Source organism: Crassostrea angulata, chromosome 2, assembly GCF_025612915.1.
Source record: "Crassostrea angulata isolate pt1a10 chromosome 2, ASM2561291v2, whole genome shotgun sequence".
Lineage (NCBI taxonomy): Eukaryota > Metazoa > Mollusca > Bivalvia > Ostreida > Ostreidae > Magallana > Magallana angulata.
The window spans coordinates 75,168,232-75,290,127 of record NC_069112.1 but is presented as its reverse complement, the minus strand read 5'-3'; the positions used below and the strand labels follow the sequence as shown (position 1 = coordinate 75,290,127).

Here is a 121,896-nt window from a genome sequence, read left to right as displayed (position 1 = left end):
AAGAATAGGAGTTTGCATATACTGACAGATTGAATCTTTTTACAGCAAAAAAAGCTCGCAATTGCGTGTTAAATATTTTTCCGAAATTCTAAATTTATATCTCTCAATTTTTGTTTTCACCACAAGTAAAATCTGTATAAATTCGTAATATTTTAATCCCATGCAGAAAGTCACGATGAAATGTTTACAGTTGATTCGCTAAGCTGTTGATCAAAAGGCTGAGCTAGCAATATTTACTTTTTGGACCGCCTGAAATGATTAAATCAACGGTAATTTTGAGCAAAATGAGCTGTAGCGTCTCTTATATATAAATATTTCATCCGCTTAGAAATATATTTGATCACTCTCTACAATCGAATCGTACATTCTGCAAAAGAAAAAGAACAACTATGCGAGATTGAGATCATGCATGTATTACCTACATGTAACACTAGGAGTTTTTAAGCATGAACGATTTTTTTCATATGAAAAAAGTTCACTGTTCAACAGTTTTTATTGATTATATATCATAAATTTTAGTATATATTGTGAATCATTAGGTATAGTACTAACTAACAAAATATTTTTTTGTTTGTACATGTAATTTGTTTTTGCATATTCCATAAAAGAGCCTGAATATGTTAGCAAAGTAGTTTTTGTCCTTTAGTATTTAGTATTGCAAACTCCTATTTGATACTTTAAACCTTCTATACCTTAAAATTTGAAGAAGAAAAAACCATTATTATTTTTGGGATTTGATTTTTATCAACTCTCCTATACAGTTACTCTGGCAAACCGGAAGTGAAACTATGTTTGGACCTAACCACAGATCATCGCCGCTAACTGACAAGACCTTGTTCTCGAAAGTAATCGATAAATTCAATGTAATGCATTCTGAAGCATTAAATATTATTATAGTTAAACATTGCTCGGATCCATATAATTTTCCAGAACTATTTACATTACTGATACATAGTTTGATGGAAATAATTATATCTTAAAATATTAGGCAACATGATTCATATGATGTTTTCCTATAATTCTTGAAATTGTTGGAAAAGCCCAAAAATTCATATTATGAAAATATGCGTTATTCAATTACGGATAAAAAACTACTCGGCATGCGAAATTACATATCGTTGATTTTAAGATAAATATCAATCGATGAAATCAACTCCCGTCGGTACTTCAATACTTGGAATTAAATTAATAGTAGATTAATCTCCTCCGCAATGATGCCTCCGTCTCTCAGTACTCTAAGTACTTTGATTATAACAGGAAAACTATATATAATATTGACAACAAAAATATTGAGTCTATATGAGAACTGACTCTTTTATCAACTTATTGCTTGACTTATTCCTTACCAGAATTTGACTAGAACTTTCATTGGTTTATGTTTATAAAGCAATGTTGTTGTTTTTTTTCATTTGTATATCTATCATTAGAGATGGATAGATAACAACTGGATAACAGGGATTGACATTGACGCATTAAATGGGTTATCATAGCTGAAAACATTGTCAGTACTATTATTTGTAAACAGTTCTAGTCTACTCTGGATGGACTTCCGTCCTTATTCTCCTTTCCTTTAACGTGAAGTGACTAAACCCCTTAATATCCAATGGTTTGTTAGAAGGAAGAAGTTTTAATTCATTAAGCGAATTTCATAACGTTTGATCGTATTGGACTGAGGACAAAAATAGTATTAAAGATATTATTAAACAATAGCAATTTTTTAGTAATGCTTGATTCCGCCTCATTAAGCTCACACGGTGCTTAGAGTTTGTGGTTAGGAAATTGATAAGTTTTGTCTGATTATATTTAGAAAAAGTCCTCACACTTTGAAATGCGTTTAATAACGAAAGTAGACGTGATTTTAAATATTTAGTTATGTTGTTTTTGGGTTGTTATTATTAAAATACGATCAATTTTTAACACGAGAAAATTATAGTAAAAATTGGTTATAAACTTCTAAATCAATGTATTTATTTGACAACACTAAAGAATGTATTTACTCACAAGCAGTTATAATACAGAAACAAAAAGTTTAAACGTATGCTTAATATGTTTTTGAGAAAATTTCTCTAGCTTTGTTTTTTATATTACAACAGCTGATATATTCAATACATATAAGTCAGAAAAAAGCGGAAACTACACGGAAACGTAAGTTGAAACGATACAAAATTACGTGGAGACAGTAAGTAGGTGTTTGTTTTAGGTGTTTGAATCAGTCACATCTTTCCCAGTATTTAGTAAATTCAACAAATAGTGTTGAAATAATCTCGACATGTATCGATTTACACTGTCACACATGCTAATGTAATGCTTATGATTATTTACATATGTTTTACCATAGGAAGTATTGGTGTTTGATATGTAATTAAACATTAATAATGTTTTATTTCTTTTTACAGTACGGTTAACACAGGATTACACTATGTAACATGTAGTTAACGTCCTTGGTGTTTCTGTTTTCACCATTTTGTTCATAACCGTCGCGACCTTGGAAGTAGCAAGACGAAGACTGACTCAGAAAAGATATTTATAAAAAAAAAAGTAATTAAAGCCCGAAGCTTCATGAGAACAGTACTTTATTTTTGGGAATTGATTTTAATCAACTCTCGTATGCAGTTACTCAGACAAACCGAAAGTGAAACAGTGTATGGACTTCAGCACAAATCATTGCTGCTGACAAGACGTCTTGAAAATAATTGATAACTCGATGTAATGTATGGTAAAGCATTGTTTTTTAAGGAAACTTATTTATAAATACCTTGAAATTAATCAGATTTTAAATGGTACGAACATTTTAAATATTTTTTGTAGTCCTATTTATTTACGCCAGAGTTTAATATAGTCTCGTTCTACTCGACGCTCGGCTGTCTCCGTAAATCCTTGTCGGAGATTTACGGTGTCAGCCGAGCGTTTGGTTAAACGATACTAGAGTTCAATATTGCTTGGATCCATATAATTTTCGAGAAATATTTATGTACTGATACATGTACATAGTTTGATTGAATTATTTTTATCTTTAAATATTATTTAACATGATTCATATGGGAGTTTCTCGACATTCTTGTCGAAAAAGTTAAAAAAGTCATGCATATTATAAAAATGTGCGTAATTCAAATTATGAACTACATGTACTTGTCATGCAAAATACATATCATTGATTTTAAAATAAATAAACATCGAGAAAATCAACTCTTGTCAGTTCTTCAGTACTTTGATTTTTAGATTACAATCGTGTACCATATGATATCAGCAAAAGGACACTTTATTTATCAATATACACTATTTGTATGTATACATATTGTGTGTAGTAGACTACTTTGCAAAATACTCAATTTAGATAAAAAATATTTGGCTTTTTTTTTAGTTAGACAGCGCTTAATTGGGATGAAACCCTGTATGTAAATATGCTATTCAAATTCTATGAACATTTGGTCAAAAAACATTCCATAAACTAGATTTGAGATTTAAATGATGATGCGCTGTAAATAGCCATAACTTGATGTTCACAAACCATAATATATCTTTTATGTTTTGTAACAGTAGCATGCCTGGTCTAATCAACCAATTTCTGTGCCGACTAGATTGCTACCTACAAATCAGATGGAGGCAATTTACGGTCGTTTAGAATAAGAGCCCTCGACTAAAGAAGGAAGTTTATCTTAACAAACATCTTAAGGTTGTTTTAACAATTCTGGATATACGGCTGTACTTATTATGGAGCCTATAATAATGCAAACAATTTTAACCGATTAAGTGGGATGATGGAATCAGATAGAGGCAACTTATACTTTAACGTTTTTTTCTAACGAGAAAAAAACCTCGCATGCTCAATCTTTTAAAACTAAAGAGACGAATAAACGACATTTTAGAATACGGCATCCGCCTGATGAAAAGTGGAGCAACTCGTTTTTTGACGACTACACGTGATAATAAATATGTAGTAGGTTGCTGTTGAAATAGTTATATTTATTGTAAAGTTTTATTAGCGGAATAATCCGTTTTTCAAAGGTTACACGTTCTCAAAGGTTACAAGTCCATGGTAGGTTGGTTCTGAAACATCAAGTGAATCGAATGTAATGATTTATTTGATGCATAACTTTTTTCTATTCTTCCATTCAGTACCATGTTTCTTTTTTCTTTGTAATATACTGTTCTTTGTTCTTCAATAACTTGACTCAATTCGTTTGAGGCAATATATATATATATATCCCGCCGGTTAGCACACTGTTTATAAATTGAATTGAAAAATGAAACGTTTATTCAATTCATCTACACTTTATGGACAATTGTCATGTTTGTATCCTTAATATATAGACGTTTTAGGCCTTGTGACCTACCCATTTTTAATATAGAACGGTTAGGGTTTACCTTGGGCATGCGCATCGGGGTTTCATACCTGAGTGATTTTTATCTATTTATAGGTAGTCACACTTTAAAGAGCTGTATTTCTATTGTTGAATTGAAGGTCAATGCATTATTATATCTCACGGAAATATTTGAAACATAATTCCTGACCCTTGTATATTCCGAATACACAGTTAGCGTCTGCTTTCAGGTGTTTTCTTCTGACCGGGTTTACTTTCTATGTCCACTTTTGGTGTACTTTGGGTTTACTCTGGGTCCATTGTTGTGAACCCAAAAAGTAAAACCAGAGTTTACTTTCTGTTAGGTTGGGTCTGATCGGTACTGTATATCAGCATCGACCCTGCTTACTTCCTGTTCATATCTTTTCTGGTTATATGCTAAAGTACCATCTATTATTTTCATTTGGGAAATTTTAAAGCAACATAACATTAATGTCTGCTTATGCCAAATTAAACACTATTTTTGCGATAATGGGAAAAATAGCCAAACTTTGTCAATATAAGAGGCTGAAAAGGAAGCATGTCACAAAAGAGTCATTTGTTGTTATTTATCGATAATTAACTTTTTTTAAGTAAAGAAACCATTCAAGATGTTTTTATATATAAGCGTTACACTCTTATATACATGAACGCAAGAAACACATTCTTTTAACACACAGTTGTTTTACGTTTTTGGAAAGTAGACGTTTATCGAAGTACATAGTATAAGGTACATATTCAGTGTTTTCAAAATTTTAGAGTCAATGCGTTAATGTGTATCAATAGTCAATATGGTATTTAACAAACATATAAATTATCATTAAACTTTATTATATGCCACAACGTTATGTTTTGCAGTGGACTAATATCCATCTTCTCCGAGGAAAAAAATGCAAAGGAAATCCAGATGTGGTCTTAAAGAAATACTGATATTTACATGATACAGTGTATATATGTTGCTTTACATTTTTTAACATAAAAACCTTACAAAAAAGTACACTTCATATACGACTTTGCCCGAAGTATTTTTCTTTCATTTCATATCTCTAGATATGAACACCTGGAACTGGTGGCCAACATGTAGCGTTTCTTTCGTTGCCGTAGACATTGTGCATTTATTTCTTGATTTATATACATTTTGTATGAAATAATGCAATATTTAGGTTTTATTGGCCTCTTTGCCATGTTAAAATATTGAAATCACGCTATCATAAATGTACTTGTTGTGTGGCTCTCTTTGTGTTACTGTGTTGATATATGATGTTAATATTGAAAACCGATCATTAATGAATATAAATTTTCTAACAAAAATACCTTTTAGCCAACATTTGGCTCAAAAATTAAACAGAAAGAGGATAAAAGTGCCATAGGAGTGTCAGCAAAGCAGTCGTGTCTATTCAGTCCTTCTTTTTTTAACAATTTTATCAATAAAAAATCAAAACATACAATTGTTCAAAACTTAAGAAAAATCAAACATTGCCAAAATGATCAAAGTATCAATGGATGGCTTCAGAACAGTTCCTTTTTACATCATACTCCTGAAAACCAGATCCTCGGGGATATATGTCTTTATCCTTGCATGGTATCCAATTCATTCGGCTAGCATACAAACCTTTTAAATAGAAATATAGATACAATGGGTTTAAAGAAACCATGGCTATACGCTAGGTCTTCATCTGTCATACGAGACACAAAACCATTCAACGTTAATATACGCTAACTGCACAAACCATTAACACCTAACAGAACACATTGAACAGTTTCTGAAAGAAGACTGGAAAGTGATTAAATATGGTAAAAACAAATGCAGACGCATCTCAGAGTTTCGACTCGTATATTATTTAGCCCATGTAGTAAAAACAAATTTAACTACATAAATATCATGAATGCAACTTACCCCAAGCAATAGAAAATGTAACCAACAATCAAGCCCAGCTTTGTACTCATAGGAAACATTCATGGTCTAGTGTACTATGCTATGCAATGCGACTATTTAGATATCACGATATGACAATTAAAACATCTTACCTATAAATTTGAGTCAAGATGACCTTTACATATTTCAACAATGTTTTGTTATCAAAACTCCTAGAGGCTCCAAGCATCAATTGATTTTACATTTAGATGTAAAAAGAAGCAACTGCAACACGTATATTCTATATAATGTTAAGCGTTTAGTCTGAGTCGTCTTCAAAATAAAGGTATAGTTGCAAACATTTGATTACAATATCACAACTGAATTTATATTCCTCAAAAATAAATCAAACACAGAGTTAACGTTTTGTCAATATTAATCGCAAAAAATGTAAATTAAATTTAAAAAAGATAATAAACTTTCCGATTTATTAAAAAATGATAGTAAATGTTACTCTTTTAATCATAAGTAGATACAATAAAGAATAAAGAATCTAATAAATCCATTTTTTTGGTTCCTTACTTAACTACATGTGTCGTATATGAAAATATGTTTGTACAGTGTAGACGTAAGAAAAAATGAAAAAAACCCAATAGTTTTAACATATCTTTTGTAATCTAGTATTGCATAGTCCAAATACATTATTATGTATAATTTAGTATTACTTAGATCACAGTGTTCAGGGTAGCCATGTTTACAAATGTACGACCCTGACAGTTATACTTCTCTTTGTGACTACACTTGCAGTTGGCAACTTAACAAGCAAGGGCGCAGGATAATTCTTAATGACATGAAACGACACATCGACAAAATACCACCACATTGATTAATTTCAGCAAATGACATAACAAAACTCATGACATTGATATTATTTTGATGCGTGGTTTGTTGTTTGGAAACCAAATTGTGGATATGGCTGTTGAAATGATTGTAAAGAAAAATTTTGATAAGAAAATGTAAATTAAATATATAGGTTAAAAAAATGAACTCAGACACTTCAACAATTTGATTGCAAACTTCAGAGAATAACCATGGTTATCATTAGGAATGTACAATTCAAACGCGATAAAAAAAATGCGTTCGTTGAATATTATGCTTCCAAAATGTTCCAGAGATTTTTTTTATTGTAATCGTAGACCAATTTAATATATTTGGGGGGGGGGGGGGAAGAGTTAAGCAATGTTGACTCTCATCAAACTGAAATTATTTAAGGCATAATTATAATGCAAATTGTTACTGAAATACATATTTTTTCAAAGAACAACAATGATAATTTTCCACGTCTTATGTAGCTTTGTTGAATCAAATGATCATCATCTTGGACCAATATAACACAACAAAACATGAGGTCTTGAGTACATGTATTCGTACTTTGCTCTTCAAAATAATTAGTTAAATCAATAATCAGAAGTTTATTAAATAAATTATATCAGATAGCTTGTATAAGTAATTAACAATTATCATCACCATTTGAGGTTATCAATTAAAAACTACTATTTTGCAAATACAAATGTCGACCAAAACATTCCAGCTCATTATTTTTCTATAAGATAAATCAACATACCAAAACATCCGTGAACAATGTTGATATTTCTTCAGGAATGAATGCTTATAATTCAAAATGAAATGTAAACGTTAATAAATACGTTAAGGAATGAATATATTAATGAGAGAGATAAACAATGAATAGTTTAAACAAATGAAATCGTGGATCTTAATCGTTGAGAGTAATTAGTACATAAACTACCTACATGTTGCTTCAGTATTATTATAATACATTTACCATTTACAATCAAACATTTGATGGTTTATATAATTTATACAGTTACCAAAACAAAGATATGGATACTTACTCAAGATACACTTAATACATTCAATATTGATTAACACATACCATGAATATTCAAATGGAACGCGATAAAATGTAGTATTCTAAGAACATATTCAAATAATGGTTTTCCAAAGCATCCTCGTCTAGCATTACATATTTCACAGGCAAACTGAGAACACTTACCAACGATTCTCTGCCAGCTGTCATAAACGGTCCGGATGTCCCCAAAACAAACGCGATATCATGCAGTTAACCTATCAGCTTTAAACTGATCGTGACTTGGTTAAGGAAAAAGTATTTTTAAAATTATTAAAAGGCTACACCAAATTTTATATCAACTCACTTATTTTCATCTCATACTCCAGTTCCATTCACACTTTTTTTTTAAATAATTGCATCTCGATTTGAATTTACTGTACAAATTTGAAAAGTTGAACAAATCTTTATTTTTGGTGGTTAATGTTTGTTTTTATTAATATGAATATGAATATTTATTTTATTATTTTTGTTTTTTGAACTGTATGGAAAGTAATCAAAATGCTTCTAATTTATTGATGATTTCTTTTAAATAAAAAATTAAACACGAAAATAATTAAATAAAGATCCTTACTTTTTTGACAGAAGTATCCGATCCAGCCAGGACGGCAGCCATAATCACATGTTCCACCGACATCGTTACAACCTTCACACGTGTAACTGTTGATGCATGTCTCCAAACAGTTTTGTCCAAAATATCCAACGGGACAAGCTTGCGAAATGTATAATTAATATATATCTATATGTATGTTTTTTCTGTCCAATAAAACAATCTATCTATCTATCTATCTACGCTGGGGTTTAAAAGAAGCATATGGAATCCGAGTTACATGCATTTCCGTGAAATCTCAGATATTGATTTGGATGTACCTATTCAATTATCTATACAATGAAATATAAAGACAATATTTTTTTGACAAATTTAGTTTTATTACATAAATTGACGTCATGACTGCAAAGATGAATTTCGTAGATGTGTCAGAAAAATTTATGAACATTTTCAAAAATATAAGTAATCTAAGAACTCTAATATATTATTTTTGGGTGAAGTATTAGAAATTGAACATACACATATTTGAAGAGAGGTTAATCATTTAATTAAAAATATGTAATTTTGCTTTATTTCTCGGCCAGACTTTCTCTGTCGTTGTTTACGATATACATATCCAACTATGACAACACTACTCCGTATATTTTGAACTTCAAAGTTAACATGTAATAATAGTGTGATTAAAGCATAACGTAAAAAGTGCTGCTAGAATCCCGTGTTTTGTGTTGCTTTGATGTAACATACCGTTTTCCGTGCAAAATTTACAAAGGTATTTTGAGAACGAGATGAATATCTACTTAATTGAGGTGACTATAAGATTCTAGAAGCGATTTTGATTAAACTGAGATCTTTTGTCTTTCCTTGATATGTTAATGTTTTGTGGAAATCATGGGGTAGGGTTGTTCTATCTCATTTTATATTAAGGAAAATACGTAAGCTATTTATATATATCACATGATAATGCACCGATGTGGCAGTAATATACTACTCGAGTTAATAATCTCGAGAGGATAATACCAAGTGTTTGGACTGGTTCAAAACAGTTCTTCAATCTTAAGATTAAGACCCTAAATTGCCCATATGCTTCCTTCAACTATCCGTGTTTTAATCTAACTATTTATCACGTTATTTATCTAATCTATCAATTCTTCCACTTACGAGTTTTACACAAGTCTCCTTGATAATCAGGATCACATCCCGTTAAACATGCTCCATTGATATTGGAACACTGGTTTACGTCACGACATTGTCCACATGTTTCATTGCATTCAGAACCATACAACCCTCTGTCACATGCTACAAATACAATGTTCACTCTTTTAATGTGTAGATGTTATATATACTATATATCTATTTTCAAACAAAATATTTTACATGCGTATCTACTCACGAGTTCTACACAAGCCCCCTAGATAACCAGCATCACATCCAGTTAAACATGTCCCATTGATATTGGAACACTGGTTTACATCACGACAGTGTCCACATATCTCTTTGCATTCGGATCCAAATAATCCTTCGTCGCAAGCTATAAAATAAGTCAGCTTAAATATTTACACGCATGCGGAAATCAACAGTCAAGCTATTAGTTAATACTCTGATTATTGCAGAAAAGGTATAGACGACCCCCTTCTTAGCAGGTTACGGTACCTTTTCTGCACAGTCGTGTCCTTCATATTTCGGAAAAACCATTTTACAATTTTGGCGAACTAGTTGAAATATTTTATATGGTTTTGTAACTTTAAATGACTTTAGATTTAAGAACTTAGCTGGATATTTGAAAACAACACCATTAATACTTCAGATTTTAACTAATGTAAAATAATAAAAAGATTTCAGAGTGTATTAAAAATTATTTTCAAAAACAAATTAACGTTTTATGAGTTTTTTAAGCGTTCATTCCTTAAAGGGATTTGTCTAAAAAAATTACGTAATCTAATCTCTATTTTTTCTAAGTAGTCAATGTGTTAACTTTCCAATCAATCTATAGCGAGTGCATGTCCCCGGCGCGAAGGACTGGCAAGAAAAGCAAGCTCTAAAAACCAGTGGAAGAATAGAAACAAAACCAAACTATCCACTACCAAAGTGACTAATGGTCAAAACATTAACCATCAGCTCTACCTAAAATGTTCCTGTATGATTTGTTCAGCTGTAAACTTTATTCTTTTTAAGGAAAAAATCCATATATTTCATCATTTAAATGTGGTTTTTTCCCTTAATTTTATTTAATGGTCAAAATATTAACATTCAGCTTTGTTTGTAGATCAGTTGAATGCCAGGACGGATTTATTTAAAGATTAGGGTATGTTTATTTATTTATATTTTACAATATACTGGGGGCTGCCACCCCAAGCCCCTGCTTGCAATACAAAATGGCGGCGCCCATTACTGTGTATACCTTGCTAAGTTATTTTGCCTCTCCGGGTCACGCGCGGAACCTCATACAAAATGGTGGCCGTACCGGTTAAGTTCATTCTATCCTAGACTTTTATCTTTTTTAAAGGAAAAAAAACATATCTCTTACCATTTAAATGTGTGATTTTCCTTAATTTTGTTTATAAGCTTTTCTTCTGAAGGAAATTAAAGTAGTCTAAAATGGCCACGACAATCGACCCCTCTTAAATCTACTCACATTTTATCTAGTGTTCAAAACGCGTTTAGACGTTAATTCTGCTTATAACACATGGTAAGATTTATCGTGTGTTTTTGAGCATTGAATGTCGTATATTTCCACTGCAAACATAGCGAAAAATATAAATTCAATGTAAACAGTTAACATTTTACAGAGTTAAACACAAAATATCCTAGATAATTTTACAATGTGAAATTGCGTATAAACATTGCTGAAAGATTTTTAATTGCATATATAGCACTGTTAATTGCAGAGATTTTAAATGTTAAGACTTTGGCCGTAGAATATGTTAATCATATTTTGTTTTCCTTAGAGTTGCACATTAGCCGTTTTACCTAGTTCACATCGGTAACCTCGATATCCAGGTTTACAGCCCTGACAGGTGCCCGTCTCTATGTGACAGTACTGACAGTTGACGTCTGGACAGGGGAGGATATTGCCTGACCCGTAACATCCGGTAGAAGGACAACCTTTGATATAAATAAGATACTTAAGGGTTTTAAAAATATGCACCATGCGATAAATCAATTTATTTTTAAATGGTTTATATCAGATTTCAATGTACAACCGTGTGGGTTTAAAATGGATAGTTACATAAAACGGTCTTCAGTTCAACAGCTTTTTTTTTTTTTTTTTAGCTTTTTTTAATTGCAATTTGATTCTTATCGTGCGAGGAAAAATAAAAACTCTGAGATCTTCACCAACAAATAAAGGACCATATGCCATCAGTCTGTTAATTTTTATTGATATATCACGTCATGTACCTTGACTAATTCTGATCATAATTTGAAGCGGTATAACATTACACTCACCATACACCTCCAGCTCACAGAGGTCGGTGCTAACATTATCAGAGTAGTCATCTGGATAGGTAACTCTTGGTTGTCTCTCGTTGTAGTAGATGACGTACTGTCCATGTACAGGACAGGTGATGTTGAAGACAGCAGGTATGGTGTCTAGTGTAAAGTTGTCGTCCTTGTAACACAGTGTTCCCTGTAGTCTGTCTGTTGTATTGGAGACGTACACCGAGAATCCAAGGAAATACTCAGTGAGGTCATTAGAAGGACCTGCATAAAATAATGATCAATTAGTGATGGACGTACAAAGTTTAGCAAACAAATGATATTAAAGACAACTTAAGATGTTGTATCGGTAAAAGAGAGTGCTCAGACTTGCGTTTGTTGTACTTTTTAAACATTGTGAAATAATTATGAAGGTTCGGAGTATAATTAGATAACTATAGTTCCTAAATATAAATCGGGTTGGATTAGCTTGTTTAGTTTTAAAAACCCATCAACATCAGATCAACGGTATTCCATACATTCTGTCTTTCTGTTGTATGTGTATATTGTATTGAGTACATAACCAAGTATCCAAAGAATTTAATGTTGTCATTACATGAAGTTGCAGTAAACAGAAAAAAGTAATATTTATTTCTTCTTTTAAATTTTTTGATTACGAAAGCTAGAAAATCATTGGAAGTAGTTCCGATATCGCATTCGTTGTAATAGATGCACACTATGTTGATATAATTTACTTTACATGTAGCTAGCAGCATAGCAGCAACATACAAAATTTAAATAAGATAATTACCTTTATGAAATTAGTGATTGCCTACAAATAGCCAAAAAAGTTTAATAACACATTTTAATCCAAGTTGTAAGCATCCATCAACTCTTACTGCATCAGTATTCACATGTATGGTCACAGTATGGATTTATTTGTTAGGATTCTAACACACTATTATCTCTATGTAAAACACTTTCAAAGATATTTGTGCAGAAATGTTCTAGAAATATCTTATTTCATTTAAAGTTGGGGACTAAAATGATACGCATTTACATTTAATAACAAGACATTCCTGATACATTTCAGAGGATATAACTAGCTGCTTACATAAGGCAGGTGTTTAACTTAGCGACCATAATACAGAGTATTAACACCTTGCTTAAAAAAGAAGCAGTGTACCCAAGGAGAACGTTCTGTTTATATTGTAAACCATTTCTTCACACAGCGGCTTACAAGAGAAGTGAGGGTCCTTTATCGTGCTAACACCTTCCGTGACACTTGGAATATCGATCATTACGGTGCGGTATATATAATCTATTTCGTTATGAGTCTAACATTTTAAAGATTTGTAAAAATGATGTGGCTTTAATAGAATTAAATATGTCTTAAATTGTAAGTAGTTATAACAGCGTTATAACATGTATTTTATGTTATAGTCTGTCCAAAGATATTGCTTCCGTCAATTTTTGATGATTTTTAATAAAAATACACATACCTGTGAAAGAAATAGTTGAAATCAATGAAAGAGAATATATCCAAGATATCTTCATTGCACAATTATCCCCTTTCATTCATAAAATTTTCACAGGAACGAAAACAATATTCTTAGGGAGATTTATAATAGGAAATGTTTACATCTTTTCTCCATTCGGAATACACTCCGGGCTTATTAATGGCTGATGCAATGCAACATCTCCGTTGACTTTCATTTTTTGGTTGTGTATTGAAACATGAAGCGGTAGAGGGGGCGTTTAAAAACAGATAATCTGGACATTTTTCATATTAGTGGATGAACGTAGTTTGAGCACAAATGTATTTACTATTATTGAAATATCAAGCAAAAAGTGGTGGAAGCAAAAACTCTGGACAGATTATAATACATGTTGCATTACTGATCATTTTTATAGTGATATGATATTATGTCGTAATAAAAAGATGTTTATCAGATAGTAATTAGTAATATAGTAATATAGTAATTTAAATTTACATCGTTCTACATTTGATAAAATACCCAGTATGCTTGACATTTTATTTTTATTTTAAAATTGATATTTCCTTCAATAATCATAATCACAAATTCATCATCTTGTTATTCGGACAATAACATATTTGTTGAGGATGAGAAGATGTAATTCTAGAGATGAAACTTCATAAAAGCAATTTAGTGACGTTTAGTTTCACACACTTTTGGTGATTTATATGCCATTGTTTTATATATGAAACGTATCCATGAATTTTATTTTTCAGAACCCAATATAGACTGGTTTACTGTTATAAGAATTTGGTTGATATGCGTGGCTAAACACTAAACATATCGATACAGCTATGGTTGAAGCATAAATATATCTTACTGGACTTCAGAATGATTTAGGTTTAGTAAATGTGACTATACCCCATGGATCATTGTGCGTCATGAAATAGATGGTGATGTGGTGGATGCTGTGGATGGTGGTCAGGTTGACCCACCAGGTGGCAGTTGGTTTCAGATATGATCCAGCACATTGACCTCCACCACTACTCAGGTTTGATTTACGTCCGTCTACAGCGTTACTGGCGTCCCATGTGTCGTCACCTGGTTTGAATGGGTACTGCATGTATGCTGGTTTGTTGAAGGCGACATTAACTGTTTCGAAGTAAAAAAAAAACCTTGTTCATCAATGATAAGCCACAGTTTGTATGAAAAAAAGACATGTAAATTAATATGAAAATGGAAAATTTATTTTTTATAAGTCATTACATTTCTAAATCAAATTTCTACGTATTACAATCATTAAAAGGTACAATAAAAACAGGACGATTTTAATAAAAAGATGTATGCATTGTGATTTTTTTCGTCTCGTCGCTTTTTGCGGACATTAATGTTCCTTTATTCTTTATTGTACACAATGACTGCATCATTGGTTGTTTTATATCATCAGTATATTATTTGATAAAAGTTTTGGAGTTGATCACGTGCTCTGAATAAAAATATTTTGAAAATATACAATGTCTGAGTTATCGGCACGTTAATTAGGCGTCATTTTATTTTTATATGTTAAAATATCACCCACTATGACAAGCTGTTGATCCTCTGTAGATTCATATCATGTTGTTTTACCCACTGTAACGTCATGAACATCATTACTTTACACGTTACATTGAGAACAAATATAAATGAATAATGTGGTTAAAAAAATAACATTACTTTTGATTTTTAAACAAATGCAAGAACCAATTTACGTTGTTAACGAAATATAAGGACGTGAAGCGTCATAGTCAAACGAATGGGCCGTGGAACAATGGCATTTTCTTTTCTTATTGATATGCTCAGCTTTTTGTAAAAAAAAAATATTGGCATAGAACAGTACTATAACAAAACACCCGTTACATCATTCCGATATCATGATCCTTGTACGTGTATTTAGATACAGTAATCAGAGCAAATATCCGTTACTTAAAAAGAAAAAAACAATTTTATTTAATCTGTTGAGTCGAACGAGAAATGTTCTTTCTGAATATCAAAAGTTGACCAACTATAAAAAATTAGGCCGTTTTTATTTATTAACAAATTAAATGTAAACTTAAAAAAAAAACTGTCTCAACGTAACCGTTAGCAAAGACAAAAACTCCGACACACACAAACACTGCATACATCTTTGTGACGAGCCCGGACATCAGAAAATAAAACAGGAAACACACCGATTCTTGAATTCTGTTTATAGTTTCACGTAGACATTGTTAAACAGAGTGCCATAGAAAACGGTATTTACCCCCGAAATTATCAAAGTTTACTTATTTCAAGTTTGCTTCGGGATGTTATATTATTATAAGTCATTTCCTCGTTTAAAAATGAATGTTCATTGTATGTATTTAATTCTTGTCGCTTTTTGAATTGAAATTGAAACAAAGGAAGCGAGTGCTCTTTTAGATTTACAATGAATTCACGGAGATATCTCCTCTAGCATTTTCCTGTTTATCGACATTCCGGTAGCAAAAGGCTAGTCATCACAAATATTACACTTGGAATACCATGTTAAATATAACCATGTCCTATTAAACGTTTTTCTGTTAGTGTAATTAGTAGATAACAGAGGAACTAGGGACAATGTAGAAAATTTTAAGGTCTGGTGTTAAGCATTATAAAAACAATGGATGAAATATTACACTGAACAGCTTGGTAAAACAAAAAACCTTCCAAAAGTTAAATTTATCATGAAAAGGCAAACACGCCTTACTTTTAAACATTTTTTTTATTAGATATTAAATACTTTTATGGTCACATATGCTAATTCATTGATTTCATTGTTTAAAATAATCTTATCCATAATTGATTTCCGCATGAAGGGGTTATAACATATGTAGTTTACTTCACGTATGACCATCACCTCCATCTTTCGATACATAATACCATGTATATAAACAAAACAAGACATGGTATATGTTGCTCTTTGCCACCAGCGTGACTTTAAATGTTACGTAACATTGTAACACATTGCGCAAAATTATATGAAATAATATCACATAATACTACAATTAAAATTTAATTGAATTATGTCACAATTATGCATTTGATCTTAATATTATGTAACTATAATTAATTTCAGAATAGTAACTAATAATAAAATACAAATATGAATTTTATTAATTGTCTGTATTGAGAAACTGAAATCGAAATTGGTTACGTGATATCGTCAAACAATTTCCTTGTGGTCTGAAAACGCCATGAACTTGATAAAACTTATTAATCAAGTTCAGACCCCAAGGAAACATAAAAGGAGGAAAGAAATACCGGTGGGAAAGAGCAAACTCATAGCTTATACGTAAGACGTAAGCGTGTTTCTAAATATTTAGTTATGTTGATTTTGAATTACTGCGGTTGCAATACGATTAAGTTTTAACAAGAGACAATCTACGGATTCGAATTTTTTCTCTAATACTGTCTTGTTGCCTAACGTCTGTCTTCACAATATGTGTCGTTCCGCATTGGGTTGTCCAAATCTATTGCTCAGCATTTTTCCTTTAGTTGATGTTATCATACTCGACCGAACATGTTCGAAGTTGACAGACCAATTATCTACAAATTCATTTTAAACTCGGTTGGACTTCACATTTATCTTAGCATTGGTGCGGGACCCCAAATTCCGACGTCGTCATTTTATTACAACTTCACACAATAACTGATCACAAAAGGGTGTTTTTAAATCTTTTTTAAAACTCGCTATTAAAATTGTTATAGGTTAATGATAGAATAATAATAAAAAACTGCATTTCAAAACAATAACGTAATGCGTTGTGGATTGACAGTTTAATTTTTATCACGTTTGTATTTTACAGATTAGAGCTCTATTAAAAGATTTTAACAGATTTATTTCATTTAAATTTGAATGGTCATTAACTTTTGGTCTTTTTTTAATGAAACACAACGGAACGGACGGAAAAATCCGGTTATTAAAATGGTGAAAATGGCCGGCGGGCGGGCGGCTGCCAAAAGGGTATCCTCCTACAGTTCTCAAGATAGGAAGTTGTTCTTTTGCAGATCAATTGTACATATATCAGAGATGTGCATATTGCTAGGATTTTGATTCCTAATTATTTATAAAAAAATACCAGCTTTTAAACTTATTCATTTTTGGCAAAAAATTGCATACAGTACCGTCAACGCGGATCCCGTATTTTCCGCGCACCCCCGCGGTCCAAATTGCAACGCGGTTTAAAACAGGTGTCTCAGGTAAAACCGCGTACCCCCGCGGTAGAGTTGTCCAGCAAATCAACACCGCCGCGGTCTTGACGATAAATTACAGGTGAACAAAAGTATCGAACTGAAACGCGAGTTATCTCCCTCGACTAAAAAATAATTGACAGCTACACGACCTTACATGTATATATATCATTTTAATTAATGGAACGATCTAGAATAACATACGATATGTATATATTTTTAAAATGTTAAATTTATAGAGTGTGTTTAAAATCATTCATCAATGCTTCTTCATTTAGTTACTTGACAGTGTATTTTTACATTCCATTCAAATTGACATAACATATTCAAAAATTGATAAGTATGCGTGGCAGTCGGATTATAATTTTTGTTTATTCAGTCTTGTTAAACTGTGAACAAGTAATGAAAGTTTCCTATTTAATCTACGTAAACTGCATACCGGGTAAATTAAATTGATGACATGCTTTTGCCGATCTATATATGTCCGTGCGATCGAGTTTCAACAAACTTTCAAACAGTTTGCAATTGTAATATAGAAAACAATAAGTACACATTTAAATGTATTTATCATATTTGTATTTTGTGTGTATTTTATGTTCTTAATCAACTTCATCATTGGCAAGGTTTTCTGTACAAATGATATAATTCACGATCTGGAAAACAGTTACTCATTATATAAGAATATTCGCAAAGCGGTTTATGGCAATTAAAGGTCGCGAGGATATTTTTCAGGTTAACATCAGAGTTCTATTGTTAATATTAAAATAATTGTTGTAACTACTGACTTTAACTAGATTATTTAAGGTGTTATTCTTTACAAGAAACGGAATGAGGTTGTTACATCACAAAACAACATGGGAAGTTGTACATGTTATTAAATGCATACATCTCGAGTTACTTTTAAAACATTCAAATGCCAACTATTTTGTACACATTTCCTTTATTGTGTATATCAATTATAAGTCGCGATCATTTCCTGTGTATAGTGATTAACAAACCCAGGGTAGAAAAAGGCATGCCCTTGGGGTTTTCACACCTATTCAAGACAAAAGAAATCTCCAAATTGCGTACGGCTTCGTCTAACCGTACAACTATCTTACAGAGGAGGCTTCTTGATTTAGTGTCGCCGATCTTGATTTTATCTACGATCTTTATATGTGTGTGTGTGTGTGTGTGTGTGAGAGAGAGAGAGAGAGAGAGAGAGAGAGAGAGAGAGAGAGAGAGGTAATGCTCTTTAGCCCCCCCCCCCCCCCCCCACGACGCCACTGCATTCAATTCAAATATACTAATATGAAATATTCCTAAGTTTAGTATTCATAAAAAAAATAGGGACCGTATACATTGTGATTGAATCTAATATGCAGTTTCTGTCTGAGTGCTTCACCTGTCAATCAAATCAGCCCGCGAGCTGCACCACGTGCTCCTTTCTTGATAAAGGAAAACAGTTTCGTTCTATTAGTTTTAAGGTACAGGAAAAAAAGAAGTTTGTGTAACAATAAAGTATTTAAACACTGTTAATGATGTTTAATTTAATGTTTGGCACTGTGTTTGTGAAGTTTAGTTCGTACACAACGTTATTTAAAAAGAAAACTAATTCTCTCTCTCTCTCTCTCTCTATCTCTCTCTCTTTATTTCGGGGGAAGAGACAAGTTAAACACCTTTTACAGTTTAAGAAGGCAGTAAAATGAAACAATTATTTATTGTTACTGTTAGATAAATTGTTTGATATACGGGTAGAATTCCTGGATGTCACTTGTTGCAAGGAATATCCACCTGTCTCATACCCGTGTATTCTGTGCGTTCAAGCGAAGAGTAATTTCCTGTCTGTGCGATGGTTTCACGCCTTTGTGTAAAACAATTGGGACAAGTACAGTACATTTTGACAGTCATTAAAACGTTGGAAAGGGGAGGGGGGGGTTAGAAAAAACGTTATAATTCGCAACTGATACGACATATGTGTAGTAGCTTCATATTCAACACACATAAAATGATATCAATATCTTTTTATATTTTAAGGGTAAAGTAAAATTTTCATATTTTGCCGTTGATCGTATGGTATACGTACACCGTGTAGCGTGTGCTTGTCACGGACTAGGTTAATTGTCTTGAGTATTGACACACTCTCTCTCTCTCTCTCTCTCTCTCTCTCTCTCTCTCGTTTAGTCTATATTGAAGGTTTCAGGTTTTTGCGGAGGGGGGTGCATCTTAAACACGTTTAAAAGTTAAACAGATAACAGTAAAATGAATAACTATTTATTGTTATTACTGTTAGTAAAATTGTTTGAAAAACATGAAATTCCTGATGGTCACTCGTTACACGGATTATTCACCTGTCTCATATACATGTACATGTACCGGTGTATTCTGTGCGTTCAAGCGTGGAGTGATTTCCCGTCAATGCGATGATTTCACACCTTTGTGTTAAACAATTGGGACTGAAGTCAAGTACAATTTACATGTACTTTGACAGTCATTAAAACGTTGAAGAAGTGGAGGGGGCGGTTACGAAAAACGGTATTCGCAGCAGATACTACATGTACATTTGTGTTGTAGCTTCATATTGAACTCGCATAAAATTATATCAATATAACTTAGTATTTTAAGGGTTGAGTAAAATTGTCATATCATGCCGTTGACCATAGGTAAACATTCTCCGTGTAGCATGTGCCTGTCACGGACTAGATTAATTGTCTTGAGCATCGAGAGAGTGTCGTAAAATGAGCTACAAACTGATATGGATTAAAAGCATTTTTGTAGTCGGAACTGTATAAATCATTAAAAAATCGAAAAATAATATATTATAGTTCTTACCCTCTCCTTCATGTAGATTATATTATAAAAATGATTAAATATTTTTGAAATAATATGTATATCAACAGTTACAAATGTACATGAAAATTATTACGGGTGCAAATGATTCTTTAATTAAAATATCTCTAAAAATATTGATAAGGAGTTTTGAAAACGTGCATTAAAAATACGTAATCATTTTATGTGAAATAAAAACAATACATCAGACATGGCCAGTATAGAATGACTCTCAGTGTTAGGTGGCCGTCTTAATGTCTAATAGCATACAGGTAAAAATCTTCGATCACCTTGTTCAACGGTAGGTCACACCGCCGCGGTTTAAACATGGCTGCAACGAGGACCGCGATGAATTAACCGCGATGGTGTAACGCGGAAAGGATTAAATAACCGCGGGGGGAGCGCGGTCAAATACGGGATCCGCGTTGACGGTACTGTATATGGTACCCTCATTGTACGGATAACTCCTCCTACAGTTTTCAAGATAGAAAGTTGTTCTTTTGCAGATATATTGTACATATATCAGAGGTGTGCATATTGCTAGGATTTTTATTTCTAATTATTTATGAAAAAAATACCAGCTTTTAAACTTAGTCATTTTTTTGGCAAAAAATTGCATATAGGGTACCCTCATTGTACGGACAACTCCTCCTACAGTTTTCAAGATAGGAAGTTGTTCTTTTGCAGATCAATTGTACATATTCAGAGGTGTGCATATTGTTAGGTTTTTTTTTTATTTCTGATTATTTATGAAAAAATACCAGCTTTTGAACTTAGTTATTTTTGGCAAAATATTGCATATAGGGTACCCTTTCACCTTATCCATAAAATTCACTGGATACGGGTTGACATGATACAGTTCACATAAAAGTAAACCCGGTTTGCTGTCACATTGGCAGCTTTTCGCTTGTTTACAAGATTCAATTATTTATTCCTAATTTCAAGTTCTTATATTAAAGGCATCTTGATATTTAAAAATGAGTGTGTACATCTACATAATTTGCTAATGAGGTTATGTCTCTCAATTGGCAAGAACTGGCTTTTAATACAAACAATTCTTCAAAAGAGGGAAAGTACTAAAACCCGACTTGTTGAAACAAGAATATCAAAAAACCTCGACTAAAATCATTTTGACGCAAATATGGTGGATACAGTAACAATTCAGAAAATAAGTTTGATTAAGACACATGCTGAATGATGTTATTCGTACTTGTTAGACAATTAATAATACACTAGACTATCTACAGTTTCATCTCGACAATAAGCACACGGAGGATTAGACTGATCGGCAGGAGATGCTTACTTCTTTTATGCACATGATCCTACCTCTATCTTTTAGAGGTCCGTGTTGCTCTGTTTTGAATTTTTTTGGCCTTTTTTGGGTTTTTTAATTGTCTTTTTCCATGTAAAGGTCTAAGAGAAATTCAGATAACAAGAATCGACAGTGACACTTTCTCAACTGACAAAATCGTAAACAATCTTTATTTTTTTACCTGTTTCCTTATTGCATAAAATTAATTTATATTTTGTTTAAAAAAAAACGACATCGCATCATATTTACAAATACTACACGTACATGAATCTATATATAATCTGTAAATGGAATGTGCTGTGTCGAATTTAAATCTTTCATAACTGTTTTAACATATGAATATGTGCACATATGGTGTTATACATGTATGTTAAAAAGACCAAGTTTTCCAAACTCGTTTCTTGTGTTTTGACTTTAAATACTGAAAAAGTCTCCAAACGTAACATTCTTCCGAACAGTATCTTGTGAAGAGATGCATGTATTCTATTAGCTGGTACAAAAATGACGTCTGATTCCCTCAGTCATATAATGGCGTGATCAAGTACCCCCTACGTAGAATACACTTGCATGTCACGACCCAGAAACAGTAAAAAAATGTCTAAAAAACAAAATAACTAGTGAGTATTCAAGATTATTTTTACGTAACTGATAATCTGGAAAGGCTAGCGATATTATTTCTCCGTTATTCCGTATCAGTTTAATCCATTTCCGGTCCCTGTGCCTTATTTAACTGGCTAAATAAATACATCTTTATTGCATAGAATAATTTTTCTACTTCGCAATACCATATACTTAAAAGTTATTCCGGTTGTCGTTAAATTCAAATTTTACTCCAGTTAACATAATGGTGTATGACATGTGGTAATAACGACATTGTTCAAAATCAAAAGTCAAAATGGAAAACAGGTGCATTGCAAACACAGACCTCAAACAGAAATTTAAAAGCACCACATAATCGAGTTGTGGTTACAAACGCCTGCGCACAAAACAGGGAGAATGTTTTGAAGTGAATAGTTGGTGCTTTGATGAATAAAGTTAAGAAATGATAACTATTTAATTATTGTTATTTGTTAAAATATCAACAACAATGCACTTGGTATATGCTCTGCAGATTCATATCATGTTGCTTTTTTTCAGATTATAAAAGGCGAATATCGAAAAACAAAAAACAATTGGGAAACTCAACAAACATCATTAATGTACTTCAGACCTCGAGAACAAAAATAATTGAGGAAGCTGTTTGGAGAAAAAATAGGATAAACAATGTCCATCATTCATATTACTTTTTAAATCCGCTTCAAAAACTGACTAACACGCCTAAACCAAATCTAATGACTTGAAGCATCAGATTTAATTGCTCATTGGCCTTGCAACAATAGGGTTTTTATTTCTTATTATTCTTATTATTTTGCTTTCTTTTTAAATCCGATAATAAATATGGACATTGTACAATATTATTACCAAAAAAAAAACCAGTTCCATCATTGTAAAACAATTATCCTTCTACATGTACTAAGATACAGTAATCAGAGCAAATCTCCGTTATTTATAGAAATTTCTACCATTTTTTATCAACGGAGATAAATTGCCATTGATTAATCCAAAAAAGTTCACCCAAAATACAAAAATTGCTTTTTATTATTTTATTAGATTTTAATTATGAATTATAATAATGTCAAGTAAAGGTTCTAGCTCACCGTAGCCATTGGCAAAGACGAAAAATCCGACACACAGAAACACTGGATACATCTTTGTGACAAAGCCGGACAACAGGGAATGGAAGAAATCACTCACGATGCACGTATTCTGTTTATAATTTCACGCAGACAAAAGAACACCATAGGATGATACATCAAACCTTAAATTATCATCCTTTAATAATTTATGGGCTGCTGCTAAAAAGTAGGAAACTTTCTTGCGATCTCGTGTAGTTTTATAAAACTCTTTCCTCGTTTAAAAGTTCAGTTATATTGTAAGTACTTAACTTTGTCGCTTCAGTTATTTCAAGAGAAGCAAAGGAAGTGCATTTCGAGACTTGCAATGATATCACAGAGATATCGCCTCAAGCATTTTCCTGTTTACCGACACGTCGGTAATAGCAGGAGATTTGTCAAAGATATAATATTTGAGCTAGTTATGCCCTATTAAATGGTGTCCTGTTAGTACGATAAATGTACACAAGAGAAAAAAGGACAATGTTAACAAATACCAGTTCTTGTGTTAACTCTTTTATATGAAAATTGATGACATATGAAATTGACCGGCCTAGTAAAATATCCTTTCAAAATATTAATGTTATAATGAAAAAGAAAACACGCATAATTTGTAGACAACGTTTTTTGGTTAAATATTAAATATATGTACCTCCGAAAGTCATATGTGGAACATCCATCGGTTTCAACGTTAAAATCATCGCTGTGCCTGACTAATGTTGGAAACCAGGCACATTGTTTTACGTTTGAAATATTACATGAAAGATTATTATTATTATTTATTTAAAAACAATCATATTAATTTCGGATATTAAATGCATTGAGCTATTCTATTTCATATTTAAAAGCACCACACAAACAAGTTGTGGTTTTTACGCATGCGCGCGAAAAAAAATAAAAACTAAGTGCACTGAGAAGAGAGCCCAACGGAAAAATTGTTAAAAGAATAAAAAAAGAACAAAAAAAAAAAAAAAGGCCAAGACAGATGCCTGTTACGTCTTTGTCAAATACATATTTTTAAAGTTAAGCAAACCGACCAATGGCAAAGTTTAACTACATTATACTGTTTCAACTTGTATTAGGCAATTCTATCAGACTAAATTTAAAAAAGATATATCGTTCTAACGAATTTGTTAGACGATTTTTTGTTTTATTCAAGATGACACCACTTTAATATTTTACACGTGGTTACACTGCACTGTTTTTGTGTTTCATGTTTAAAACCTTGCACTGCCGTCATCAAGATTTTTAATTTCCTAAACTAATATCTTAAATGATGTGTGCATAGGTTTGAGCTCCGTAAGTACCTCTTGTCAAAGGTTTTTGACATGAGGAAATTAAGCTTAGTTTTGGATTGAATTTTGTATCTTTTCAACAGTAATATTGAAAAAAATTTCAAGTATAGTAATGTTTATACCGTTTGTTTCAGTAATCAATTAATTTTATGTAAGGAAATACATTAGTAGTTAACTAATGCAAATTACAACTAGTATACAACTACAATATGGCATAGCTTTAATTTATTACGGGCCGCCGGAAGGCGGTCCGTTATTTGATACACATTTAAATATTGTTACTGCGTTTCTGCGGGATAGTTCCTTTTTTAGTAGAATTATTACCATGCTTATTTTTATGAAATAAAAGGAAATTTGCATGTAGAAATATGTTGTATGCCTTTTAGAAATATCACATATTTTTTGTTTTACTCGTAAATGAAAAGAAGGTCATACTTAGTAGATTGTCATATTTCGCGAGTTTTTATCGAGACTATAATATATTCGGAAAATTCCGGAGTTCTTCATTCTTTTCAAAACGGTATGATGGACATACTAAAGACCTGAAATACTAAAGACCTGAATGTCATTAAATTTTATATAAATGATATATTTGAATTTCTAAGTGCCGTGTCAAATAAAATGTCTTTGCGTGTGTATTTATTATATTTCCATGTAAAATGTGGTAGAAAATATCATGAAATGACATTATATCAATTATTTACGCAAGAATATGACAGAAATGAAAATTTGAATTGACTGGAAATTTAAACTAATCCATTTTTATTTTATTATGAGGTCCCTTGAAATCATATAACAAACTAATAACAACCAAAAACCAAAATGGTTTGAAATACATAATCTCTTAGAGAAATTTCAAATGATGAGTTGGACTTTGTATTGGAGAAATGTACAAATCAATGTGTTCTCCATTACTTCATACTTTGGCAATGATCATGCAATTTTGGTTAGAAATGCTTACAGTAACGAAAGCGATTCTTTATGATAATAGTAAAATGTTAAACTTCAAAACAAGTTGCTGAAAGTATATCATACAACAATTTTTTTGTGGCCCATTTGACGCTTGCGTCAATATGATTTCTTGTTAATTATTTTATTTATATTTAAAAAGTGCTAAGTATAGCCCAGCGTGTTTTTTTCGTTAGACTTCTCATTCCGGTGCATAACAAAAACGTCCTCCTATGAGTAGAAATATACATCATTTAAACTGGTTAGGGAATCATTTTCAGAAGTTAATGCACAGAACTGCACAGGCTAATGTGTGGGGCTTGCATACATCAATGCAGGGGCTGCAACACAGTGATGAGGGGATGTAATGTGTATACAGAAGCTACAGAATGTAAAAATATCAAATCAATTCTTTGTACAATGTATATAAGCCCATACCCAGTGATACGTGTTATCTGAGTCATAACCATATGTCTAAATATGTCATAATCAACGTTCATGATGATGAGAGAATATGATGTCCATGAAAATCAAACTTAATAATTGAATATTCTTTGTTCCTTAACGTAAATGGAAACTGGCTAACTAACTTAAAAAAGAATATCTCCCAATACTCAATACACTAATGGGTTCTCTTTCTTGACGAGAAAACTATTTTACTTGCTAGGTAAACATTGTAAAATTTTATTTAATTTGCTTTTATTGATTACGTTATATAAAAAATAAGATGTCCTGTAATAATAATGATTAATATTAAGCCGAATTATTTTTTACATAAATTTTAAAAAAGCATCTTCTGTTCATGTTTTTCAAACCTAAAGTTAGAAGCTTCATAAGAAATCGACATCAATAATTTTCGGCGGTATCACAGCTTAAAATAGGTAGTAGGTAATATCTACTGGAACACAACGCAAATTGATGGAGCTTTCTGGTAATGTTTTACAGTGATACGTCGATCAAAAGACTTTTAATAAAGTTATATTAAGTTCTTACACCATAGCATATCGTTATAATCACGATTTAATATAAAGAAAGACACAAATCATACACAGACAGGCGGCGATTGGTCAGTTCTATCGGATATGCATATTTGGAATATGTTTTTACCATAGCTGAAATAATCTAAAACAAATCGGTATCCTACCTCATTTTCATATTTCTATAGAGGAAAACTATGAAGGAGAGCCTCATCTGTATTTCATACGAAAGTGTTCTTTATTACATGCATGCAAGGCATTAAAATGTGTTCCTTATAAAATTCGATAAGGATATAATTGACGATCATATATCCATGAAAATAAGTTTTTTTAATGCATAGATAAGATATGGATTTCAAAAAGTTCATTTCGAATATTTGTTACCAGAGTTTGAATAGAAGTATTCATTGGTATGTTTATGAAGCGTTTTTAAATGTGTATATATATCATTAAAGATTGCTAGATTACAACCGGATAACACGGATCGCTATCGACGCATTCAATGGATTATCACAGCTACATACATTGTAAGTAATCTTTTTTTAAACATTTCTAGTCTACTCTGGATGAATTTCCGTCCGTGTTCTCCTTTACTTTAAAGTAAAATGGCAAACCCCCATAATAGTTAGTGGTTTGAAAGAAGGAAGAAGTTTTAAGTTCAATAAGTGAATTTTATATTATTTTATCATTAGTCATTTCTAATCGTATTGGATGGAAGAAGTTTTGAAAACATCAACAATGTCAATTTTTTCAAATGCTTAACTTTGCCTTCTTTAGCCAACAAAATGATCAAATTATGTGGTTAGAACATTTATCTATACATAAAATGATCAACATACTTTAAAATGCGTTTAATAACAAAAAAAGACATGCTTCTAAATATTAAGTTATGTTGTTTTTGATTTACTACGATTGAAATACGACCACTTTTCAACACCAGACAATTCTAGGGAAAAATTGGTCACATACCTTTCATACCAATATATTTATCTGAAAACAATACATGATTTAGTGACTCATAAGCTGTAAAAATACAGTAACCAAAAGTTAAATTGTATGCTTAATATTTTTTGGGATAAAATTTTTTTAAGCTTTGTTTTCATATCCCTACGTAAGAACAAACGATCTACCGATGAAATATGTCCTGCATTACTTGTTGCCTAACGTACGTCTTCATAAGATGTGTTGCTTAGCATTTGGTTGTTCAATTCTATTGGTCAGGTTTTCTTTTTTTCTTAATGTCATTAGACTTGACCAAAAACGTTCGATTTTTAGAGACAATTTATTTACAAAACGCAGTGCTTTGCAAATATGATTTCCTTTTTAGCTGACCTGAGCTGAAAGCTCAAGTAAGCTATTCTGATCACATTTTGCCTGTCGTCCGTCTGTCCATCAGTCTGTCTGTAAATGTTTCACATTTTAAACATCTTCTCAAGAACCACTGGGCCAATTTCAACCAAACTTGGCTGAAAGCATCCTTTGCCTATGGGAATTTAAAGTTGTGAAAATTAAGGACCACGCCCATTTGCAAAGGGGGATAATTAGGAATTTATGAACATTTTCGAGAATTTTTCAAAAATCATCTACTCATGAACCATAAGACCAGGAAAGCTGAAATGTGTGTGGAAGCAGTATCAGATAGTGAAGATTCAAAGTTGTGATGATCATGACCCCCGGGGGTAGGGTGGGCCACAATGGGGGTCGAAGTTTTACATAGGAATATATAGAGTAAATCTTATTAATTTTTTTTTTAATTTATGAACTGCACAAAGCCTTAACAAATATCCTTATGAGGTCATTCAGACTGTTTGCGTTATTCTGCTTCAGTGTACTAGGGTGTGCATTTCCATCTTTTCCGTGCGCAGGCGAAACTCACTACTTAACATCTGTATGGATAAATCATTTTTATGTACTGTGGAATCATTAGAATTCGTGATGGCTCAATTTTCGTGGTATTCGTGGGTAGCTTTTCTCTCAAATTTACATCCTCAACAACAAAAAATGTTAAGAGTATTCTTTTTTAATAAACATGAAAACTAACGAATCCGAGAAAATCAGATCACGAATAATTAAAAAAAAAAATAATCCACAAAAATTGGCCCCCAAGAATTTAAATGATTTTACAGTATTGTAAAAAGATAATTTGAATGAAGTAGATAATGCGCAGCCGTAAGTCACCCACATAATTAATTTCTTCACTAACAGTGCCACCAAACTTCAAAACAATTGACCATATAAATCGAATAAAGTAATTAAATACGTGCATTATTCGTTTGGATCACTAAATCATGTTCCCGAAATGATGCATGGATGATCAATAGCTAAAAATAGTTAAGCGTTCCATCTTACGCTAAACCGAAGTCAATTTTTTTTATCCATTTGTTAGGCTCAAAAGTATTAAAGACTAGATTGTATAATAGTTTTCTTATTTATGCAATGGTTTATGCCCTTGTTAATGAGACGATAAAGATAAGACACCGACATCATCCTCTTTTCTTAAACATTCATTTAAAGAAATTTGCCGTCAGGCCTTTCTCAGTTCTCTCCGTTACGGCTATTTTTTTTCGCATGCGTTTATAACCACTGCTCGATTATGTGCTCTATTTTAATATGAACGAGAACATTCCTTTGCATTTATTATCAGAAGTACATGCAATTCATCAATTCCAATAAATAATAGTCATTAAACAATAATTTAAAACACGTTGTCTACAAGTAATGCTAGGTTCCTTTTTTTATGATAACCTTTTTTCCGACAGATTATTGTAAAGTTAGTTCAAGCATATCTTTTATATCAAACACCATTTGATATAATGTACTCAGAAGCATTGTTTTTCAATGATATTATTTATAAATACCTTGATATAATAAGAATTTAAAGTTTGCAAACAAATTGGATATTATTCTTGTAATCGTACAGTCAGTTAAAGAATTTTTTTACAAAATAATCCATAGCATAGCATTGAAATATGATATAATAGCATTATAATCTGATAGCATAGCATTATAATCTGATAGCATAACATTGGAATATGATGGCATAGTATTGAAATATCATAATATAGCATACAATATTATAGTTTTCATTTGGCATAATATACCGTAGCATACTATAGCATGCAACATGATTTTAACTGTAAAACATGTTTTATCAAAATAAAAAAAATGAATGTTAAAATTAGTGTTAAAATTTGTCTTCTAGTCATTCTACGTTGAAATGTTTGGAACTCTTCTGTGTTTAAAGGCCATTTTGTTCAAACATCATAACATACTATAGCACAGCACAGCAAACAATACCATATCATTAAATCCTTCAATCTAATTTTCCCATAGCATAGCATACAAAATGCATAGCATTGCATTAAAAACTGATATCACATCATTTAATCGCATGCCATAGCATAACATCAAATTGTAAAAGATATGCTTAAAAGTGTCTGTATGAGGCCTGAAATAACAAAATGTTTTGATATCATACTTCATCTAATTTTCCTTTTGATAGTTAACAACAGACATTAAAATCGTCCAAAATGAGTTATTTTCTCTGTTAAATACTGGTCATACACATAGAAAAGCCTTTATCAAAGAATTACATCCTAAGAATAATGTATGTGACTTTCTTGCTATTACTGGCATGTCGATAAACAAGTATATGCTAGAGGTGATATTTACATAATATTATTGCAAATTTTAAAGAGCACTCGCTTTCTTTGTTTCCTTTGCAATTGATAAAGCAACAACAGTTAAGTACTTACGATGAAAATTTATTTTTCAACGAGGAAATAAATGATTATATTATAACATTACGAAATCAAATTTGTTAAGCAAACTTGAAATAAGTAACTTTTGATAGTTTGGAGGTTAAGGCTCTCCCCTACGACACTATTTAACTAATATCTACGTGAAACTATCAACAGAATTCAAGAGTCGGGTGTGTTTCCTGTTTTATTTTCTAATGCCCTGGCTCCTTACAAGGATGTATGCAGTGTTTGTGTGTGTCGGCGTTTTTGCCTTTGCTAATGGTTATGGTAAGCCATATCTTTTAAAGTTAACTTTAAATGTGTTTATAAATAAAATCGGTCCTAATCTTAGATAGTTGGTGAAATACTGTGCCAATATATCTTAATAAAAAAGAAGTTAAGAATAACAATTATGGTCCCATTGTTGCAACGTCAATGAATAATGAACTATGACGCTTCACGTCCTTATATTTTTTGAAAATCAAAATGAAAGACGGATGTTTATTCCACCTTGCTCATTTTTATTTTTTCTCAACGTTACATGGAAATTGATGTAATGTTTGCATTTCCATCTGATTGTTTTTCACCTTAAACATTCTAGTTCAAGATAAAACAACATGATTTGAATCTGCAGAGATTAACAACGTGTCAAATTGGGTGATACTTTAACATATGAAAATCAATGACACCAAACTATCTTCTGATAATTCTGACATTGAATATTTTTTTAATATTTAATTAAGAGCACGTGATCAACTCCAAAACCTTTTTTTTTAAAATTATATACGGATATATCAAACGGCCGACGATGTTGCCATTGTACATGTATACTTAAAAAATAAAAGGGAAAATAATGCTGTTTTTAGCGAATATCAATGAAATAGGGACAATTACAATACAAATATCTTTTAATCAATGTTTCCCTTGTGTTTGTTTGTACCTTTAAATGGTGAGGTTATTCGAACGTATATGATAAATGGTAATGAAATTATTTAGAAAAAGGTATATTCCTTTACGAATTTCTTTTTTAATGACATTTTTGAGCAAATTTTATTCCTATCTGCTAAACAGTTAATATCGCCCTATACAAACAAGCATACCAACATAACTCTGAGGCAGGTGACACATTTAACGCCAGTAACGCTGTGGACGGACGTAAATCAAACCTGAGTGTTGATGGAGGTCAATGTGCTGTATCATACTGGGGAAAAAAAACCGCCACCTGGTGGGTGAACCTTTACAGTATCCACAGCATCCACCACATTGCCATCTACTTCATGACAAACAATCAACCATTGGGTAAGTCAGATTAACTAAAGTTATGCCATTTTCAAGTCCAAAAATACATAACATATGCTTCGACTATAGTTGTTTTCATTACGTTCAGTGGTTAGCCTCGCATATCAGCCGAATTCTTTGAAAGGTATAACAGCCTATACGAATATGTGTATTCTGGGATAAATTACGACGATATATAATAGAACGTTACACGTATGGAGCAGTATCATATGAAACGTGACCTAATTGTTTTAAGGACGATTAACCATCTAGAAATGCATTTACTTAAAGATATGTCACTGTCGGGCTAACACGATGATGGGTTTGTGATTATGATTATTATAAGTATTAAATTATCAACATTGTAAATAAAAATAAGCATACTATGTAGTATATAAATGTATAGCGATGTACAACTAATTTACTGTATATATATGCATGATGAAGATCTCGTTAATACGACACTATATCATATCAAGCAGTATGCAACCATGGCACCCTCTTTTACAGATACGACATCATAAATTGTCTTTAATAACATGCAGGTCCTTCTAATTTGCTCACAAAGTACATCCTTGGGTTTTCTGTGTACGTATCCAATACAACAGACAGACTACAGGGAACACTGTGTTACAAGGATGACAACTTTACACTATTCACCATGCCTGCTGTCTTCACCACAACCTGTCCTGTACACGGGCAGTACGTAATCTACTACAACGAGAGACGACAAGGAGTTACCAACCCTGACGACTACTCTAAATATGTTTTCACTGGACTCTGTGAGGTGGAGGTGTACGGTGGGTGTATTGTTATACCGCCTTCAAAATTTGATCAGAATTAGTTAAGGTACATGGCGTGATATCTCAAAGAAATTGTTTGATGGCATATGGTCCTGTATTTGTTGGTTAAAGATCGTTTTATTTTATTGATTATTATGAATTTACACGGCTCAATGTGGAAATTCGATATAAACCATTTTAAAATAACTTGCTTTATCGCATGATGCATATTGAAAAAAAAAACTTAAGTATCAAATAGACTGTTTAACATCATTAAACTGTTTAATTCAACATAAGAGTATATATAGTAGAAACATATCAGAAATATACTATTCAGAATTACTGATCACTTGAATTATCCTATTCAAAGGATGTCCTGCTACCGGATATTTTGGGTCCAACTGTTCCGTTCCCTGTCCAGACGTTAACTGTCAGTACTGTCACATAGAGACGGGCACTTGTCAGGGCTGTAAACCTGGATATCAAGGTCACCGATGTGAACTAGGTAAAGCTGCTTATGTGCAACTCTAAAGAAAACAATATATGATAAACGACTATGGTTATAGTTTTAACTTTTAAAACATTGCAATTAACAGCGCGACATATGTAATTTAATATCTTTCAAAAACATTCATAACCCCCCCCCCCCCTAATTTCTCAGTGAAAAAGGATTAAAAACATTATGTGTTAAATTTGACAAAACAGTAATGTTTCAATTCATCAAATGTTTACATTCAGTTTATATTGTTCGCTATGTTACCATTGGAAATCTAGTCAATGTTAAAAACACACGATAAACCTTACCCGGTGTGCCTCAGTACATGTAAAATACAGAATGAAAAAATGACAAAAACAAACCGTGATCCATCTTAAAACATCCATAAAACGAAATACAAATTCAAAGCAGAACAACACGGACCTCCAAATAGATAGAGATAGGATCAGGTGCTTAGGAGGAGTGAACATCCTCTGATGACCGGTCACACCCGCCGTGTGCCCAATGTAATATCGGTAAAAAAATCATTATCGGGAAAAATGCTGTAAATTGGAGAAAATTTCATAATCGGGGAAAACGAGAAAAAAATCCGTGGACAATTCAGTATGCAATCATAACCTAGAGCAGAGCAACACGGACCTCTGGAAAGTCCAAGAGGAAGGATCAGGTTCCTAGGAGGAGTGGGCATCCTCTGCCGACCGGTCACACCCACTGTGTGTTCTTTGTCGTAATCGAAAAAAAACAACCGGTAAAGTCAGTAGACAATTATGTGAATAATTATAGTCTAACAATTAGTATAAAAAACGTCAGTCAGCCTGCGACCGAGTGGAAGATTGTATCTGCTGACAAGGTCGTTGTATCGACCATAGAACTTTGATAGACCATAGATCATGATAGAAGTTACATATTTTTATTGCATAAATATCATTAATTAGAATGTAATAAAACGTTGCACGCCTGTTATAACTTTATATATAGTCTTGTATAGTATAGTATGAAAATAACAATTGTTAATTGATATTACGTCGTCTATATACTTGAATGTTGAGTTGAAAACCACATCGAGTGATTTATTTTTTACACGTAAAAGTTTTTAAAGAAATTCTTTAAATGTACCCATGGGAATTCCAACAGATTGTTGGAAGACTTGATTTCCAACAAGAGGCCCATGGGGCCACATCGCTAACCTGAGCAACAATGGCTTTATACGGGTGTTAAAAGATAGTGTGCCATTTGACCCCTCGGTAGAAAAACAAAAAAGAATACCATAAAATAAACTGTATTTAAATTTTACATGGCTGCCAAACACAATGAACTTTCGTTTTCGATATGAATACCGAACCCGAAGTTATAAACTGATTGACAGCGATTATCTCTTTACTTTTATTTTCGTAAATTACTCAAATTTGAAACAGAATTCGCCGATAGTTATCGCAATTTATATTGTCCCTTCCATAAGGATTATTTATGCAGAATTACGTTGAATTTGACTCTTTAGTTCTTGAGAAGAAAATTTTTAAAAACGCACCCCATTTTCCTACAGTTTCGAGGTTTTCTCCGTTTTAAATTAAGATTGGTATTTCATTTCGGCAATTTATAATCACCTTTGTAAAGGGATGCTTTGTGCCAAATTTGGTTGAAAATTGTCCAAGTGGTTTAAGAGTAGATGTTTAAAATGTGAAAAGTTTACAGACGGGCGGACGGACAGACGGACGACGGACAAAAGGTGATCATAAAAGCTCAGGTGAGCTAAAAACTACATAGATTTTGTCTAGTAGAAACTCAGGCATCGTTTTAATGTCAACTTCAGAGTGCTTTCGTGTGCAATCAGAATGCTTTACATTACTGCATTACATTGTATCTGGCCATTAACAATACTTGTATTGTTTTTATTTCTATGATTATTAAAATTACAACGTGATCTCAAAAAATCTTTAACTGTGCTATTATTTTCTAAAGGTTATTTAAGGTGGCAAGATCATATATTTTTGTCGTTATCTGACAATTCTTAAATGACTGGATGAATGTCTGCCATTCAGTCTAATGAAAGCTGACTAAAAGGTAACTGAAAAGTGACTGAATAGCATATGTGTGCCATTCAGTCACATTTCCATACCGTTCAGTAATCATTCTGTTGACTGAATGGTAGAGCTGCATCCTGTGTAATTTTGTCAAAACAATTTTATTTCTATTAAATCATTTTTTTTTAAAAATTATCATTTATTGACCACTTAGAAGAAAGGAAGATCCAGTTAAGTGATTTTCACACAAATGCTTTTTAAAGAATAAGCGTTTAATAAAGCTCTTAAAACGTTATTTTGTTCGGAGATTCATATTTAAAACACTCTGTAACCCAAGTATCTTTTAGTTATTTTACATTCATTAAGATCACAATCAGAAGTATTAATGGTATTGTTTTAAAAGATCCAATTAAGTTCTTAAGTCTAAGTAATTTTAAGTTTAATTTTAAAAGCAAATTATATTTCCCTACTAATCCGCAAAAACAATATGTATTTTTTTTATAAACGATAATGATAAGGATGTTGATCAGCACTACTCATTCACGCATGTATGTTCAGATAATACTTTAAGAACTACGAATTAAATTCATTCGGACAAATAGATGGAGAAATGGATGAACTAACGGATGGATGGATAACTTATATCCGATATCAATGACAATGTGTGACTGCTGGGCTGCGTTATAGACATATAGATAGATAGATAGATAGATAGATAGATAGATAGATAGATAGATAGATAGATAGATAGATAGATAGATAGATAGATAGATGATAGATTTTTTCATGGTTTTATATGTTATTTAGCGTGTTAGGCTTATCTTGAGTCCTGCTAGGTAAAACACATTACCATTTATTAGAATGGGAACTATAAGAGAGGCGTATGGAAGTCCCGGAGAGCTTGTTTAACAATTAATATCTGCTAAACATTGTCCAGACACTTTACTGCATTGACATGACATGATATGCCTGCTTTAATTTCAACACATTTAATTGTTTTAATTGTACACTTTGGAATCCAACGTTTCATCTTCATTTGCCCAGGCTGTTTAGATAAAAAAAAGATGCTTTAGCAATGTAAACATAATGTGTTTATAAATTATTTTTCAAGAATAAAATCATAGATAGACTGTTTTATTCTGCCTACGTTAAACTATTTATACTGAACTTTTTTTATAGCTTGTGACGAAGGTTCATATGGACCCGAATGCAAACAGATATGTGGACAATGTCGTGAAGTAAACCAGTGTTCTAATATCAATGGAACATGTTTGACTGGATGTGATGCTGGTTATCAGGGGAACTTTTGTAAAACTCGTGAGTGGTTAAACATAAAATATATAATTTAATGCACAAAAAATTAATAAATGATGAGACATATACCACCTAAACATTATAATAGTTATTATTTTATTCGTAGCATGCGACAGGGGGTTGTATGGATTTAAATGCAATAAAACATGTGGACAATGCCGTGGCCTTAGCCAGTGTTCCAATATCAACGGGACATGTTTTACTGGCTGTGATGCTGGTTATCAAGGGGACTTGTGTAAAACCTGTGAGTAGCCTCATATATAATATACAATGCAAAACAAATAGATTAATGATAATACATATTCCGCCTTTACATTATAATAATTAAAAGATCATTCGTAGCATGCGACAGAGGGTTGTATGGTTCTGAATGCAATGAAACATGTGGGCACTGTCGTGACCTAAACCAGTGTTCAAATGTAAATGGAACATGTTTGACTGGATGTGCTGCTGGTTATCAAGGGAACTTGTGTAAAAGCCGTGAGTAGTTAAATATATAAAATACAATGCACAAAAAATAGATAAATGATAATACATATACCTCCGAAACATTATAATAATTATCATCTTATTCGTAGCATGCTACAAAGGGTTGTATGGTTCTGAATGCAATAAAACATGCGGACATTGTCGTGACGTAAACCAGTGTTCCAACATATATGGGACATGTGTGACCGGATGTGATGCTGGTTATGAAGGGAGTTTGTGTAAAACGTGTAAGTGTTAAGTTTCGTTATATCAATATTAATCAGCATACATTCGTTAATAAATCATGTTATGAATAGCGTAAGAACAAAACCATTTAGTTTATATAAAGTTTAGAGTAGCCTTTTTTTTCAATTAAAAAGACATTTTTCTACCAAATCCGAATTACCACGACCAGTTTCAAAGCGTATATCTTTACGATCAACTGCATGATATCGCGTTTGTTTTGGAGACTTATGGTACGTTTTTGACAGCTGGCAAAAGAATTGCGGGTAAGTGTTCTCTACTTGTCTGTGAAATATACAATGTAAGACCATTATGTTGTGATTTAATATTGTTTGAATATGTTCTCACAATACTACATTATTTTATGGTATGTGTTAATTTATTATTGATAATTGATGCATGTATAAAATGTATAAAACATCATTACTTGTAGTTTGGCATAAGAATGCTTGATTGTAAATGATAAATATGTTTCAATTGTCAACTCATACAGTTCTAATTAAGGCTGAATCAACATGTACATAGTTTTAAATACTAATTATTTCCAACGTTTAAGATTATTTATTCCATTTGTTTAAACTATTCAGGGTTGATCTTTCTCATAAATATTTTCATTATTTAACTTATTTTTTAACGATTAGATTTAATTTTGAATTGTAAAGCAATTTTAACATAGTAAACAGATTTTCAGGTATGTCGATTATTCTTAAGGAAATATCATCAGCTAGAATGTTGTGATCGACATTCCATATTACAAAATCGTAGTTTCTCATTGATTACCTAATTCCCCCTCTTATAATAATTATATAAAATATTCGTGAAACTGAAAATAAATATATAAGAGGTATGGTTTGTAAACTGTTGCTGAAAATAATTGCTCATTAAAGATTACTCATGATTAAGAGCGACTGTTGTGCGATAAGAACACATTGAATATTGCGATAAATCGTTCGTCTATATGCGACTATAGTACAATGAACGCGAGTGTTGTAAGACAATGCGATAGGATCGCACGAAAATCCAGATAATCAAACGATTGAACGATTGAACGTGCGTCAACGCATCAAAATTCAACCGATGTCATGAGTTTTGTTTTTTGATTTTTTTTAATGTTGAAATCAAGCCCGGTTATGGTATGTCTGTGTCGATATATCGATACCTATCATCAAGAATTATTCTGTCTCTTTGCCTGCAAAGCTGCCAACTGCAAGTGGTGTCACACAGAGAAGGATAACAGTCATGGTTGTACATTTGTAAACATGGCTTCCATTAACACTTTTGTGAGCTAAGTAATACTATATTACATATAATGTGATAGGACTATGTTGATAAAAAGATACAATTATCTGAATTCTTTTTTCATATTGTATCTACTTATGATACTAAAACAATCATTTGTTATCTTTTAAATAAACCAGTAAGTTGATTTTTTTTTAAGTTTATCTAACGTTTTAGTAGTTAATACTGAAAATAACCGTTAAATCTATGTTTTGTTTTGGAGAAAAAGTTCAGTTGTGATATCGCAATCAAAATTTTGCAACCGCACCTTTATTTTCAAGACAACCCAGACTAAACGTTTAACATTAAGAAAAATCTACTTGTAACTTTAGCTTTGTTTTACATTAAAATGTAGAGATATTTCAATACATGAAACCTCTATGAGTTTGCTAATGAAGCATTTTTGAAAATACTTTTAGAAAACTTCGATAAAAATTCGTATGTATTGTCAATTGTCTTAATTGTCTTCTCCTAATATCTAGACGGCCGCATTGCACACCTTGGTACACTGGACCATGAATGTTTCCTATGAGTAGACGCAGCTGGGGTTGAATTTGGTGACCTTTTTTATTACTTGGGGTAAATTGCATTAATGTTACTGTATTGTAGTTAGCGCCCAATAACCTTGAGTGATTTTGTGTCTTGTATGACAGATTGTCAAAGTCATAACTGTCAACTGTTTGTTAAGTCCTAGCGTATATCCATGCTTCTTAACACGTATTTTGTATATTATTCTTTTAAAAGGGTTCCCACGCTAACCAAATTAATTCCATACTATGCCATGGTTATGGACAAATATCCTTTGGGGTCCGGTTACCAGGAGACTGATGTAAAACAAAACATTTCCGACGCAATGCTTCATTCACTAATAATGTAGCAATGTTTCATTTTTTTAGTTTTGAACATTTGTATATTTTGATACGGCATTGATAAAATTGTAAACAAAATAAATATTGGTGTTGTTTGACTGACGATACACGACTGTTTTGCTGACACTACTATGGCACTATGTTTACTTTATACTGTGGACTTAATTCTTACGCAACGCACTCAGCTTAAACTCTTCAACATTAACTTTCTAAGAATATTAAAAAAACCCTATAAACTTCATAAATGTATGTTTTTTGCGCACGTGCGCAGATTGTCAAAAGCGTGTATCCTTTATATATGCAGATATGTATTACAATATGTTGATTTTTTTTTTTTACATAAAAGCTTAAATGTTCCAAAGATACCAATAAATAACTCCATTGTGTTAGGGTTCTGTTTTATTTAGCTTCTTTTATCGTCAAAGTTTGGATCTTTTACCATTATCGTAGTTTATAAGGCATAAATTAGACATAAATGTAATGTTGCATTAACATCTCCCCATTGAAATGAGTTAAATGATAATCCTGCATATTAACAAAAACATGAAGAGGAAGTAAAAAGAATCGATGTTATCATGTGTTTTCTGCAAATTACAGTGATCAATTCCATTATTTCTTTCTTTACAAAAATAATGCAAAAGCGAAACAAGGAAAAGATGATTACTTACATTTTACAATCATTAAGCATTAAAAAGTGTTTTTATAATCATAAGTAAAGCATCACATGTTTAATCAAATTGTATTTAATGCTACATGTAGCACATAAAAATATATCAAACCACCTATTTTATATGGTGGGTGACGAGCCTTGTATACGATACACGTTATGTAAAGTGCCTACTTGAAGTTATATAAAAGAAAAATATATCAATTCATCTTTATTTCCTGGTTTTTCAGTTTGCCACAAAGATGTGTCTGGTGTATGTGTTTGTCGGAGTTTTTATTTTTTTCCCCTGGTTATAGAAGCTATATCAGTAATTCATTAATGAAGGTTCATCAAAAAACTGTTTCAAATAAAGTCGGTCCATCTATCTGGTAATAATCTGACATTGATAAATACAATTAAGCCCATCTAGTTCATCTTAAATACCCCTTTGACTCCTCAGATCGAGAAAAAAATAGCGGCTAGGAATAACAATGCCTTTATGAAATTTTCCTCTGCTTTCGACACTCAGGTATAAGTGCTACATGTATAATGGTGTAATGCTACTTCAGATGATATCGCTCTTTGCTCAGAATTCCTTACGTTTGATCAGATTAAAGAAAAACAAAAAAAATCGCTAATTACATCTATAAAAATAATAACTAATGTTATAAATTGTTATTATTGTTAAGGTGTTTCAATAAAATTGGTTTTATCAATAATATATACGATATATATTTTCGAATTGGATTCAAAATAGGAAACTCGAGCATCTAAACTCCAGTAAAAACTATTTCCAGAACACCACAGACAACTATAACAGTTATCAAATTTAAATCTTAAATGTGCTTGAATTTTCTCCGAGCTGTATTTCACTGTTCTAGTTTGAGACCAGAAAATATTGTTTGTAACTATTGAATATCAACAACGTGTCAGTGTTTGCGTTAACATTGCTATGACGCCATGATGATATTTTTGATGATTTTAATACTATACAGTGCTCAAATATTTCCTTCAAAACAATTGATATTTTTGATAATATATAATGCATAACTAGTTCCTTCAAAACACTTGATAGTTTTTATAATATATAATGCTTAACTGTTTCCTTCAAAACACTCGATACTTCTCATTTAGAAAAATTATATAATAATACACTTAATTATTCTAATAATCACATGGAGTAAAACATGCCGTACAATGTAAATTTATTGATAATTTGTTTTCGGTTAAAATGAATCTCAAAGAGACATTAATTCTACATCCAACATTATTCTTGTTATTTCAACAAATTGAATAAACATGAAAGCTAAAAACAAACGAAATAGAAAATATTAAAATATATATGGGCTTTAAAGTTATTCATCTTAATTTCACATGATCGCCGTGTAGTCATTATAACTTTCTTATTTGTATATATTTTACCCGCCGGGTAATACAGAGAATGATCTGACATGCTAAGGCACCATGATGCTTATCAAATCACCATTCACATTGCCTTAAGTTTAATTAATCCGTATCAAACAACCATCGACAACGTTTGCTCTCTCTCTTACGTTTGAAACACTTATTTAAATTATCTTAAAGACATTTTTTTTTCATTAGAAATGAGCATCATGGTAAAACATCACTGTGATATGAACTTGGTTGTTCACGTGATAAAATCATGAGAAGCCAGTAGGATTTTTTAATAGCACTTTATGGCGTACCATCCAAGTTCATGTCCCAATCTTAAGATGGCAAACATGTTTTCTTATACGAATCTAAAGAATAGCCAACAGGTACATTTCTCTGTGAAATCTTTAGCAACGTCACAAAAAGTACCGCACACTTGTTTAATAGTTTTTGTTTTCAAATTAACATGATCTGCAGTAAATATTTACAACATGTTTAAATTGTTTGCTTTTTTTTTTTTTTAAATTCAGGTTTGAAAATTAATTACTGTTCTTGTGCTATTGCAATAATATGTTATCTGAAGAGCGATAAGGCGCGATATTTCCAATCTTCTTGTCTACAAGATACTAATGGAAAACGAAACTATTAAATTGTTCCTGTTTCCTGTTTACGCTGGAATATATCCTAAATATTTTATATTTCCTTCAAACCAAGACGCTTGTGCACTTGCATCAGTAAAAATAAGCAAGATTATGTCATACCAATTGACTTATGCATTATTATTCACAAAGCATGCATTTTTTTTTACACATCAGCCATTCTAAGTTCAAATGATATAGAAGGCTTGATTCAAAAGTAATGCCACACTATGCACCACGTTTCACGCGGGCGCTGTATTGTATAAAATGATACATCAAAACTGTCCTTATCAAAATTTTGATTTAAAGTAAAATTTTGATTAAATATTGTTAAACACTTAACAGGATATTGATGTCTGTAGGATGATATATACGTGACATCGCCGCGTCATGAATTTACGTCTTTTAAAAGGTTTGTATTTATGCATGCTTCCAAAATTCGAAAAAGATCAAAACAACACAATATTTTGAAACAGATATATCATTTACTTTTTCTAACTGTTTAAAAAATTTAAGGACCATAACCGTCCATTCGGACATCTACGCAATGCCTTTTGTCTCCAGATCAAGGAATAAAAATACTGGACATGCTGTCCTTTACAAAACTTTAGATTATTTAGAATCAAAATTTCTCATGTTTGCTTCGATGGATATAAATCATTAGAAAATGCACTGGAATTGACATATCAATCTAAAATTGAGAGCAAATGAAAAGGGTTCCCTTAAAGTGGTTCCAATATTTAATAAAAGCATATGTCAGGTTAAGAAATAAATTAAATAGACAGAAGATATGGGCTCTGAAGGAAAGTTAGAACTAGGTTCTGACGGCATGAGCTGTATCATAAAGCTACGTTCAAGACTTCTTAAAGAGACCTCAACAAACTGATCGCACATTAAATAATATCTATCATATTACCCAATCGATTACAAGAAGAGTAAATATTTACTTTATGAATAAAAATGGATAAAAAAATTAAATAGAGCATCGTGGCCAATTTTATAGAGTACCAAATTATGAAATTCTACAAGAACGCCAAAGATCTAGAAATGACGTCGCGAGCGTGCAACGACTACCGTTGTTTCACGCTCTAAAAAGACATTATCTTCAGAAATATTTATCATAATGCATTAAAATGTTTAGATCTGAACTGAATTAGGTAGATATCTCAACGCACAAGTTTTGTTGTCACTTTATGCGGAATTTTCACGATTTTATTGCATATGTGACATTACTTTTGGATCAACCCCCGTACAAGTATAGCCTTCATTGAGGTTTATACATGGCTATAACAAAGGCTATAATTTTCTTGATTTAATAATCAAAAAATATTTCACTTTATTTTCTTCATGGTTATAGCAGTATTTTTTTTTTAGTTCAAAATGCCAAGGCGATGATTTCACTATTATGAAGTGACAATGGCGCACATGTCAAAAACCACTTATTTGTCCCAAAAATAATTTTCTGTGGTATTTACTGTGGGGTTTATAAATTATCTATCTTTATTATAGCAAGGCCTATAATACAATTTATTGCACGATCAGGTGACAGTAATCGACCAATCATATGATCGGGAAAAATACGATATTATAATAAACAACGCGGACTTGCCTTAAAGTAATAATCTCTGCAGTAAACAATTCTTCTTCCAGTTTGTTATACAATACACGAGGCAGTTCAAAAGAAGTCAAATAGCTTGTACTGTCAAAATGAGGCAGTGAAAAAAAAAGATATTTCATTAATTTCGGTGTTTTCCCTCTGGAGATATGCCTTCTACTATCTCTATAGAATCAGGTTCCATATCCACTATATCAATCGTATCACAATAATTGAGGAATAAGGAATCATTCTTCGAGAATATATGAGGTGATAATTTCGGTTTGGCCATGATCAAATCCAGTAAAGCCCGAAGGGCTTTATGATAGATTTGATCTTATATTAAAACATTATCATGGTTATTTTTTTTTATTGCCTAAGGTATCTATATAAACATGTCTCAGTGATTGTTCACAGCAGTTTTAGTGAAAATATTCAGCCACGTTATAGTTGATGTGTTACGGTTTTTATTTTGAATTGCACAGTCTGATAGGCAATGTTCTTACACGGTACACTCAGGGATTCCCAGTATGTGTCTCCAATACACCAGACACTGAGTTTCAATATTAGCAACTCTATAAGTATATGTTCCCCAGCATTTCGCTGTTCACACATATTGTTGACCTTTCCATAGAAAAAAAAGTTCAAATACGTTTCCAGGTGACGTCAAAAGGTCATGATGCTCAACACATGTAAAGGTTGTAAGTTATAGATTGGCACAATGGAAAGCGAATAAAATTAACAAATTCCGTACATGTATTAGGTAGATGTAACACGAACGAGTAATAACATTTGTTTAATAACTGCACAGTCCCTGAACTAATCCCCTTTTGGGGCCACTGTGACTGTTTGCGCTATTGTGCTGAGGTGTACCATGGTGTACATATGTATTGATAAAAGATTTTTTTTATGTAATTTGAAAAGAGTATTTGAATGAAATAGCCATTGTGCAGCCTTATGTCACCAATATAACTTTTTTTTTCATTAAAAGTCCTTTCAGACTTCACAAAATTCAACCACAAAAATCGAATAAATTAATTATACTAGGGCACCAAATGTTTTGAACACTGAGGATATGTTTCTGAAATGATGCATGGACGATCAGTTACGAAAAATAGTTTAGTATTCCACTCTTACGCTAAACTGACGAACATATGTCATCCATTTCCCATGCCAAAAATTATTAAAGACTGGATTCTTCTGTAGTTTTCCTATATAAGCAATGTTTCATGCTCCTGTTAATGAGTTGATAAAGATTATATTCCGACATCTCCATCGTTTTTTTTTTTTGGTTTTTTTTTTTTTTTTTTTTTTTGTTCTTAAATCTTTTTTGTAAACAAATTTGCCGTCAGGTCTTTTCTTAAGTGCTCTCCGTTTCGATTATTTCTCTTCTCCCGCGCATACGTTTTTAGCACATAAACATTATTTAAAATATAAAAAAGGTCTATTTTCAAACATTGAGCGTGCACAATAATAATTAACGATTACTTTTATCATTGACACTGATTAAAACTGCGCATATAACCTTCAAAAGTATCAAACATTCAATAAAAGTCTACAGGTTAAGCTAGGTTCCTTTTTATGATCAACTTAATTTTCTGACAGATTATTATATGAGGCCTGAAATAACAAAATGTTCTAATGTCATATCTAATCCAATTTTCCTTATTATAGTTAACACAAAAACATAAAAAATATCCATAGTTTCCCTGTTATACACTAATCTTACAAAAAAGCGTTAAATATAGCTTTAAATTTATATATCATAGGAAGAATGTCTGTGATAAATCTCCTGCTATCATCGGCATGTCGATGAACAGGTATATGCTAGAGGTGATATTTACATAGTATCATTGCAAATGTCAAAGAGCACTCGCTTCTTTTGTTTCCATTTCATTTAATAAAGCGAAAATAACTAAGTACTTACAATAAAAACATATTTTTAAGCGAGGAAATGAGGTATAATATTATACCATCACGAAGTCTATTTTTGTTTAAAAAGCAAACTTGAAATAATTGATAATTTGTGGGTAACGGCCCAATCCTACTTCACTCTCCTTAACTAACGTCTACGTGAAACCATCAACAGAATTCAAGAATCGTGTGTTTTCTGGGTTTTTTTCTGATGTCCGGGCTCGTCACAAAGATGTATGCAGTGTTTGTGTGTATCGGAGTTTTTGCCTTTGTCAATGGTTATGGTGAGCCAGATCTATTTTTAAATTAAAATTTGTTTAAAAATGAAATCGGTCCGAATCTTATAAATACTAGCGGAAAAAAAGAAATTGTGCATTATAAAAATTAGTATAATTTTTCTATATCTATTGTTTGTATTTATGAAATTTAAACAATCATTAATGGTAATGTTTTTGACTATATCAGATGGTAACCGTCCGGGTGCACGAACTTTTTCATGGTTAGAGGGCACCTGTTGTTTATTAAAGAATTTGTACGCATGAGTTTTACGGGCCAATACCGTTTGGAATAAGAACTGTAAAGGATTTGTTTAAACTTTTTTTGTTAAGGCAATCACTTTAGTTTCAACAAAATTTACCCCTATGTCATGCCACGACTCAACGAAAACCAACGTAATCGTGCTGTTGGGATGCTTGCACAAAATACTGTAGCAAGACACTTTGGAGTTCATCGGAACACCATCCAGTCATTATGGGGCGTTTTCAACAATCTGGCAACACTCAGGATCGATCGCGCTCTGGGCGACCTCGTGTGACATCACGTCAACAGGACACCCACATTAGACTTGAGCATCTGAGAAATCGTTTCCAGACAGCAAGTTGGACTGCCCCTGGCATTCCAGGGCTTCGACCAATTAGTCCAAGAACTGTGCGGAATCTTCTGCGCAAGCAAAACATCAGACCAAGACGTCCAGCGGTGCGCCCAGTACTGCTTCAACCTCATCGTATTGCCAAACTGGCGTGGTGCACACGTCATCTGCTATTAAGAATACAGGACTGGGCCAATATTCTGTTCACTGATGAATCAAGATTTCATTTGAATAGCAGTGACGGCCGTTGTAGGGTGTATCGTCGCGTTGGGGAGCGTTACCAGGACGCTTGTGTTGTGCAACGTCAATTTGGTGGAGGTAGCGTTATGGTGTATGGTGGAATATCAGCACGTGGAAGGACCCCTCTACAAATTGTCAATGGAAATCTCACCAGCGTACGCTATCGAGATAAAATTATTCAGCGTCATGTGATACCCTTCATACAGAAACATAAAAATCACATTATTCTGCAGCAAGACAACGCAAGGCTACGCGTTGCTCGTGTAGTCAGGGACTTGTTTGTTCAACAAAATATCGATGTCATGCCTTGGCCAGCTATTTACCCCGATTTGACGCCGATCGAGCACGTCTGGGGTGAAATGCAAAGACGTTTACGCCGTTTACCATTGAGGCAGTGACATAAGCTGATTAAGCCAGGCTTTAACCAACATCTGGAACAACATCCCTCAAATATATCTGAACACTTTAGTGGCATCAATGAGGCGTCGCTGTCAAGCATGTGTGAACGCAAATGGTGGTCACACGCGTTATTAATTTTGTGAATTCATTTTCAAATTACAGTGACTTTCGATTGTGCTGAAACTGGCGTTATTCGACGTTGACATTAATGTGGTATGAGATGTTGTTACGAATACATGTGTTAACAGTGCTACAATAAATACAATTTGTTTATTGTAATTCTCAAATGTTTTTTCATATATTAAATAGGGCCTTGTTTCTTTTTTCCGCTAGTTTACGTCATGTTGTTGGTGAAATTTTGATATTCAAAAAGCAGGCACGTAGCATCGTTTTTGAAAGTGGGGGGGGGGGGGGGCCAGGCCCATCCAAAAAATCTTGACAAGCAAAAAAAAAAAAAAAAAAAAAAAAAAAAAAAAAAACAGGAAACTTAAAGTTTCCAAAAATCTTCAAAATCCTAATCCGTGTGTGTGTGTGTGGGGGGGGGGGGGGGGGTCAACTATACTTCCAAAAAAAATTTTCCCCTACCAAAATTTTTTCCCCTCCAAATCATGAAATGCCTAATCCGTCGGGGGGGGGGGGGGGGGTAACTTCAATTTCACTACTCATTTCCTTATTTTCATATCAATTTTTTCCTAACTTCCAAAAAAGTGGGGGGGGCCAACTCCATTATGATTCATTTTTTTATATGTAGATTTTTAAAAATTTGTTGCTGCGAGAAAAAGTGGGGGGGCCAGGCCCCCCCTGGCCCCCCCTGATGCTACGTGCCTGAAAAGAACATTTTTCGTTCGTATGACTCAACAGATTTTATAGAAAAGGTTATTTGCTCTGAATATTGTATATAAATACACGTACAAGGATTATGATATTGGAATGATGAAACGGGTGTTTTGTTATAGTACTGTACTATGTCAATATTTCTTTACAAAAAGCTGAGCATATCAATTAGAAAAGAAAACCTCATTGTTGCACGGCCAATTAGTTTGAACTATGACGCTTCACGTCCTTATATTTTGTTAACGGCATTAATTAGTTCTTGCACTGGATTTAAAAATCCAAATTAATGTCGGATTTTTTTAAAACACATTGCTCATTTATATTTGTTCTCAATGTTGCGTTTAAAGTAATGATGTGCATGACGTTACAGTGGGTTGTATTTTACATTAAACATTCTAGTTCACGGTAAAACAACATAATATGAATCTACAGAGGATCAACAGCTTGTCATAGTGGGTGATATTATAACATATAAAAATAAAATGACGCCTAGTTATTATGCCGATAATTCCGACATTAATGTATATTTTCTAAATGTTTCATTCAGAGCACTTGATCAAATCAAAAACTTTTATAAAAAAAATATATACTGGTAATATAAAACATTCAACGATGCAATCATTGTGTACACTGTTAATTAAAAGAACATTAATGTCCGCTATAAAGCGACAAAACGAGAAAAATCACGATGCATATATCTTTTTATCAAATTTGTCCGGTTTTTATTGTACCTTTGAATGATGTGGTTATACATATGACTGTATTAGGTAGACATTTGATTTAGAAATGTAATGACTTATATCAAAAAAAAATTTCCATTTCCATGTTGATTTACATTTTTTTAACGAGCTGTGGCTTAACATTGCGTAACAAGGTATTTGTTTTTTACTTCTAAACAGTTAATGTCGCCCTCAACAAACCAGCATACCAACAGTACCAATACCAGCCAGGTGACGACAGATATGACGCCAATAACGTTGTGGACGGACGCAAATCAGACCTGAGCAGGGATGGAGGTCAATGTGCTGTATCATATGGTAAACAAACCGCCACCTGGTGGGTGAACATGACCACTATCCACAGCATCCATCACATCACCATCTACTTCAGGACGAACAATAAACCATTGGGTATAGTCACATTTTCTAAAACTAAGTCATTCTTAAGTCCAGTAAGACATATGCTTCAACAATAACTGTATCAATATGTTAAGTGTTAAGCCCCGCATATCACCCAAATTCTTTTAAGAGTATAACAATCTATCAGAATATTGTGTTCTGAAATAAAATATGACGATATATCAATACGTTACACGTATAAAACAAAATCATGTAAAACCCCAAAGTGTGTAAAACTAATCTTCACTAAATTGTTTTTGTGAAATTTAACCTCTAGAATTACATCTTCTCAACCTCAACAAAAATTCAACACTCCGACTAACAAGATAATGAATTTGTGATTAAGATTATTGTAAGTAGTATAAACATTAAAAAAGAAAAAATATCAAGCATATTGGGTATTTTATGAAACGAAAAACATCTTTTTATTACGACACTACATCATATCACTATAAAAATGATTAGTAATGCAACATGTTAAAACCTGAAACCCACTTGTTATAAATACTTAAATAGAAATAGATCAATACCGTAACCATGTAACGTCAGAAATCCCCAGAGTCACGGTAGGAACATTCTACTATTACATGTAAATGAGTATTTCATTTTAATTCCCAACGTTTCATGAAATGAGATGTTTCTATAGAACATTTCTTAGCGAATATCTTTGAAAGCGCAGTTTTACCTAGAGATAATAGTGAATTATATAACATTATTGAATAAGTTTTTTCGTTATGTCACAAATGAAATAATTTTATTATTATGCCCTGAAATTTGCTGAATAACAACGGAAATAGATTTATTGCCCTCCCGGAAAAAGTTATATTTCACAGGAAATGGTTATATTGCCCTCCCGAAACTGTTATATCATCCTAGCATGCAATCATTCTGCATATTTATTACGTCGTGTTCGAAATTTAGCTAAGCAAACGTAAACAGTTCTTCAAAAATAAAAATGTCATGACAGTGTCTCCTATTCAGAGAAACATACTTTTATTGTTTAATTTGAATAGTTATGTTCTGTTTGAAGGCATCGATCGACATTTTACAAAAAAAATGATTTGTAAGATATGAAGATGCATTGATAATTAAAGATACACATGTTGATGAGGTAAATATGTTCTTAAACCGATTTTTATTTTTAAAAATGTTATATAACATATATTACATGTCTTCTCGGGCGACAATATCAGAATATTTGTTCCTCGGTGACAGGAATGCCCTGGAGTGTTATATCGCCCTCTGCCTTCGGCATCGGGCTACATAACACTCCAGGGCTTTTCTGTCACCTCGGGGCAAATATTCTGATATGTCGACCAAGAAGATATGTAATATATGTATAAGAATCCAAACAAATAAATCTATACTGTGACCAAGTAACGATTAATGTGCCCAGTGTTGCAGTAGGTGTTTGCACAATAAAGGACAAGCACTGCTCTTGTGAGACTTGGTGTGAATCAACAGGTGTGATAATGAATGCAAAACGTTTTTTCTTGGATGAAAAGCTTCTTTAGGTTTTCATTGAGTAAAAGGCTTCTTTATCACAAACCCGTGAATACTCAGTAAGAGTTGATGGGTGTTAACAACTGAGAGTGAAATGTGTGATTTAACGTTTGTCTGCTCTTTGTGAGCAGTCACTAATTCCATATTAGTAATTTTCTTGTTTTAATTTAATTTCTGCCTCGTACATGTAGGTTAATTATATAGACATATTGTGCACGTCTCTAATACAACAAATGCAATTTAGGAACTTCCAATAATTGTCTAGCTTTATTAATCAAAAATTCTAAAAGAAAATAATAAATATTATTTTCGATGTGTACTGCAAATTTATTTGTCAACAGTGCTGTGTGCGATTACTTTGTACGTACCCAATACAATAGAGAGACTACAAAAAAATAATGTACGAAATACCGTTGATCTTATGTTGTTTCTGAAGCTAAACAAGCAAATCAAACAGGATTTATATAAAGGTACTATAGTAATCTTATTTTACCGCACATCCTTCAATTTGTTTCACAATGTTTAAAAAGTACAAAAAACACAATACTGGGTACCCTCTTTTACCGATACGACATCATAGGTTGTCTTTAACACTGTTTGTTAAACTTTGTTTGTCCAGCTACATGATTATGTACGTTCATGAATAATTGATTAACATTGTATGCAGGTCCTTCTAATTACCTAACTAAGTATGTCCTTGGATTCTCTGTGTACGTCTCCAATACAACAGACAAACTACAGGGAACACTGTGTTATAAGGACGAACACTTTACACTAGACACCATACCTGCTGTCTTCACCGCCATCTGTCCTGTACATGGACAGTACGTCATCTTCTACAACGAGAGACGACCAGGAACTATCTACCCTGGCGACTACTCTAAATATGTTTTCAGTGACCTCTGTGAGGTGGAGGTGTACGGTGGGTGTAATGTTATACCGCTTTCAAATTATGATCAGAATTAGTTAAGGTACATGGCGTAATAGCTCAATGAAAATTAATTAATTGATGGCATATGGTCCTGTATTTGTTGGTTAAAGTTTCATTGTTGTATTGTTTTTCGCACGATAAGGATCAAGTCGCAATTTTAGAGAAGGAAAAACACCCCTCCCCCCCCCCCCCCCCAAAAAAAAAACAAAACAAAAAACAAAAAACAAAAACAAAAAAAAAAACCCAGAAAACTGCGCATTAAAGTAACTGAAGATTGTTTTATTTTATTGATAATTGTGAATTCACACTGCTCTATAAAAAAATAGATATAAACCATTTTAAAATAACTTGCTTTATCGCATGATTGCACAATTTTAATAATCTTAAGTAGCAAAAAGACTGTTTAACATATTTAAATTATTCAATTCAACATAAAAGTAAACATTGTAAAAATATATCATCAGAAATATACTTTTCAGGTTAACTGATCACTAATGTAATTCTAATTAAAGGATGTCCTACTACCGGATATTTTGGGTTTAACTGTTCCGTTCCCTGTCCAGATGTTAACTGCCAGTACTGTCACATAGAGACGGGCACCTGTCATGTCTGTAAAACTGGGTATCGAAGTTACCGATGTGAACTAGGTAAAACTGCTTATGTGCAACTCTAAAGGAAAAAAAAATATGATCAACATACGGCTATTGTCTTAACATGTAAAACCTTGCAGCTAACAGTGCAATGTATGCAATGTTTCTTTCAGTAATATTTATACCAATGTCAAATTGTAAAATTATTTAGGATATTCTGTGTTTAATTCTGCAAAAAGTTATGTGTAGCAATTAATTAAATGTTAACATTCAGTTTACATTTTCGCTATGTTTGCATAGGAAATATACGACATTCAAAGCTCAAAAACATACGATAAACCTTACCATGTGGTATAGACAGAATTCACGTCATAACGCGTTTTGAATACTAGATAAATCGTGAATAGATTTAAGAGGGATCAATGGTCATGGCCATTTTCAGACTGTTTCATTCTCCCTCAGAGGAAATTCTATAAATAAAATATACAGGAAAATCACACATTTAAATGGTAAAATATATGGATTTCTTCCTTTTAAAAATAAAGGTTTACATCTGAAGAAATCATGTCTGAACATTTTAGGTAGAGCTGATGGTCAATATTTTGACCATTAAGCACTCTAGTAGTAGATAGTTTGTTTGTTTGTTTTTTTTTCTATTCGCGCACTGGTTTCACAACTTGCTTTTCTGGTCAGTGCTTCGCGTCGGGGACATGCACTGGCTATAGATTGATAGGAAAGTTAACACACTGACTACTTAGAAAGAATGAATATCCGGTTTCGTGATTTTTCACATATTAAACTATTAGAAACCTCATATAACGTTAATTTGTTTTGAAAATCATATTCTAAAACACATTGAAATCTAAGTATTTTTTAATTAGTTTACATTAGTTAAAATTTGAAGTATTAATGGTATTGTATTAAAATATTCAACTAAGTTCTTAAATTTTCAGTACTTTAAAGTTAAAAATGCAAAAACTATTTTCACAATGGTCTGCAAAAATGTTTGGTATATTTCTTAAACAGGAAGGGAGCGAGTTTTCAGAAAAAGGTACCGTAACCTGCTAACAAGCAGGTTGTATACACATTTTCTATAGTGATTGCTGCATGTTTATTAGCATATACAAATTACGTTTGTTTTAATGACAATATTACAATGCCAATCCGATGTGCACTGCCCAATAAGACTATGTTTAAATACAATATTTAAAAAAAAACCAATAAATTATAAGGGTTTTGAATAGCATTGTTTATTTACACATGTATGAACAATTGTCACCTTTGCAACTAAGAATTCATTCAATTGGATAAATTAATAAAAAAAAATGGATGGATGAATAAACTGATATATTTGATATATATAACGGATGTTACTAGGTGTGATGCAGTGTATTAGATTGACAGAAAAAATATAGAATTACATGTCATTGAAGTTTTACAAGTATTAAATCATAGCTCCAGTGTTATATAACGCAAATGAGTAACTGTTTATACTGATTTATTCTATAGCTTGCGACAAAGGATCATATGGATCCCAATGCAAAGAGATATGTGGACACTGTCGTGACACAGACCAGTGTTCTAATATCAATGGGACATGTTTGACTGGATGTGATGCTGGTTATCAAGGGGACTTGTGTAAAACATGCAAGTGTTTAGTTTTATTATATATTTGTTAAAGAAGAACTAATATTCGTTATCAAGGATATTTCTGTAAATCATGCGAGCACTTTTTAAAATTTTCTTTATACATAGAAAAATATGGTTATGCTGTAAAAATCAGTGATTAAGAATATTCAAGGGATGGATCTCTGCCGTTTAATCAACGAAGTGTCAACTAGGATGTTATTTAAAGAGAAATTTGACGGCAAGGTTTCGTGATTCAGTCACCTATCATATTGTTTCAGTATCATTTATACAATTTTTGCTTTATTCATAGCTTGTGACAGGGGAACCTATGGCTACGATTGCAATTTGACATGCGGACACTGTCGAGACGCAAACAAGTGTTCCAATATCAATGGAACATGTTTGACTGGATGTGATGCTGGTTATCAAGGAGGCTTGTGTAAAAACCGTGAGTGGTTAAACATAAAATATATAATTTAATGCACAAAAAATTAATAAATGATAAGACATATACCACCTAAACATTATAATAGTCATCATTTTATTCGTAGCATGCGACAGGGGGTTGTATGGATCTGAATGCAATAAAACATGCGGACATTGTCGTGACGTAAACCAGTGTTCCAACATAAATGGAACATGTTTTACTGGATGTGCTGCTGGTTATCAAGGGAACTTGTGTAAAACTCGTGAGAAGCTACATATATTATATACAGATAAATGATATTACATATACCGCCTTAACATTATCCTAATTAATATTTTATTCGTAGCATGCGACATGGGGTTGTATGGATCCGAGTGCAATGAAACATGTGGAAAATGCCGCGGCCTTTACCAGTGTTCCATTATCAATGGGACATGTTTCACTGGCTGTGATGCTGGTTATCAAGGGAACTTGTGTAAAACCCGTGAGTAGTTAAATATATATAAAATACAATGCACAAAAAACAGATCAATGATAATACATATACCTCCGAAACATTATAATAATTATCATCTTATTCGTAGCATGCAACAAAGGGTTGTATGGTTCTGAATGCAATAAAACATGCGGACATTGTCGTGACGTAAACCAGTGTTCCAATATAAATGGGACATGTGTGACTGGATGTAATGATGGTTATCAAGGGAGTTTGTGTAAAACATGTAAGTGTTAAGTTTCCTTATATCAATATTAATCAGCATACATTCGTTAATAAATCGTGTTATGAATAGCGTAAGATCTAAACCATTTAGTTTATATAAAGTTTAGCGCAGCTTTTGTTTTTAATTAAAAAGAAATTTTTCTACCAAATCCGAATTACCACGATCAGTTTCAAAGCGTATATCATTACGATCAACTGCATGATATCGCGTTTGTTTTGGAGACTTATGGTACGTTTTTGACAGCTGGCAAAGAATTGTGGGTAAGTGTTTTCACCTTGTCTGTGAAATATACAATGTAAGACCATTATGTTGTGAATGAATATTGTTTGAATATGTTCTCCCAATACTAAATTATTTTATGGTATGTGTTAATTAATATTGAATGTAATTGAAATATATTGGGTTAGTATCCATGACTTTGCTTGTGATACATGTATAAAATGTATAAAACATAATTTGGTATAATAACGCCTGATTGTAAATGGTAAATACTTTGGAAGCCTTAGGTTTCGAGGTGGTTCAAATTTCGTGGAATTCGTGGCTATTTCTCATTCACAAATTTACTTCACGAAATAACAAGTCGGTGTTATAAAATCATATTTCATTTTGTAGGAATAAGAGAATGCACGAAATTACGTTCCCACGAACCAGTCAAATTTAAGCAAAAATTGGCCCCTACGAATTTTAATGATTCCACAGTATATTTCAATTGTCAACTCGTATAGTTCTAATTGATGCTAAAGCAACATCTACATATTTTTATGAATTAATTATTTCCAACGTTTAAGATTCTTTATTTTGGTTTTTTTAAACTATTCAGTGTTAATATTTTTCATTACTATTTTCATTATTTAACTTATTTTTAACGATTAGATTTCATTTTGAATTGTAAGACTTCACCCCTAAAGAATTTTAACATAGTTAACATATTTTAAGGTATATCGATTAAGCATCATGAAATATTATCAGCGAGCATGTTCTGATCGACATTCATTATTGCAAAAGCGTAATTTCTCATTGATTACCTTAAGCCCCCTTTTACAATTATGCGCACGAGCAGAATCGATAAATATATTCGAACGACCGAAAAAAATAGATAAGGTTCGTTAACTGTTGCTGAATATAATCGCATATTAAAGTGTACTCGTGTAGAACTCATATGATTAAGATGAACACTTTTGTGAGCTAAGTTATACTAAATTACATATAAATTACATATAATGTGTAAGGACTATGTTGATAAAAGGATGAACTTATTTAATAGATTCTTTTTTTATATTGTATCTACTTGTGATAATAAGAGTGTATCATTTGCTATATTTACAATTAAACAGTTAGTTGATTTTTTTTAAAAGTTTATTTTATGTTCTAGCAGTTATTATTGACAAAATGTTAAATCTATGTTTTGTTTTAGGAGTAGAAATTCAGTTATGATATCGCAATCAAATGTCTGCAGCCGCACCTTTATCTCAAGACGATCCAGACTAAACGTTTAACATTAAGTAGAATCTATTTGTAACTTAAGCTCTGTTAAACATTTAAATGTTGAGATATTTGATATATTTACATTGAACCTCTATGTGTTTTGATAATAAAGCGTTTTTGAAAATATTTGTAGAAAACCTCGATAAAAAGTCGTATGTATTGTTAGATGTTTTAACTGTCTTCTCCCAATATCTAGACGGCCGCATTGCATACCTTGGAACAATGGACCATGATTGTTTCTGTGAGTAGACACAGCTGGGATTGATTTTTTGTAACGTTTTCTATTACTAGGGGTAAGTTGCATTAATGTTACTCATGTAGTGAAAATGTATTTTCGATTATATTGAGTTCATAATATACGAGTCGAAACACTAAGATGCGTTTGCATTTTTTCTACCACATTTTATTCACTTTTCTTTCAGAAGCCGGTCAATTTATTGAATTGTAAAACTTTATCCTGTATAGGTTGGCGTAATACTTTTAATATTATGTGCAATTAGCGCTCAATAACGTTGAGTGATTTTATGTCTTGTATGGCAGATTTCCAATGCAATAACTGTCAACTGGTTGTTAAGATCTAGCGTACATCCATGTTTCTTAAAACGTATTTTGTATATTATTCTTTGAAAAGGGTTTCTACGCTAACCAAATGAATTACATACCATGCAATGGCTACGGATAAGTATCCTCTGGGTTCCATTTACCAAGAGTCTGATGTAAAACGAAACATTCCAACGCAATGTTTCATTCACTGAAAATGTGTTCACTGTGGCAATGTTGGATTTTTCTTTAGTTTTGAAGATTTGTATATTTTGATTCGTTATTGATAAAACTGTAAACAAAATAAATATTGGTGTTGTTTGACTGACGAGACACGACTACTATGCGGACACTACTATGTCATTATTAACTGCTTTCTGTTTAATTCCTGAGTCAAACGTTGGCTAAAAAGGTAGTTTTTTAAGTTCAGATTTTTATGACAATTTTATGTTCATTATATTATCGGTTTACAATACTATCATCAAATATAAATATAATACTGTAAAACATAGGAAACAACACATCATGTATACGTAGTATTAAAGCGTGATTCCAATGATTTTTTCATGGAAACGGGACCAACTGAACTTAAATAGTGCATTTACCTGTTATTTAATTATTTACGAACAAAATGTATATGAAGCAAAACATAAATACACAATATAAGGCAACGGAAGTAACGCTACACGTCAGCCACGAGTTTAAGGTGTCCATCTGTAGAGATACCGGTGATGAAAGATACATTTGGCAGAAAAAAAACCCATAAAGGAAGTTTTTTTATTTGTATATTTTTATGTTATAAACAGACAGAGCAAAACAGATATCCCATGTATTTTTCAGTAACTTTTAATGACTATTTACATTGGCTATAGCCACACATAAACACATTGATTCCTAAACATTGAGAACAATTAATGTTTACCTTATACCGTGGACTTCAATATTACGCAACGCAATCAGCTTAACCTCTTAAACTTTAACTTTCTAAGAATATTAAAAAAACTAGGAACTTCATAAATATATGTTTCTTGTGCACGTGTTCAGATCGTCAAAAGCGTGCTTCTTTTATATATGCAGATATGCATAAAAATATCTTGATTTTTGTATTACATAAAAAGCTTAAATGTTCCAAATATACCTATAAATAATTCCATTGTGCCAGGGTTCTGTTTTATTTAGCTTCTTTTAGTGTCAAAATTTGGCTCTGTTACCATTATCTTGTTTAATTAGGCATAAATTAGAAATAAATATAATGTTGCTTTAACATCTTCTAATTGAAATGAATTAAACGATAATCCTGCATATTAACAGAAAACATGAAGAGTAAGTAAATTAAGTTCATGCGTTTTCTGCAAATTACAGTGATCAATACCATGATTTCTTTCTTTAGAAAATAATACAAAAGTGAAAAAAGCAACGATGATTGCTTACATTTTAAAATCATTAAGCATTAAAAATGTTTCTATAATCATAGGTAAAGCATCACATGTTTAAGGCTTAAAGCATCACATTTATTTAATGCTACATAAAGCACATAAGAATCTATCAAACCATCTATTTTAAATGGTGGTTGACGAGCCTTGTATACGATACTCGTCATGTAGAGTGCCTACTTGAAGTCATTTAAAAGAAATATTTATTAATTCATCTTTATTTCCTTGTTTTTCAGTTTGCCACAAACATGTGTATGTGTTTGACAGAGTGTTTTGTTTTTTCCCCTGGTTATAGAAGCTATATCATTAATTTATTTATAAAGGTTTACGAAACGGTTTCATATAAAGTCGATTTATCAATCTGGTAATAATCTGACATTGATAAATACAAGTAGACCCAACTAGTTTTATTTTAAATATCCCGTTGGCTCCTCAGATCGAGACAAAATTAGCGGCTAGGAATAACAATGCTTTTATGAAATTTTCCTCTGCTTTCGACACTCAAGTATCAGTGCAATGATGGTGTAATTCTACATCAGATGTTCTCACTCTTTGCTCAGAGTTCCTTACGTTTGATCAGATTTATGGAAAAAAATCGCTAATTACATCAATAAAAAATATAACTAAGGTTATTTATTGTTATTTTTGTTAAGGTGTTTCACAAATATTAGTTTTATCAATAATATATACGATACACTTCACGTCGTTTTATTTCGTTAAGTATGTTTGCATAGTTTCGAATTGGATTCAAAATAGGTAGATCGAGCATCTACACTCAGTAAAAACTATTTTCAGAACACCATGGATAACTATAACAGTTATCAAACTTAAATCTTAAATATGCGTGAATTTTCTCCGACATGTATTTCACTGTTCTAATTAGAAGCCAAACAACATTTTTTGTAACACGGTACACTCAGGGATTCCCAGTATGTGTCTCCAATACACCAGAAACTGCGTTTCAATATAAGAAACTATATTTATATGGTCCTCAGCATTTTGCAGTTCAAACATATTGTTGACATTTGCATAGAAGAAAGAGTTCAAATAAGTTTCCAGGTGACGTCAAAGGTTATGATGCTCAACAAATGGAAAGGTTGTAAGTAATGGATTGGCACAATGGAATGCGAATATAATTAACAAATTCTGTGCATGTATTAGGAAGATGTAACACGAAAGAGAAATATAAATAATTTAATAACTGTTAGTTCCTAAACAAGTCCCTTTGTGAGACCACTATGACTGTTTGCGCTATTGTTCAGCGGTGTACTATGGTGTACTTTTCAATCATATCCGTGCACAGGCGAAACAAAATATTATACATCGTTTTATTTATGCATTTTGATAAGAATATTTGAGGGAAATAGCTATTGTGCAGCCTTGTGTCACCAACATAACTATTTTTTTCCATAACAAGGGCTCTCAGATTTCACTAAATTTTAACCACAAAAAATCAAATAAATTAATTTTACTAGGGCACCGAACGTTCTGAACACTGGGGATATGTTTGTGAAATGATGCATGGACGACTAGTTACGAAAATAGATTAGTATTCCATCTAACGCTAAACTGACAATCATATTTCATCCATTTGCCATGCAAAAAAATTTTAAGACTGGATTCTTTTTATAGCAATATTTCATGCTCCTGTTAAAGAGTTGATAAAGATTATATTAATCGTTTGTTTTGTTTTAAATTTGTTTATTAACCAATTTTCCGTCAGGTCTTTTCAACAATGCTCTCCCTTTCAATTATTTTTTTTTCCTCCTGCGCATGCGTTTTCACCACATAAGCGTTATTTGAAACATTTAAAGGTCTATTTTCAAACATTGAGCGTGCACAATAATAATTTACGATTACTTTTATCATTGACACTAATTGAAACTGCGCATATAACCTTCAAAAGTATCAAACATTCAATAAAAGTTTACAGGTTAAGCTAGGTTCCTTTTTTATGATAAACTTAATTTTCTGACAGATTATTACATGAGGCCTGAAATAACAAAATGAACTAATGTCATATCTAATCCAATTTTCCTTATTATAGTTAACACAAAAACTTAAAAATGTCCATAGTTTCCCTGTTATACACTGATCTTACAAAAAAAGCGTTAAATATAGCTTTAACATTATATCCTACGAAGAATGTCTGTGATAAATCTCCTGCTATCATCGGCATGTCGATAAACAGGTATATGCTAAAGGTGATATTTTCATACTATCATTGCAAATTTTCAAGAGCACTCGCTTCCTTTGTTTACATTTCAATTATTAAAGCGACAATAAGTAAGTACTTACAATAAAAAATTATTTTTTAGCGAGGAAATGAATTATAATATTATATGGTCACGAGGTCTATTTAGTTTATAAAGCAAACTTTAAATTAGGAAACACTGATAATTTGTTGGCAACGGCCATATCATATGGCGCTCTGTTTAACGAATGTCAACGTGAAACCAAAAACAGAATTCAAGAATCGTGTGTTTTCTGGGGTTTTTTTTTCTGATGTCCAGGCTCGTCACAAAGATGTATGCAGTGTTTCTGTGTGTAGGAGTTTTTATCTTTGCCAATGGTTATGGTGAGCCAGATTTTTTTTTAATTAACATTAAAATTTGTTTAAAAATAAAATCGGCCACAATCTTATATACATGTAGTTGGTGAAATTTTGCTTTTCAAAAAGAACATTTTTCGTTCGTGTGACTTAACAGATTTTATTAAAAAAAAAAAAAAAAAAAAAAAAATCATTGTTGCACGGCCAATTAGATTGTACTATGACGCTTCACGTCCTTATATTTTGTTAACGGCGTGAATTGGTTCTTGCACTGGATTTAAAAATCAAAATTAATGTCGGATTTTTTTTAAACACATTGCTTATTTATATTTGTTCTCAATGTTGCGTGTAAAGTAATGTTGTGCATGACGTTACAATGGGTTGTATTTCACCTTAAACATTCTAGTTCAAGGTAAAACAACATGATATGAATCTACAAAAGGATCAACAGCTTGTCATAATGGGTGATATTTTAACATTAAAAAAAAAAACTGACGCCTAGTAATCGTGCCGATAATTCAGGCATTAATGTATATTTTCTAAATATTTCATTCAGAGCACGTGATCAGCTCTAAAACTTTTATAAAAAATATTCTGATAATACAAAACAATCAACTATGCAGTCATTGTATACGTTGTAAAAAAAGGAACATTAATGTACGCTAAAAAGCGACAAAACGAGAATAATCACGATGCATCTATCTTTTTATCAAAATTGTCCGGTTTTTATTGTACCTTTAAATGATGTTGTTATACATATGATTGAAATAAGTAAAAATTTGATTTAGAAATGTAATGACTAATAAAAATGAAATTGTCCATTTCCATATTAATTTACATTTCTTTTTCTAACGAGCTGTAGCTCAACATTGTTTAACAAGGTTTTTTTTTTACTTGGAAACAGTAAATGTCGCCCTCAACAAACCAGCGTACCAACAGTACCCATACAGTCCAGGTGACGACACATATGACGCCAGTAACGCTGTAGACGGACGTAAATCAGACCTGTATTATGATGGAGGTCAATGTGCTGTATCAAACAAGAGACAAACCGCCACCTGGTGGGTGAACCTGACCACCATCCACAGAATCCACCACATCACCATCTACTTCGGGACGGACCATAAACCATCGGGTACAGTCACATTTACTAAAATTTGGTCATTCCTAAGTCCAGTAAAACAAAAATATGCTACAACAATAGCTGTATCGACACATTTAGTGTTTCGCTCCGCATATCACCAACATTTTTATAACAGTGCAATAGTCTATAAGAATAGTGTGTTCTCAAATAAAACAAAATACATCAATGCGTTACACGTATGAAACAATATCATATTAAACCCAAAAGTGTGAGAAACTAATCTTCACTAAAAAAAATTCATGAAATTTAACCTCTCCAATTACATCTTCTCAACTTCAACAAAAATGTTACTCTCCGACTAACAAGATGATGAATTTTTGATTACGATTATTGTAAGTAATATTAACATTAAAAAAATATATTATATCAAGTTTATTGGGTATTTTATGAAATGTAGAACGGTGTAAATTTAAATTACTATATATACGTCTGAGAAACATCTTTGTATTACGACGTAAAATCATATCACTTTTAAAATATTCAGTAATGCAACATGCTTAAACCTCAAATCCACTTGTTATAATTACTTAAGGTAGCTCGCGGGTTTACCTGCTTGTGAAAAAACCTACCTTGAAAATTTGTCCACGTGATCCATAGGTTTTATAGTTTTATTTCTAAAATTTATTTAAGATTTGTCTGCGCGGTAATACTGTTATCGTGTTTCAAATACAGTGTCATTAATAAAATCAAGCAACGCCATTTCAATGAAATATATAGTAAAATGCACATTTTAACCGAGAAACGCATTACAAAACTATGCTCCAAACTTTTAAACGATTCAGACGAAATTAATCATACTCAACACAAAAACAGAGGAGATAATTATGAATCAATTCATAAAAAAAAATCAGTATGTGTTCTCGGCCAATTATTGGCAAACAATTTTTTAAAGATTTAAAAGATTTCTCAAAACCTTATATTTTCATTACAACGTTAGCCTACGTCATCATTTCCTTACTTCTTAGAACACCAAAATTGAAATGCATTTATTGACAAGACTAGCTGTTTAACACATTTTAGAACATGTAAATGCTTATTAGACATTATTGTGAATGTTATCTAATGCAATTAATGTACGGCTGTAAAGATACAGAAAATTGCTATTTTTGTTTTTATGAAACTCTGAGTCAATCAATGCAAAAATAAAATGCCAGGCAACTACTGACATTATAAGTAAGTAATCGAATAAAACAGTTATCTCAAGCCAAAAGAAATTTAAGAATTTAATCGGTAGTACAAATTACGGAAGTTATAATTGTAAGGAAAAAAAGCGAAGTAAATGCATACATTCTATTTTAAAACATGACTTTAAATGGAAGAGTTCTAACGCACACTCATTATTTGTCTTTATAAAACAAAATGTGACAATGTATGTGACATCTTTAAATTTTCAGCACTTGATATTATAAATCTTTGTATAAACAGTCATAAACCGCAAATAAGCTTTTTAAAATATTTTCTTTTATACTTCTAAATATCTCATTTGTCATTTTAAATAAAATTATGAGTTTACTATGACGGTCAACTCTTTACGTCGATTCCTATTGTGACGTCAGCAAACCCGCGAGCTACGTTAAATAGAAATAGATCAATACCGTAACCATGTAACGTTAGATATGCCCAGTGTCACGGTTGGTGCTAACACGATAAAGGACCCTCACTTCTCTCGTAAGCCGCGGTGTGGAGAAATGGTTTACAATGGAAGCAGCACGGGTACACTGCTTCTTTTTAAGCAAGGTGTTAATATTCAGTATGAGGTGATGGACGTTGAACAACTGAATTCTTAACTGTGCTTAAACATCTGCTGTATGTAAGCAGTTATTAATTTCCTATGAAATGTATCGGCAACTTCCTACTATAACATCTGTATGAAAATACGTTTAGTCCCGATCATTAAATGAAATCAGATGTTTCTAGAACATATCTGCACGAATATCTTTGAAAGAAGGCGCGTAGCATCAGGGCCGCCTGCCCCCTACTGTTTTCTCATAACATTCTTTACTTAAATGGACCAATGAAAAAATTAAATTAAAAATAAGGAAATAAACAGTGAAATTTAAGTAAAGGGATACACCCCCTCCCCCAGATTATGATATTGAGGATTTTGGAAATAACCTTTTTTTATTTATTTTGTTTTTGCTTGTAAAGATTTTTTAGATAAGTCTGCCTACCCCTTTTTAAAAACGATGCTACGTGCATGAAAAGTGCAGTTTTACCTAGAAATAAAAGTGTGTTAGAATTCTAACAAATAAATCTATACTGTGACCATGTAACGGTTAATAGGCCCAGTGTCGCAGTAGGTGTGGGCTCGATAGAGGACCCTCGTTTCTCTTGTAGCCCTGGTGTAAATCAGTAAAGGTACAATAACGAATGTAAAGCTTTTTTTCTTGAATTAAAAGCTTCTTCAGGATGAAAGACTTCTTTATGACCAACTCAGTATGAGTTGATGGATGTTAAGAACCGAGATTAAAATGTGTGAATATAAGTTTATATGCTCTTTGTAAGCAGCCACTCATTTTCGTTCTCATTTTCATTCTGTAATTTTCTTGATTTAGTTTTTTTTTGGCCTATTACATGTAAGGTAAATGTATAGACATATTGTGCACGTCTCTAATACAACAAATGCGATTTAGGAACTTCCAAGAATTATCTAGCTTTATAAATCAAAATTCTAAAAGAAGTAAATATTGTTTTTGATGTTTCCTGAAAATTCATTAATGTCAGTAGTATAGGTGTCTGTATAGGGGGCTAAACAATAGAGCTATTGTTCTCGAGGACAATGGAAGTCGACCTTGACCTAATTAATTGGGATGTTTCTATTGTTTTCTTTATAAAGGGATCGAAGATCAAAGGAATCAATGATCAATTACAAATCAACAGATCAAAGATAAAAGGTAATACTATCCAATGGATCGAAGATCAACGAAGTCAAGGTCAGTCATCGAAGCATTCCAGAGTCAATCAAGCGATGACTATTGTAATCAATAGTTTGAACCCCAATAAAAACAAATAAAAAAACCCAATATTCAATGGGGGTATTACTTGATAAAGGTATTTACAGTTACTTAAGATGAATGCATCGATGATCATAGAAATAAACAGCTAGTGAGCCATGACACGGGGGGGGGGGTGTACGATGTAGATCTATCATTCTTATCATTGGGTTAACTATCCCGCCTGGATGTACCTCTATTCAACAGCCAGTCAAATGATATTTTATGAAATTAATTGATTCTTAATTCATTCTTATTTGTTTTAAAAAGCTGTGTACGCCAATGATCTACATCATAACAATGACACCTGCATTTTCTTACGCAGTATCTAAAAACACACCACACCAGTATACCTCATCGAATTAGTTTGATGTAATTGGTTATCATTTTGTCACGGATATTTAATATCGTCAAATTTCACACAGTCGTAATTTTCATCATTGAAACATGTCTTGGTTAAATGGGAACGAAAACAAAAACAAATTTGGCTTTTTCAAGATGTTGTTATCATGTCGTAGTGAGAAGTTAAATTTTTTAGAATAGTCTCTTGGGCTCTTGAACTTCGTCCAATTCGTTCCTTGAAAAAAATAATAAAATTTTAGCCAGTAAAGTAGTGAAAGTATGAAATAATATAAGAGTCAAATTGATTATTTTATGTAATTTGAAAAAATCAGACACAGAGGAGAAAACATCAATTTGATAATAAATTATATAGGTCAAAAAAGTTAATCAGAAAAGTTAGCGTGAACGCTAACACGTTATCAATGTTTAAAACAAACTACTTCAATGTCTGCGAGTGGGTATGCAACACAGGACTGTCAAATTCCTCTTTCTTCAAAATAGATATCATAACATAAAACGTTTACTGTTAATCACGTTAGGCCTTATAAGGCGTGAGGTTTGATTACGACTTAAAAAACATGCACCTCTAAACCCCCATTTCTTTGTGTCACTCTTGGAATTGCGGGACTGGTCCCGAGGGCGTCGTTGTTCCTGGGAGTGTGGCTGGTCTCAAGGGTACGACCCTATTTTCCTCCATCCCCCCACACCCCGAGAACATCGGGAATCCTCCTTCTTTTGGAAAAAATGTGCCAGAAATCATCCTTAGGCATTTAAGGCAGGCCCTTAGTCTCGTCAGCATGATCAGACACCTATTCTACTAATGTCAAGAGTGCTGTGTGCGATTTCTTTGTACGTACTCAATACAATAGACAAACTACAATAAAACAGAATGTATGAAATACCGTTCATCTTATGTTGTCTATTTAAGCTAAACAAGCAATTCCAACACGATTTATATACAGGTACGATAGTAATCTAATTCTACTGCAAACCCTTCAATATTTTTTACAATTGATAAAAAGTATAAACACATTACTGGACACCCTTGTTTACAGATACGACATCATAAGTTGTCTTTAATAACATATGTTTGTTAATCTTTGTTTGTCTAGCTACATGGTTATGTACGTCCATAAATAATTAATCATCATTTTATGCAGGTTTTATTAATATCCTTCCTGAGTTACCCCTTGGATTCTCTGTGTACGTCTCCAATACAACAGACAGACTACAGGGAACACTGTGTTACAAGGACGACAACTTTACACTAGACACCATACCCGCTGTCTTCACCACCACCTGTCCTGTACATGGACAGTACGTCATCTACTACAACGAGAGACTACCAGGAGTTACCTACCCTTACGACTACTCTAAATATGTTTTCACTGGCCTCTGTGAGCTGGAGGTGTACGGTGGGTGTAATGTTATACCGCCTTCAAATTATGATCAGAATTAGTTAAGGTACATGGCGTGATATCTCAAAGAAATGGATGGCATATGGTCCTGTATTTATTGGTTAAAGTCTCAGTGTTGTATTGTTTTTCGGACAACATGGATCAAGTCACAATTTTGGAGAGACCCCCCCCCCCAAAAAAAAATAAATAAATAAATAAAAAAAATAAAGAAAACAAAAACAAATAAAAAATCTGCGTATTAAAGTAATTGAAGATTGTTATATTTTATTGATAACTGTGATCTCACACTGCTTTACATTAAAATTTGATAGAAACCATTTAAAATTAACCTGCTTTATCGCATGATGAACATTTTTTAAAATCTTAAATAGCAAATAGACTGTTTAAAATATTAAAATTATTTAATTCAACACAACAGTATACATCGTATAAATATATCATCAGAAACATACTATTCATTTATACTGATCACTAATGTAATTCTAATCAAAGGATGTCCTGCTACCGGATGTTACGAGTCAAACAATACCCTCCCCTGTCCAGACGTTAAATGTCAGTACTGTCACATAGAAACGGGCACCTGTCATGGCTGTAGAACTGGGTATCAAGGTCACCGATGTGAACTAGGTAAAGCTGCTTATATGCAAATATAAAGAAAACAAAGTATGATAAACAAGTACGGCTACAGTCTTAACATTTAAAACCTTGTAATTGACAGCGCGACATATGTAATTTAATATATTTCAAGAACATGTATCCACATTTTCTCATTAAAAATGATTTAAAATATCATGTGTTTAATTCAACAAAACGTTACTGTGGAATCATTTAATTTTGAGGAAGCCATTTTTCGTGGATTGTGGGTTTCTGGCTTATTCGTGGGGATATAATTTCGTGGACGCACTGGTTTTCAGTTTTAGCTTCAAAAATAACGCTTTCTAAATTTGTTTTCATTGAGGATGTAAATTTGTGGACGAGGGCTACCCACGAATACCACAAAAATTGAGCTACCACGAATTCAAATAATTCCACATTAATGGTTTACGTTCAGTTTAAATATTTCGCTATGTTTACAATGGAAATCTACGACATTCAATGTATAAAAACACCCGATAAACCTGACCATGGGATATAGGCAGAATTAACGTTTTAACGCATTTTAAATGCTTGAAGCATTCTGGTTAAATTTGAGAATGTTCAATGGCCGTGGCCATTTTTAGGTTACTTTTAATATCCTTAAAACAAAAGCTGTATATAAAAAAATATAAAGAAAAATCACACATTCGAATGGTAAAAAATATGTATTTTTTTCTGAACTAAATAGCAATTTACAGCTAAACAAATCATATCTCAAATTTTAGGTAGAGCTGATAGTCAATGCGTTGATCATCCAGCTACAATAATGAAATAAGTTTATATTCAATCCGCGCACTGGTTTTTAGACCTCGGTTGTCTTGCCAGAACTTCGCGCCAGGGACATGCACTCGTTCTAGATTGATCAGGAAGATCATTCATTGACCACTTAGAAAGAATGGAGGTCCGATTAAGTGATTTTCACACAAATGCCATTAAAAAATAAAGCTCTTAAAATGTAATTTTATTTTGAGATTTATATTTAAAAACCCTCTGAAACCCAAGTATCATTTTTATTATTTTACATTAATTAAGATCACAATTTGAAGTATTAATGGTATAATTTTAAAATTCCAATTAAGTTCTTAAATCAACAGTAATTTTAAGTTACACAGACAAATTAAATTTCCCCACTAGTCCGGCAAAAGCTTTACGAATTTTTGAAGAAAAAAAGCAAAGTAAAAAGAAAAATAATAAAAGTGTTAATCAGCATCGCTCATACAGATAAAACTAAGAATTCAATTCAATCTGACAAACAGATGGATAAATGTATAACTGTATAAATTAACGGACAGTTGGATAAACTGTTATACCAATTCAATCTGACAAATATATGGATAAATGGATAAATTAACGGATAGTTGGATAAACTGTTATATCAATTCAATCCGACAAATCGATGGATAAATGGATGAATTAACGGATGGATGGATAAACTGTTATATCCACTATAAATGAACAGGTGTGACTGCTTTAGATAGATAGATGGGTGAATAGATAGATAGATAGATAGATAGATAGATAGATAGATAGATAGATAGATAGATAGATAGATAGATAGACAGACAGACGGACGGACGGACGGACGGACGGACGGACGGACGGACGGACGGACGGACGGACGGATAGATAGATAGATAGATAGATAGATAGATAGATAGATAGATAGATAGATAGATAGATAGATAGATAGATAGATAGATAGATAGATAGAACACCATATTATTTCACATGGTTTTATATTTCATTTAGAGGTTTTGGCTAATCGTGAATCCTGCTACGTAAATCACACCACACTGTATTGGAATGTGAACTATAAAAAAACAAGGCATACTTAAGTCCACGATAGCTGTTAACAATTAATATACGCCAAACATTGTCCAAGCTAAATATACAGTTTACTGCATTGAAATGATATGTCTGCTATGATTTCGACACATTTAATAGTGTTAAATGTACAGTTAAAAATCAAAATGAAAAGATATCATATTTTATTTTACAAAGAATTAAATCATACATCCACTCACTGTTTTATTCTGCATACATGTAACTATTTATACTGAACTTTTTTTTAGCTTGTGACGAAGGTTCATATGGACCCGGATGCAAACAGATGTGTGGGCAATGTCGTCTTGTAAACCAGTGTTCCAATATCAATGGGATATGTTTGACTGGATGTGATGCTGGTTATAAAGGGGACTTGTGTAAAACCCGTGAGTAGTTACATTTTACATATATAATATACAATGCACAAAAAATAGATAAATGATATATTTACCACCTAGACATTTTGATTATTAACATTTTATTCGTAGCATGCGACAGAGGGTCGTATAGTTTTGAATGCAATGAAACATGCGGGCACTGTCGTGACCAGTGTTCCAATATCAATGGGATATGTGTGACTGGATGTGATGCTGGTTATCAAGGAGACTTGTGTAAAACTCGTGAGTAGTTAAACATAAAATATATAATGCACAAAATGATAATACATATTCCACCCTAACATTAAAATTGTTAACATTTTATTCGTAGCATGCGACAGGGGGTTGTATGGATCCGAGTGCAATGAAACATGTGGAAAATGCCGTGGCCTTAACCAGTGTTCCAATATCAATGGAACATGTTTTACTGGCTGTGATGCTGGTTATCAAGGGAACTTGTGTAAAACCCGTGAGTAGTTACATTTTACATATATAAAATACAATGCAAAACAAATAGATTAATAGTAATACATATACTGCCTACACTTTACACTAAAACCATTCATTTGTAGAATGCGACAGGGGGTTGTATGGACCTGAATGCAATGAAACATGTGGAAAATGCCGTGGCATTAACCAGTGTTCTAATACCAATGGAACATGTTTGACTGGCTGTGAAGCTGGTTATCAAGGGGACTTGTGTCAAACTCGTAAGTAGTTAAATATATAACATACAATGCACAAAAATAGATAAATGATAATACATATACCTCCTTATCATTATAATAATTAACATTTTTTTCGTAGCATGCAACAAAGGATTGTATGGTTCTGAATGCAATAAAACATGCGGACATTGTCGTGAATTAAACCAGTGTTCCAAAATCAATGGAACATGTTTGACTGGATGTGATGCTGGTTATCAAGGGAATTTGTGTAAAATACATAAGTGTTTAGTGTGTTATATCAATGTTAATGAGAATACATTCGTTAATAAGTCGTGTTATGAATAGCGTAAGATGAAAACCAATAAGTTTATATACAGTTTAGAGTAGGTTTTGTTTTTAATTTATAAGACATTTTTTCTACCGAATCCGAATGACCACTGTCATTTTCAAAGCGTGTATGTTTACGATCAACTGCATGATAGTGCGTTTGTTTTGGAGATTTATGGTACGTTTATGACAGCTGACAAAGAATTGCGGGTAAGTGTTCTCACCTTGTCTGTGAAACATACAATGTTAGACCATTATATTGTGAATAAATATTGTTTAAATATGTTCTCACAATACTATATTTATGGTATGTGTTAATCAGTATTGAATGCATTTTTAAAAAATTGAGGTAGTATCCATGACTTTGCTTGCATAAAATGTATAAAACATCATCCATTGTAGTTTGGCATAATAACACCTTGTAAATGGTAAATACTGTGGAATCCTTAGATTTCGAGGTGGCTCATTGTTCGTGCAATTCGTTGCTATCTCTCATCCACGAACTTACATACTTAAAGAAATAATAAGTTGGTGTTTTAAAATCATATTTCATTTCGTAGGAATAAGGGAATGCACGAAATTACGTTCCCACAAACCAGTAAAATTTAATCAATTCACGAAATTTGGCCCCCACGAACTTTAATGATTCCACAGTATATTTCAATTGTCAACTCATAGAGTTCTAATTGATGCTAAAGCAACATCTACATAGTTTTATAAACTAATTATTTCCACGTTTAAGATTCTTTATTTTGTTTTTTAAACTATTCAGTGTTGATCTTTTTCATTACTATGTTCATTATTTAACTTATTTTTAACGATTAGATTTCATTTTGAATTGTAAGCCTTCACTCCTAAAGTAGTTTTAACATAGTTAACATATTTTCAGGTATATCGATTAATCATCATGAAATATTATCAGCGAGCATGTTCTGATCGACATTCATTATTGCAAAAGCGTAATTTCTCATTGATTACCTTAAGCCCCCTTTTACAATTATGCGCAAGAGCAGAATCGATAAATATATGCGAACGACCGAAAAAATAGATATGGTTCGTTAACTGTTGCTAAAGATAATCGCATATTAAAGTGTACTCGTGTAGAACTCATATGATTTAGATGAACACTTTTGTGAGCTAAGTTATACTAAATTACATATAATGTGTAAGGAGTATGTTGATAAAAGGATGAACTTATTTGGATTCTTTTTTTTATATATTGTATCTACTTATGATAATAAGAGTGTATCATTTACTATCTTTACAATTAAACAGTTAGTTGATTTTTTTTAAAAGTTTATTTTATGTTCTAGCAGTTATTATTCACAAAATGTTAAATCTATGTTTTGTTTTAGGAGTAGAAATTCAGTTGTGATATCGCAATCAAATGTTTGCAGCCGCACCTTTATCTCAAGACGATCCAGACTAAATGTTTACCATTAAGTAGAATCTATTTGTAACTTAAGCTTTGTTTTACATTAAAATGTTGAGATATTTTAATACATTGAACCTCTATGTGTTTTGCTAATGAAGCGGTTTTGAAAATACTTGTAAAAAAAACTTCGATAAAAAGTCGTAAGTATTGTCAGATGTCTTAGTTGTCTTCTCCTAATATCTAGACGGCCGCATTGCATACCTTGGAACACTGGACCATGATTGTTCCTATGAGTAGACACAGCTGGGATTGATTTTTGGTGACCTTTTCTATTACTAGGGGTAAGTTGCATTAATGTTACTCATGTAGTGAAAATGTATTTTCGATTATATTGAGTTAATAATATACGAGTCGAAACACTAAGATGCGTTTGCATTTGTTCTACCACATTTTATTCACTTTTCTTTCAGAAGCCGGTCAATGTATTGAATTGTTAAACTTTATTCTGTGTAAGTTGGCGTAATTCTTTTAATATTATGTGCAATTAGCGCTCAATAACGTTGAGTGATTTTATGTCTTGTATGGCAGATTTTCAATGCAATAACTGTCAACTGTTTGTTAAAGCTGACATAAATTCATAAAAGCATTTGGTCGCCATATTAGTATCGATCGCTCTTTTACTGCCACTGGGGTATATGTACCGGTTGAGAAAGTTACGGTCGGTTGCTTTTCGATAGAGGCATTCAGGCTGCACGGACTTCTAAATGCATGAACTACATATTGTAGTAAAATGATTATAGTAAAGAATAAAGAAACCAACAATCAATGAAATACACAATTTATTTATTCTTTGAAAGGATTTCCCAGGTTTACTTTATTATTTTGCACAGACAGTGTTGCTTTACTTCGCATGCACATCGAACACGTGTGTCGTTAATACAGAGTGAATAACGTCTACATCTTTTTGAAAACCCCGGTGGCACTACATCCAACACAGTAGATAAATGATTATCACAGTAAATCCAAGAAAGTAACAACCTAACAACCTTTCCATCCGTTCCTATAAAAACGCTCCGTTTATAATATTTAATCCATGCGATCATTGACATTGCTCGATCTGCCACAGTGTGTGGTTTGCGCATGTGCAATGTTATAATATACACAGGAAAACGGTCCACAATTATCGAGGAATTTTATAAGTATCTGCGCCTGGATTTAAGTCTGTCTTGTTTCGTCGTTTATTGGATATATCTTGCCAGAGCAGTGATTGTCATTTTATTTTTCTTCAAAACACGTTTCTACACATCTTCTCGTCCAAGGTAACGTGTTCGGGTGTACGAAATTCCTGAATGCGGTGAATCATGAAAAGTGCTCTCGGCTTTATATAGGGGTGTGTAGCGATGAGCAGAACAATAGAAATTGACAACTAATATGGCGGTAGTCGGAGATAAAAGTGAAATAATCCGTAGTTATGAATTCATGTCAGCTTTAAGATCTCGCGTACATCCATGTTTCTTAAAACGTATTTTGTATATTATTCTTTTAAAAGGGTTTCTACGCTAACCAAATGAATTCCATACCATGCAATTGCTACGGACAAGTATCCTCTGGGTTCCACTTACCAAGAGGCTGATGTAAAACGAAACATTTCCAACACAATGTTTCATTCACTGATAATGTGTTCACTGTGGCAATGTTTGATTTTTCTTTAGTTTTGAACATTTGTATATTTTGATTCGTTATTGATAAAATTGTAAACAAAAAAAATATATTGGTGTTGTTTGACTGACGAGACACGACTGCTTAGCTGACACTACCATGGCATTATTATCTTCTTATTGTTTCATTCCTGAGTCAAACGTTAGCTAAAAAGGTAGTTTTTTAAGTTCAGATTTTTATGACAATTTTATGTTCATTATATTATCGGTTTACAATATTATCATCAAATACCAATATACATCTGTAATACTGTAAAACGTAGGAAACAACACATCATGTATACGTAGAATTAAAGCGTGATTCCAATGATTTTTTCATGGAAACGGGACCCACTAAACTTAAATAGTGCATTTACCTGTTATTTAATTATTTACAAACAAAATGTATATGAAGCAAAACATAAATACACAATATAAGGTAACGAAAGTAACGCTATACGTCAGCCACGAGTTTTAGGTGTCAATCTGTAGAGATACCGGTGATGAAAGTAACATTTGGCAGAAAAAAACCCATAAAGGAAGTGTTTTTGTATATATTTATGTTATAAACAGACAGAGCAAAACATAGATCCCATGTATTTTTCAACAACTTTTAATGACTATTTACATTGGCTATAGATACACATAAACACATTGATTCCTAAACATTGAGAACAATTAATGTCTACTTTATACCGTTGACTTCAATCTTACGCAACGCAATCAGCTTAACCTCTTAAACTTTAACTTTCTAAGAATATTAAAAAAACAACTAGGAACTTCATAAAAAGATGTTTCTTGTGCACGTGTGCACGTGTCAAAAGCGTGTTTCTTTTATATATGCAGATATGCATCAAAATATCTTGATTTTTGTATTACATAAAAAGTTTAAATGTTCCAAAGATACCAAAAAACAACTCCATTGTGCCAGGGTTCTGTTCTATGTAGCTTCTTTTAGTGTCAAAATTTTGCTCTGTTACCATATCGAGTTTAATTAGGCATAAATTAGAAATAAATATAATGTTGCTTTAACATCTCCTAATTGAAATGAATTAAACGATAATCCTGCATATTAACAGAAAACATGAAGAAGTAAATAGAGTTCATACGTTTTCTGCAAATTACAGTGATCAATACCATGGTTTCTTTCTTTAGAAAATAATACACAAGTGAAAAAAGCAACGATGATTGCTTACATTTTAAAATCATTTAAGCATTAGAAATGTTTCTATAATTATAAGTAAAGCATCACATGTTTAATGCTTAAAGCATCACATTTATTTAATGCTACATAAAGCACATAAGAATCTATCAAACCATCTATTTTATATGGTGGGTGACGAGCCTTTTACATACGATACTCGTCATGTAAAGTGCCTACTTAAAGTAATTTAAAAGAAATAGTTATTAATTCATCTTTATTTCCTAGTTTTTCAGTTTGCCACAAACATGTGTATTTTTATACTGAATTGGTTATTTATCTTATGTAACTCATTGATATATTTTCATTATTAGATCGCGATATGGGGATTGCCCTTTGATTGCTGCATAGAGTGGAAGAATGGATTAAGTCAATGTCACAATTAATCTTAACGTATAGTTGCCAAATCGTTGTGAACAGCATCGTTACACATTGTATTAAATTGCATTTAGAATTCGGTTTTCGCCATGATCATGATACGAACAATGTTATGAACGCTTCTTTTTCTTATATGAAATGAAAATGCATTAAACATGTTTACTCTTATGTATGCACTGAGAGCATATTAGACTCGGACTTCGTTTTGGTCGATATGTAACAGGGACAATCATTGCCTCTGCTGGGGTTTGAATCCGGGTTCTCTGGAATGCAAATAAAGCACTCTACTAATCGAGCTGAAGTGTTAGCCCACTAGCCAAAGCTAGACGTAATGCCATATATATGACTCAACCACAGAAAATTCTCAGCAATTCTATACACATTTCAAAATAATTAAATTTCGATTATTGTAAAATAAAAATCAAGCTGTGTTTTGATATTTAAAAAAAATCTTTTTCGGTATATTATTTCAATCGTACGTTTAAAAACCGAAAAAAAAAAATAAAAAAAAATGTTTTGTGTAAAGTACCTTTGATTGCGCTATGTTTTACACATTAAATTCTGAGATGAATTTAGCATTTGTGTTGCGCATGTCTTGTAATAAGGACAATAACTAAGTATTTCAAAGCTGTGATTCTTCGGCTGATTAGTTAAAGATTTACTTCCTTCATTGCGTAGACAAATACATATTATCTATACATGTTAAATCGTCATATGGTTAGGAATTGGAATGTAAATGCTCTTTGAATAACAGCCACGTCATTCTGTAATGAGTAAAAAGGCAAATAAATAAATAAATAAAATAAACGCTTCAACATCATTTAAATTTGTATCTACTCCGATACTTGGTTGTAAGCAAATCATCCAACAGATCTACATAAAATTTAAATACTTTTATAGCCCAAAACTATGAATTTGGATAGAACAAAATTCCAAACATTTTAATTTGGGTATTTTCCTATATTATAATATACAACTCTCTTTTTAGGGACGTCAGTGAACTATTACACCTGCCACGACCATCAGACAACTTTATTTATGTTATAACACACATTTTAGTGGGTTGGGTCACGTGATCAATACGCATAGTAAGGATACATAAAAGACAGTGGATCATTATATAAGTTAAGGTTGAAAATGAATAAAAGAAAAAAATTATTGATTCAAATTCATATACGCTGAGTCAAACAGTGGGATATACATGTAACTACATTGCTTCAAACAAGTTGAATCATAGCACTTGAAAATAAAACAACAAAACAAGAAACATCATGTTTAAAAATACATCGAATGAAAGAATAAATATAAAAAAGCTATGCATTAACTTAATCTTTATATTCAATACCGTTCAGCACAACATACAATATACTTATTATCACGGATATACCTTTAAAATAGGGTTATTTCACAAATAAAACATTCAATTTAATCGATGTTTCGGCAATAACATATTCTATAACTACTTCCACTTGTATTCTTTAAAATACGATAGATTCCATTTTTCATACGGAGTATGCAGTAATCTTGAATGTCGTGCATTCGTCACTTTAGTTCCAGAAGATTCGGTCTATTTTCTCGTTACTTTCTACGACGCATCTATCCTATTCCATCATCCCACTAGTCAGTCAAAATTGTTTGCATTGTTTATCTGCTCATTAATAAGAACAAGCGTATACCCAGATTTGTTAAAACATCTTTGAAATATTGATTGATTTCGTTTTCCTTCTTCAGTCGTGCGCTCCTCTTCTGAACGTCTGTCAATTGCTTCCGTCTGGTTTATAAGTAGAAATATAGTTGACGCGTGAGTTGGAGGATGTTGTTTGACTGGACCAGACACAAATATGTAACAAAACATAAAAGATATTTTATAGTTTGTTAGAACATTTGATCTGCATCCAATGAGTTCTGCATTTATTGTTATCTAGTAATGGTGATTTACATGGTACTATCATTTAATTATCATTATATCAAGTTCATGAAATGTTCATGAAATTTACAAAGAATATTTACATACAGGTTTCGATCCTAATAAATGAGCTATACCTAATTAAAAAAATAAGTTTAAGCTTTTTCACTAGACTGAGTATTTTCCAAATTAGTTTACTATACACAATATGTACACTAAAGTATAAATAGTATATTCTGAAGAATAATGAGTCATTCTGCTGATAAAATAGGGTACATGTACACAAATGTATTCTTGACAATCATGTTAATACTGTTCGCTTGATGTTTTGTGCTTTATTATTTTTTGATAGAAACTTTTTCTGAGTCCCTCTTGTTAATCTTGACACTTCAAAGGTCGTGACAGTTATTAACAAATGACGAAAACAGAAAACAAAGAACGATAACTAACACAGTGTCACCCTGTGTTAACTGTGCCATCAAATGAAACTATACATTGTAACACCCATCAGTACATACATACATGTATCAAAAGCCAATTCTTCAAATGAAAAAACATGTGTAGACAAGATATCTGTGAGCCAATCCTTTTTATAGAGAAACATGTAAACAAGATATCTGTGAGCCAATGCTCACTAGTAAGGAAGTTGGAAACTAATTGGTGCAAAAATGTATCCCACAAAATGGCATGCCTAAACAAATAGTGTGCTAAAATTTCAAGCATCTGTAAAAATTTGTTTGACAATTTAGGCTAAAAATAAACAAAGTTGACGTCCAATTTGTACAACAATATTTAAAATAATATGGCATCCTTAAACAAATAGTTTGTTAAAATATCAGGTATCTGCGATGAATAATTGCTGAGAAAAATGCGACAGAATGTTTTGTAACGAAGAGAAAGACATAAGGGCGGACAGACAAACGGACGGACGGACGGACACAGACAGACAGACAGAAAAACAGACAGACAGAAAAACAGTATAAACCCCTTCTCCTTTGGAGTTGATGTATATTAAATCAAAATCATAACATTAACATGTGCAGCAGTGTTTAAAGATGCATTTGGAGATTATTGCAAAATATTTGTTGAATTTACTAAACACCTGATAATGATTTAATTGATTCAAACATGTAAAAAAAACAACTACTTGCAGACTTCACGACATTTTAAAATCTTAAGGCCGTCCTCGGGGCCTCTAAGGTTTTTTTTGACAGTGTCACGTTTTGTTTCCTAAGGATCTTTTTTGATAGTTTTTAGTGAGTTTTTTTTTCATTACAATAGTGATAGTATAGGATAGAACTTAACTTTTATATTTCTATCATGTATCGTGCATCCTATCCTAATTGTATCCATGACAACTTTCGTGATGGCAGCACTGTGGCAATATACTTTCAAAACCTGTATAAAGAGTTAATTCGACACGCAGAGGTATGTTCTTCGTATGAACAGTTTCTAGGCGAGACAAAACATTAATAAACCATAGGCGTCAGAACTGGGGGGGGGGGGGGGCTTTTTTGCAAAGTTATACCAAACCATTAGAAACATAGCATGATAGAGGGTTCAGCCCCCCCCCCCCTCCCCCACTCGCAGGAAAGATTATTGTTCCTAAATTTACTTTGAAAGACTGAGAAGTAGGATTCAGAAGCATATTAGCACCCCCCCCTCCCACGGATTAGGAATTTCATGATTTTGGAAGAAAAAAATTGGGTAAGTAAGTATAGGTATATACCCCCCCCCCCCCCCGGATTAGGATTTCCATGATTTTGGGAATTACTTTTTTTCTCAATATATCTGAGGATTAGTCTAGCTCCCCCCCCCCCCCCACACACACTTTCAATTTGCTTCCGACGCCAGTGTAAACGATTTGATGACCTAGGACTAAACAGTCTCGATTGAAGTCATCTTTTTGCAAGTTTTATATTCGATACAACGACCTTGTCAGCAAATAGAATCTTACACTGTGTCGCATGGGGACTGGCGTTTTTATACTTATTGTAAGAACGTAAACAATCATCTAATTGTGTACGGATTATTCAGTTTTATGACAAAGAGCATACAGCGGTTCAGACTGGTCAGCAGAGGATGCTCACTCATCGCAACGGCACCTGATCCTACCTCTATTTTATTTTTAGAAGTCCGTGTTTGCTCTGCTCCTGTTTTGTGGGTTTTTTTTCATTTGGATGTTTGATTTTGAACACTGTTTGTTATCATCACATGTCATCTTATAATTTTTAATCATTAAATAGGTAAATATAATAAAAAGTAAAATATCACGCAGTACCCACTAGAAGTTATACACACAATACATAATATATAAATATATGAATACTAACTTAACAGAAGATATCAACCTATCACATTCGGAGAGTGACGAATCTTGCTCATGATTTCTGCTTAGGAGAGTGCCCACTTGATATTATGTACATAATAAGGATATGATTATGAGTACTAGCACACTAGAAGATTTTAACCTTTCATATTCTATGAATGACGAGTTTTGTTCACTATTACTGCTAAGGAGAGTGCACAATTGAAATAAGTACAAAATAAGGAAATGTTTATGAACACTATAAAACCAGAAGATTTCATCCTATCACATTCGGTTGGTGAAGAGTCTTGTCATTATGTAAAGGTCCCACTTGAAGTAATGTACAAAAAAAATTTTTTTTTCTTTATTTCCTTGTCTTGGTTGTTGTAAAAAAGATAATTTTTTTTAATATTGGTCAGCAGGGGATGAATACTCCTCCTAGCCACCTGATCTCTTCTGTATCCTTTTAAAGGTTGGCGTTGCGCTGCTTTGAAATTGTATTTATGAGATGTCGATATTTTGAGACAGTTAGTGGTTGTCATTTTATGATTATTTAAACGGAAGGGAAAAGTGCTGAGAAGGGAGGACGGGATGGTCAACAAGTTAAAAATAAGATCTTTTTTTTTTTAATTCTAAGATATGATTTGTTAAATTGTATCAATAAATTAATAAAAAAATATAGTTTTTATTTGATAATTTAGGCATTTTTTTTTATAATTTGATATAGAGCTCTTCTTTTAAGAAGATCAATAGAGTAAAATAATGACCATGACAATCGAGCCATCTAGATGAACACACCGAAAAATAATTAGAAGTAGTCCGCATTTGACTTGGAAAATTAATACGAGCAATTAAAGACATACCGTGAAATAAAAAGATACACTTAAGATATACCATATTGAAGTTGTCTACATTTTGTTATTTGCATCAGTTTACTTGTGTTGTATTACCTTGCAAATGATCAACTATTATTAAATATCACTTTTTTACAATATGAATAATGTTAAAAATATTATCAAACATGAACATTTGTTCAATATTATTTTAATAAACTCGATCAAAAAAAAAATAGTTACAAAATTAAAAAAAAATAATTGTTACACAATTCATTCCTAAACTTACTCATTTTCTTCGAGTCAAACTCTTTAGTCAAGAGTTACTGAGCTTAAATCTATGCACGTATCATTTAAAATATACGTGTAGGGAATTCAAAGTGTTAGTAATTGTGGGACCAAGTTTAAATTGGCAGTGTGCATCAAAACTGTGCATTTTACACCACGAGCAAAATGTTAAACTGCTCTATTTTTGTTAACGACAGGTTGTAAATTCGTATAATCAAAGCAATATCTTGTAAATAGGCTATACATTAGCTTTATCAATCTTTTGTAAATTCAATCAAAATTATTAAAATGGTATTATTGAATACATGTTCAAATAAACTGCATATTTAGTTTCGACCTTGCTAATTGTCGATTCGCTTAGTTATGAATTAATGTTTTTGTAAACGTCATAACAATTTTTTTTTTAAAATATGAAATATATTATTTTTCTGCATGTAATATCAGACGTACATGTTTTTTTCATAAATTGTAATAGAAAATACAATTTGTTTAATGTTTAAAACAAAACAAAGTGCCTGGTTTTCAACAATGGGCATGCGCAGTTATTATTTAAGAGTATTTCAAACATTGAAATCGATGGAATTAGCATATGTCACTTTCAAATGTTTTTGATGTCTAATTAAAAGTTGTTTACAAGCTAGGCGTGTTTGCCCTCTCATGATAAATTTAAATTTTCGAAGGGTTTTTTTTTTTTTTTTTTTTTTTTACCAGGCTGGTCAATGTTATATCACATACATTATTACTTATTAGGTTTGTTACTGACTGTTTAAAGAAATTTGTGGGGTCGGTAAAGTCCATAGAAGGCGAGGCGGAGCCGAGCCTTCTATGGACTTTACCGACCCCACAAATTTCTTTAAACAGTCAGTAACAAACCTAATAAGTGTTTTGTTTTGTCGAGGACCTAAAGTTTGATATGTAAACAAACGTTTGTGTCGAAAATCAGTTCAAATAACGTTACGTCCGCCATGTTGCGCTATAAATTTTGACGCTTGCCTTTTAAAGAAATTTGTAAGGCAGCCACGTGACGCGTTTCATCCAATGACGTCGCGACATTCTAGTCCGAGGCAAAACAACGTCTTCTATAATGCTTAAAACCAGACATTGAAACTGTCTATATTGTCCATATTTTCTCTGTTATATACTATTCACACTAACAGAAAAACGTTTAATAGGACGAAGTCGTATTGAACATTGTATTTCAAGTGCAATATCTGTGATGACTGGCATTTTATTACCGGTGTGTCAATAAACAGAAAAATGCTATATGAGATATATCCGTGATGTCATTGTAACTTTTAAAGAGCACTCGCTTCCTTTGTTTCCATTTCTTTTGAAAAAGCAACAAGAAATAAGTACTAACCATGAACATTTATATTTAAACGGAGAAAATGAGTTATGATATTATAACAACCCGAAGTCTACTTTTTTAAAAGGCAAACTTGAAAAAAGTAAACGTTGCTAATTTGGGGGGCTAAGACCCTCTTCTAAGGCACTCTGTTTAACGAATGTCTACGTGAAACTATAAACAGAACTCAAGAGTCGGGTGTGTTTCCTGTTTTTTTTTTCTGATGTCCGTGCTCGTCACAAAGATGTATACAGTGTGTGTGTGTGTCGGAGTTTTTGTCTTCGTTAACGGTTATGGTGAGCCAGTTCTTTTTTAAGCTAACATTTAATATGCTAATAAATAAAATCGGCCTAATATTATATAGTTCGTGAACTTTTCATATAAAAAAAAAACATTTTTCGTTCGTTTGTTCAACAGATTGAAAAAAAAGAGGTTTTTTATGTAACGGATATTTGCTCTGATTGTCTAAATACACGTACAAGGAATATGACATTGGAGTGATGTAACGGGTGTTTTGTTATAATACTGTACTACGTCAATGTTTCCTAATCAAAAACAAACGCTTAGCATGTCAGTAAGAAAAGATAATCCCATTGTTGCGCGGCGTATTAGTTTGAACTATGACGCTTCACGTCCTTATATTTTGTTAACGGCGTGAATTGGTTCTTGCACTGGATTTAAAAATAAAAAAAATAATGTATTTTTTTAACCACACTATTCATTTATTTTTGTTCTCAATGTTACGTGTAACGTAATGATGTGCATGACGTTACAACGGGTTGTATTTCACCTTAAACATTCTAGTTTAAGGTAAAACAACATGGTATGAATCTGCGTAGCATCAACAGCTTGTCATACTGGGTGATATTTTAACATGCAAAAAATAAAATGACGCAACATTATCATGCCGATAACTCAAACATTGTATACTCTTTTTTTAAAATATTTCATTCACAGCACGTGATCAACTCCACAATTTTAATTAAGTTATATATTGACGATATAAAACAATCGACGATGCAGTCATTGTGTACAATGTAAATTAAAGAAAAATGAATGTCCGCAAACTAAAAAGACACGAAATGAGAAAAATCACAATGCATATATCTTTTATCAAAATCGTCTGGTTTATATTGTACCTTTAAATGATGAGGTTATACAAATGATTGTAATAAGTAGAAATTTAATTTAGAAATGTTATGAATTATTGAAGATAGATTTTCCATTTCTATGTTAATTTACATTTCTTTTTTAATGAGCTGTGACTTAACATTGTTTTACAAGGTTTTCTTTTCCTTCGAAACAGTTAATGTCGCCTACAACAAACCAGCATACCAACAGTACCCAAAGAAAAATGACACATATGACGCCAGTAACGCTGTAAACGGACGTAAATCAGACCTGAGTGGATGGGGTGGTAAATGTGCTGCATCATATGGTAAAAATAACGCCACCTGGTGGGTGAACCTGACCACCATCCACAGCATTCATCACATCACCATTTATTTCAGAACGGACAATGTTCCATGGGGTATAGTCACATTTATTAAAATTAGGTCATTCTTAAGTCCAGTAAGACATAAATATGCTTCAACAATAGCTGTATCGATACGTTTAGTGTTTAGCCACGCATATCACCCAAATTCTCATAAGAGTATACCGGTCTATCAGAATATTGTGTTCTGAAATAAAATACAACGATACATCAATACGTTACACGTATGACACAATATCATGTAAAACCCAAAAGTGTGTGAAACTAATCTTCACTATAAAATTGTTTTCATGAAATTTAATCAATTACATCTTCTCAACCTCAACAAAATTTCAACTCTCCGACTAACAAGATGATGAATTTGTGATTATGATTATTGTTAGTAATTTAGCATTAAAGTAAAAATAAAATATCAAACAAATACGGTATTTTATGAAATGTAGAACGATGTAAATTTAAGTTGCTATATATACGTCTTTTAAACATCCCTTAATTGCGACACTATATCGCATCGCTGTTTTGATCAGTAACGCAACATGCTTTAACCTGAAATCCACTTGTTAGAAATAGATCAATACCGTAATCATGTAACGTTAGATAGGCCCAGTGTCAAGGAATGTGTTAGAACGATAACGTTAGATAGGCCCAGTGTCAAGGAAGGTGTTAGAACGATAAAGGACCCTCACTTCTCTTGTAAGCCGCGGTGTGAAGAAATGGTTTCCAATGGAAACAGAACGTTTTCCTTGGGTACTCTGCTTCTTTTTTGGGAAGGTGTTAACACTCAGTATCAGTTGATGGACATTCAAAAACTGAAATTTTCAGGACGTTGGATCCTGCGATCAAAAGTCTTTAAGTTTTTTTTCTAAAGTATTTTTTAAACATCTACACACATAGCTCAACCAAAATTCAAAACAAGAATTTGGGGTCTATATCCTCCTTTCAGTGCTACGGTGTATTTAATATGACTTTTCTGCACTGAAAGTGCAAATTCCGCCTAAATCGCTTTTTCCTCCAACATTTTTCATCTAAATGAAACATGGTATCAAATACAAATTTACATTATTTAGAATTAAAGAAATTAAAATTAACATAAAGAAAAACGTTGTAATTTCTTCACCTTATTGATATTTTGACCTTTTTGCCCCAAAAAACCAACGTTTTTCATTCATAAACGATTCAACATGCAATAAATTTATTTAAAAGTCTTATTTAAATAGACTTGTCAAAAGAAACTTTAAAAATCAGAAAATTAAACCAAAAGTATGGGTCTATAATGTAAATTTTGAGATATAGCGTGAAATAAGCTAATTTTAGTGGAAAATTGGAGTTCATTTTTCTTGACTTTTATGAAATATCGGTGAAATATGCCAATATATGTCGATAGAAATATTAAAATATTCACTGGATGAAATATCTGGTTTCAGCGCTGCGGAAACCCTTTGGAAACCCTGCGGAAACTTAAGGTTACTTTAAGTTTCTGACAGGTTTCAGCACGGAAACTTCAAGTTTCTTTAAGTTTCCGCAGTGCTGTAACTTAGGCTGTCCATGAATCCAAATGGTTTCCGCAATGGAAACTTATTGAAACTTGAAGTTTCTGCATAGTTTCAATCTCCATATACGTTTGGGATACATATTGTTTACAAATGGTTTCCGCGACGGAAACTTACTGAAACTTGAAGTTTCTGCATAGTTTCAACCTCCATATACAATTGGGAAACATACTGTTTACAAAGGGTTTCCGCAACTGAAACTTACTGAAACTTTTTATAATTTTGCTTTCACAAAAGCTGAGCAAGGTTTCTACTTTATGTAAAAACAAAACAATTTCAAACAGTTCCAAATTTATTTTGTTCAAAAATCTGAAATTGTTTCCAATAATAAATAAAATACAGCCAAGATATAATAATGGAGAAACATCCATATGGCAATTCCCTTATTAGGGACTTTTATTTAAAAAATGATAAAATTGCACAAGAAAAAAAACTCCCATAGAAATCTTTACATTTGTATTTTTTTTCATCTCGATTAAATGCTTATCAAATCTCCCTTTACAAATGCAACAAAGATCTTACTTTTTAAAAATATGAATGCAATTTACAAAATAACTGCACGTACAAAAATAAACAAAGAAAACTTCACAGTTACATGAACATGATACACTTGTCTCAATTTGTTTTGAAGTACAATGAATATGTACACCATAAAATATTTTTTAAAGTATCCATCTTTTAAAAAAAAACACACTACAAGATAGTAGTTTATTATAGAGGTATGACCCAGATTTGATTTGAATATGTCAATAAATTCCAAAATGAGGTCAAAGTGACCCACTTACAAGTTGGGATAAACCTTTTCTCTGTTAGTAATATAATCTAATGTTTTACAATAGAACAGAATTTGATATCATTTTTTTGATAATCCATTAAGTCCAAAGTGAAGTTTTTATCTCACCCATGATGTACCAACTGATCAGATTTTAATATCATAAGCCTGTCAGTATTTAATAGATGACCCAGAGGGAGATATGGTAAGCTTGTTGGCCAATAAAAAGCTAACAATGGAGCAGTCTGTCAAATCATGTGCAAAAATATGATGTACACATTTAATTAATTATGCTGATTGCAACTCAATCCTGATGAATATTCTTCTTTACACACAGTTTACCTTCCTACATTTCACTACTTTACCTACATTAATATTTTTAAATCCAAGACATGAAGTAAAATATACATTGTTTATATATGACAAGTATTACTACATGTACATGTACTTGCTGCTTTTTGTAGCATGAATGTATAAAATACAAAGTATCACACGGATCATTCACCTTACAATTCTCATCAATACCAGCATTTTACTTATACAGTAAAACACGCTTATAACGAAGTCTCAGGGACGGCCAATTTAACTTCGTTATAAGCGTAATTCGTTATATCCGTCAAGTTTACAACATGAAATAGAGACTTGGGGAATGAAATTCACTTCGCTGTAAGCGTCAATTCATTATAAGCGTGTTCGCTATAACCGTATTTTACTGTAATATAAAAGCTAATTCCAATTATATATTAGTAACATAACACAGATTAAAATAAAACCCACATGGAAACAACTTTCTATCCAAGTAATTTTGTTATATAAAAATTGTAATACATGGGGTATATGTTGTCTTTATATATTTTCATATTCAAAATAATTGAATATTGTTTGGTGTATTTTATCATTTCTATGACCCATGCATTCATCTCCTAATGCAGTATTTTTACATTTAAGATTGGTTTCTTAATTTTTCATATATTGCTGCAAATAAAAACTAAGTTATCAATAAATGTTTAAACAAAGAAAATGGAAAAAAAAAGTAGTTCACACTTATCAAGTTGGAGGTGTGAGGATATTTGTTACATGGAGTCTAATATTTTATGCAATATTTGCAAATACATGTATAACAAATTTTTTAAGAAAATGAAAGTTAATATATGCAAGGTCTAATCAATCATTTAATAAGTCAAAACCATGTGATTTTCTAAGATTCTAGCTTACAGACAGACATTGTAATATACTGGTATTTGATCATATAAAAAAAGTACTTTTATAGTTTATAGGTTTTTTGAAATGAGAATACTTTACAGTTAAAAAGTCTTGTTCTGTCGGGTCGTAGAGATGTGTCCATTCGAATCAATAAGGAGTGTCCTTGGCTGTTGCGGTGAAGCACTCATATGATCACATCATGGCTACAGCAGACTTAGTAGTTCTGGACAGTGGTAGCATTAAAATTCTTCTTCTGGCGATGAACTTGTTCCTTTCACTGGGCTGTACTTTATGTCTGTTCTATTTATCTTAAACATGAATAATAAAGTTTCATTTAGATTTTTAAACAATAAACATAAGTCATTCAGCCTAACATGTAATAAAAGCATTCTGAATAAAATTCTGAATACAGAAGTTACTATGCAGTTGCCAGTTGCTGTTTAAACTATGTCATACAATGACTACAGTAGTATCTGGTCTAAAATGTTTCATTTTATGTTTGAAGCTATGTTATTTTCATTTTGATTCAATTATTGTTTGTTGAACAATGGAAAAACTTATCAACAATAAGTGTGTTCCCTGCCCCCCCCCCCAATCAATTTTCAAGAACTTAGACCTGGATTTCCCAAACATTACTACAGTAAATTATAAACATCCAACACATGTATAAGTTAATGGTGAAAATAATCAATTTCAAAGCAATACCTTGCGTTCACATCGTCCAGCTGGTCAAAACATTCATCCGAATCACCGAACAGAGGATGCAACTAATCACCGGAAACATTGACTTTGTATGTTGTCAATGCTGAAAAAGAAAACCGTGAAAGATTTCATTTTCCGGATTTAATTAATAATTTTTTTTCGTTACATTTAGAGTTTGTAAATTGTATAATGTGCGAAAGATTCATTGTTCGTCTTGTTTACCAACCAAGCATTCATATATTGGGGACATTTATATAATTATATATGTGTATACCCTGAATAATCTTGATTATCATGCATATAAAGTTTGTTAATGGTTAACTTGGTCAAAACGTATATTTAAAAGAGATACGGTAATAAAAATTAAAACGCCGAACCAAGTTTGCAAAAAAGACGCCATCTTGATTTGATGGCGAGAGATCTCGTTTACAAATGAGAGATAAATTAGAGCCTTGAAAATGTTATTGGGAGTATCTATATTGTGAATTAAGTTACCTTGACATGAGTTCTTCGTTCCTGCATTATCTCCTTGTTGTAGAGGCTATTAATGCTTCTCAATTCTCCATTTTACAACAGCACCTTCTTGTCCATTTTAACCTTCGCTCGGAATCATAAAGTGCGCCAAAACTGACCAATCAAAACCCGCTAAATCTTGGAAAAGTGCATCTTGGGATAATTTAAAATAAATAATGTTTAATCAAAATTATCATTTTTTACCGAATAGTATACTTTTTACATGTATATTTATTTTAAATAAGAACTGTCGGAGTCAGTATTTCCTGGTTAAATACGACAAAGTATTGGCGTGTGTTTGTTACAATTGTATTTGTAACACGTGATTAACCAAAAAAATGGCCGACCGTTTGTTTACAAATGTCTAATGAAATTAAACAAGTTTTAATGAGACATATGTATCAGATTTTGTCTTTAACTATATTTTATTTACATGTACTGATGATTTTGCCAAACTAAATATGATAGAGCCATATATAGTTGACTGACAAGTTAGTCTTGACTTGTCCAATTTTCACCGCGATTCTAAGCACGGTCATATTCTTATTCAAAATAAAGAGGTGTGAAAATATTATGTTCATCATTGAGCAGGTTCTGCATGAACACACAGAAATCACAAATATAATTAGATGCCGATCAATTAACGGGGTCCGGTTAACAGCGTTCACCCGTACGGTGAATTTACAACTACGATGAATTGATGGCAATTATTTTACAGTTACACATGCGCACTGATTGGTCATGCCATGAACATTACGTTAAGAATACTTATGAAATTAAAATACAAACGCGTTAAACAAGCCTGGAAGTAAGACGTACACGTCGGACTGATATATAAACAAAATATAATTTTAATTATTTGGTATATTGTATACGATTGTATAATCAAATTTTAAAAATGGGATTAAAATCACGTGAACCACATGGCTAGTGCTGGATTTTAAACTGATTTTGTAATATAACGTATAACTTCAGTAAAATTATAAATAATGCTTATTATATCTTATAACAGAAACATGTACAGAAAGTAAATACAAAGTATAGAAATGCACGAATCACATAGGCGTCGAACCGGGGGGGGGGGGGGGGGCTTAGTGGAAAGTAAGACTTAACCAATAGGCATACCCCCCCCCCCTTTTTTTTCTCGCCGGAAATGTAATTGTTCCTAAATTTACCTTGAAAGATTGAGAAGTTGGAGTAATAGGCATATACCAGCCCCCCCCCCCCCCCCCCCCCCCCGACACGGATTAGGAATTTCATGATTTTGGGGGAAAAAATTTGGGTAGGGAAATTTATTTTCGGAAGTATATAGTATAGGTATAACCCCCCCCCCCCCCCTCCCCCACGGATTAGGATTTTCATGATTTTGGGAATGGGGGTTTTTCTCAATATTTCTGAGGATTAGCCTAGCCCCCCCCCCCCCCCCACACTTTCAATTTGCTTCCGACGCCAGTGATACATGATACATGATACAGTCATACATGTAGTAAGGTCTGAATTGCATGTAAATAATTAAACAATTATTATATTAGACTCAAACTTCAAGTGGGTTTTACTTGTTATATCAACTGTAGAATTTTTTAAAAAAAATTCCTGTGTACATGTGTTGGCGTGGTATTAAAAAAGAAATGAATTAGCTCTAAACTTCAGGTTGTACGAATATTTAGTACGATTTGTAAACATTTACATCGACTTTACCTTAATTTGTTTGCTTAATTAGTTACTGTACCTCAAGGTTCATTCAAATGATAACTAAATGATTTAAGAAGGAGCTCGAGTCTTACAAAATAGGAATATTGATTTATTTTACTAAATAATTATAATTTACTTATCAGTTTTACTAACTCAGGTACACACAAATTGAAAAAAAATTCCCGCTGGGCTCAAGTTATAAACTCACGCTTCGTACTGTGTATATGTTATGTAACAGTCTTTTGTTCACTCCTGACAGAAAAAACCCTGCAATCCACACAGAATATACAGGAAAATCACAGAGGAGGTCACCTGGACAAAGAATGTATACACATGTATACACGTGCCCGAGTACCTAAGATTAATGATTTCATCATATGCATTAAACAAGATCAGACATCAGTTTTTCTTTTCAAATTCAATTAATTACTTAGTAAGCTTCTTAATCGCCTTATTTGCCACATTTGAAGATAGTTACATGTATACATATAGTTTCAGTCACGCTGAAACCTTACTATACATTTTAGTATGTACGGATTCATTATCATTAGGCCAGAATTAAACTTAAACCTGTTGAAAATAAATGATATCACTATTAAACTCAAATCAATTTTAGTAATAGTTTCAGCAATGCGTAAACCATTTGGAAACCTAACTTAAAGTTTCAGCAAAACTGAAACCTAGCGGAAATGTTCTGAAACTGATTGATATTTCCATAATAATTTACACAACTTTTAACATGATTCAAATTTAGTTTCCGCATTGCGGAAACCATCAGGAATCTTAACTCTAAGTTTCAGCATACTGAAACCTAGCGGAAATGTTCTGAAACTGATAGATATTTCCATAATAATTTACACAACTATTCACACGATTCACATTAAGTTTCCGCATTGCAGAAACCATCAGGAATCTTAGACTAAAGTTTCTGCTGACTGAAACCTAACGGATACTTGCTGAATCGATATAATGGTTTCCGCAGTGCGAAAACTATACGTGAAACTTCAAGTTTCAGCAAGGTTTCCATATAGTTTCAGTTTTGCTGAAATTTGATTTTTCATCCAGTGATTGTTAAAAATGAATGTGTTTTTTGAATCAACACAAAGTTATCCTAATGCAAAAATATCTGAAAATTTGATTTGGACTGAAAATAAGAAAGCTTAAATTACGGTACTCTAAAACAACTGAGTTATAAAAAAATATTCATTCTCTTCTTCAAAACTTTCCGCCACAAAACACAGTCCCTTACTAAACTTTGTAAATATTGAAATTTTCCTTAACTTTTTTATTCAATATTAATAGTTTATTTGGCATTGTAAAAAAATAATTTACAAGTAGAATTCAAATATGATACAGAATTTTTAGACTAGAGGTGACCCAAAATGGCTAACCAAAATCGGAGGAAAGAACCTCTTTAACTGTCTATAACGACTGCTATACGTAAGCAGTAATTAATTTTTCTGAAATGTATGAGAAACTTTCTACTATAACATGTAAATGAGTATCATTTTAGTCCACGATATTTCATGAAATAAGATATTTCTTAAGAATATTTCCTCACAGATGTCTTTGAAAGTGTAGTTTTACCTAAAGATAATAGTATGTTAGAATCCTAACAAATACATCCATACTGTGACCATGTGACAATTAAAAGGCCCAATTTAGCAGTAGGTGTTGGCAGGATAAAGAGCCCTCGCTTTGGTGTAAATCAGTTAAGGTATGATAATAAATGCAAAGCGTTTTTTCTTAAGTTAAAAGCGTCTTAAGGATGAAAGACTTTATCACCAACACATGAATACTAAGTATGAGTTGATTGATGTTAAGAACTGAGATTAAAACTTGTGATTACACGTTTATATGCTCTTTGTAAGCAGTCACTAATTTCCTATCGGTAATTTTCTTATTTTAGTTGTATTTCTGCCTCCTACATGTAAGTTATTTAAACATATTGTGCACGTCTTTAATACAACGAATGCGATTTAAAAACTTCAATAATTATCTAGCTTTATTAATTAAACAAATCTAAAAGATAAAAAAAATATTAATATTGATGTTTACTGCAAATACATTTAATGTCAACAGTGCTGTGTGCGATTACTTTGTACGTACTCAATACAATAGACAGACTACTGAATGTATGAAATACCGTTCATCTTATGTTTTTTTAGGCTAACCAAGCAAATCCAACACGATTTATATATAGGTACTATAGTAATCTAATTTTACTGAAAACCCTTCAACTTTTTTCACAATGTTTAAAAAAAGTACAACAAACACAGTACGGATTACCCTCTTTTACAAACACGACATTATAAGTTGTCTTCTACCATATGTTTGTTAAACTTTGTTTGTCTAGCTACATGATTGTGAACGTCCATCAATAATTGATTAACATTTTATGCAGGTCCTTCTAATTTGCTAACTAAGTACATCCTTGGATTTTCGGTGTACGTCTCCAATACAACAGACAGACTACAGGGAACACTGTGTTACAAGGACGACAACTTTACACTAGACACCATACCTGCTGTCTTCACCACCACCTGTCCTGTACATGGACAGTACGTCATCTACTACAACGAGAGACTACTAGGAATTACCTACCCTTACGAGTACTCGGATTCTGTTGACAGTGACCTCTGTGAAGTGGAGGTGTATGGTGGGTGTACTGTTATACCGCTTTCAAGTTATGATCAGAAAAAATAAGGTACATAACGTGATATATGAATGAACATTTACGTGTTGATGGCATATTGTCCTTTGTGTGTTGGTGAAAGTCTCAGTGTTTGTATTTTTTACCCACAATTATGATCAAGTTGCCCCCAAAAAATAGAAATAAAAATATGTCCATTAAGGTAACAGAAGTCCTTTTTATATTAATGTCAATTGTGAGTTCACATGACCCTACATTGCCATTTGATATAAACCATTTGAAAACTCATAAATAGCCTTTATGTTTAACATTAATTTATCAAAATACTATTTAAAAAAAAATTAACTTAAGAGAAACATTTTATCAGAATTTTCATATTTAGTTCTACTAATCACTAATGATATTCATTATACAGGATGCGCATATTGTTAAAACCCTTAAGTATCTTATTCATATCAAAGGTTGTCCTGTTACCGGATGTTACGGGTCAAACAATACCCTCCCATGTCCAGACGTTAACTGTCAGTACTGTCACATAGAGACGGGCACCTGTCAGGGCTGTAAACCTGGATACAAAGGTCACCGATGTGAACTAGGTAAAACTGCCTATGTGCAACTCTCAGGAAAAACAAAATATGATTAACATTGCACGGCTATAGTCTTAACATTTAAAATCTTTGCAATTAACATTGCGACGTATGCAATTAAAAATTTTCCAGTAATATTTCACATTGTAAAATTATCTAGGATATTTTGTGTTTAATTCTGCAAAAATTTGTGTAGCAATTAATTACATGTTTACAGTAAGTTTATATTTTTTGTTATGTGTGCATTGGAAATATACGACATTCAATGCTCAAAAACACACGATTAACCTTAAAAATAGCCTATTTTAATCTTTTTCATAAGAAAAGCTTTATATAAAAAATTAAGGAAAATCACACATTTAAAAATGGTAAAAGATATGGATTTTCCTTAAAAAAAGGTTTACAGCTGAACAAATCACATCTAAAAGTTTTAGGTAGAGCTGATGGTTAATGTTTTAACCATTAGGCACTTTGGCAGGGGATAGTTTAGTTTTGTTTTCTATTCGGGCACTGGTTTTACAGCTCGCTTTTCTTTCCAGCACTTCGCGCCGGGGACATGCACTTGCTATAGATTCATAGGAAAAATAACACATTGACCACTTAGAAAGAATAGAGATCAGATTACGTGATTTTTCACACAGATCCCTTTAAAGAATGAACGCTTAAAAAACTAATATAATGTTTATTTGTTTTGAAAATTATTTTAATACACTCTGAAATCTAAGTATCTTTTTATTATTTTACATTAGTTAACATCTGAAGTATTAATGGTGTTGTTTTGAAATATCCAACTAAATTCTTAAATCTACAGTCATTTAACGTTACAAAAGCAAGTTATATTGTTCCACTAGTTCACCAAAAATGTTTGGTGTTTTTCCGAAATATGAAGGACGCGACTGTGCAAAAAAGGTGCCATAACGTGCTAAGAAGGGGGTTGTCTATACCTTTTGTGTAATAATCAGAGTATTTACGCATAGCTTGACTGTTGATACTGACTTATTTTATAGCTTGCGACAAAGGATTATTTGGATCCGAATGCAAAGATACATGTGGACACTGTCGAGATGTAAAACAGTGTTCTAATATCAATGGAACATGTTTAACTGGGTGTGATGCTGGCTATCAAGGGGGCTTGTGTAAAACTCGTGAGTAGTTAAGCATGCCAATTTTTTTTTTGAAAATAGATATATAATACATAGAACATCTAAACCTTAAGAGATTGAATTAACATTGTATTCGTAGCATGTGACAAAGGGTTGTATAGTTTGGAATGCAAAGATACATGTGGACACTGTCGCGATGTAAAACAGTGTTCCAATATCAATGGAACATGTTTGACTGAATGTGATGCTGGTTATCTAGGGTGCTTGTGTAAAACTCGTGAGTAGCTACGCATGTAAAGTATTTTGTTTAAAATAGATATGTAGTAGATATAACAGAGTGAACATTTGATTTGTAGCATGTGACAGAGGGTTGTATGGATCTGAATGCAATGAAATAGGTGGACACTGCCGTGATGTAAAACAGTGTTCCAATATTAATGGAACATGTACTTAGGCTGTTTGTGTTTATTACATCATGTATCAATGGTTTGTTTACAAGTACGTGTTAACATTGTTCCTCTGTGTGGGTTGATCTAGGTTGTCTACTGCAAACGTACACGTTAATAATCAGAATATACCGAACGTTTCATTATTTCAAATGTCTCAATGACATCGAATAGTGTTTAATTAAATACATTTGCCCAAAACTGGACGATATTGAGTTTATTGCTTTTGTGTACGGAGGCACCAAGTACGCATAAACCAGCCTGGGACAATACACCCAGTGTATCAAGGGTAAGTAATTTTGTAATTAATTCATATCATCATAAAATATAATACGTTAATATTCAATGTAATAGAATGCTAAGAATTTCTTTTCTAAAAAAAATCTGAAAAACCTCGATTAGTTATCATTTTAATGCATTTGCGCAAAACTGCACGTTATCAAGTTTATTTATAGAGTTTCCAAGTTCATATAAACCAGCCGGAGATAATACACCCAGTGTATCGTGGGCAAGTGTTCAGGAATTGTTTTTGATAATATGTTTTTCTGTTTTTTCCCCCTTGTTTTTGTTTTTCAGCTCACTTGAACTGAAAGCTTAGGTGAGCTATTCTGATCACGTTTTGTCAGTCGTCCGTCTGTTGACTTTTCACATTTTGAATTTTTTCTCAAAAACCACTGGGCCAATTTCAACTTAACTTGGTACAAAACATTCGTAGGCTAAGTGAATTCACAGTTGTGAAAATTAAGGACCATGCCTTTTTACCGGGGAAGATAACTAAGAAATATTAAGAATTTTCGAGAATTTTCAAAAATCTTCTTCTCGATAACCGTATGGCCAGGAAAGCTGAAACATGTGTACTGTCAGTCTCAGGTGATGTAAATTTTTAATTTGTGAAAATCATGTGGGGAGGGTGTTTTTTACAAGCATTTTGCGATCATCAATATGAAAAAGTAATCCCGCTGACATAAAGTAACTTTATTCAATTTGCAACAACCGACGATGTAAGTATGACTTATCCAATCAGCCACTTCTACATTACATGTATGGATTGCTGTTTACAAGTGTAACTATTGTGAAAGACTTGTTTCTACTCTCAATATTCAATAGGAAATCAGCCATTTGCTTATTAGATAAGCGATATTACAAAAAAATAATTGTTGGTTTTTGTTTTTGTTTTTTTTTTTTTTTTTTTTACAAATGTTTATTATTCGTTAGACATGCATCAATAACACAACTAAATAATCAACTAAAAATACCCCAAATTGTTTATCTGATAATTAAAAAGCGTTCAAAGTATTTGTTATGTAATGATGATGTCGATATATGCAGACAGTATTTTTAAAAATTGTCAACATTTCTCGTTTCAGCCAAAAGTAAAGCACAAAAAGTACACCTTTTTGTAGGACATCCTCCATCACATATACCCTCAGCAGTACGGATAGGCAAGCCTCACCAATGACGAGAATACACGTGAACTTTGATACCACTGAAATCTTTGTATGACATTGTAATACAAATCAGCAGCCGGACAGGGAAATAATATTCTGTTATTTAGAAGCATTACTGTAATCTATGAGCTTATACTAGAGGAGAAGTTTGCTTATAAATACAATGATGGAGCAACTATGGCTTTATTTTATATTTATTTCAAGTGGCAGTCTGATAACTTATCATTATAAAAATTCAATAAATGATGGTTAATTTTTATACTGGATTCGTTATTTATCTTATGTGACCCATTGATATATTTTCATCATTAGATCGCAATATGGGGATTGTCCACTGATTGCTGCATAGAGTTGAAGAATGGATTAAGTCAATGTCACAATAAATCTTAACTTGTAGTTGCCAAAGCGTTGTGAACAGCATCGTTACACATCGTATTAATTTGCATTTAGAATTCGGTTTTCACATTATGATCATGATATGAGAAATGTTATGAACGCTTCTTTTTTTTTATGAAAATGCATTAAACATGTTTACTCTTATGTATGCACTGAAAGCACATTAGACTCGGACTTCGTTTTGATCGATATGTTACAGGGACAAACATTGCCTCTGCTGGGGTTTGAATCCGGGTTCTCTGCACTCTACTAATCGAGCTGAAGTGTTAACCCACTAGCCAAAGCTAGACGTAATGTCATATATATGACTCCATCAATATATGATTCTATCACGGAAAGTTCTCAGCAATTCTATACACATTTCAAAATAATTAAATTTCGATTATTGTAAAATAAAAATCATGCAGTGTTTAGATATTTAAAAAAAATATTCTTTTTCGGTATATTATTTCAATCATACGTTTACAAAACCTAAATAAATAAAAAAAATTGTTTCGTGTAAAGTACCTTTGATTACGCTATGTTTTACACATTAAATTCTGAGATGAATTTAGCATTTGTGCTGCGCATGTCCTGTAATAAGGACAATAACTAAGTATTTCAAAGCTGTGAATCTTCAGCTGATTAGTTTAAGATTTACTTCCTTAATTGCGTAGACAAATACATATTATCTATACATGTTGAATCGTCATATGGTTAGGAATTGAAATGCAAATGCTCTTTGAATAACAGCCACGTCATTCTGTAATGTGTAAAAGGCAAATAAATAAAATAAACGCTTCAACATCATTTCAATTTGTATATACTCCGATACTTGGTGGTAAGCAAATCATCCATCAGATCTACATAAAATTGAAATACTTTTATAGCCAAAAACTATGAAGTTGGATAAAACAAAATCCAAACATTTTAATTTGGGTATTTTCCTATACAGTGGAGCCTCAGTTATCCGAACGCTTTCGTTCCCAAGTCCAATCGTCCGGATAGGTGAAGCGTCCGGATATCTGAAATATGTCTATTGTTGACATGAATGATAATGTATTTGTATACAATATAATATTTGGCTCCCATTGTTGATACTAGGTTATTTTGCCTTTCATATCATATAGCAACACATACTAGAGTTGTCTTTTGTTATGAACGTTTTTAGATATAAAGAACTGCTTTATTATTTTGTCATGAAATATTAACCGGACAATAATGATAACCGAACCTAGCTAAATTCTTTGTGTCCAAGTGTGATATGTGTGTGATACACTGTTGTTCGCAATTTTCCAATTTTTGAAAGTGATTTGGGAACTCAGTGTGTTTATACAAGCTACTCATGAGGGTCTAGCACGTAAAAAAGGTGTGAAACTTAATTGACAGGGGTAATCTTTTGTATTGAGTAGGGTATCATCAAATTTTACCGTCCGGTTAAATGAAGCAAGATGAGTAGTAAATCAGTGTTTTGTGGTAAAAACAGACCGTCCGGATGCGGAACGCGGAATTTCGGATAAATGAGACAAAATAACATATAATAAAATCTGTTCCCAAATAAAATCGTCCGTAAACTGAAACGTCCGGTTATCTGGCGTCCGGATATCTGAGGCCCCACTGTATTATAATATACAGCTCTCTTTTTAGGGACGTCAGTGAACTATAACACCTGCCACGACCATCAGAACAACTTTATTTATGATATAACACACATTATAGTGGGTTGGGTCACGTGATCAATACGCATAGTAAGGATACATAAAAGACAGTGGATCATTATATGTGTTTAGGTTGAATATGAATTAAAGAGAAAAATATTGATTCAAATTCATATACGTTGAGTCAAACAGTGGGATATACATGTAACTACATTGCTTCAAACAAGTTGAATCATAGCACTGGAAAAAAAACAACAAAACAAGAAGCATCATGTTTAAAAATACATCGAATGAAAGAATAAATGTAAAGAAGCTATGCATTAACTTAATCTTTATATTCAATACCGTTCAGCACAACATACAATATACTTATTATCACGGATAGACCTTTAAAATAGCAAAATTTCACAAATAAAACTTTACATTCAATGTAATCGATGTTTCTTTAATAACATATTCTATAACTACTTCCACTTGTATTCTTTAAAAAACGATAGATTCCATTTTTCATACGGAGTATGCAGTAATCTTGAATGTCGTGCATTCGTCACTTTAGTTCCAGAAAATTCGGTCTATTTTCTCGTTACCTTCTACGACGCATCTATCCTATTTCATCATCCCACTAGTCGGTCAAAATTGTGTGCATTGTTTATCTGCTCATAAATAAGAACAAGCGTATACCCAGAGTTGTTAAAACATCTTTGAAATATTCAGTCGTGCGCTCCTCTTCTGAACGTCTGTCAATTGTTTCCGTCTGGTCTATAAGTAGAAATCTAGTTGACGTGTGAGTTGGATGATGTTGTTTGACTGGACCAGACACAAATATGTAACAAAACATACAATATATTTTATAGTTTGTTAGAACATTTGATCTGCATCCAATAAGTTCTGCATTTATTGTTATCGAGTAATGGTGATTTACATGGTACTATCATTTAAATATCATTTCAAGTTCATGAAATTTCCAAGGAATATTTATATACAGGTTTCGATCCTAATTAATGAGCTCTACCTAATTTAAAAACAAGTTTAAGCTTTTTCACTAGACTGAGTATTTTCCAAATTAGTTTACTATACACAATATGTACACTAAAGTATAAATAGTATATTCTGAAGAATAAGAAGTCATTCTGGTGATAAAATATGGTATATGTACACAAATGTATTCTAGACAAGCATGTTAATACTGTTCGGTTGATGTTTTGTGCTTTAATTATTTTTTGATAGATACCTTTTCTGAGTCCCTCTTGTTCATCTTGGTACTTCAAAGGTCGTGACAGTTATTAATAAAATGACGAAAACAGAAACACCAAGGACGATAACTAACACAGTGTAACCCTGTGTTAACTGTGCCATCAAAAGAAACTATACATTGTAACACGCATCAGTACATACATACATGTATCAAAAGCCAATTCTTCATATGGAAAAACATGTGTAAATAAGAAATTTGTGAGCCAATGCTTTATATGGAGAAACATATGTAAACAGGGTATCTGTGAGCCAATGCTCACTAGTAATACTTCCGCCCTGGCGTGCATAATCAAAATAAGCAAAGACTTCACTAAAAAGGGAGTTTATATCTAATTAGTGCAAAAATGTATCCCGCAAAATGGCATGCCTAAACAAATAGTGTGCTAAAATTTCAGGCATCTGTAAAAAATTGTTTGACAATTAGGCTAAAAATAAACAAAGTTGACGTCCAATTTGTACAAAAATATTTCAAATAATATGGCATCTTTAAACAAATAGTTTGTTAAAATATCAGGCATCTGCGATTAATAATTGCTGAGAAAAATGCGACAGAATGTTTTGTAACGAAGAGACAGACATAAGGGCGGAAAGACAAACGGACGGACGGATACAGACAGACAGAAGGAAAAACAGACAGACAGACTAGGGTAAAACAGAATAACCCCCTCCTTTTCTTTGGAGCGGGTGTATATTAAATCAAAATCATAACATTAACATGTGCAGCAATGTTAAACGATGCATGTGGAGATTATTGCAAAATATTGATTGAATTTACTAAACACCTGATAATGATTTAATTGATTCAAACATCGAAAACAAAATACCTACTTGCAGACTTCACGACATTTTGAAATCTTAAGGCCGTCCTCGGGGCCTCTAAGGATTTATTTTGACAGTGTCGCGTTTTGTTTCCTAAGGATTTTTTGATAGTTTTTAGTTGTTTTTTTTTTATTACAATAGTGATAGTATAGAATAGAACTTAACTTTTATATTTCTATCATGTATCGTGCATCCTATCCTATTTGTATCCATCTCAACTTTCGTGATGGCAGCACTGTAGCAGTATACTTTCAACACCTGTATATAGAGTTAATTCGACACGCAGGGGTATGCTCTTCGTATGAACATTTTCTAGGCGAGACAAAACATTGGTAAACGATTTGATAACCTAGGACTAAACATTCTCGATTGAAGTCATCTTTTTGCAAGTTTTATATTCGATACAACGACCTTGTCAGCAAATAGAATCTTACACTCTGTCGCATGTGGACTGACGTTTTTTTATACTTATTGTTAGAACGTAAACAATCATCTAATTGTGTACGGATTATTCAGTTTTATGACAAAGAGCACACAGCGGCTCAGGCTGGTCAGGAGAGGATGCTCATTCATCGCAACGGCACCTGATCCTACCTCTATTTTATTTTTAGAAGTCGCTGCTCCTGTTATGTGTTTTTTTTTTCATTTGGATGTTTGATTTTGAACACTGTTTGTTATCATCACATGTCATCTTAAAATGTTTAATCATTAAACAGGTAAATAAAATAATAAGTAAAATATCACGCAATTTTCACGAATTGTTTTTGATACTAGTACACAGATAAAAACCAATGGTTCTTTTTGGTGATGTGTCTTGTGAACGATTTCTGTTAGTTGGAGACTCACTTGAAGTTTTGTAGACAATACAGAATATATTTATGAATACTAGCACACTATAAGATATCAATCTATTCACATTCGGAGAGTGACGATTCGTTTTCATAATTTCTGCTTAGGAGAGTGTCCAATTGAAATTACGAGGGTTGTCCAAAAAGTTCGTGGACACATGTAATTTCATTCTAAATAACGACGCTATATTTAGAAAAGTATTAAAATATTTTAATATAGACTATAATAATGCATGTGTATAAAAATCAGAACAATGTTCATTCTCATAATGTAGTTATCACTACAAAACATTGCCTGTACAGGCCGCACGGCCCAGTCTGACGGTTACACGACGTTTTTATAACGTCGTACGTAGCGCGTTGGTTTCTGTTAAATTTTCAACGTAGTCACCTTTGCACTGCAAACACTTCTCACACCTTCTTAGCCATGAATCGAACACATCCGAATACCATTTACTGTCGATTTTAGATACAATGGTCCGAGTAGCATATTTAAGTTCATCAGAATCCTCAAATTTTACTCATCTTAGCTGTGATTTGATGAAAGGAAAAATTGCAAAATCCATCGGAGCAAGATCCGGACTGTACGGCGGGTGTTCAAGAAGATCGTATCCTAGGAGTTCGATTTCCAGACACGTGGAAGTTGCTGTATGTGCTGGTGCATTATCTTGGTGTAGGATGATATTTCCAAGGTCCACAGCCATGGCAGGGCGTTTTTTCTTAATTGCCTTAACTAAGTCGCGGCGTAACACCTGTAATAAATAAAACCAATGTTTCGTTTGGTACACTGTATGTGGCTTTAGAATATGTGAATTTATTCATATATATATAGTAATTAAATAAATCAAAATTAAGATTAGAATGTCCGGGTATTAAATTTATGAATTACGATATGCTAAATGTAACGAAATGGACGTGTTTAAATCTGTAATTACAATTTGAATGTGATGAAATAGGTAGTTCTCTACCTTGGAGTAGTATGCCGTCTGACCGGAGGGTACAGCGTTGACCAAAATCATTCCGTGCCGATCAGCAAAGAATATGTACATTTGTTTACCCATGGATTTCGCAACCTTTGCCTTTTTCGTTGCTGGTTAACCCCGGTGTTTCCAAATGCTGGATTCTGTTTTTGTTTCTGGATCATAATGATGCAGCCAAGTCTCGTCCGTAGTAATGATTCTGTCAAGCCACTTCTCTCCTCCTCTTTTGAAATTCTGTATGAAAGCCTTACTTGTCTGCATTCGTCTTTTTTGTGCTCATCGGATAAACGAAGATTTGCTAACATCACTTATTGACGCGACTTCTCTTAACGTCAGACGTCTGTCCTTCATGACAATGTCATGAATGTGGGATTTCATTATATCGTCACAAAGCAAAGGCCTTCCACTTCTTTCAGCGTCTTTTAAATCGCAAACTCCATCCGAAAATCGTTTGTGCCACTTGTAGACTAGTGATCTTGATATGTGACGATGCCTTTTTGTGTTCTCCATCATTTGTTTCGTTTCGATAGGTGTTTTCCCCGAGTCTACGCAGAATTTAATGATGGTGCGCTGTTCCATGCGATCCGCCGACGTCGCTTTTTCTGGCGTTTTCAAAGACATGTTCTTGCCGTTAACTCCTTGAAATATCCTCTGCCCAATTAAAAACGGCTTTAAATGACGTATGAAAATGACGTTCACAATTCTGACTACGTCACAGTTGAATATTTTGACGTTTTTACCTGTATTAAAAATACTGTTTATATTCATATCTTAAAATTCAATCTCGAAGTTTGGACAATTTTGACAATGGGCCGTTCGTGCTTTTCGCGTCATTTTAATACAGTATAATTTAAGTTTAATTTTAATGAAACATTCAAAACCACTTTAATCTGATTTGGAATTTTATGACAAATATTTTGGTATACAATATGCATATATAAACCCGTTTAAAATGACAAAAACGCGATTGTCCACGAACTTTTTGGACAGCCCTCGTATGTACATAATAAGGGGATGTTTATGAATACTAGCAAACCAGAAGATTTCAACCTTTAACATTCGATGGGTGACTAGTGTTGTCTATGATTTCTGCAAAAGAAAGTGCCCATTTGAAATTATGTACATAATCAAGAAATGTTTATGAATACTAGCAAACCAGAAGATATCACATTCGGTGGGTAAAGAGTCTTGTCATTAAATATAGGTCCCACTTGAAGTCATATACAAAATAAAAAAAAAAAATGTTCATGAATGTTTCTTTACTAGTCTTGGTTGGGAGAAACAGATTAGAATTTGTTTTTATTGGTCGGCAGTGGATGAATACTCCTCATAGGCACCTGATCTCTTCTCAATACTTATAGAGGCTGGCGTTGCTTTGCTTCGAAAATGTATTTTTGAGATGTCGAAATTTTGAGACAGTTAGTGATTGTCATTTAATCACAATCGAGCAATTTAGAGGTTTTGAGTACTGTTGAGTCGGTAGATATTGTATTCCTTTATATATGGTGTGTTATGTTTACCGAGATTCATTAAAACGGTGAAAAACAAAGAATGGAATTGGAAACCGACAAAAAAGAATTGTTTTGAGAATATTACTATGATAAACCTTCTGTCTATAAACTTTTTCAATTACTTTCAACAAAGAATATCAAAGAGTGGGCAATTAGGGAATATAACTATATTAATGCTCAAAATTACGATAAAATTATATTACTGGTTTTGTTTTGAGAATATACTCTTCCCTATCCTTTTTACTTATGTGATGTACATTTTGCAGACTGCTATGTCCACACACAGTCTAATACAAGATCGTTATGGTCTTTTTTTTTTGTTTTGTTTTTTAAAAATGTTTACATGTTTGTTCACTTTACTTAAGTATATATGTTAAACCCATGAATCGTATGGTTCTTGGTAATAAACAATACAATACACACCGAAAATAATTATAAGTAGTCCGCGTTTGACTTGGAAAATTAATACTACCAATTAAAGACAAACAGTGAAATAAATAGATACATTTTGGATATACCATATTAAACTTGTCTACATTTTGTAATTTGCATCCGTTCACTAGTGTTGTATTACCTTGAAAATGATCAACTATTATTAGTCCCTTACTCGTTTTCACCAGAGGGGACGGGACTATTGCTTTCCTCTGCGTCCGTCAGTTCGTCCGTCTGTCGGTCTGTCTGTCCCACTTCAGTTTTCCACACTTTTTTTTCTTTATGCGTTTAAGGAATAATATGAAAGGACTGCGAACGATATCATTATCTGGAAGTAAAATGTAGGCGGGAAACGGGCGTTAGCGTTCGCAGTTCTTTGCTAAATATCTTCAAAATGTCAAACTACAGATCAAGTTTACACTTTTGTAGCGTCTGGTTGACATATTCTCCAGAAAATTGATTTTTTATTCCTTTTTTTTAATGTTCGGGTTCGATATTCTGCATAACATTGCATTGTTTTCACAATTTCCACAAACCGGTAGGGAACGTGTATTGCTTATGCATATTTGACATATTTGTTTTTAAAAGAGGAAATGCGTTATAATATTATAACATTACAAAGTCGACATTTTTTACTTCAACGATATCTGCAAATTAGTCAACTTCGATAATTTGGGGGGTTAAGACCCTCTTCTACGTCACACTGTTTAACGAATGTCTACGTGAAACTATAAACAGAATTCAAGAGTCGGGTGTGTTTCTTGATTTGATTTCTGTTGTCCGGGCTCGTCACAAAGATGTATGCAGTGTTTGTGAGTGTTGGAGTTTTTGCCTTTGCTAACGGTTATGGTGAGCCAGATCTTTTATATGTTTAATTTACATTTGTGTATGATAAAATCGGCCCGATTATTGTATACATGTAGTTGGTGAAATTTTGATATTCAAAAAGAAAATTTTTGTTCGTTTGACTCGACAGATTTTTTTAAGTAACGGATATTTGCTCTGATTACTGTATCTAAATACACGTACATGGATCATGATATCGGAAAAATGAAACGTGTGTTATATTATAATATTGTACTATGTCAATATTTCCTAATCGAAAACAAAACGCTTAGATTGTCAATAAGAAAAGAAAATCTCATTGTTGCACAGCCAATTAGTTTGAACTATGACGCTTCATTTCCTTATATTTTGTTAACGGCGTGAATTGGTTCTTGCACTGGATCTGAGAATTAAATTGAATGTCGGAATTTTTTTTAAACATATTGTTCATTTATTTGTTTTCAATGTTAGGTGTTAATTAATGACGTGCATGACTTTACAATGGGTTGTATATTATTTAAAACATTCTACATGGTATGAATCTGCGGAGCATCAAAAGTTTGTCATAATGGGTGATATTTTAAATTATAAAAAAAAATGACGCCTAATTATCGTGCCGATAACTCAGACATTGTATATTTTCTAAATATTTCATTCACAGCCATCAATTGATACTCGAAAACTTTAATGAATATATATACGGATGATATAAAACAATACACGATGCACTCATTGCTTATGCAATACTCTCAGAATTCTTGATAGATATCATTTTTATAAGATGAATAATGGAAAAAAATATTATCCAACATGAAAATTTGCTCAATATTATTTTAATAAACTGGACAAAAAAATAGTTACAAAATTAATTTAAAAAAAATTGTTACAAAATTCATTCCCAAACTTTATTCTATTTCTTCAAGTCAAACTCTTTAGCCAAGGGTCACTGAGCTTAAATCTTTGCACGTATCATTCAAAATATACGTGTAGGAAACTCAAGTGTTGGTAACTGTGGGACCAGGTATAAATTGGCAGTGTGCATTTTACACCACGCGCAAAATATTAAACTGCTCTTTTTTTGTTAACAACAGGTTGTTAAGTCGTATAATTAAAGCAATATCTTATAAATAGGCTATACATTAGCTTTATCAATCTTTTGTCAATCAAATTCAATCAAAATTATTAAAATGATGTTGTTGAATAAAACTGCACATTTAGTTTGGACCTTGCCAATGGTCGATTCGCTTAGTTATGAATTAATGCTTTTTGTTATCGTCATAACATTTATTCATTTTTTACCAGGCTGGTCAATGTTATATCTCATACATTGTTTTTTATAATGCTTAACATCATACTTTAAACTGTCTACATTTTCTCTATTTTCTCTGTTATATACTAATCACACCAACAGAAAAACGTCTAATAGGACAAAGTTATATTTAACATTATCTTCCAAGTGATATATCTGTGATGACTATCTTGATAATACCGGCGTGTCGATAACCAGGAACATGCTACAGGCGAGAACCAGGAACATGCTAAAGGCGATATCTCCGTGCTATTTTTGTAAATTTTAAAGAGCAATCCCTTTCCCCGTTTTATTTCATTTAATTAAACGACAATAATTAAGTACTTACCATTAAAATTTGTTTTTAAAAGAGGAAATGCGTTATAATATTATAACATTACAAAGTCGACATTTTTTACTTAAACGATATCTGCAAATTAGTCAACTTCGATAATTTGGGGGGTTAAGACCCTCTTCTACGTCACACTTTTTTAACGAATGACTACGTGAAACTATAAACAGAATTCAAGAGTCGGGTGTGTTTCTTGATTTGATTTCTGTTGTCCGGGCTCGTCACAAAGATGTATGCAATGTTTGTGAGTGTTGGAGTTTTTGCCTTTGCTAACGGTTATGGTGAGCCAGATCTTTTATATGTTTAATTTACATTTGTTTATGATAAAATCGGCCCGATTATTGTATACATGTAGTTGGTGAAATTTTGATATTCAAAAAGAAAATTTTTGTTCGTTTGACTCGACAGATTTTTTTAAGTTACGGATATTTGCTCTGATTACTGTATCTAAATACACGTACATGGATCATGATATCGGAAAAATGAAACGTGTGTTATATTATAATATTGTACTATGTCAATATTTCCTAATCGAAAACAAAACGCTTAGATTGTCAATAAGAAAAGAAAATCTCATTGTTGCACAGCCAATTAGTTTGAACTATGACGCTTCATTTCCTTATATTTTGTTAACGGCGTGAATTGGTTCTTGCACTGGATCTGAGAATTAAATTGAGTGTCGAATATTTTTTTTAAACATATTGTTCATTTATTTGTTTTCAATGTTAGGTGTTAATTAATGACGTGCATGACTAATTATCGTGCCGATAACTCAGACATTGTATATTTTCTAAACATTTCATTCACAGCCATCAACTGATACTCGAAAACTTTAATGAATATATATACGGATGATATAAAACAATACACGATGCACTCATTGTGTACAATGTAAATTAAAGAAAAATTAATGTCCGCTAAAAGCGAAGATGGGAAAACAATGTGGGTGCATATATCTATTTATCAAAATCGTCCGGTTTTTATTATACCTTTAAACGATGTTGTTATACATATGATTGTAATAAGTAGAAGATTGATTTAGAAATGAAATGACTTATAAAAAAAAATCAATTTCCATATTAATATACATTTCTTTTTTTAACGAATTGTAGCTTAACACTGTTTAGCGAGGTTTTTTGTTTTTACTTCGAAACAGTTAATGTCGCCCTCAACAAACCAGCATACCAACAGTACTCTATAGGTATCGACATATATGACGCCAGAAACGCTGTAGACGGACGTAAATCAGACCTGAGTATTGTTGGAGGGCAATGTGCTCGAGCATTTAGGAGACAAACCGCCACCTGGTGGGTGAACCTGACCACCATCCACAGCATCCACCATATTACCATCTACTTCATGACGGATAATGAACCATGGGGTATAGTCACATTTACTAAGAGTCCAGTAAGATATGAATATGCTTCGACAATAGCTGTATCGATACATTTAGTGTTTATCCCCACATGTCACCCAAATTCTTATACGAGTATAACAGTCTATCAGAATATTGTGTTCTGAAATAAAATACGACGGTACATCAATACGTTCGTTACACGTATGAAACAATATCATGTAAAACCAAAAAGTGTGTGAAACTTATCTTCATTAAATTGTTTCCATGAAATTTAACTTCTAGAATTACATCTTCACAACCTCATCAAAAATTCAACTCTCCTACTAACAAGATGATGAGTTTGTTATTTTGATTATTATAAGTAATGTCAGCATTTAAATAAAATAAAAATTCAAGAACATTGGGTATTTAACGAAATGTTGAACGATGCACTATTACTAGTACTAAATTACTATATATACGTCTGATAAACATCTGATTATAACGACACTATATCACATCAGTATTATAATTATCACTAATGCAACATGCGTAAACCTGAAATCCACTTGTTATAACTATTTATATGAAAATAGATCAATACCGTAACAATTTAACGTTAGATATGCCCAGTGTTACAGTAGGTGCTAGCACGATAAAGGACCCTCACTTCTCTTGTAAGCCGCGGTCTGAAGAAATGGTTTACAATGTAAACAGAACGTTCTCCTTTGGTACACTGCTTTTTTTTTTTTAAAAGGTGTTCATACTCAGTATCATTTGATGGATGTTGAACAACTGAAATCTAAACTGTGTTTAAACATCTGCTATATGTAAGCAGTTAATGTCTATGAAATGTATCAGGAATTTCTTACTATTAGGTCTACATGTAAATGAGTATTATTTAAGTCCACGATTTTTCATGAAATAAGCTATTTCTACAGAACATTTCTGCGCAGATATCTTTGAAAGTGCAGTTTTACCTAGATATAATAGTGTGTTAGAATCCTAACAAATAAATCCATACTATGACTATGCAACGATTAATAAGTCCAGAGTCGCAGTAGGTGTTAGCACGATACAGGACATGTACTTCTATTGTGAACCCTGGCGTGAATCACTAAAGGTATGATACTGAATACAAACCGTTTTTTCTTGAATTAAAAGCTTCTTTAGACTTCTTCATGACCAACCCATGAATACTCAGTGTGAGTTGATGGATGTTAAGAACTGAGATTAAAATGTGTGATATTACGCTTATCTGCTCTTTGTAAGCAGACACTAATTTTCTTATTTTGATTTTATTTCTGCATCCTACATGTAAGGTAAATTATATAGACATATTGTGCACGTCTCTCATACAACGAATGCGATTTAGGCACTTCAATAATTATCTAGCTTTATTAATTAAAAAATCGAAAATAAGAAATAAATATTATGTTTTATGTTTACTGTAATTTCATTTAATGTCAAGAGTGCTTTATGCAATTACTTTGTACTTACTCAATATAATAGACAGACTACAGAAAACAGAATGAATGAAATACCGTTCATCTTATGTTGTTTTTTTTTTTAGCTAAACAAGCAAATCAAACACAAATAGGTACTATAGTTATCTAATTTTACTACAAACCCTTCATTTTTTTACAATGTTTAAAAAAGTACAACAATCACAATACTGGGTATCCTCTTTTACAGATACGACATCATAAGTTGTCTTTAACACCATATGTTTGTTGAACTTTGTCTAGCTACATGATTATGTACGTCCATCAATAATTGATTAACATTTAATGCAGGTCCTTCTAGTTTTCTTACTGAGTATTTCCTTGGATTTTCTGTGTACGTCTCCAATACAACAGACAGACTACAGGGAACACTGTGTTACAAGGACGACAACTTTACAGTAGACACCATACCTGCTGTCTTCACCACAACCTGTCCTGTACATGGACAGTACGTCATTTACTACAACGAGAGACTACCTATAGTTACCTATCCTGATGGCTACTCTGATAATGTTGGTACCTACCTCTGTGAGCTGGAGGTGTATGGTGAGTAATGTTATACCGCTTTTTATAAGTTAAGGTACATGACGTGATATATCAATAACAAATAACAAACTGATGACATATGGTCCTTTGTTTGTTGGTGAAAGGCTCAGTGTTTGTATTTTTTACGCACGATAGTGATCAAGTTGAAAAAAAAAAGAAAAAAATGTCTATTCAAGTAAGTTCTTTTTAAATTATTGTCAAGTGTGAGTTCACATGGCTCTACATTGACATTTGATATAAACCATCTGAAAATAAGTTTTATCGCATGGTGCAAATTTTTAAACCCTAAAGTAGCCTTTAAGTTTAACATAAAATTTATTGAAAGACTATTTAAAAACTAATAATGTTATTCATCATAAGAGAAACATTTTATCGGAATTATACTATTAAGTTCTACTAATCACGAATGATATTCATTATACAGGATGTCCTACTACCGGATGTTACGGGTCAAACAATAGCCTCCCCTGTCCAGACGTTAACTGTCAGTACTGTCACATAGAGACGGGCACCTGCCAGGACTGTAAACCTGGACATCAAGGTTACCGATGTGAACTAGGTAAAACTGCCTATGTGCCACTCTAATGAAAATAAAATATGATTAACATTGTACGGCTATAGTCTAAACATTTAAAACCTTTGCAATTAACAGTGCGACGTATGCAAATAAAAATCGTTCAGTAATATTGATTTGCAATTTCACAAAATAATCTAGGATATTTTGTGTTTAACTCTGCAAAAAGTTGCGTAGCAATTAATTAAATGTTTACATTAAGTTTATAATTTTCGATATGTTTGCATTCTAGATAAATTATGAATAGATTTAAGAGAGGTCGATTGTCGTGGTTATTTTTAGACTATTTTAATCTTTTTCATAAGAAAAACTTTTTTATAAAAAATAATAAAAACTAGTAGACTAATTGTTCTCGAACAATTAGAGGTCTTTCCACCTCATTGTGTTTTATGTTTAAAATAGGATTGCTTCAATAGAAAAAAGTATTTTCTAATCTGCGTTACTTCAGAAAAAAGTGTCAAAAGATTAAGTAAGCAATTTATTATTGCTTGACCTTGACCTTTGACCTTTATGTCATTTTCATCTGACAAGGTAGACGCTTCAATACCAAGTGGTCCGATGTATTTATGATTATTGATTCAAAGGTTATTTGTGTTTTTTATTGAATGTTCGAAACTTTCAGGGGAAATAACTGCTAAAAAGGGACTTTGGATCCTGTCGGTATGAGTAGACTGAAGAAGCGTCCAAGTATACTGAATACATTAGTAAAAGTTTCAAGTTTCTATCTCTAACGGTTAATGAGGAGTGGCGATAACAAGCATTTTGTACAATAGGGGCAATAACTCTATAATTGTTACATGGTAAGGGTCAAAGGGGATATTTTGAAATGTCTTACGATGTCCTACTACATCCATGAAAAAGTTTTTCTCTACCATCCTAAACAAAAGAGATACAAAAACTCATTAATTAAGAGATTTTAAGATGACCTTGACCTTTGACCTTTATGTCATTTTGTTCGGCCAAGGTAGACACTTCCATCCCAAGTGGTCCAAAGTCTCTATGATAAGTAATAAAAAAGTTGGAAGTGGTTTTATAGAAATGTTAATACTTTCAGGGGCAATAACTACTAGAATGGGGGCTCAGATCCTTTCGGTATGAATAGATTGAAGAACCCTCTAAGTGTACTGAAGACATTGGTAAAAGTTTCAAGTTTCTATCTCTTATGGTTTCAGAGGAGTAGCGATAACAAGCTTTTCGTACAAAAGGGGCAATAACTCTGTAACTATTTAAAAGAAGGAGGCAAGGGGATATATTTTAAAATGTCTTAACATGTCCTATTGCATCCATGAAAAAGTTTTTCTTTACTACACTAAACAAAAGAGATCTAAAAACTCATTAATTAAGAGATTTTCAGATAACCTTGACCTTTGACCTTTATGTCATTTTGTTTGGCCAAGGTAGACGCTTCCATCCCAGGTGGTCCGAAGTCTCTATGATAAATAATAAAAAAGTTGGAAGTGATTTTATGGAAATTGAAATACTTTCAGGGGCAATAACTGATAGAAGGGGGTCTCGGATCCTTTCGGTATTAGTAGATTGAGGAACCCTCCAAGTGTACTGAAGACATTGGTAAAAGTTCCAAGTTTTTATCTCTTATGGTTTCAGAGGAGTAGCGATAACAAGCTTTTCGTACACAAGGGCAATAACTTTGTAAGTTCTGGGAGTTATCAAGCAAAGGGTCATTTGGTACTATAACTTTTAATGGCCAATAACATAAAGAAAAAATTGTTTCAATATCTTTTGAAATAAAAAAGCTGTCCCTGGAAAAAAAGAAGAAAAAAAATAAGAATAATAAAAAACATAAGAAATACAATAGGTCTTTCACCTGAAAGGTGGAAAGACCTAATAAAAGAACATCACACATTTAAATGGTAAAATATATGGATTTTTTCCTTAAAAGAAGTTTACAGCTAAACAAATCATATATAAAAATTTTAGTGAACTGATGGTTAGGTCTCACACAAGGAATTAATTTCACTATATGTTACTAAATAGCTTTAATTCAGTTAATTAATTAACTATACTCTCAGCATATAATTCATGAAAGAGAAATTTTAGTTAAATGCTTAATAAATTTCAGATCAGAAAAATAACGCCTTAAGCGGTTTCTAAGAGAGATAATTGAGAGTAAACATACCTACCCCCAAGTACACGTGGGTTCCACATGTTGACAAACAGGCTCAGCACCATCCAGGAAGTTGCATCATGCGCATCTAAAAAAATAGTCCCACTGAAATTAGTGTGACAATTCCCCTAAAGTAATAATTCTCCTAGCCACTGAGTCCAAAATCAATACTATAGGCCTAAAATAAGGTGCGAAAAAAGGAAGAAAGAAAAGAAATTGTCTCTATATATATGGAACTACAATTGACTAAGTTCTAAGTTCAGTTTGATTGGCTATTTCCTTGCGTAAGACCTTTAAGTAGTGGATAGTTTGGTTTTGTTTTCTATTCGCGCACTGGTTTTTAGAGCGCGCTTTTCTTGCCAGAGCTTCGCGCCGGGGACATACATTTGCTATAGATTCATATGAAAGTTAACACATTGACCACTTAGAAAGAATAGAGATCAGATAACGTTATTTTCACACACATCCCTTTAAGAAATGAACGCTTTAAAGACTCATATAACGTTAACTTGTTTTGAAAATCATTTGTAATCCACTCTGAAATCCTAACTAGATTATTACCCGCGGAAGCACGGGAATTAACACTTTAAACATTATGATATAATGCTTAATATGTTGAACCATATTTTTTGTTCTTTTTTTTTCTTTATCTTATCCTCTATAACTGAAAAAAAAAACAAACTGCATGTATATTTTGAGGAGCGGGCAGGGGTAAACAAATCTAAACTTAAATGGATAATATACATGTACGTGGCCTTAATCTCGTTTGTTGCAGCTAATTGAAAAAAACAACCTTCTTTTTTCCAGTGAATTGGTATGTTGTGTATCTCTCTCTAAATTTGGGTCTTTAGGTCAATTGTATATATAATTTCTATTACTGAGAATTAGACTTTCAGATAAAAGACTGCTTTTTAAAACAATCTGAAAGAGGGAGTGGGGTGACATTAAACTTCTCCGTTTTATGCATGCATCGTTTATGAAATTTAAACACGCTAGGTTATGCATTATTATCCATGTGCATGCATATTTTAAACCAAAGTTGTCGGATTCAAAGTATCTGCCCCATGGTTAGTTCGCCCTACACTATCAACCATGATGTCAACTAGTCAACCCGTTTCTAGGCACCCGTTCTGGAAAGTTCTTTTCATTAATACTAAATCGCATTAGTTGTTCTATTTCATTTATTAACCTTTTGTATTAATCGAAGTCCGATCGAAGAGATATCTCCCAGCGATGCATGATGAACTGGTCCTACACTTTTCGTTGATTAGTAAATTAGCGTCCTTGGTTACCCCTTTCTGGAAAGTTCTATGCCATTCTCTCACCAGAGGTCGTACTACGCAAGCCAACAAGTCTCAAATAAAAAATCGCACACTAAAGAAACGAACTGACTCATTTTATGTATTCAACATTTGTCAAAACTTAACTTTTATGTTCTCTCTAAATAGGCTCATAGTAAATGAATTAACCATTTACGTAATCATTCAATATTATTTCCTTGCAATTATATATTTTGATCGAGACTATCCCTGACTTGGATCCGCCAAAGCGTTTCCACCACCTAACTCTCATTCTTGCTATTTCGGGCTTGTTTATCGAAATTAATCATAAACCTACTTTCATTTTCGTTTCATTTAAAATTAAATTATACCTTACGGGCATCATATAACCTGTATTATTTATTGAAGGTAAACGCAAGCACTCTCATGCAGGCATTTTGTAGTTTATTTGCAAAATGTTTTAATATATAAGTATAGATTAGCTAAAATCTGAAGTATAAATGGCGTTCATTTAAAATATCCAACAATTTTTTTTAAAATCTACAGTCATTTAAAGTTACAAAAGCAAATTCTATTTTCCACTAGTTCGCCAAAAATATTTTGTTTTCTTTCGAAATATAAAGGACGCGACTGTGCAGAAAAGGTACTGTAACCTGCTAAGAAGGGAGTTGTCTATACCTTTTCTGTAATAATCAGAGTATTAACTCATAGCTTGACTGTGATTTCCGAATACGTGTACACAATTATACTGACTTATTGTAAAGCTTGCGACGAAGGATCATTTGGATCCGAATGCAATGAAACATGTGGACACTGTCGCGATTGGAACATGACTTGATGTGATGATAATTATTTAGGGGCTTGTGTAAACTCGTGAGAAGATGCGCATGTAGAATACTTTGTTTGAAAATAAATATATAGTACATATAACATCTACGCTTTAAAGGAGTGAACATTTGATTTGTAGCCTGTGACAGAGGGTTGTACGGTTCTGAATGCAATGAAACATGTGGACACTGCCGTGACGTAAACCAGTGTTCCAATATCAATGGAACATGTTTGACTGGGTGTGATGCTGGTTATCTAGGGGACTTGTGTAAAACTCGTGAGTAGTAGAGCATGTATTTTGTATGAAAATAGATATATACATTTAGTATATATAACATCTATACTTTAAAAGACTGAACATTTGGTTTGAAGTATGTGACAGAGGGTTGTATGGTTCTGAATGCAATGAAACATGTGGACAATGCCGTGATGTAAAACAGTGTTCCAATATCAATGGCACATGTTTGACTGGATGTGATCCCGATTATCAAGGAGACTTGTGTAAAACTCGTAAGTGTACAATTATTTTACTATACATATACATAGTCATACAGATTGATAGATAAGATTAAGTGATAGATAGAGAGTTAGATTGAAACGCGGGTAGGTGAAGGAAACATATAGGCAATTTAGGGTCTTAATCTAAAGATTTAAGAACTGTTTTGAACCAGTCCAAACACTTGGTATTATCTTCTAATAGATGACAATGCCACAAACTCGAGAAGTACCTTACTGCCACATCGGTGCATTATCGCGTGATAACTATAAATAGCGTACGTATATTCCTTAATATAAAATGAGGTACAATAACAATACCCCGTGGTTTCCACAAATCAATAAAACATATCAAGGGAAGGCAAAAGATCTCAGTTTTATCAAAATAAATCGCTTCTAGAATCCTATATTCCTCTAAATTAAATAGATATTCATCTCGTTCTCAATAAACCTTCGTAACTTTTGCACGGAAAACGGTAAGTTTCATCAAAGCAACACAAAACACGGGATTTTAGCAGCACTATTCAAGTTTAGCTTTAATCACACTATTACATTTGTAATACATGTTGAATTGAAAGTTTAATATATACGGTGTATAGTGTTGTTCTAGTCGGATATGTATATCGGAGGAAAGTCTGGCCGACAAATAAAGCAAAATTACATATCTTTAATGAAATGATTCATAAAAATAACATCGCTTCAAATATTCAGAGATAGATAGATAGATAGATAGATAGATAGATAGATAGATAGATAGATAGATAGATAGATAGATAGATAGATAGATAGATAGATAGATAGATCTGAGACATGAATCAACAGTTACACGTGTGATGGCTGTAACGATATCAGTGGTACATGTGATTATGGCTGCCGTCCTGGCTGGATAGGATACTTCTGTCAAAAAAGTAAGTTTGTTCACATATATGTTTTTTTAATTTAGCAATTATTTTTTTTAATAAAAAAAAAGAAATGAAGTTATTGAAAATATATATAAGTTTCAATTCAGTGTAAAGTATAATTTTAAAAAAAAACAGTAAAAAAAATCATAAATAACAAGTAATAATGAAATCATATATGCTTTCAATAATAAACACATTTATCAATAACATAAAGAATACCCTAATTTTCTTTTACATTAATTCGTTGGTATTAAAAGGTACTTAGGCTTGTTTTTATTTATTACATCATATACCGTAGTTTGTTTACACGTTCGTGTTAAAATCGTTCATCTGTGTGTTTGATCTAGGTTGTCTACTGCAGCCTTACACGTTAATATTCAGTATATACCGAACTTTTTAATTTTTTAAAGGTCTCAATGACCTCGATTCAATTTAATACATTTGCCCAAAACTGGACGACATTGAGTTTATTGACTTTGTGTACGGAGTCTCTAAGTATGCATTAAATAGTCGGGGACAATACACCCAGTGTATCATGGGTAAGTAATTTTGTAAATAATGCATATTATCATAAAATATAGTACGTTAATAGTCTGTGAATACCAAAATGCTAAGAATTTCTCTTTAAAAAAATCAGAATGACCTCGATTAGTTTTCAGTTTAATACATTTAAACAAGCCGGGGATAATACATCTAGTGTTAATGTTTTCAATACTTAACACATTTATCAATAACATAAAGAATACCCACATTTTCTTTTTCATTAATTCGTTGGTATTAAAAGGTACTTAGGCTGTTTGTGTTTATTACATCAAATGCCGTGGTTTGTTTACAAGTACGTGTTGACATCGTTCCTCTGTGTGGGTTGATCTAAGTTGTCTACTGCAGCCTTATACGTTAATAATCAGAATATACCGAACGTTTTATTTTTTTCAAATGTCTCAATGACCTCGATTAGTGTTCAATTTAATATATTTGCGCAAAACTGGACGATATTGAGTTTATTGCGTTTGTGTACGGAGTCACCAAGTATGCATTAACCAGTCGGAGACAATACACCCAGTGTATCATGGGTAATTAATTCATATTATCATAAAATATAGTACGTTAATATTCAGTGTATACCAGAATGCTAAGATTTTTTTTCTAAACAAAAATCTGAATGACCTCGATTAGTTTTCATTTTAATACATTTGCGCAAAACTGCACGTTATCAAGTTTATTTATAGAGTTTCCAAGTACATATCAACCAGCCGGAGATAATACACCCAGTGTATCGTGGGTAAGTGTTCAGGAATTGTTTTTGATAAAATGTTTTTCTGGTTTTTTCCCCTTGTTTTTTGTTTTTCAGCTCACTAGAACTAAAAGCCTAGGTGAGCTTTTCTGATCACGTTTTGTCTGTCGTCCGTCTGACATTCTGAAGTCCAGTAAGATACAAATATGCTTCAACCATAGCTGTATCGATACGTTTGGTGTTTAGCCACGCATATTAACCAAATTCTTATAACAGCAAACCAATTTATGAGAATATTGTGTTCTGAAAAAAAGATACATCAATACCTTTCAAAGAATGTCACATAAATCACGAAAAGTGTGTGAAACTAAACGTCACTAAATTGCTTTATGAAGTTTAACCTCTAGATTTCATCTTCTCAACCTCAGCAAATATGTTACATGTATTGTCCGAATAACAAGATGATGAATCTGTGATTATGATTATTGAAGGAAATATCAGTATTAAAATAAAAATAACATCGCTTTTTGATGATTTTTAATAAAATTACACATACCTGTGAAAGAAATACAGTTGAGATCGTTAAAAGGGAATATATCCAAGATATCTTCATTGAACAATTATCTCTTTTCACTCAGAAAAATTCACAGGAACGAAAACAGATTCCTCAGGAGATTTATAATGGGGAATGTTAACATCTTTTCTCCATTCGGAATACACTCGGAATACATCGCGCAATTTATTAACTTTATTATCCGGGCTTATTAATGGCTGTTACAGTGCAAAATCTCCGTAGACTTTCAATATCGGGATGTGTATTGAAACCTGAAGCGGTAGAGAGGGCGTTTCAAAACAGATAATCTGGATATGAGCACAAAGGTATTTACTATCATTGAAATATCAAGCAAAATGCGGTGACAGTAAAACTCGGGACAAAGTATAACAAAAATATCCATACTGTGACCATGCATCGAATAATAGGCCCAGTGTCGCAGTAGGTGTTGGCACGGTAAAGGACACTCGCTTCTCTTGTTACCCTGGTGTAAATCAGTAAAGGTATGATAATGAACACGAAGCGTTTTTTTCTTGAATTAAAATTCCTTTTTTGTTGGCTATTTGTAAGCAATCACTAGTTTCATCAAGGTATTTATCTTATTTAAATTTTATTTCTTGCTACAAGCTACATGTAAAGTAAATTATGTCAACATTGTGTGCACGTATCTAATACAACGAATGCGATATCGGAACTACTTCCAATGATTTTCTAGCTTTCGTAATCAAACATTTTAAAAGAAGAAATAAATATTATTTTTGTCTGTTTACTGCAACTTCATTTACTGACAACATTAAATTCTTTGGATACTTGCTTACGTTGTACGTATTCAATACAATAGACAGACTACAGAATGTATGACAGAATGTATGAAATACCGTTGATCTGATGTTGATGGCTTTTTTTTTAAGCGAAACAAGCTTTTTATATTTTGGAACTATAGTTATCTAATTTGACTGCTAACCTTCCAAATTATTTTACAATGTTTTAAAAGTACAGCAGACACAATTCTGAGCACACTCTTTTACCGATACAACATCTTAAGTTGTCTTTATAACATTTGTTTGCTAAACTTTGTACGTCAATCAATAATTGATTAACATTTTATGCAGGTCCTTCTAATTACTTCAGTCAGTTCTTCCTTTAATTCTCTGTGTACGTCTCCAATACAACAGACTACAGGGAACACTGTGTTACAAGGACGACAACTTTACAAAACTCACCATACTTTTTGTCTTCAATACCACCTGTCCTGTACATGGACAGTACGTCATCTACTACAACGAGAGACTACCAGGAGGGACCTACCCTGAAGACTACTCCGATTCTGTTGACAGTAACCTCTGTGAAGTGGAGGTGTACGCTGGTGAAAGTCTCAGTGTTTGTATTTTTACTCGCACGATAAGAATCAAATTGCAAATTAAAAAAAACTAAAAAAGCTTTGGATTAAAGTAACTGAAGACCGTTTTATGTAACTGTCTATGTTAAACCCACACGGTTCTACATTGAAATCCGATATAAACCATTTAATAATAAATTACTTTATCGCATTGTGCATATTTTAAAACCCTTAAGTATCTTATTCATATCAAAGGTTGTCCTACTACTGGATGTTACGGGTCAAACAATACCCTCCCCTGTCCGGATGTTAACTGTCAGTACTGTCACGTAGAGACGGGCACCTGTCAGCGATGTAGACCTGGATATCAATGTTACCGATGTGAACTAGGTAAAACTGGCTAATAGTATGTGCACCTCTAGGAAAAACAAATATGATAAAAATTGTACGGCTATAGTCTTAACATTTCAAATCTTTGCAATTAACAGTGCGACGTATGCAATTAAAAATCTTTCAGTAACGTTACATTGTAAAATTATCTAGGATATTTTGTGTTTAATTCTGCATAAAGTTTTATAGCAATTAATTAAATGTTTACAAGAAGTTGATATTTTTCGTTATGTTTGCATTGGAAATATACGACATTCAATGCATTCAAACACACGATAAACCTTACCATGTGGTATAAACATAATACACGTCATAACGCGTTATGAATAATAGATAAATTGTGCATAGATTTAAGAGGGGTCGATGGTCGTGGCCATTTTTAGACTATTTTAATCTCTTTCATAAGAAAAGCTTTATATAAAAGTTTAAGGAAATCACACATTTAAATGGTAAAGGATGTGGATTTTCCTTAAAAAAATAAAAGTTTACAGCTGAACAAATCATATCTAGAACTTTTAGGTAGAGCTGATGGTTAGTGTTTTGATCATTAGTCACTTTAGTAGTGGATAGTTTGGTTTTGTTTCTATTCGCGCACCGGTTTTACAGCTTGCTTTTCTTTCCAGCGCTTCGCACCGGGGACATGCACTCTCTTTAGATTGATAGGAAAGTTAACACATTGACTACTTAGAAAGAATATAGACTGGGTTACGTGATTTTACTCAGATCCCTTGAATTGACGCTTAAAAAGCTCATTTAATGTTAATTTGTTTTAAAAACCATACTTTAAATCGCTCTACAATCCAAGTTTTTTTTAAATTGCTTACATTAGTAAAAAAATGAGGTTTTAATGATTTTGTTTTAAAATATCCAACTAAGTTCTTATATCTACAGTCATTAAAAGCAACAAAAGCAAATATATTTTCCCACTAGTCCGCCAAAAATGTTAGGTGTTTTTCCAGAATATGAAGGAAGCGACTGCCGACGAGGTTCCGTAATCTGCAAATAAGCCGGTTGTGTACACATTTTTTGAATTAATTGCTGCATGTATATTAGATGTCCTGATACGCGGGTAGGTTAAGGCAACTCCGAGTTGAATGACAGTTAAAATTATGATAATTTTAAAAACTGTTTATTTTTATGAAAACAGTGCTGAAAATCAATAATGAGTGAATGTGTTCACCGAAATATTATTTTTCTACTTCGGAATTGACCTTATCTTTGAAGCTGTCGTTCCATGGTATAACGTGACAGTTAAAAATAGATCATTTTTTTTTACCTTAACAAAAAATCAAAAATTGTAACACTACCCCGAAGTTTTTTCGTATGTATGTTACAACAATTCGATCGGGAATCAGTTCATGTTTATCAGTATTACTGCTAGAATCCTATTATTAATCGCATAGCATGAATATTGTCAATATTTATCGGAAACCCCTCAACTTTAATTTCATTGAATAGACTACGTATTTTACGTTTACAGCAACGAAGCATAGAATTCTAGCAGCACTTTTCAAGTATATTTTTAGGTCATATACTTTTGATATTTACCTAATTCATCTTTTATAATGTTTGCGGTAGTGTTACACTTTAATGTACAAACTGACAGAGTCAAGCCATATACATGTCTATCTGCTTACCTTATAACACTCGCTGATAAAACAAAACAAAACCCATGCCTGTATTAACTTGATTATATCCTAACTGACACTCATCTAAATCTTGGGTAACTGATTTAAATGAGTCTTTTTTCAGCATTTTTAACACTGTATTCCGATGATTTGTCTCCCGACATTGATCATCTCTTTTAAAGACGCTTGTGAAGTCATCAATGTTAAAAATACGTTATACAGAGAAATTGAAGATATATTAAGTTAAAGGAGTTTCTAGTGACATATAGTTTTTTTTATAATTTAAACCAGAGCTGATATTAATTTAACATGTTTCTGTGTAAAATATGACATCATGCTGCTTATTTTGACATCATATCGATCAGAGGAATTTTTACTCAATCAATCGCTGAGAGTTGCATTTTCATACCCGCGTATTGGACGTGATACAGATTTTCTATGTAATATTTTCTAAATATCATATTTTATTTTTCAAGTACCATTTTTCCGAAGAACTAAAAAATTACAAGAAGCAAATTAATCAAGAAAAACAAAATTATAACATTTCATAAATCTCTAAGTCATAATATACTTTTTAAATACCGGTAAACTTATGGGAATAAAATCTTTGAAATAATTTGCATTTATTATACTCATTGATATTTATAATTTTAACATTTTTTTTTTTATTTAAAAGTAAATTTTGTAAATAACTGTAAAATTTACGAACATTCATGCAATGCCTTTTCACAGTACTGCCTGACACTCCAATGCCAAACTAGATCTAGACCTCTATTTCCATGTAACAGTGTAGGTTGTTGCTGTTGCCT

At 32.4% G+C, this 121,896-nt stretch overlaps 6 protein-coding genes, 1 long non-coding RNA gene and 1 pseudogene across 10 annotated transcripts in view; 6 read left to right on the top strand and 2 right to left on the bottom strand.

The window, feature by feature from the left end:
* Positions 1-8,634: 8,634 nt before the first annotated feature.
* Positions 8,635-23,847, bottom strand: LOC128171514 (protein draper-like). The gene is made up of 7 exons (XM_052837290.1): positions 23,609-23,847; positions 14,486-14,716; positions 12,117-12,371; positions 11,640-11,774; positions 10,063-10,200; positions 9,831-9,968; positions 8,635-8,834 (listed from the first exon to the last, which is right to left on the bottom strand). The coding sequence occupies exons 1-7, from the start codon at positions 23,658-23,660 to the stop codon at positions 8,635-8,637; spliced, it is 1,149 nt and encodes a 382-aa protein (XP_052693250.1). The 5' UTR covers positions 23,661-23,847.
* Positions 23,848-30,689: 6,842 nt separating this feature from the next.
* LOC128171535 (scavenger receptor class F member 1-like) lies at positions 30,690-37,343 on the top strand. The gene is made up of 8 exons (XM_052837313.1): positions 30,690-30,871; positions 31,655-31,882; positions 32,407-32,661; positions 33,014-33,148; positions 36,340-36,477; positions 36,581-36,718; positions 36,817-36,954; positions 37,053-37,343. The coding sequence occupies exons 1-8, from the start codon at positions 30,799-30,801 to the stop codon at positions 37,199-37,201; spliced, it is 1,254 nt and encodes a 417-aa protein (XP_052693273.1). The 5' UTR covers positions 30,690-30,798; the 3' UTR covers positions 37,202-37,343.
* Positions 37,344-45,727: 8,384 nt separating this feature from the next.
* LOC128174867 (multiple epidermal growth factor-like domains protein 10) lies at positions 45,728-56,197 on the top strand (annotated as a pseudogene).
* Positions 56,198-60,635: 4,438 nt separating this feature from the next.
* On the top strand, positions 60,636-73,645 carry LOC128171505 (multiple epidermal growth factor-like domains protein 10). 3 transcript variants are annotated; one of them, XM_052837279.1, is made up of 11 exons: positions 60,636-60,813; positions 61,691-61,921; positions 66,426-66,680; positions 67,176-67,310; positions 69,392-69,529; positions 69,632-69,763; positions 69,852-69,989; positions 70,093-70,230; positions 70,328-72,231; positions 72,361-72,399; positions 73,440-73,645. In XM_052837279.1, exons 1-9 carry the CDS (start codon positions 60,741-60,743, stop codon positions 70,531-70,533), a joined length of 1,446 nt encoding a protein of 481 aa, XP_052693239.1. In that variant the 5' UTR covers positions 60,636-60,740; the 3' UTR covers positions 70,534-72,231; positions 72,361-72,399; positions 73,440-73,645. The 3 variants fall into 3 exon arrangements, with proteins under 3 accessions (XP_052693239.1, XP_052693238.1, XP_052693240.1); XM_052837278.1 differs by lacking the exon at positions 72,361-72,399; XM_052837280.1 differs by lacking the exons at positions 72,361-72,399; positions 73,440-73,645 and having other exon boundaries at positions 70,093-70,459.
* Positions 73,646-82,069: 8,424 nt separating this feature from the next.
* On the top strand, positions 82,070-94,660 carry LOC128171519 (multiple epidermal growth factor-like domains protein 10). The gene is made up of 7 exons (XM_052837298.1): positions 82,070-82,142; positions 83,153-83,377; positions 92,178-92,432; positions 92,888-93,022; positions 94,021-94,158; positions 94,256-94,393; positions 94,473-94,660. Exons 1-7 carry the CDS (start codon positions 82,070-82,072, stop codon positions 94,568-94,570), a joined length of 1,062 nt encoding a protein of 353 aa, XP_052693258.1. The 3' UTR covers positions 94,571-94,660.
* LOC128171541 (uncharacterized) lies at positions 87,042-88,635 on the bottom strand. Its single transcript, XR_008242104.1, has 3 exons — positions 88,064-88,635; positions 87,572-87,671; positions 87,042-87,174 (listed from the first exon to the last, which is right to left on the bottom strand). It is a non-coding gene; the product is annotated as an uncharacterized LOC128171541 (long non-coding RNA).
* A 9,926-nt stretch (positions 94,661-104,586) lies between the features above and the next one.
* Positions 104,587-115,955, top strand: LOC128171517 (multiple epidermal growth factor-like domains protein 10). Of its 2 annotated transcripts, none has more exons than XM_052837295.1 (6): positions 104,587-104,736; positions 107,509-107,733; positions 109,485-109,739; positions 110,164-110,298; positions 114,686-114,823; positions 114,919-115,955. In XM_052837295.1, exons 1-6 carry the CDS (start codon positions 104,685-104,687, stop codon positions 115,110-115,112), a joined length of 999 nt encoding a protein of 332 aa, XP_052693255.1. In that variant the 5' UTR covers positions 104,587-104,684; the 3' UTR covers positions 115,113-115,955. The 2 variants fall into 2 exon arrangements, with proteins under 2 accessions (XP_052693255.1, XP_052693256.1); XM_052837296.1 differs by lacking the exon at positions 104,587-104,736 and adding an exon at positions 106,533-106,633.
* Positions 115,956-119,341: 3,386 nt separating this feature from the next.
* The window catches only part of LOC128171526 (uncharacterized), a 12,858-nt gene continuing 10,303 nt past the window's right edge, over positions 119,342-121,896 (top strand). Inside the window, exon 1 of the mRNA XM_052837305.1 lies at positions 119,342-119,459. The gene's annotated coding sequence lies outside the window, so the exon portion shown is untranslated. The remainder of the gene's footprint in view (positions 119,460-121,896) is intronic.

Excerpts from the sequence above, each read along its gene's own strand:
- LOC128171514 (XM_052837290.1), bottom strand. The coding sequence starts at position 23,660 with ATGTATCCAGTGTTTCTGTGTGTCGGATTTTTCGTCTTTGCCAATGGC. Across the intron at positions 11,775-12,116 it reads CTGTGAGCTGGAGGTGTATG|GTTGTCCTTCTACCGGATGT; the intron begins GTGAGTGTAATG and ends TTTATATCAAAG. Across the intron at positions 9,969-10,062 it reads AGGGGGCTTGTGTAGAACTC|CATGTGACAGAGGGTTGTAT; the intron begins GTGAGTAGATAC and ends TTGTATTTGTAG.
- LOC128171535 (XM_052837313.1), top strand. The coding sequence starts at position 30,799 with ATGCCCTGGCTCCTTACAAGGATGTATGCAGTGTTTGTGTGTGTCGGC. Across the intron at positions 36,478-36,580 it reads GGGGAACTTTTGTAAAACTC|CATGCGACAGGGGGTTGTAT; the intron begins GTGAGTGGTTAA and ends TTTTATTCGTAG. Across the intron at positions 36,719-36,816 it reads AGGGGACTTGTGTAAAACCT|CATGCGACAGAGGGTTGTAT; the intron begins GTGAGTAGCCTC and ends GATCATTCGTAG.
- LOC128171505 (XM_052837278.1), top strand. The coding sequence starts at position 60,741 with ATGTCCAGGCTCGTCACAAAGATGTATGCAGTGTTTCTGTGTGTAGGA. Across the intron at positions 61,922-66,425 it reads GACGGACCATAAACCATCGG|GTTTTATTAATATCCTTCCT; the intron begins GTACAGTCACAT and ends CATTTTATGCAG. Across the intron at positions 69,530-69,631 it reads AGGGGACTTGTGTAAAACCC|CATGCGACAGAGGGTCGTAT; the intron begins GTGAGTAGTTAC and ends TTTTATTCGTAG.
- LOC128171519 (XM_052837298.1), top strand. The coding sequence starts at position 82,070 with ATGTCCGTGCTCGTCACAAAGATGTATACAGTGTGTGTGTGTGTCGGA. Across the intron at positions 83,378-92,177 it reads AACGGACAATGTTCCATGGG|GTCCTTCTAATTTGCTAACT; the intron begins GTATAGTCACAT and ends CATTTTATGCAG. Across the intron at positions 92,433-92,887 it reads CTGTGAAGTGGAGGTGTATG|GTTGTCCTGTTACCGGATGT; the intron begins GTGGGTGTACTG and ends TTCATATCAAAG.
- LOC128171517 (XM_052837295.1), top strand. The coding sequence starts at position 104,685 with ATGTATGCAGTGTTTGTGAGTGTTGGAGTTTTTGCCTTTGCTAACGGT. Across the intron at positions 107,734-109,484 it reads GACGGATAATGAACCATGGG|GTCCTTCTAGTTTTCTTACT; the intron begins GTATAGTCACAT and ends CATTTAATGCAG. Across the intron at positions 110,299-114,685 it reads AGGTTACCGATGTGAACTAG|CCTGTGACAGAGGGTTGTAC; the intron begins GTAAAACTGCCT and ends TTTGATTTGTAG.